General features: G+C 32.8%; 3 protein-coding genes across 7 annotated transcripts; 1 reads left to right on the forward strand and 2 right to left on the reverse strand.

The window, feature by feature from the left end:
• Positions 1-2189: 2189 nt before the first annotated feature.
• Positions 2190-31478, reverse strand: DCUN1D2 (defective in cullin neddylation 1 domain containing 2). Of its 3 annotated transcripts, none has more exons than XM_051984244.1 (7): positions 28135-31478; positions 25003-25219; positions 21392-21560; positions 18733-18863; positions 8283-8365; positions 5748-5844; positions 2190-4327 (listed from the first exon to the last, which is right to left on the reverse strand). In XM_051984244.1, exons 1-7 carry the CDS (start codon positions 28162-28164, stop codon positions 4248-4250), a joined length of 807 nt encoding a protein of 268 aa, XP_051840204.1. In that variant the 5' UTR covers positions 28165-31478; the 3' UTR covers positions 2190-4247. The 3 variants fall into 3 exon arrangements, with proteins under 3 accessions (XP_051840204.1, XP_051840206.1, XP_051840207.1); XM_051984246.1 differs by having other exon boundaries at positions 25003-25403; positions 28135-31473; XM_051984247.1 differs by lacking the exon at positions 28135-31478 and adding an exon at positions 27654-27742.
• Positions 31479-32685: 1207 nt separating this feature from the next.
• On the reverse strand, positions 32686-36292 carry LOC127557090 (uncharacterized). The gene is made up of 3 exons (XM_051990548.1): positions 36171-36292; positions 35333-35765; positions 32686-35132 (listed from the first exon to the last, which is right to left on the reverse strand). The coding sequence occupies exons 1-3, from the start codon at positions 36290-36292 to the stop codon at positions 34758-34760; spliced, it is 930 nt and encodes a 309-aa protein (XP_051846508.1). The 3' UTR covers positions 32686-34757.
• On the forward strand, positions 35469-102132 carry TMCO3 (transmembrane and coiled-coil domains 3). Of its 3 annotated transcripts, none has more exons than XM_051984243.1 (13): positions 35469-35539; positions 49212-49727; positions 55693-55872; positions 57121-57312; positions 59030-59158; positions 64863-64955; positions 74187-74373; positions 76659-76776; positions 81983-82178; positions 90161-90311; positions 94741-94820; positions 96459-96608; positions 99594-102132. In XM_051984243.1, exons 2-13 carry the CDS (start codon positions 49284-49286, stop codon positions 99705-99707), a joined length of 2034 nt encoding a protein of 677 aa, XP_051840203.1. In that variant the 5' UTR covers positions 35469-35539; positions 49212-49283; the 3' UTR covers positions 99708-102132. The 3 variants fall into 3 exon arrangements, 2 of the variants coding, with proteins under 2 accessions (XP_051840203.1, XP_051840202.1); XM_051984242.1 differs by having other exon boundaries at positions 35527-35617; XR_007951758.1 differs by lacking the exons at positions 90161-90311; positions 99594-102132 and having other exon boundaries at positions 35527-35617; positions 96459-96554.
• The last annotated feature ends 5560 nt before the right edge of the window (positions 102133-107692 follow it).

Raw genomic sequence — 107692 nt, forward strand, 5'->3', positions numbered from 1 at the left:
TGTTTTAAAAAATAAATAAAATTATTTACATATACACATTTGCATATATGGTATATATCAACTTGTGGTTTTCAAAGTCAACATGTCACTAAAGACATGTTTCTATTTGAGTGACACCATTATCTTATGACATGATCATCAAATGCCCATCCAACCTTTTGGAAAGACCTCCAACAAAGGGGAAACCACCACCTACAAAAGCAGCAACACTACTTAACATTTCAACTTACTTCAACTTACTCACTTAAAATTTCAAGGGCAGGAAAATATTAATATTTGTTTTTGGAAATATATTAGTGTGAAATGTTCTCTGTTCTGTTTTCTTGGGGTCTCTGGGACAGCCTTTGTTTCAGCTCAGTAATCACCAGAAGAGTAGCCAGGGATTAAAGTCCAAATTCTTTATTATCTCTTTGCCTGATGCCGGGCAGCTTTCTGGAGAGCCTTTCAGTCTGGTCTTGGTCTTAGTGGGGGAAGTGCAGGAAGACAGGCCAGCCACCAGGAAGATCGAAGATCAAATTGAATTCTCCCCTTGGTTCTGAGAGCTTAAGCTCTGGCCTCTAGTCCTTGTTTCTACCTCTCAATCTCTAGCTCCTAATCAACCTAGCTGAGGCTCCTAGTTTATATGCTCTACACTGAGTATAAGCCAATTATTATATCACTAGGAAACCATTATTTGTTGTAGGATTAAATCAATCATACTGAACCATGCTAAACTAGATAACCATTGTTTCCTCAATTGTACTTAGTACCTTGTAAGCATCCTTGTTTCAAGGTCAGAGTTCTGGCCCATAATACTAGTCCAATATACATCCATTTTTCCATCTTTGCAAATGCTCCTAAAAGCAGCCTTAGGGTCAACTGACTAGTTTAATGGATTAAAGGATTCCAAATCAAGGATTAAAGTAGGGTCTGGGAGGGTGGAGGAAAGTTAGGAAAATCCATCATATGCAACCCTGTTTTTTTAATTTTAGGTAGTGGGATAGGATCAGAAAGAGGAAGAGGAAAGAATTGTTTTAGGGAAATTGTCATTTAATCTTAGAAACCAGGATTAAAACTTGCCAAAAGAAGCTCCATGAATTGAGGAACTGTTTCATTCTTCCTTTTGTTTAAAAGGCAAAAGTACTAGCTGTGTGATCCTGGGAAAGTCACTTAATCCCAAATGCCTCAGCAAAAATAAAAAATAAAAAAGGGCAAATGTATATGAAAAAAAAAATCATTTAAAAGGCCTTGAATAGGAATACTGGCTCTACTCAAGTACTAATCCAAACTCATTCTCATCTTTGAGAAATTTCATTTGAAAAAGAACTATATTCTTGTCTTCTGGATTTATATTCCTAATTCCTATAGGAAGTCCTCTCACACCTTATTGACATCATCTGAGAAATGGGTTTAGAACAAAAGAGTGGTTTGTTGGTTGGCAAAAAAAAACAAAAACAAAAACAAACACCACAAAACAAAATCTTACAGTCAAATATTTTTATTACTATTAAATAATCTTTTTTTTAAAAAATACATTTTACTGATATCCTTTGTTTTTTACATCACCAACATTTTAACTTATTATTCCTCCCCCACCCTCTAAGAATAATCCCTCAGTTTAAAAACAAACAAAAAGTTTGGCAAAACTAATATATTGAAAAATCTGACTTATGAAATATTTTTCAAATTTTTCTTATTTTTTATAGTCCATGGAGTAGGAAGGAAAAAAATGTGAAACAGGTAATGCAAAGATAATGAAGATGTGAGCTCAAACTAACGACAATTTGGAATGCATCAAAATACTGAATGCATCTAATTTAAGGATGGTTATCAATCTCAAATATCAACAATTATTTTATTACAAATTACTTTTAACAGTTTTGCTGTATCTGTGAAAGTATTTTTCATATTAAAAATAAATCTTCAAACTATATTTACATGATTTAAAGAAGTCCATTAACTTAAATTAAAATGTATTTAAGGAAATCTGTTGGTTCTTACTGAACTCTTCATTCCTCCTCACTCCTGTTACAAAAGACAGAGATACTGACATCTAGTGGCAAATATCTAAGCAATTAATATATAAATTAATCCAAAGCAGAAAAGAATGATAAAGCTGGAAAATATCTGAGATGTTAAGTTATCAACGCTAGAAATACGAATCTCCTCTATGTGGTATTTTGAAAAACAAAACAACTCTCAAAAACAAATACACACAATGATTTATTTAGATGTTTCTTAACAACTTAGCACAGGAAATCTGTACAAATGAAACAAATAAATACAAGCTTTTCCCTTTTTCCCTTCCCCAAGCCACCACTTTAATAGTATGCATGATTTAAACTCAAACAGTGGAAGAGTGCAAATAATGGATATAATTCTTTTAATAGTCTAATTTCATTGATATTCTGATAATTATTGTAGGGGAAAATGCTACATTTGAAGAATGTTATCTTTTAAGGGTGGTGGTTGTGAATTGTGTGAGTTGCATAGCAGAACAAAACAAGAGACTAAAATGCCAGAGCTGAAAGTCATCTTATTACTAGTCACCTTCGTGGAAACCTCATCTTGGAAAGGAGAGGCCTGAAGCATAGAGGGGTTAAGTAATTTGTCTAAAAATCACAAAACTCTTAAATAGCAAAGATAGGACTACAACTATGGTGCTGGGATTCCTGTTCCAATAAGTGTTTTTTCCCAGTAGAACCAAGTTGCTTTTCTTAGAAGAATTCTAATCCAAAGCAGTACCAGTTCACACTTTAGCAATATCAAGTCGAATATCAGATTGATAAAAAGTTTCTCAGGAATGATGTAATTTTTACAAGTATTTAGTATTTTATACAATTTGTATTTTATATATTTATAGTTAACTAAAGAAAAATTGTGTTATATCCTTTTTTAAAAGGATCATTTAAAAAAATTAATCCCTCAAATATGTAAGTTCAAATTGTAGCTAGCCAAGTAAAGTAAGAACTGTACTGTGAAAATCATGTATGAATGTGTGTCCTCTGATCAAAGCTGAGGTAGGACTGTCACAGGGATTCCACAAAATTATAAGCCAGTTCTTTCCCAATAGGGGAGTAGAAGACATTCTCAGACATTATTTATGCCTTGGAGAAATACTTAATTTATCTTGGTGCTACAGTGGTGACTGGGATAAAGTGAAAAACAAATGATAACATAGTGCAAAAATAAGTCTGTCCACTCAAATCAGAGGGATTCCCTCCCCCCAGAAAAAAAAAACAAACACTATTATGTTCCAGATTATCATAATATTTTAGTTTTCAAATATGTACAATTTATAAAAATGACTTTAGTTGAGATATATCATACATATTATGGATGGTTGAACAAAATCAGCTTACTTGATCTTGGAATCCAAAATTCACAACTAATAAAGAAATTTTTTTTAATGGAAAAATACTATTTTAAATGTAATGTAAAAAAATTAATTTGTGAACAAAACAGACTATAAGTACTTTTCAGGAAGTTCAAGAAATAAAAAATACTTTTCAAAAAATAAAGGATGCCTGCTGATTTGTAAATAATCTAAAAAATTTTTTCCTTAAATCATAGCCTGAAGTGTGGCCATCACTATGCAAATTGAAGTGGGGATACTATAATTATTAAATGATTTCAGGTGAACATTTAAGAAAATTAAAACAAAAAAAAAATAGAGCTGGCAAATTGACATAAAAAAATATAATCTAGTATACTGGCACCAAGTATAAAAGTGTCAGTAAGAGGTCATTACAAGATCATGATCATCAGGGTAAATACTTTTAACAATTTTGACTTGTATAAAAATATAACCTACTACTTAAATTTATATAGGGACTTAATTCATATCACAAATACTGCTTTTAAATATGTAAGTACTATAATCTCTAATTACAGTAGTAACTGCTGGTGTTTGTTCACCTTAGATCATGAGCTGAATGACATGCTGTGCAGTTTTAATTAAAATGGGCTCTAGTTAAATTTTCCTAAGTGTAAATCATGCAATTATCTCTCACCAAAAGACAGAACCAATACAATTATCAATTCCCAACAGAGTCCAAAGCATCCTGGGCTATTTTCTGAGCAACTTCTTACAGCGTCCATGAATCAGCATTATTTTCTTGAAGAAGAGTAGAAGTGGTGAATGCAGTTGGATCAGTGGCATACCATGACTACTGAAATCAGTAACCATAGACATAGTTATTGGCCAAAATGTCTTCATTACCTGATGTAATTCAGATTGTAATTTCAGTCCGGTTTTATAATTAGGATTAGAAGGTACTACGCTTTCCTTTTGTGACAACTGGTCGTGCATATTCTACAAAATCATCTATAAGAACAGGCCAGGCTCCTAAAAAAAAAAAATGTTTTTAAAGAATGCTTCCACACAAGAAGTTTTATAGTTCTAATGTTTAAATATTAAGAACTGAAGGGATCATGCATTAATGAACCTTGTGATTCACAGAATCAACTAGTTAAGAAAGGCAGTGTGATTCACAGAAAGGTGATCTTAAAAGGAGCAAGACTCGGGTTCAAGTCCTGACTGACATATCTGACTATGTGACTTTAGAGAAATCACTTAACCTTTGAAATTAAGCTGCAGAGAAGGTGCTTGGTAGAAGGACTTTCCTTATCCAAGAGTTGCATGTATACATTTATAAAATCACAGTAACAGGCCCTCACCTATTGTATTTTTTTGAAAGACACCAGGCACAGAGAGAGGCACAAATGAAAATGAAATAGTAATGCGACACTCAGTAATGATTTGAATACTGTAGCATAAAACAATGTAAAAATAGATCTGTTCTCAGTTGCCTATAAAGTAAATTTAAATTTCTTAATTTGGCATTCTATACTAGTCTACTTTCCCAACTTCCTCTTCCATTACACTCCCCACCCCAAACTAGACTAGAAATCTGCCATAAAGAGTCACCCAGGTTATTCTGCCTCCACACCACTCTGCCATTTTATATAATTAGAGGATTTTAACATAAGAACAAACATTATTTTCTGAAAGGTAGACAGTTAAAGTGATTTATACAAAGGCTTCAGTGCACCTTTTAAAAAAGTAAGTACATATATTTATGGTAAAATGCATTCCTCACTTCTCTCCATATCAAAGCCCCATTCATCTAGATTATGTCTAATCTCATAATCCTTTATGTTTTTCTTTAATATAATATAAATGAGAATAAGGCATTTATTGCACACTCACACTGAATATTACTTGATAAAAGCTTGTTGGCATCCCACCTCTTTAGTGAAGCCTTTCCATACTTATCTGGTCCAAGCTGAATTCCACTAATCCTTCTGAACTGCAAAAGCACCTTGTTTTTTCACACCCATTTGCTGTAAAAAGCTGTCTGACAAGTTTTTTAGATTACCTTTTCTCCCTGAGGAGACTTCAAGTCACTAGAAAACAGGAACTATGACTTGTACTTTATTTTTTCCTATAGTTCCTATCTCATAGTAAAGGACTTAAATTTTGTTTGATTATACATATGCTTGATATATGTCATTATAGATGAATCAGAAAACAAGATCTTAAATATAAGTAGAGTGTGAGAAAAATCTTAAAATGTCCTATCAGAGTAGAATAACTTATCCTAAGAATGAATAATTATGTTAAAATATTTTTATTACTATTTCAGACATTAAATTTTAGACATATTTGGAGTGGCAGAGCATAAAGTTTTAAAGTTGAAAAAACTGATTTCACACTGGATTTATTAAATATTATTAGTATATCTCTGAAATCTCAATTTTTTTACCTTCTTCATCATAGTTAGACATATCATCGGCAATCATATTTCCAAAATCTAGTAGAAGGTTCCAAGTGTCCTTTGGGATTGATCTTTTGTGATGTTCCTAATGATAAAGATAAATAGTTATATTTAAGACGAATTATAGTTATTCCTATAAAGATAGTATGACAGGTTTTGCCATGAAAAAAGTTTTAATATAATTTCTAGAACTTGATAGTAGAATGTATTGATTTTAAAATTTTAATAAGGCAAAATTTTCAGTGGCCAAATCTATTGTTCATTTATAGATATTACTTTTTTACCTGCCAAACCAGAAAGGGATGACTTTTACTTCATCCTCTTGAGGTTCATCCCAAAACTAATCTAAGCCCTTGAAAAAAGAATGGTTAATTTATGTTCTGCCATTTTATATAATTAGAGGATCTTAACATAATAACAAAATTTATTTTCTGAAAGGTAGACAAAGTGATTTAAACAAAGGCTTCAGTGCACCTTTTAAAAAAGTAAACCAAAATAAGAGCAAGAAATTTATATTTTTCTAGGGTTTTGTTTAAAAGATTAGCCCTCTAAGAGACTTGTAATTTCTGTTCTGGGATTATGTTAGGAAATTTAAATTGCTTCTATCAGGTGAAGTAGTACTAGTCTTGGGTTTATAGTTTCTAGGGTATGGAGTTTATTGCATGATTGGCTTGGCTTTGCAGGTGGGCAAAATAAAAGCTCAGACTATTTACTGCATGATCCTGTAAATACATGATACTTATTCTTACATAAGAAACCAAAAGAGCTGCAGCTTAAATAACAAATGAATCTCCAATTACTAACTTTTGCATTTGTTTTGTTAGAAAAGATTAAAAAAAAAAAGATCAAGAATCAGAAAAAAAAAAAAAAAACCATGGACAAATTAAGTATTTTCTATACAAGTGTCAGTTGTTAACTATAATGGTTTAATCTAATTCTGGTTTTTCTTTTTCTGCATCAAGAAAGAAAATCAACTTTGTATCATTTATTTCATTTTCTAAGAGATAAAATTTGTCTCAGAAGCCTATGGTAAGTTGTAAAAACTCCTAAATTTTGTTTGCTTCTATTCAATTCAACATTTATTAAACACCTATGCAAGTCATGTTTCTCGTACAATCCCTCTTTCCAATTCACTCCCAAATCTCTCCTTCTCCTCTTTCTTTATTTATAAGAGTTTTCTTGCTTAAGGAAAAAAAGAGCTACTCTTGTTCCAAGACTCATTCAGGGACTACCTCTTTTAGGGAACCCTTCCTGATGACTCCCTCCTTCTATATTTCTAGGTGATTCTGGATTTCCTTTTGGTGCTAATAACATCTTACTTTGTATTGTTTATTACTGGACATATAGAATCTTCTTCATGATAATCTTGAGAGAATTTTTATCTTTTGTACCTTCATCATTGTGTACACTTCCTTGCACACAAAAGGGACTTAATACATGTTTGTGGAATGGAAACAATACTAGCAAGGTTGTTGAGTTTTTGTTAACTTAGCACAAGCCTTTGGCACAAACTATCTCTTTTAAAAGAAGACAATTCCTTTTGTCTCCCCTGATTATTTTAAAATATATTTGAACAAAACAACTTTTAAAATAGCAATATGCACTGATTTCCTTACAAAGAAATAATAAAGAGAGAGCTGCTCTTCAATTTTTAGTGAAAAAATGTTATAAAACTATTAAATTTTTTACAAAGACTACATGGTAATCATAAACAGAACTTTAATTTTACAAATAAAGATAAAAAGAATTCCTTTAATGGCTAACAGAAAACAAGTTTGTTTATTATAACATTATATATGCTATTATTATATTTAATAATAATATGTTGCATTTGAAATTTTGCAAAATACTTTATAAACAGTCTCATCTTTATCTTCATAAAAGTTCTTCAAAGTAGGTGCTATTATTATCATTCCAATTTTATAGATGAGGAAACTCAAGTCAACAGAGATTAAATGATTTACCCATGGCCACACAGTTAGGTGTCTGAGGTAAAATTTGAACTCAGTTCTTCCTAATTCCAGGCCCAGTGTTTTACACTGTGCTATCTGACTTAATAGAATAAAAACTTCAACATATAAGAACTAAGAAAAAGTGTAACCAAAAACACATTTTACTAAAAAATTTCTAAATACTAAAAGAAAGTGAGAAAATTAAGCCTCAGAAGGTACTTAAAACAAATCCTAGTAATGGAAGGGTCAGCTAAAGATGGAGGGTCTGCTAGGCAAGCTCTGGATTAGAACAACTCCCGTGTATTTGTCCTACATCCTCTTTCTCTTATAATCAGCTTAAACTCAGATGTGCCCCAACTCTGCTAAGATGTATGATTTTTTTTTTCGAGACAATGGATTTTCAAATATGTATTGGAACACTCTATGGTTTCTAATTCCAAGTTTGAAGCTGCCAAAAAGATTAGACAACTGCTTTTAGAGGAAAGCACCATCCTTATAATCTACAGACCCTGATTGCTATTGAGCATTTGCAGATATGAATGGGGTTGGAGGGAAGGGAGGAGATACTTACCAATAAAAACTTATTCCAAAGATCTAAAAATTTAAACCTTCCAGATAAGACTAAATTCCAGTAAGCAACAGCCATTTCTAAATCTGAAAAAAACAAAAACAAAAAAAACAGTTAAGACAAACTTCCTGAATTCAAAATTGTATAGAACACTAAAATTACCTTATTGTTACAACCATAAGAAGTTTATTTTATAAACATTCCATATTCATTTATCTGGCTGAGAGATGCCTATAAGTGGCTTTAAATTATGCATAATTAGTATTTTAATTTCAGGAATCTCTTTTTAAAGGAGATGAATCTTTTACAAAATGTTTACAATTACACAAAAAACAAAATATTTATAAGTCTCATTTACATTTAGCAAAGTTTTCTTTGTGCTGGGCATACTTATATTGATATTTGATAATATTCACATGCATATAATTTGTAAATCATAGTTTTTTTCCTAAAGAATTCAAATGCTATTTTCTAAACAGATTGTAATAAAGGGGAACCATAAGAGCAAGGCTGTAAAATGAATAGTCCTCACTGTTAAGAGGAATACTTTAGAAATTGTGGAAGACAGATCTGACATTTTCCCCCTAGATAGAAATGCAGGCTAGAGAGGCAACAGTGACTCAATAGGCCTGATCCTATTGTAGACTGGCATGGACACTTTGACCTGCTCCATTTCTGACTCAGAATGAGGGGTTTACTCCTTCTAAGGCAGTCTGATGCCTCCCCCCATTCCCAATGGCTCACTATTCTAGTGCAAGACTTAAGAGCAGACACTGATCAGTCCTAGTCCTAATGCAGCTCAAAACTCCTTAATATTCAAGCCATTCATCTGTGTCAGTATCCCCAGTAGCAGAGATTATAGATATGTCCTATCATACTTAGCTGTTGGACTGAGATTTCAAAAAATTGTATCTTTACATGGGAGATACAGGCTGAATCTTTTAAGTGCCTTAGATTATTCCTAAATCATGATATTCTGAAATAATTTACCCCTCACTCATGAGTATTTTAATTTTCGGTCTCACTATGAAATTTTAACTAAAACATATGATTGGCTACCACCTTCAAATTCTGATGTTTCAACTCTCTAGCCACTAAAAAAAAGAAGGGTCGATTATATTATCCCTTGATCTTAAATTCCCAGGCCTTGGAGTTTTCACCTGGAAGAAACAATTAAAATCAAAGTTAACCAACTGACAAGGACAGAACTGCTCTCTCAACCTTACCTATAAGACCTGTAGTACAATGCTAAGTAGATGCTTAGTCTTGAACTGCTCCTAAGTCTACATTGCTTATCACTTAGGAAGAACATTAAATGAAATCTACATTCAACTCTCCCAGCTGGAATGATCATAATGATATAAAGCACACATAGAGAGAAATGGAGGTTTACCTAGGGGGAAAAAGAAAAAAATAAAATTTCATGAAAAATGATGTTTAATTTGGATAGTTTCTGGTCATTTTAATCCGTCACTGGATTAAAGGCCCTTGGAAGGAAATTGGTTTCTATGTTTGTATTACCAGAGGTTTGCAAAAGCAAATTTAACTTCAGTGTGTGTGCGTGCGTGTGTGTGTGTGTGTGTGTGTGTGTGTGTGTATGTAAAAGAACAAAGAGTATGTAAAAGTAGATTCACATGAAAACCATTATTATGTTTCTAGGATGGGCAATAAATAAAGTTGTCTTAAGCAAAAAAAAAAGATGCAATAGGAAAGTGAAAAGGAACAATAAATCATATCATTATTTAATAAACCAGGGGATTCATAGGATAAAATAGATGTTTGGAGCAGCTATATCTAAAGATTACAATATGAGATAGGAAAATACCCTTTAAACGAATCTGCTGGTTTATTAGCTTTATGTTAGTCATCTTAATATTTCAGGCAAAGAAGATAAAGTGCTCATCTTCAAAATATTATCTTAGCGGAGCAACAATAGCAGTTGTTATGATCAAGGATTCATCAAATCCTCTCTTCCAAGTTTTCTCAAAATATAGTGATTTCAGGCTCAGATTCTTACAAAATTAAACAAAAAGGAAGTAAACTTGTTTAAATCATTTTATTAAGTTCATACACAATCATGTACAGACAAAAAATATAAAACATTATACCACAGGTAAACTTATAAAGAAAATAAGGAAGCCGATGATAAATGTACAAAGTAATATGGTGGTCTTTTTTTTTCTAGTACTGTCCACATTTTGTTCACATTTTTAGAAAAAGATATTAGGTCTTTTTAAATATCAATTATGGTAGTAGAGGTTCTTTGATTTTTTTGTGTCACAGACCCCTTTGGCAGTCCAGTGAAGCCCAGAGATCTCTTTCTTAAAAATAAAAATTTTAAATGTATAAAACAAACTACACAGAATTCCAAAGGAAAACAGTAATATCAAAATACAGTTACAATAACATAAAATAGATTCATAGGCCCAATATTAAGAACTTTTTACATTATAATACTTTTATGTCCATGATAATATTCCTCTAATTTTATCAAAAGATGATATTCTAAATAATGTTTCTGGGAAGTTATATATATCATAAGTATATCTGTTTGCTTGTTTTTTGCAATTGTGTAATAATCATTCTTCAAATATTTTAGGGAAAAAAAACATTCTATAGGGACACGCTGTTGGAAGCATGGAGAATAATTCAGAAAAAAAAAAAAATCAGATTCAAATTCTGGTTCTGATCCTTCTGAGTGATGTGTGACCTCAGACAAGTCAAGTCATTTCCATGAATCTCAGTTTCCTTATCATAAAATAAGGAAGTTGGATTCAATGATGGTCATGTTCAATTTTAAGTCTATGATCTTAGATATTGTTTTCTTTCTTTTTTTTATTTAAAAAAACTTCAAAAATATCAAATGACAATTATTTTAAAAAGATATTGTACAGGGGCAGCTAGGGGGCACAGTGGATAGAGCACCAGCCCTGAAGTCAGGAAGATTTGAGTTCAAATCTGGCCTCAAACACTTAATACTTCCTAACTGTATGACCTTGGGCATGTCATTTAACCCCAATTGCTTCAGCAAAAAAAAAAAAAAAAAAAGATATTGTATTTTATTAGTTTTTAATTTTTATTTTTCATTCTTCATTCAGATGATAAAATGAATGTTTAATCTTGGTGTCCTCAACAATTAGTTCAATGCCAGGCTACAGTAAGTACTTAATAAATATTTGTTGAACTGAACGGAATTCTAGCAAGGTATTAATTCATTGTTTAAAGACATTCTGGGTTTTTCTTTAATAAAGAAACTTAAGTATCTTTGGAATTCTGATTGAAAGATTTTTTTAAAAAATCAAATATATTGATGAACCTATTTGAAGATATTGAATGTATCCTCAAATGTATCTGAGTAAATATAATTCTTTTTATTAACTGCCAGAAAATATGCCAAATTTTTTTCTGAACAATCCCTTCCTTGAGCAGTCCTTAAAATTTCTCCTCCTTTCCACATAAGTCACAATGTGGAAGACAACTGAGAATTGGCTACATAAAGTACATAGGTGTTATGTGGGAAGAAAAACAACATTGTTTAGATATGATATAATAAATACTTTCTGCCTAATAAGACATGATGAACTCAAGGCTTCTAGTAGGATTTTGAAGGCTAGAACACAGTAATAAAAAGGATGAAAGATTTATAATAAACAAATGATCAACAATTTAAGTGCAATATAAAAGAAAGGATTCCAAAGTCATTTTCAACGTCTGTAAAATATTTTCTTACCTAAAATGAAAGTTTAATTGGCAGAAGATTATTAATCACTAATAAGCTGATTCCAATGGTAGGCTAATTTCAGTGAAGCTCATTTAATATCCTGATTTGTATCACTGTTTTCATCTGATGACAATGGAATAAAATAATTTTTTGAAGGAAAAAAAATAGGGAATCCACATACCTACTTAAAGAATTTCAAAAGAATCCTAGGTTTTGTAACCTTTCCATGTAATCACCTTTAGTAAGAAAATTAACTCTCAGAAGATTGGGATGGAATGTCCATGACTGCAAATATTTAAGATTAGAGAATGCTAACAAAATTTATTACACTTCTCCATTTCAAGTAATGTTAGGCACTGAATCAATAAAAGTTGTCACAGAAATTACTTGAAAGTAATGAAGCATAAATGAGTTTTTTCATAAAGGAAGCTATCTCTAAATCAAATTTTACTATGTGATTATTTTGCGATGTAATTCATGCATTCTCCATGAAACTACATTAAACTAATAAATTTTAAAATCATTTTATATTATAATTTTAAATGAAATCTTTGATATTATATCAAATAATACACTGATTTTTCCTTTGAATTTTATCTAATTTTTATATATCCATTTACTAGTACTATAAAATGGTTTAAAAAGCACTTATAAAATGAAGATTTAACAAAATATCTTTTAACCAAAAAATATTTCAATTTCACTTAGTCATCAACTTACAATTCATTTTTATGACAGAAATTTCTCAAGAATGTTCATGAAGAAGAAAACAAAAAATTTTGTTATTTAAAATTAAGTATACTATTAATATCTTAACATCTTAGGCATCAACTTCTAAACATTTACTGGGAATACTTAATATAAACAACATAACAAATACAACAAAAACAACAAAAACAAACAACTTAATACAAACAATATAAACAAATTGAGAATACTTAAAATCAAACCAGCAAAACTACAGTGAAATGTTACTAAAAGACAAACCAATAAAATAATTAAGTTCAAGGGTAAAATATAGCCTTTTAATTCATATAACTCTATTTTGTCACTGTTATTACTAGACACAACTATATCTGCTTTCTTCCTCCCCTCTAATATTAAGGCCCTTCTGTCCACTTAGTTCACAACTATTGATGCATCAACCAATTTCCTCCTATATGCAGCTCTTCCCCATTTGTCTTTCTCCATTCTTTTCCATTTTCCCACCCTTATTCTTCCTTCCTTGCCTTTTTAAACGTAAGGCTTACTAAGGTAATTCAAGGTTTGGTTTTAAGAAGTTGCAGACTCATTGATTTCCTTTCTTCAAAAGCAAGTTGGAACCAAAACAGATAAAATGTCCATATCCTAATCATTATCTGACCCATTTGTGCAAGCAGCAAATTTCTAAGTTCCAAAGTCGAGTCTATATTTGGGATGAAATTTTATATTATAAAGAATACAGTGTTTTATATTCAATAAGATTACTGACAATGCCAGAAGATTATAAAATGATAGCTTAATATTTTTGGTTACTCATCATGATTGCATTGTCTGTTTTTTCCACTTCCCCTCAAGCACTTAGGACCCACAGTGTTTTGCAAATACTTTTTAAACATATTGTTAATATGTTTAACACTGCATTATGAATATTTCACATTATTTTTAAACTTCTAAAAGTTTATCACAACATGAAACCAATAGTTTTATTAGAGTTTTTAGTTATTTGCATACAACTTATGCTCTCCAAGAGGCTCTGATACAATATACTTCTAGTAATTCGCCACGGAATTAAACTTTGGGCTCAATGATCTGAAGCTCTGTTTAATCTATGATATTTAAAGTCCTGTCTAGCTTTAAGACTATGCTTCCTGCCATTAGTAGAAGGAACACAACTGGATGAAGGAATGAAAGAGCAATAGGTGCCAGGCCTCATTTTGTGCCCCACAAGTGGACAGTCACAGCTCCCTTAGCTCAACTTTCTGAGGGCATCCCCACTTAGAACTAGCAGATGGGAAGGAAAGTTGAGACCTAAACCTCCATCAAGGGCACATTTTTTCCCCCAGTTCCATTCAAAACAACAAACTTTTTTTTACAGGTTTTTAACATTTTTGAATTCTAGGTTCTTTCCCTTATTTTCACCCATAATTAAGAAACCACTTGGGAAGTTATGTAAAACATTTCCATAAAAGTCAAGCTTTGGGGGAAAAAACCCATAAATCCCCTACCCTAATTAAGATTTTTAAATTTTAAGAAAAATTAAGTTAAAAAAAAAGAGAATGCTTCAATCTGTTTTCAGACACAATCAGTTCCTTCTATGGATATGGATAAGATTTTTCATTAGTCCTTCAGAGAAGTTGTGGATGATTGTACTGTTAGGAATAGCAAAATCATTCATAGCTGGTTATCCTAGAATATTGCTATTAATTTGTATATAGTACATTTCACTTTGCTTGAGTTCATGGAGGACTTTCCAGGGTTTTTTTTCCCTGATAACATCCTGCTTATCATTTCCGATGAACAATAATATTCCATCATAAACACATATGACAGTTTATTGAGCCATTCCTCAACTGATGGGCATCCCCTCGATTCCCAATTTTTTTAAGGAAATATTTTTGGAATATGACTGATTAGTTTACATTGTAGTCTCATTCTGTTGCCTCATCATAGTGTAGTAAGAATCTTCAGTTCTTAAGGATTAGGCCAATGGATCAAAAGCTCTGAAGATTCTACCCAAGGACAAAAATAGATCTCACAGAAAACTGCTCATCTGTCACTAGCAATCTAGCTAAAATCAGAGACTCCTCTCTGATTTGACTAACAGAAGAGGATTTCCCCTCCCAACTACATAAAGCACAGAATTATGCATTTAGGTCTAGAAAGGTCCACAGAAGTCATAAAAGTTCAATCTCTTTTTGCAGAGAAGAAAATAGACAATACATACTAAGCTGCAGTCAAGTTGTAACGTATACTGGTTGAGGAAGTACCCTCAATGAAATAAAAATATCTTTTTAGGGTTACAATACAACTGATGGGAGACAGTGTGGCAGTATAAGTGATCTAGGCCTATGGGAACCAGGATTCTAAAATCCAGTTTAGTACTAACTATAGTTATATTAATTACCAAAAAACAATCTTTCTGGGCCTGTACTCTCAGCTATAAAAATGAGGTTTATCATACTAGATTTTTCCCTTATTCTGCTGCTATGCGTTTATTTAAGTTTTTAAATTATTTAATCATAATTCTGAACTGGCCTATTGTCTTGAAGGAAGAAGTGAGGGAAGGTTAGGAAACATGAACAGGAACTTAAGTTAGGACAGTGATCATAGTCAGTAACTGAAAGCTGAGTTGCAGTGAATCACATGACCCAAAGGAGACTGTCCTTTGAGTTCAACCTATAAGAGCAATTATTCTATAGAAAGACCACCTTGTAGTACAGAGTCAGAACACAAGCAGGAAGAGATCTTGTACCGAGGAGGAATTTGGGAGGAGCCAGGCTCAGGCAGAGGGTGGAAGAAGTCAATTCTTAAATTGGTTAAGGGATCCAATATAAGCTGAAATCTTGAAATGGAAGAGCCAATTTCACCCCCACTCCCTCCACCCAAGGGCAGCCATCTGATACTATCTTGATAGGATAGAAAAAATGCAAGTAAAGGGCTAGAGGGGAAGAAGAAGAACCAGATAATATGACTAGATAATAAAACTCTCTAGAGATGGAGGAGAGAGACTAAGGTCTGAAGCTCCAGTGCAGCTAACTATAGAGGCCCCATAATGTTATTTTGTGGTTTTCTAAGTCAATATGTTGCCCTTAGGAATTTACTTCCATTTGAGTGTGACACCACTGATCTATGGCTCTGAGAGTTGTTCTTAAGTATAGATTTAGAACTGGAAGGAAAATTTAAAAATAAGTTATTTTAACAATCTCATTTTAAAGATGAAGAAACTGAGAGGGAAGCAAAGGGAGGTTAAGTGAACTGCTCAAAATGGCATGGATTATAAGTGGTAGAATTGAATTTTGAACCCAGATTCTTTGATTTCCGATTCAGCACTTCTCCTATTGCACAAATATAACCACAAGTTTATATTTTTCATAGAGGCAACTAATTTAGAGAGAGTTGCTTAAAAATACAAATGCATGTTACTGTATTGGGATGAAATGTCTTCAGTTTATGCTAATATATGTCTTTCCCTTTCAAAGAGATTTTTTTGGCGTATAGCTTAAAATTTGGAGTGGATCTTAACAATTAATTGGATAGGGAAATAGGATAACATGCTACAGCTGAGTCAAGTAAAATAAATTACTTTTGGGCCAAGTACTCATAAAAAAGTAGATCTTACAGTGTCAAAAAAAATTTTGAGAGAAAAATTAGGGGAGGGGGGCAGTATTAAGGCCCTGAAACAAAAACTGGATGACAGTTCCAAGGGAGAGGCAGAGCAACCAGCAACCAGCTACCAGGGTCCTGGGGTAGGTTAATTTAATCCTTCTATTCTTCTGTACAGATATGTTATTACAATATTTTAAAATAGAATTGTTATTCAATGTTTCATATCATCTCCATAGGAATGAAAAACTCCTGTAAGTCAAATTATTCCTCATGAACAGACATTACAAGAACAAATCCAACAAGCTCCAGTTGCAGTTTTTGCAGTCCTTTACAGCCACCTTGACTCCTCTAATTTTTCTGGAATATGCACTTTTTGTGGTCTTTTTATTCCTCTCTGGGTGATATACTGACATTCCTTCTGTGTGTGTGTGAGATACACATATGTACATAATCTGATTGATAGGCTATGAAGACACCTAGAGAAACATATCCATGGTCAAGAAGGCTAGCATTCAAATCCTTTCTTCATCTAAGTTATAATTTAATTGAGGTAGACACAGAAGAGGGGAGAGGAACCAATTTTGACTCCAGTTTTTTCTTCTTATTTCCAAAGAATAGCATTCTTTCCAGTACTGACAGTGAGCTATAATTCCCTTTTGTTTCTATAGCTTCTTGTTAAAATAACCAGGTCACCCTTTGAAGTCCAGCCAAGTGAAATACTAATAATTTTCTTCATGAAGAAAATATGGCATAATCTTCTTCCATTAAGGGTCCCAAGAATATGTTTATGTGACCTCAGCTGGTTTTCAAGAACTCTAATGAAGAAGAATACTATGCTGTTAAAACTTTTATAAATATGAAATCTGCAAGACCCCTTGCTTTTAGAACTAGCTGCTGTACTTTTAACATAATTCACATGACTCTCAGCTTTGCTCACCCGCTTTCCCTGGTTAGGGAAAAAGACATCCATACTTTCCTAATTGTTCTCCCACAGGAGTCAACGATACTTCCAGCTTTTCAAGTTTTAAGTGGACCGACTCAAGTGGTTTCCTTTAAAGGACCCTCTTGCTGTGGCCTGGCTGTGCTCCTGAGGTGTCAGGCACGAGATCTGCAAGGCAGTGGCATGCAGGGTAAAAAAAGCTCTTTGGGATATGACAGAGCAGCCTAAAGGAAACGGGAACGCTGATAACAGACTCACTGCAGTTCAAGAACATGAACAATTAAAAACCAAAAGAGCAATTCCAAAATATATGGATGAGAAACAAGAAAGAGAAAAGGAAGAAAAATGAAAATCACCTTTGAAGTAGTAATTAGGTAATCGGCAATTCTACATTTTTTAAATTGTGAGGCACTAAAAACGCCATTACATATTTATAGTTCTACTTAACCACAATGCAAAAGCAGAACATATATAGTATTTAAATGAAAATTCTGGGTAGAGGAAATGGAGAGTCTAAAATTGTCTGCATGGAAGTTATATTCTCTTCATTTTTCAAAACACAGTCTTATTTCTTCAAGTTTTATCAGCATCTTAGAAGTTATAAATGTTATAACTTTTTTCTAATTCAAAACACTTTTTTCTAATGTTTCTTATTATACTCTCTAACAAATCATAAACTGCTTTCAAATTTGTAAGTAGGATCTTATTGAGACAAAGTCATTGTAATTTTAGTTTAAAGGTATGGGTCAATGTGGATTGCTAGATATTTAAAAATATGCTAAACTGCCCTAATGTTTAGAAAAGGAAAAAAAAAACCTTTTAAAATGTCAATTCTTCAATGAATAATATTCATAGTCTTAAAGTTATCTCAACTACTAAGGCAAATATTTCCACAAAAAAATAGAAATACTGAACTGTAGCTTGATTTAGATTTAGGTTGACATATTGATTTCACATTAGAAAAGATAATATATCACTGTTACTGTTGATGTTAGCTTTATTAAAGTTATGGAGTTTAGCTAATCTCAATACTAGCCAAGACTAACTAAGAATTGACACTGTGAAAGAGGAAAATCAGTTTCAAACATAAGATAGATATTAAATGTTAACTGCTGACTTCTCTAATACTTTGGATGTAGTTAATATCAATATCAGGCTAATGTCAATATACCATGGTATGGTCATGTAAGGATATAGAAATGTTTTAAATTTATGTATAGCACAAAATATTTTACACAATACAACTTGTTCAAAGTTCTCCAAAACCTCTGAGAATACCTCAAATCAAAAGATAACAATTCACTCATAAAAGCACAAATTATCCCAGCTTAATATATCAAGTAAAATCTTAAAAGAAAAAAATGAAAATTCAGTGAAGTTTCTAATATTACTATCAGTGATACTAAAGGAACATTGACCATGGCCACTAAAATATCACTAGAAATCAGATATAGCATTATATACTTGGCATTTATTATACTCACCTAAACCTTTTTGTCCAGGGTTCTTAGCAAAGTTAAAGGTAAACTGATAAAAGTCTTTGAATTTTATTGCATCCTTTAGCTCTTGTTCTATTCGTGGTAAAAGAGCTTTTAATTTTTCTGTAGTATCACACCTATTGTAAAAAAGTTAATAAGTAAATATCCTTTTAATAGAAAGTTTTACAAAACACACATATTAATGGTGTTGTATAGTACTCAGTTTGGTTTAAAAAGTTACATTTAATAACATTTCTGATAAAATGTAATTTAGCTTCTTCCCCCCAAGATAATATCTAAGGACCTTTAAGCAGAAATCATAATGAAAAACAAAGAAATGAATTTTTTAACGAGTATAACAAAGAAAACTGCCATATTTAATATTTTACAACTTCAACTTATTGAGAAATAGTTTTTTAAAAATAAAAAAGAATTTTTAGGTAAGTCTTTGAAATTAGCATTGCCACTTTGAGGAATGTTTAAAAAATTCACAAATGAATGAAAAAGCATTGTATTAAGTACTCCTTATATATGTGTCAAACATTCACTAAGGTCTATTCAGAGCCTCATGGTCTCATTTCATACCTTATTTTTTTTTTTTTTTTGATAAACAATTCTAAAAACCTTTGTCTGCTGTTTTCTCAGACCATAAAATAATAGAAATAGCACAATAGAAGGGGGACAAATGCCTATTCTGTTCATCATATACCAATCCCAAAAGGTTGGAAAATATGTCAAAAAGTTTAATAAGATTTCCATCCAAAATGGATAATGCAATGTATTAATGCTTAAATGATTCAAGATCCATTAAATGAAAAAAAAAAATCACTTTATAGGAAATATTTCATTACAGAACAAAGTCTAAGAATTACTTTTCTAATAGTAGCCTCAGGGAGAGCTTTCCACAATAGCATGCTAAAAAAATACTAAAAATTTTTTCCAAAAAGTATCATTATGATTACAACCCACTTTTATAATGGATAGATCAGAAACTAATAATAGGATAGTTCTCCAGTAGGTCATTTTTGCTCTGTACCTAGATATTCATACTTTTCATAAATATAACATTGAGATTAAAAACTTTAAAAAGGATAGCAAGTGGCCCATCATAATAATTAATATTTCTTAAGCATCCACCAATAACATGGCGCATTATAGAACTAAAGAGTCACATTCCAAATACTTATGCTTTTTATGCTTTCCCTCTGTTTCAGGAGAATTTTTTTTATTTCAAAAGTTATAAAGCCTCCTTCTGTTGAACTAGGGTTCAAGGATTTCAAACCAATTTTCTTAAAACAATATTTTTCTTGTAAGAGGGTCAAAACTTATTCAAATAGGTTAGCATTTCCATTACCACAGATTACCATTATATATAGTCATATGTAATTTCACTTATTTTCATTAGTATCAAAAATCTGCCCAATTAAAAAAAGTTTGCCCAACAACATAGCAAAATCTTAAATTAATTATTAAATGAAAGAAATCCTTGTCCCCATCTTTATTACCCTGAAGTACTAAGAGATGCTTAGATTAAAGAAATGTAATTCAAGGATACAAAGTACCATTCTAGTGAATTGATTAGTGAAATGCATTTTTGTAAATTTTATCTCAATGTAAAATAATGCAATTTTAATAAGTAAGATAGGAGTGAATAGCAGAAAAAGAAAGTATTCAACAGTATTGGTTATAAGGATTCAAAATTAAGTAGAGATAAAAGTAGATGTGAATAAGTGATTTAAGCAGTGAAAGGCTGATATGAACAAAAAACTATATTGGGTTAGTGAAAAGAATTCAGGAGAGAGCAAGTTTTGAAACTCATTTCTAATTCTTACAAGCTATGGGACCATAGGAAAATCATTTCTCTGAACTTAGATTTCTGATCTATAAATGGCAATATATAGGTATCCACAGTATCTAACTCTCAGATTCTCATTTGAATTAATTTCTCTTTTTTTCTCTTTCACTATTTCTGAAGCAATTAGAATTAAATGACTTGGTCAGGGTCATACAGCTAATAAGTATCTGAGGCTGCATCTGAACTCAGGCTTTCCTAACTCCAGGGCCAGTACTCTATCTAGTTGCATCATCTAGTTGCCCCTCATTTGAATTATACTCTGTAAATTTTAGAAAACAATGCATTAATAATCAATGATTATTAATGAGAAAAAGCAAAGCTAATAGCTAGAAAGCTAGTCTTAGTCTGTAAGACCTTGCTAATATCAATCTAGCTTCTGCCACTGCAATTGGCCTGATCTTGGAAGTCATTTAATTGCTCCTCAAATAACTCTCTAAAACCATAAAAATCCTGATATGCCTTGGAAAAGGAAATTTCTCTTTATCAGGAATTCCCCATACCAATGAAGACACAAGTTCGGACCAAAGACAACCACCATCACCATCACCACCAAAAAAAAAAAAAAAAAAAAAAAAAAAAAGCCAAAAAAACCTGACATGTAAAATCATTAAGGTAGAAATGAAAAGGAAACCAATTAAATCACTTAAAAGAGATCAATAAAGGAAGACACAAAGAGACCCACAGGAATAATATAAGAACTTGATATCCCTGAGCTGGTTTAAAAAAAGTGGTGAAAATTATCTAATAATAAAACATAATTTTTTTAAAAAGATAGCAATTTTGCACTATAGAGGTCATTCATTTACTCACCCCAGCTCTGTCATGCCATCCATAAATTCCTTTTTACTGAATTCACATTGAGTGGCTGCCCTGAATTTCCAAGCTATGACAAGAACACTGATATGGGCAGGATCTAGGCCTAAATCATCACAAAATTGCTGAATTCCATCAATGCCAATTTTATTCTCATCTTGTGGATCTGTATTTAAAATTATAAAACAGAAGAATCATATTATCATAAACTCTGTTGTCATAAAAGAATAAACAGTCTATCAATACTTCTGAACCCCATAGCTAAAGGCATGGTTTGTCACATACAGGAAATGATGAACTTAGCAATGATGGTACATAAAAACAACTTTCACTTAATAAAATATTATCTACTGGTATAAATGAGTGGAATCCTTTTTAAAAAAATATTACAGTTGTTTTGAAGAACAAAAGAAGGAAATAAAACAAATTAATTTCTACATAATAAAAAAAAAAGAGAAAAGGTGGCAAAAAAGCTACCCTGCCAATAGGAAATAAGTACTAGTGATAAAGAATAATTAAAGAACATATTTGATATTCTAATTATTATTTCTATAACAGAGTAGAATTAAGAAAAATTCATTCAAATGCTACTGTACAAAATGCATTCTTCACTTAACTTTTATTTTTTCATAGGTTGAAACTTAATAATTCGAATAGTTATTTTTCTTCTTTCCAATTTGCAAATAAAATTAAAGATTAGTTTATTCATTCATTATATAAATATCAAAAATGAGTTTGGTTTTCTTGGCTTTAATGAAAAATAATGTTGCATAGTAATTACCACACAATATCAGTGAAAGCAGTTTGGCATGTACTGGACCAAATTAGGTTCAATTATCTTCATGAAATATGTTATTTATAACATAATCTGATATAATCATACAAGTTTATATTTCCACTAGTACCAGAAATTAAAAGCTGGCAGAAAAAAAATAATAGAAATTCACTGTCAACTATATAGAGAAAATAAAAATTCTTGGCAATATTTATGTGATTTAGTCATGACTAAGAAAATAATTTTCTAAAACTTATTCGTGTATATATTTGTTGTGCTGTAAGGCAGGGAGGAAATTTTACTTTGGCCATTTAATTATATTCCGGTTTACTTAAGTTATTACACCTGTTATTGCTGACAACATAAATTTAATTACTGTATTACAATTTCCTACATTAATCTTCCATATTCAAAAGAGCATGTTAATACAACTGTCCAAGATAAGCCAAACATACACATACACACACATGCACACACACAGAGTATATACACCTATAGATATATGTAAAGTCACCATAAACTGATTCATGATACCTTGACCTCACAAAAAACTATGTCTGACTTTGCATATCTTCAGAGTAATGAAAAAACTGGGCCAATGTTACCTAAGCAAAGAAATAATTTCTGAAAAATGGTGACTAACAATATTTGATGAAACTTAAAGGTGGTTTAATTTCAATAACATTTCTACCTAATTATGTTTTTTGATTTTTTTAGTATGAGACTCAATATTGGGAACATATACATATGTATAAAGATAAATACATTTACTTTATAAAACATTACATAATATTGAAGAGTAATACAAAATTACTAAGATATATTATTATTTGTTGGACTTCTACAATGTCTTCTGGTTTAAGATATTTAAAGGGGAGTTTAAATTAAAATGCTATTAAAATATAAAGACTTGTTATTTGTATTTATTTAAAAAAATTTGAAAATCCTATCAACTAGTCTTTTTAAAAATTATGTAAAAATAAGTGCAAAGACATTTTAAAATTATTTTTTAGAGCTTCTTTAAGTATAAATCTATGATTCTATCCCAGAACATTTTTAAACTAAGTTTTTGGGGTTGGGTTTTCTTTTTCTTTTTTTAGGATAATCAGGATAGTTAAGTAATGTAGTAGATAGAGCCTCAGACCTGAAGTCAGGAAGCCATGACTTCAAATATGGCTCCGGACACTTGACATTTATTAGTTGTACAAATTGGGCAAGTCAACTTAATCCCCAATTGCCTCAAAAGATAAAAAAATAAAGAAGCTACAAACATGCAATTCTTAGTATTTTTAACCATATGCAAAAGGGCTAAGCAAAATTATAGTAGTAAGAAAAGTATTTGCTCTAGTCTAAATGTAGTTATAATAATATAAACCAAAGTTGTTTGACTTTGGGAAATATAAGGTTATCCAAGAGAACAATTTACATGATAATAACAATGTGAAGAAAAACAATTTTGAAAGATTTGAGAACTCTGATTTAAAGACCAGTCACTACTTCAAAAGCCTGTTGATGATGGATGCTTTCTTCCTTCTGGCAGAGATGAAGTGGAGGACAGGTATGATTTGAGACATACATTTTCAGATATGGTTAATATGTTGATTTATTTTGCACTTGACTATACTAATCTATTACAAGAGAGTGCTTCTATTTGAGAATAGAAAAGTGTCTTTGGAGTTAGTGAACAGTGATAGAAAAAAAGGAACATACATAAAACATGAAGAGATATACTTCTGAAAGTAAATCAAAATAGGACACAAATAGGGCAATTTTAGTACTGCCATGTTTAAGATGCACTTTAAAAATTATGTAACAGTTTACAATTCCATATACAATTCTCTTTTATTCTTTGTATACTTAGCTGTTCATATTAAATGGTTTTTAAATAGAATTTAAAATAAATATTAAGAACAAATCCTCTCCAGTGAAATACATGGCAATAAAAACGAATAGAAATTTTACTTAATATTTTAGTCTTGGACTACCAATAAATCTTAGGATAGATATAGCAATATATATGGAAATCATGAAAATATGACAAAATCTTTCAAGCTATTAAAAACTACCACAAGAGAGAAGCATAGATATTATTGGGTAGAGAAAACTTTAAAGTCATTTTTAAACTATATAAAAAAGTAAGCAAATAAAAAAGTCAACTACAGGCTAATTACAATAACAAATCACTTCTTTTCAAAGTAGCTTTGTTCAAAGATTCAAACAATAGCTTGTATTAATGCTGAAGCCTCTTCTGACAAACAAAATGGAAACAATGTTGTATCCTTAATTTTGCATTAATCTTCTGATTCAAAAAAAAAAGCATCTTTAACAGGAACTGAAGGAAAAAAAAATCTTATGGTGACAAAATTATATCAAAGTCAAGATCAGAACAAAATTTATTTCAAATTTCATTATAATGGCTGTTTCAATTAACTCAACAGATCAATTCAAATCATGTAATACTGTTATGGGGAAGTTCAAATGAGATAGTATATTTAAAAACTCTTTATAAAACAAAGTGCTATGTAACTTTGTTGTTATTGTTGTTAATAATGATGATGATGATGATGATGATGATGATGACATACCTTATCATAACAGGCAGGAAAAAACCTTTCTACTTTGAATGATCTGTTTTAGTAGTTGACTGATTAATTAAATTGGGTTTTGAGAATTGCAAGTTCAAGAGATAATGGGAATAGAATCTTTAAAGAATTGTTTTTACATAGTTATTATACATTATATCCTAAAACATTTTATCCTAAAAACATATTTTAATGAGATGCTAAAAAGTTTTAGCAATGTTTATACAAATGTTTTAAAAAGCCATCCTTACCTTTATACCTGTTATACAATTGTTCTAACTTCTTTTTGTCTACTGAATTTTTCATGGATTCTTTGTAGTACAAGTCTGGGTTCTGGAAGTAGTTGTCAGTTGCCACTTCTAGTTTCCACTCATTCTGCATTAAACAGTATATAGCAGTCTTTTCACCAGCCTGGGTAAATGTCATAAACTGGCGGATCTTGTCCTTCTGAGATGATTTAAACTTATGCTTTGGGATGCAAAAGAAGCAGGAAAGCCAATGAAGCTAATCCAGAGGTTTGTTTCAGCATTCTATTACTAATGCCTATATTTTAAGTGGATTTATTTTTCTTGTATGGTGACTCAACTTTCACTTCAGAATTACAGGAAGACAAAGCCTTGTTCTTCATCAGTTAAAAAGACTGCACATTCTTCTGAAAATTGAAATGACAGCATCTATATAACGAATATGTAAAGTCTACCTCTTAAAATTATTTTTATCAATAATTTTATCAAAAAATTATCAATAATCAATTCTTTTATTTAATATATTTTGATCTTTACACATTTCATTTTAATTAAGCATAGTGACTTTAAAAACTCTTTAAAAAATTAAAAAAAAATAGACCTATTAGAAAACTGACATTCTTAAGTTAGTGCAGGTAAGTACAAATTTTCCCTAAAGAATAATATCAATCTTCTAGTTTAATAATATTATTGAAGTTTCTTAGTCTAAAAGTTTACTAATTGTTACAGCTGTCTTGAAAAGAAATTAAAGAAATTTAAAGCACAAAGGTATCTTTCAAAATAAGTTTTTAAAACAGAAATGTCTACTGAAAGTGAGCATAGAAGGAACTTATTCTATGGAAAGTTTAAAAAAAAAAAAAAAAAAAAACAACTAATCAAACAATAGAACCAAAACCCAGGGCCAGAGTAAACAAAAATGTTAAGTTCTTCAACTCCACAGAATTACATTAAAACAATATTAAGTATTCTTAGGTTTTTAATATAGTTAAGTTTACAACCACTTAAAATCATGCTGATATAGCATATTTAAAAGTAAGGGGGAAAATTAGCCATTGACCCCTAAAGTTCATTCAGTAATAACTGTTTGCTCAAGAACCTGGAATGAGATCACTGAATCTCTGCACTGCACTAGTGTAATGAATAAGTTTTAACTTGCTTCTTATAGATATTTCCTCTAGATTTTAAAAATATTAAGAAATGGAAAGTTAGATATTAGCTAATATAATTATGATCTAAAAAGTAGACATTTAAAAACATTTTTAAAAATTAAGAGCAGCCCATTTCTCATAATAATGTTTTGCCACTACTTTTTTACACTTAGAATCAAAGAATTCTCTGCTACCTATCACCCCTATGGTCTTAATGAAATCATTTCACTTCTAAGCCTCAGTCACCCTCATCTCTAAAATGTGGAAGGTGGAGTAGATGACTGACCTTAAGGTTTCCCTTCCCTCTCTAAATCTGTGATCCTAAGATAGGAGAATCAGCACAAAATTCTTGAAAGAGTCAAGAGATTTGATCCTGAAAACAGAATTATATAACCTTGTCCATGCCACTTTTCTGTATATCAAAACTTTCCATTAAAAAAAATGCAAGAGGTTATCTGAGTATAAATACTTAAAATAATCTAAACCACTTAAATAAAATAGGATATCACTGATAATTCTTATTAATTACACAACTCAGCAAAATGAACTAAACTAAATAACAACAACTTGTTGGATTTTTCATTTAAAATGGATTTTCATTACTAGTCAAATGCATTGCCTCAAAAAAAACATGTGACCCAAAAGGATGTGTCATTATTTATTACTTTAAGATATTACAGGCACAAATCATTTAAAGCAAATTCTATTAATTAAAAAAATCCAATTTATAGATAAGATAAATGGAGAAAAATATGCTTTACTTTTGTAAAGTTCACAAGATTTTAAAAAGTAGCCTTTTGTTCTACAATGATCTGATTTAAAATGACATCTATTTGCAATAAATGAGGTACACACTAATTAAAATCCTAGTGTGCAGTCTTTGGAAACGGGAAGATTTAATGCCATTTAAATCACTTTTCTTCCCCATGGCAATTTATCTAGTCTTTTCAGTTAAATTTTTGTTCAGAAAATGTAATAAAATTACTATTTTTTGGTACCACAGCTTCTTTTCTTTTTAATCAAACAGGTTCCAAATTTTCCCCATTCCTCTAGACCATAGATTTAACGAATTTGGAGTGTGGAAACAAGGATTAGTCAAGAGGCAAAGGATTTTTTTCTTTCTATTTTTTTGGATAGTACTTTAAAGGTCTAAGGCCTGTATAAATTCTAAAAGGTTCCAATTGCAGTTTAAAAAAAAGTATCTAAATGGACTAACAAAAAGTCAAGTTATGCCCTACTATACACTATATGGGGGGAAGGGAGAGAGAAAGAGAGCAAAATTAAACAGATGCAATACAATTTACAACTGGGGAGGGTGAGCACCACTAGATACTTAGGCAAACACACACACACATACGTATTTTATTTATTCACACATATTGACATGTAGTATACATATATACTCTCTCTTTCACAATTTTCTTCACTCCTCTCCCTTAAAAGTATATTTTAATACACACATACTTGCACACACAAGCTACAAGGCAGCAACCTCCTGGGTCCTCTCACCTCAGCGCCAAGTACAACCCACTAAGAGTACGAATTGGAGAATTAGCAAAGCCCCGGGCACTTCAAATTTGTCCGAAAGGCTCCGATCCTCGTCCCCCCTCCCGCCCCCCCAACTCTGAGAGAAAAGAGACCCAAGCCAGGGAGGGGCTAGTGGAGGCGGGGGAGCTGTCCAACGAGCCCGGGGGGAAAACCGAAGGCCAAAAAAGGCGAAGGCAACGGCCGGTGTCAGTTCTCACATCTCCAGCCCGCAAGGGCCCCCTCCCTCTTCGCCCCGCCCTCCCCTCCCCTCCGGCCGGCGGAGGGCCCCCCCCCCTCTCAGCCCCTCCCGATGACCTTCCCTCCTCTCCTCCACTCTCCTCACCGCTCCCGGCAGCAAACCCAGCTCCACCCTCATTGCGATCTCCCGAAGGAAGGGAAGCAAAGAGATAACAGATAAGGTGGAAGAAGATTCGCAGCAGGGGGCGACGCGGGGTCCACCTACCATTTTAACATCAGCGCTCAGCCCCAACATCTCCGCCCAGCGACTCGCCGCTAGCGCCTTTCGCGCAGGCGTAGCCTCCCTCTGCCCCGCCCCCTCCCGCCAGCGGAGGCGCGGAGGCTAGGACTCTTCGGCCCGACAGAGCTTGTTGGCCGCCCGAAAAACGAGCCGGGTCACTACGGCTAGGAAGACATGAAAACGGGGGTCGAGCTTGACAGTCCGAGGTGGGGACGGCTTTATTAGGTTCTGTGGGCATCTCTCACTTTCCCCGAAATTGGGAGAACACCACGCACGTTCTTCTTAGGAAGAACTTCTAGGGATGCAGGAACTCCAGGACGAGTACGAGTACACTAAGCGTGTTGGGGATATAGGACTACAATTCCCGACATGCCCCGCACCTACTGTGGCCGATGTGGCTGACCGATCCTCAGATCTTTCTGGCGGCTATGCGGCCCAACATACTGGACGCTCTCTCCTTCAGCACCATTTAATCACTTTATTTTGCCTTTGAAAACTTTTATGAAAAATTTTCCAATAAAGCAGCATCTTCAGAAAATTTAACCTGATTCTTAATAGGGAATTTTGCTCCTACACTTTCTTTATAAATACTCAGGTGTACAAACAACGAAATTATCACTATTTATACTCTTAAAATTGCCAGAAATAGCTTGCATTCATTATCTTATTTGATTGTGAATTAATTTTTGGTCATTGTGTTCAGAAACCTTTTACTGTTGCCAAATTTTTCATGACTCCCCCTCCTCCCATAGTATTAACCCACAGTTTTAAGAAGCTTTGCATTAGAGTACCTATGACTTCTCCAGAATCTTGTCATTTTCTTCTGTTAATTTAGCATGGCTCCTAAAAATTGTATTTTAAATTGCACTTACCTAATTATTACCAATTTAGAGATTTTTTTTTCATGTAGCTGTTTATAATTTCAGTGTTTTACTCTAAAAACTGCTTGTTCAAAACCTGACCATTTATCAATTGGGGAATGGCACTTAGCCTTATAGATTTGCTTCAGTTCCCTACATATCTTAGAAACGAGAAACTTACTGCAAAATCTTTTCCCTTAGTGTCCAGCTTCTAATTTTAAGTTTTATTGTTTGTATATAAATAGCATTTCTGGTACAATATTGAATAGTAATGATGATAATGGATATACTTTTAGCTTTACTAAAAATCTTTTTAATTGTATTTAATCAAAATTATCCATTTTACCTCATGAAGATCGCCCTCATTTGGTCATGAACTCTTCCTTTATTCATAAATATAACAGGTAATTTCTTTTATGGTCTTGTAATTTGTTTATGGAGTTATGCTTTATGTCTAACTCATGTAACCATTTTGAGCTTATCTTAGTATACAAAATGAGATGTTGGCCTAAATCTAGTTTTTGCTACTGTTTTCTACTTTTTCCTAACAGTTTGTTTAATAGTGAGTACTTCCCTCCATGACTGCCATCTTTGGGCTTATCAAACACTAGATTATTGTGCATTTGCTTCAGTATATTGTATACCTAATCTATTTCACTGATCAATATAGAACTAACATCATCCAATATCAAATTCTTTAGATCAGATCATCAAGATGAGGTATTTCCTTGTCATTTCTGTCCCGATTTCCAGATCCCTACTTTTATTTTCCCCATTCATTTCCTTAATATTTTTGACCCTTTGTTCCTTCAGATGAATTTTATTTGTTCTAGGTTTATAGTTTTTTGATCATCTAATTGGTATGGCACTGAATAAATAAATTAAGGAGTATCATTTTTATCATACTGACTAGGTCTACCCATGATCTACTTCTCCATTTATTTGGATCTATATTTGTGTAATATGTTTTATAATATTTTTAATGTTTCTGTATTTGTCTTAGCAGATATTTCGTACTGTATTTAGTTATTTTAAATGAAATTTCTCTTTCTTCCTATTGGATTTTGACGGTAATGATGGGGGTGAACCCTGAAACTGTGTTCCCTTTAATGTGTAAAAGAAGGGAGATTCAAGGTCTCAGGCTCTCTCCTAGGAAAAGCATACTTTCCCCAGACAACGCCCTCTCAAGTTAAGTGATTTTATTCAGTTGGAGACCTTTCAAGCAGAATTTGTTTCTGCCTAAGGAAGGATCCTTCTGTCCCATTTTGCCACAAGCTTTAATTTTCCCAATTCTATAGCTCCTCATCCCTCTCTAGACATCTCTAGAGATGGAGATGATAAAATGCTCCCTGATTAAGGAGACTTTTGTCAAACCCCAAGAATTCCCATTTCCCTGAGAGAATTCTGCTCGAGCCTGGGACTCCATTGAACCAAATCTTTCCTGGAAATTTTTGGGTGTCCTAGCTATAGAATGAATAATAAGAAAACGCTTTACCTTGTCCAGATTCTCAGGGATTCCTGTTCAGGGAATCAAAATTATGAGGTACAAACAATGAGGTAGTGGTAGTAAAGAAATGTGAGAATTAGGGTGGGGAATGCCCTCTGGTCAGCGCAGGTCCAATGCTAAAGAATTCACAAACCTGAAAAGTCTGTATGGCAAAAGGGAATTTTACTGTTCACTAAGAAGCCAGTCTGTTAGGAAGATAGTCTTCTTAGTGGCAAAAGGTCCTGTCAGGAAAATAACAAAGGTTAACACTAAGAAGAGAATATCTTCATAGTGGGCAACAGTCCAGACAGGCAGCTTTGCCAAGAAGGGAGCTTCCTTGACAAAGCATAATCCTCTTTCAGATTTCTGCAAAGATTTGGGGTTCAGAGTTGTCTTTTATTAGCAGTCTGAGGCTCGGGCTTCAATCAATGCCCCAAGCCTAGATTTCCAGTTGAAAAGAGAGTACTTATCTTGGAGTTTGGAGCCACTCAATAGGATTATTAGACCAGATCTCCAACTGAATAAAATCTCTTAACTTGGGAAGGTGTTGTCTGGGAACGGTATGCTTTTCCCAGGGGAAAGCCTAAGACCCCGAACTTCCTTCTTTTACAGATTAAAGGGGACACAATATCAGGGTTCATCCCCATCAGTAACATATAGAATATGAATTATTTCTATGGGTATATTTTATATCCTGCAGCTTTGCTGATATTATTGTTTCAGTTACTTTATCTACTCTCTAGGATTCTAAATAAACAATATATCATCCAAAAAAAGTGAGTTTTGTTTCTTCTTTGCTCTTGCGTATTTTTTTAGTTTTATTTGTTAATACTGAATTAGAAATGGTGATAATGGATATACTTATTTCAATCCTGATCTTACTGGAAAGGATTCTAGCCTGTCTCCATTATAGTTAATGCTACCTCTTGATTTTAGATAGCTATTATCTTTTTAAGGAAAACTGCTTATTTCTAACTTTCTAGTGTTTTTCAGTTGGATTGGGTATTGTATTTTGTTAAGAAATCTATTAAATTTATTAAAATGATAATTTAATTTTTAGTATTTTTGTCATAAAATTAATCTTATAGAACCCTTATTTGCCTATTTTAAAAAATAACAATATTGGAATAAATTTTTCTTTAGATAATAAGTGAAATTTGCTCACAAATCCATCTAATCCTGATTTACTTTTTGTTTTTCCCTTTGGGAATTAATTTATGGTTTGCTCAATTTCTTTTTTCTAAAATAGGCCTACTTAAGGATTCTTTTTATTTTGTTAATCTGAGCAGTTTATATTTTTATAAATTTTCTTCCATTTCATTTTAATTGTCGATTTTATTAGCAAGTAATTGGGTAAAATACTACCTAATATTTGCCTTTATTTCATCTTCATTGGTTAGGAATTTACCTTTTTCATTTTTGATACTAGTAATTTGGTTTCTTTAAAAAAAAAAAATCAAATTAACTAATGGGTTAACTATTTTATTATTTTGTTCTCCAAAAGCCAAGCCCCTGATTTTTAAAATTTAACTTTTTTCCTTATGATTTTGTTAATCTTTCTTCTGAATTTTAAGGCTTTCTATCTTTGTTTTTAAATTGCTGGTTTTCTAATTTCTTAGTTGCATTCTCAAATTGTCGATTTGTTCTATTTTTTTTTAATATGAATTTAGAGATATAAAATTTTCTCCAAGTACAGCTTTTGTAACACATCACATATTTTGGTATGCTATCTCATTATTGCCATTATTTTTAATAAAATTGTTTCTATGATTTTTTTCCTCTTGATCCACATGATCTTTAGGAATATTTGATTACAATTAATTTTAATCTTCTCTGTCAAACATCCTGTATTGACTGTAAATTTTTATTGTTTTATGGTCAGTATAAGATGAATTTACTTTTTCTGCATCTATTTATGAGATTTTTATGTCCTAATGGTCAATTTATGTGAAGGTACTATATAACAATAACAATAAGTATACTCCTTTTTATTCCCATTCAATATTCTCAGAGATCTATCATAGCTATGTTTATAAAATTCTACTAAAATTCTAAGTAATTTCATTTTATGGTTAGATTTATCTAAGAAATATATAGGAATATATAGGAAATATCTAGGAAAGATATACTGAAATACTCTTAATAGTTTTTCTATCATGTTCCTCTTTAATTGAATGCTATGACAAATATGGAAATATGTTTAGAAGAAATGTACATATTTAAACTATTTTTAGTTTCTATTTATTGTTTAATTAGGTCTATTTTTGCTTTTTATTTGTCTGAAAATGATTGCTCTTTTTAACTTCAGATAAAAATAATACATTCTGTTCCAGCTCCTTATTTTAACTCTTATGTGTATTTTTCTGTTTCAGGGCTTCTTAAAATTTTCCACTTGTGATCCATTTTTGCCCAAGAAATTTTTATATGACCCGAGGTACCTGGATATATAAAATAGATTTATTGATAATAAGTCATAAATTTATTTTTAAAACATTATTTAAATTTAAAACAATTTTACCATTTATTAAAAATGAAAGCAAACTTATATACTGTGATGGATGTGCTTGTTTATTTTTACATAAATAATTAAACTGGCATAATATTTGATACTTTTTCTGTTGTCAAATTTTTCATGACCAACATAATTCAGTTACATGACCGCATATAGATTTGCTACTCACAATTTAAGAAACTTTATTGTATTTCAAATGTGTTTCTTGTTGTACATATATTGCTGGATTCTTATTTCTAATACAATCTGCTATCCTCTTTTCTTTTAACAGCGAGTTTATCCCATTCTCAGTGACTGCTAACTCCATTTATTTCCTTCTATCCTATTATACTCTTCCTTCTCTTTTTTTAATCTTTACCATCCTAAAGAGTCTGTTTTGTTTCTTACTATAGCTTTCTTCTTACTCCCTCTTTCCATTACTTTTTTCCTTTCTATTTCCTTGTTGGGCAAGATGTTTTTCTACACTCAAATGACTATGTGTATTCTTAGCTCTTGGTTCCAGTATCTCCTACTCTGTTCAAACTGCCCCCTTTGCTATATATTCCATTTATGTGAAAAAAGATTCCGCATTCTTTCTCTTACTTCCTCTTTTCCCTCTCTCAGTGCATCCTCTTTCCTATCCTTGAATTCTTTTTTTTTGATTATCTAAACATAATTATATCCAGGCCCACTGTCTAATTGGAGTCCCTTTAAGATACCTGGTTGATGACAAAGTTCCAAAATGGGAATGTAAACATTCTAATTTTTAAAATCTCATTATTTTTTGCCCATTTACCTTTTTATGCTTCTTTTGACTCTTATGTCAGATTTTTTTTTATTCAGTTCCAGTGTTTTCATCAAGTATGTTTAGAATTCTGTTTCATTAAAGATCCATTTTTTCTTTTGTAGGATTATACTGTTTTGATGGATAGATTATCCTTGATTGTAAATTCTCTGCTTTTTAGAATTTCATAATCTAGTTTCTCTGATGTGATGGTCTCTTAATGTTATAAGATCCTGACTATGGCTCCTCAGTATTTGAATTCTTTCTTTATGGTTTCTTGTGGTATTTTTTCCTTTATCTAGAAGCTCTCCATCTTATAATATTTCTGTAAGTTTTCATTTTGGAGTTGTTTTCCGGAAATTCCCAAAGACTTGTTCAGTTTCTACTTCTGATTCTAAGATTTCTGGGCAGTTTTATGATTTATTGAAATATATATAGGCTCTTTTTTTTGTTCATGAGTTTCAAGTAGCCTAATATTTCTTAAATTATGCTTCTTCAACCTGTTTTCCAGGTCAGTTTATCTATGAAATAGTTCACATTTTCTTCTTTTCCCTCCAAAGTTTTACTATGGAGTTCTTTTTTGTTTGCCAATTCTAGACTGCTTCTAGAGTTTGGACTGCTTCACAATTGGGAGGGTTCAGGGGACCGGCAGAGAGGTGTAGCCTAAATTTCAACTCTTTTACTTACTGTTACTTTCCAAGCTTGGTGTCCCCAAAAGGTTATTTGGGAAGGCATATCTGTAGGTTCACTACCCTCCTCACCCGAGCTCTGCAAGTCCCAGACCTAGGTTTTGGGCATATTGATTGTCTTGAGTCAGATCCAAAGTTTCAGCAGTCTGCCTAAGGACCCTCAGTGTTAGCCCACGGACAGGTTCTGTAAGTTCAGAGCCACAGATCTGCTCCCTCCCTCTCCTACCTGCTTGGGTCACGAATCCTTTTCTAAGTGATTTCTGATAGGCTTGGCCAATGGCCTAAAGACTAGACGTAGTTACTGCTCTGCTTCTGGACTCAACAACTCAGCTTTGGAACTTGTTCCTTGCATGGAACATAAATGGCTGATGATGCTCCTTCCTACACCGGCACTCAGTGGTTTAGAAATCCCTGGGCTTTTTTTTCCACCCGGGTACCCAGTATCTTTCCATCCCTGGTACTGGAATTCTCCCCACATGTCCGCATATCTTCCGGTCACCTCCACCCCACCCCGGCTGGAAAATGACTCACTGTGACCTTTCCCTGGCGTTCCCCCGAACAAATTCACACTGGTTTGCTTTCCCGAAGGTTGTGGAGAAGGATAGTGGTCAGCCGGACTCATTAGCTTCCTCTTACTCCCGCCATGTTGACTCCGCCTCTCCAGCGTCCACTCCTAAAGGGGAGGAGTCAGGCGAAGCGGACCCCTTCTTTCCTCTTTCCTCTAATCCGCCCCCCTTTCCTAGAGGTACCCCTTTTCACTCTCCCCCACTCTCTCCCGGCTTGTGCCTAGATTCTGTTTGCGTTGGGAAAGAGGGGCGGGGAGTCACGGCGGCAGCGCCACGGTCACTTCCCGCCCTTGCAGACCTGCCTCACCTGGTAGAGAGATGCTGGAGAGGAGAGCTGCTGGTCCTCGGGCTCCCGTGACTCCCTCTTCACGTCCTCCCTCTCCCCACCCCTGTCCCGGGGCTGCGGCTCTGTCCCGCCCCTCCCGCCCTGGCAGCGGGGTGAGGTCCGGGAGTTCAGACTGCCTTGCCGAAGCCGGGGGCGCAGCTGGTGAAGGAGCAGGCCCCGCCCAAAGAGGTGAGGACGATTCTCTGGCTCGGCCTCGCGGGGCTCCCGGCGCTCCTTCCTTCGGCCCCGGGACTTGGGCCTCCGCGGGTACGGCCTGGGCCTCCTTCCTTCCCGGGACCCGGGGAAGCCCCAGGGCTTGGGCTGAGTGGGTTTGTGTATGTGTGGGGGCGAGTGGTGTTGGTGAATGTGGGGCTGGACACTCCGCGCCTTTTCTTCCTTGGGTTTAAAACGGGTTCTTAAGTTAGGGTCCGAGGACAGATTTCAAGGGGTCCACGGACTCGGAGGGTGGAGTGGCGATTGTGGTCGAAACAAAGTAAACATTATTTAATATAAATAATTGGTTTACTTTCTAATTCCGGGTACTTATTTTGTGCGTTTAAAAACATCCTTCCACTGGACTTCGACAAGGGCCTTTGGAACCTGAACCCCAAAATGTTAAGACCCCTGGTTTAAGCGGTCTTTGAAAAGCCTTAATTTCGCCAGCACCTCTAGCACCCAGCCAGTCCTTCCTGCTTGCTGGACGGGAATGATGTTTACAATCTCAGGGCACCGATTAGGGAGGGCTACCGAAGCGCTCGCTTGTTGGAGTGTTGTCGATGTTTCTCCTCAAATGGTGACACGTAACCACCCTAAGGCTTGCCCAGGTGAATGATGCAGTCGGCCAGGAGCTTGGAGACACTTCCTTAGCCCCAGCTCCAGACCTCCAGAGACTGCTGAGACCTTAATACAACCCAGGCAGGGGTTTGAGCTAAGATTGTTCATCTCCTGGAACACTTCTTACCTACTGAAAAGTCATTGGGCTTTTATGAAGCTAGAACAATATTGGACAGATGAGGGAACAGACTAGAGAAGTTAAATGATTTGCTTCAGATCTCAAAATTAGCTCAATCCCAGGGCTCCTGGATGCTAGTTCCATGCTCATCATCAATCCGTCTTACTCGTTGATAATTATCTTTTTTATTAGTCCTCATTTGGACTGTTCTTGCCAAAAAGCCTCTGCTTTTTTTTTTAAGCTTGATTATTAGTGATTAACAACTTTTATTAGTAGCATACTGAATTTTTCGTCAAAAATTTTGAATTGATCTGATTATATCTATTAAATTGTTCTGATTTTCAAAAGCCATACATTTGATTTCTTTTTAAAAAATAAATTTCTATTGATATCTTTTAATTTTAAGTCACTTAAATTTCCCTTGGATGCTACCCTTCCTCTTCTGAAGTGATTCCATATAACAGACTTGTTAAAAAAAAATTAGGAAGAATGACCTTCGACTTCTTTAAAGGAGTAGGAAGAATTGCTCTCATATCTCTTATCCATTTGATTCCTTGACATTTTTCTTTTTTTGTTGTTGTTGAACTGATATGTGAGAAAAAAATCCATAAAATTATTCAACTTTATTCCAGCAGATAAGAAATTTTAAGAGTGACTGATCAATATTATAAATAATTGTACAATTTTTAGCTAGAATTAGATCATTTTCTTAAATTTTTAATATGCATGTTTATATATTACTTTTTCAGCCTGCTTTTGTTTACATTGCTAGTGACCTCTTGCAAAAATGAGATTCTGTATAATCAATTCTTAATTATCTACAAGAAGAATTTAATCCAAATTTAATCTCTAATTTACAAGCCTAGTCAGGTAGTTTCCCCACTTCAGAATCTTCAGTAATATTCTATTACCTACTGAATAGAATATAAACTCTACTTCAGCCCTCAAAGTCCTCCATGATGTGTCTATCCCAGCTAGATAGGCAGCTAGGTGACACAGTAGATAGAGTGCACATTGTACATTCATTTATTTCCTTATTTTATCTTCTGATGTTCATGTATTTGTATATGCCATTCTTTTTTTTTCATATATCTGCTTGTTGAAATCTCTGCTGATAACTTTATCTGTGAAGCCTCTTGAGCCCCAAGCTAAATAACTTCTTTTCAATCTTTCATGCTTTGCTAGTTGACTTTTCTAGACACTGACCCTGGATTCAGAAGACCCGAGTTCAAATCCCAGTTCAGATGTGGATCATTTTTGTGACCTTGCATAAGTCATTTAAGTTGACGGAGCCCTAGTTTCCACATATGTAAAATACAGATGATTGCTATTTACCTTATAGGATTGTTGTGAAGTTCAATGACACGTTTTGTGTAAAATGCTTTATAAGTCTATCCCCATTCCTCTCTTTAACCTTACCCCATGCTATTCCCTCACTCTATCTCTATTCATATGGATAGATTAGATTAGAGATGACTTCTAGGGAGTGAAACTTATGACTTTGCCTAGCTCTCCCTCTTGTAAGTCCAATTCACTTGCAAATTATGGCATCACCTTCCCTACATCTTGGTTCTCCTTGAGAGTGCCCCATTGGGGACCCAAGTAGCAATTCCATTTGGGCAGTGCAACCCCTCTCTCCCTCTCTTCCCTTCTTTTCTTCTTTTCTTCCTCTCCTTCTGCCTCCTACCTTATGCACAAAAGGTATCATTTATCGTATCCTTACCTGCAGGTGCTTCACCCAATGGAATGTAAATTTTGAACAGTGAAGCCTCAAAAGATACCTTGGGATTTAGTGACTAGATTTTTTTTTTTTTTTAAGAACCATGCTTTAAACCCAAATCACTCTGGCTGTCATTATTTGGCCAAAATTGGTGCCAATACAAGTCTCACTTAGTCAGTGTTTGAGTCCTGATGGCTCGGAGTTGGTGGAAATAGCAATTGTTTCTGGTTTTGCCAGAAATCATAAGGGTCTTTCCCTCCCAGATTGATTTTTTTTTAACTATGTAAAAGAGGTCATTTTTTGTCTCACCTCTTATCTAGTCTTAATCACTGAATGGATGTTGCCTCAGTCAAACTGAGATCTGGAAAAAAACCTTAGTTTAAAAAGGCCAAGTCTCCCACTGTATCCAGGGCCATCTCCAGTCATCCTGATCTATCTTTTGTCATTGGATCTGGGTGGTTCTGGAGGAGAAAGTAAAGCTGGTAACTTTTCACAACTCTCCCTCACTTCAACCCAATTCACTGATGTCATGGGCTTTTGGGGGGATGAAAGACAACAAATTTTAAGGCACTATAAAAGTAATAGCTATCATTTTTATTAATCTTCCTGGGCCTCAGTTTCCTTATCTATAAAATGAGGAAGGTGGGGGTGGAATTGGACTAGATGGTTTCTTTCAGCTTCAGATTTATGTTTAGATGGAGGTATTCATGGTTTTAAAATAATGCTTCCTTTCACTTTTGCCCATTTATTGAACGATGTAATGGGCTGAGGCTTGAGTTGATGCACTGAGGTCCCAAGCACATGAGGCTAAGTAGTAATTGGACCATACTCTATTAATATATAAGCTTGGAGAAAAAATGGCCCCCACCCATTCTTTGTGCAAGTCCTGATGTGTTGTATAGGAAATGACGATTTTGGTGGGTGGAGGCAGGGGAGTGGAAAAGGAAGGGGAGGAGAGATTTTTGGGATTGGGATTGTCATTGCCACGGTTGCCTCGGGTCGTGTCTCTCTCTGTTAGCTGGCTTCCTGTCGCAACTGCCTATATTTGCTATCGCAATCTTTATTCACCTCTTCACTTCAATAAATATTGAAGATTTTCCCCTTAACCTGAATTCCTGACTCCGGCTGATTTTAAATATGTGGTCATTACAGAACATTACCCAGTTTTTTCCAATCCAATGAATATTAAGCATCTACTCAATGCAGTGATAGTGTGGTATAAATATATTTATATATATTATAAAATATTATAAAATAAATATGTATTTATTTATAGTGGGATAAATATATTAGTTGCCAAAAAGCCAGGAAAACCTGTCATTTGTTGACTGGCATTAGTCAAGAGAGTTTGTTTCCTATAACCTGTGAAATCCTACATCTCTTCTTTATCCTTATTGTATATTAGATGTCTTGCTACATATTGGGGCTTTTTTTTTCTTTTGAACTAGACCTTTGATTTCATTGATGTCTTTTCTTAGTGAGGGAACTGTCTCCACCAATTTAGATCAGCATGCATTCTGTTCTCTATAGTCTTAGAGAATTGCCTAGTAAATTTAAAAATCAACTTTTCCATGGTCACAGAGTTACTAAGTCTCAGAGTTTGTACTTGAACCTGGGTCATTCTTGACTTCAGTGCTTCTTGTTATTGTTGTTTGTCCTTTGTTCTAAAAGGAGACCATACCATCTAGGAAGTGATGCTGTGACATGCAAGTGAATTAGATTTAAATGAAAGAGGGCTATACAAGGTTACCTGCCTCACTTTCTTCTCTAGAGCTATATGGCATATGAAAACATGTTTTAAATCACTATCGAATAGAGAAATGCAAATTAATATAATCCCGAGGTACTACTTCATATCTCCCAGATTAGCTAAGATGACAGGAAAAAATAATGATAAATGTTGGAGGGGATAAGGAGATGGCCCTGGATAAAGTGGGAGACCTTAAGTTTTATCCAAACTGGGACCTCTTGGGTCTTGGCCTGGACCCTATTGTTGGCCAATCCTTGAGAGTCAGTGATTTGGATTTAAGCCTTGGTGCTTAGTTAGTAAATTCCAAGATATCTTGGGAGGATTCAGTGATCCCCCCAAAAACTGTTTTAAGAGCATCTGTACCTAAAAGATATGACACTTTATGTGGGCATTAAGAAAGGGAAAGGAGAGAGGAAGAGAAAGAATTTCCCAACTGACCAGTTCCAATGGGACAGCTCTTATTTACGTTTTAGAGAGGGAAATGGCAAATTACGCCAGTGTCTTTGCCAAGAAAATCCCTAATGAGTGCACAGAGTTGGATGGGACTGAAATAATAGCAACAACAAAGTGCTAGGGATACAAAGACAAACATGAAAAAAGGCCTTACTCAAAGGAGTTGACATTCTGCTAGTGGTATAAAACGTGAATATATAAGTATGCATGATTATTTGAAGATAGAAGAGAGTTATTTCTAAAATATATAGGGAATTGACTCAAATTTATAAGAATATAAGCCATTCCCCAATTGATAAATAGTTAAAGGATATGAACAGACAACTGTCAAATGAAGAAATTAAAGCCATTTCTAGTGAAATGAAAGCATGCACTAAATCACTATTGATTAGAGAAATGCAAATTAAGACAACTCTGAGATACCACCTCACACCTCTCAAATTAACTAAGATGACAGAAAAAGACAAGTGTTATGGGGGAATGTGAAAATGGTATACTAATGCATTATTGGTGGAGCTGTGAAATAATCCAATCAATTTGGAGAGCAATTTGTAACTATGCCCAAAGGGCTATAAAAACTCCATTATCCTTTGATCCAGCAGTGTTTCTACTGGGTCTATATTCCAAAGAGATTATAAAAGAGGGGAAGGGGCCTACATGTGCAGAATGTTTGTAGCAGTCCTTTTTGTAGTGGCAAGGAATTGGAAATGAAGTAGATTTTTCTCAACTGGAGAATGGCTAAATAAGTTATGGTATATGAATATAATAGAATGTTAATTGTTCTATAAGAAATGATGATTTCAGAAAGGCCTGGAGAGATTTACATGAACTGATGCTAAGTAAAGTGAGCAAGAACCAAGAGAACATTATACACAGAAACAAGATTATGTGATGATCAAATGTAATGGATTTGACTCTTCTCAACAATGAGGTGATTCAAGGTAATTCCAATAGACTTGTGAGGGAAAGTGCCATCCACATGCAGAAAGAGTACTATGGAAATTGAATGTGGATCAAAACAATATTTTTACCTTTTTTGTTGTTGGTTTTTTTTTTTTTCTTTCTCATGGTTTTTTCCCCTTTTGATCTGATTTTTCTTGCACAGCATGAAGAATATGGAAAGAAGAATTGTAGCAATTTAACCTATATTGGATTGCTTGCTACCTGGGGAAGGGAGGCGGGAGAGTGGAGGAAACAGAGAGAGAAAAATTTGGAACAAAAGATTTTGAAAGGTGAATGTTGAAAACTGTCTTTGCATGTATTTGGAAAAATAAAATACTATTGGGAGGGGGGAAAAAAGATAAGAGTGTACTGGGGACACCAGGAAAGGTTTCCTATAAGATCTTTGCCTTGACCTCTCAGAAAGGTTTGGCTCTTACCTGAGGGATTAACCTAACTTGTTAAGGATTAACATAAAGATGAAACTATATGATAATGCTGACAGTGCCTTTCTTTGGAATACTAAATCCATTTAAAATAAACTTTTTGTTTTCTGATTAGTATAGAACCAATATTGGAGGAATTTTCATAAACTTAGCAAGCCTTCATTAGGTGTTTTTTTTTTTAAAAACATTTTTTAAAAAGCTTATTAATGTAACCATTTCATTAGAATTTTTCATATAATATGCCAATACCTATATGGGTATTTTTCTATGGGACTATTTTTTGGTAGTTTAATAATTTTTTGGCTGATTGGTTTTACTAAAAGAATCTTTGTTATACTTCAGTTTCAAAAGCTGAAAATAGACATGTTAGTGATTTCTATAGGATTTGCTAATAGCTCAGACTGAAAGAGTACTTTGCACATTTTTCTTTTCATAATTCTGTAGACAGATAAGAGCTACAACAATTAGCCTAAATTACAAAAATGCACTAAAACCACAATTTTGTATAAATCTTTTAGTTTTCAAGGATATATGGAAATGCTTTTTAAAAATTGTACAAGAAAAGGAAATCTTGTTTTATTATAGCATAGCTTTATTCACTTTAATAAATCTTCAGCTCTCTTTTTAGGGTGTGCCTTATGTTATATGGGAAAATTTTGTGGGTGTAGCCTTCAAGTATGTTTTCAACTTTAAGTTGGTTGACTTTGGACTATATCAAGGAAAAAGTTTGCAAACATTATAGCAAGGATTTAGTAACATTTACATAGCACACTTTATTTTTTATTTATAGTAAGTCTGTGAGAGAATCCAGCATTGTCTTGATTTTACTAATAAACTGAAGCTAATATTGGGCAATTTTTCCATAGAAACTGCTACAGCTAATTTACATGATTAAAATGCTATGAAATAAAAGGGCATTTCAGAAACTATTATTGAAATTATTGAGAGAGATTTAAAATTTCATAGCTATGTAATAAAAATCTTGAACCCAGCTCCTGCTCTTTTGTCTCATTATGACTTAGAGGTATTCTATCTGGATCAGTTCAACACAAGTGACTGGTAGGCATACAAGGTTTTTGAGAAGTTTTAAAGCAAAGATTTTAGAGGTTGTTCCATGGGAAGTTGGACTAAGACAACTACTGAAGTCCATTCCAACTCCAATATTTTGTAGTTCTGAGCATCAGCAAGGTGATTGGATTGTATTTGAATAATTTAGGTAGTTCCTGACAGATATCTTAACACAATTCTAGCTGGTGATGATAGGTTTGGTGGGGTGGAGAAGCCAAGGCAAATCAGGGAGGAACACAAATTAAGAAGAAATAAATAAAAAGGATGATGGATCAAAGAATAAAAGTCTAGAATATGGAGAAAGTAAAGAGAATGAAGGAAATTCTTTTTTTATTTTTAAGTAACTTTATTTTTCAAAATACATGCAAAGATAATTTTCAGCATTAACCCTTGCAAAACCTTGTGTTCTAAATTTTTCTTCCTTTCTCCCCATTTCCCCCCCTCCTTCCCCAGACAGCAAGTAGGTTAAATGTGCAATTCTATTAAACGTATTTCTATATTTATCATGCTGCACAAGAAAAATCAGATCAAAAAGGAAAAAGTGAGAAAAAAAGAAAAAGCAAGCAAACAATAAAAAAGGTGAAATTACTATGTTGTGATCCACATTCACTCCCCATCATCCTTTCTCTGGATGCGGATGGCTTTCTCCACGATAAGATTATTTGAATTGGTCTAAATCAGTTCATTGTTGAAAAGAGCCCAAGTCACTACAGTTGATTATCACATAGTAATCTTGTTGCTGTGTATAATGTTCTTTTGATTCTACTCACTTCACTTACCATCAGTTTATATAACTCTCTCCAGGCCTTTTTGAGATTCCCCTCCTGGATCATTTTTTATAGAACAATAATAGTCCATAACATTCATATATCATAACTTATTCAGCTATTACCCAATTGATGGGCAGCCACTCACCCAGTTTCCAGTTCCTTGCCACTACAAAAAGAGCTGCTACAAATATGTTTGTACAAGTGGGTCCTTTCCCCTTTTTTATGATCTTTGGGATATTGGCCCAGTAGAGATACTGCTGTATCAAAGAGTATGCACAATTTGATAGCCCTTTGAATTTAGTTCCAAATTGTTCTTCTGAATAGTTGGTTTACTTCACAACTCCACAAACAATGTTTTAGTTTTACAATTTTTTCCACATCCCCTCCAATATTTATCATTATATTTTATTGTCATCTTAGCCAATTTCATAGGTGTGTAGTGGTACCTGAGAATTGTTTAATTTGCAAGGAAAGCCTTTTTAGAAAAAAGTAAAGAAAATGAAAAAAGCAAACAGTAGAAAGTGTAGAGAGAAGGGAGATTTTATTGGGGGGAAAAGGGGAGAATATAAAAACTAGAAAAAGAAATTAACTGATAAAGTAAAATTAGAGAAAGGAATGAAAAATGGGGTGAGGACAGATTTAAAGGGGAGGAGAAGAGCTTGTAGAAATAAAGAGTTATTTAAACAAAAATAATTGAAGAGTCAAAGTACCATCTTCAAAGAGGAATAGAAATAAAATTCAGAAAAAAATTTATATGCATACATATGACAAATGAAGGAAAATAATAAACCTAACTCATAATTTTTAGATCAAATTGGATTAAACAGTTTAGTACAATGAAAGTGTGATAGGATAAGAAAAGAAAACCCCACAATATTGTTTTATTCCCCCCAGAAAAAGACATGTACAATAAAAATAAATTGCTAAAACGAAATTTGCTTGTATTTCGGATGAATTAAAAAAAAAAAAAAAAACAAGCAGGAGCCAGTTATGTTTGCAAACAGAACAAAAGCAAAATTTTTAACAGCAATAAACAAATTATATTATACTGAAAGGAATCACAGGCAACAAACCGATGTCAATATTCCTCAAATGCTTTTATAAAGGAAAAATTAGCTCAAAGAAGGAAATTGTAGTGTTTCCATTTTTGACATCTCTAATAAAGATAAACAAGAGAGAAAATATGAATATAAATAAGTCCCTAGAGAAGCCAAGAGCTAAAAGATTTATAGTCTATTCTGAATGGGACTGCTAAGAACATTTTTTTTTAAACATTCATGGAGATATGGCTGATGTTGTACCAAATGATGTCACTTGGGCACCAGATGATGAGTATCAGGAGAAGCACCAAAACTTGGGGTCTGGTCCTGTGAAGAATTACAATGGTCATTCCCTTGGGCAAAAGACAGGTTTATTTAGGGAAGAGGTTCCAGACAAAATGATGAAATACAATAGTTACCCGGAATTGTAGTTATGAAGTAGAGTGGGAGAGTATATTAATTCTTTAGTTTGACTCTGCCCACCTCACCTTCTATTCAGGATCTTATCACATGGTACTTTTACAAAAATTGATAGATGATGTTGCAAAGAAATATAAAAAGACAGAATGAGTGACCACATCATCAGCAGCATAAAATGCATTAAAAATATTAACCAGTTCAGAGAGTACAAACAAAAAATGTAGACTTAGAGATTTAATAGCGAAATCCTAGATGCAGTTAAAAACATCAAGAGGAAAATGATATCCCCCCCAAACATAAGTTGATGAAATAGAGCATTTTTTCCAAAAAATTAGCCAAAATAAACCCAAAATAAATTCAAGAAGAATTGTTAAAAGTAAAAGAAGAAACAAATTAATTGGAAATGTTAAAAAATAATAAAGCAATAAAAACAAAGTTATATGAGACAAAATTGAATTTTAGGTAATGATTTAGTCTTCCCAAACTGCTCTGAATTTGTTGTGTTTATAAATTCTCTTGTAGTAATATTCCATCATATTCATTTACCACAATTTTTATTTAGGCATTCCCCAGTTGAAAGGCATTTAACTTGCAGTTGAGTAATTGAGACTGAGAAGTTAATAACTTGCCCAAGGTCAAACGTGTAGAAAGGATCAGAACTGTGACTCAAAGCAAGGTTATCTGACTCCAAATCTGACATAATTTAGCAGGTCATTCCTCAGACTTCAAAGAATATTTGTTCTTCTAGTAGATGTATTGTTTAAATAGGTACATAAATACATGATAATTTGACAAGGGAATCAGTTATAATACCCACAGAGATAGCAAAGTCTTCCTTAAGTGGAAGTGAGAGGTGAACCTTAAAATAAGTATTCTAACAGAGTTAAGGTCAGGGAGGGGCTAGGAGAGAAAAGGAAGGGTTGAAAAGTGAAATGAGTCTGCTGGTGGTGATAGTGATAGTGATGGTAGTTCCTCCTTATTCTTGGAGAGGACTAAACACATCTACTTGGTGTTGTCTTGACTTGCAAATGAATTGGATTTAAGTGAGGCAAGGCCCTGCAAAGTTATCAGCCTTACTCTATCCCAGAGTCAACACAAGAAATAGGTCAGGATGACTGGCAATAGCTCAGGATGTAGTAGGAGACTTTGGCCTCCAAGGTTTGAGGTTTTTAAAGTTTTTCCTAGGTCTCAGTTTATCTTATTCATTCAGTGGTTAAAAGCTAGGTAAGAGTTGATGCAAAAGATAACCTAGTTTGACTTCCCAAAAGAAGCAGTCTGGGAAGAAGTTTCCAGCCAGAATAGAAACAAATGCTATTTATTCTCTGAGCCATCAAAACCCAAACAGTGAGCTAGAGAGGGTTGAGCTTAGATCTATTATTGACCAATTAGTGAGAACCAGAGTGATTTTGGTTTAAAAGCATAATCTGGCAACCTCATTTGAATCTCAGTGGGCTTTTTCAAAGCCTGCTTTACTAGAGCTGACCATGGCAGTGCACACCTCAAATCCCAGGTACTCAGTAAGCTAAGAGGGGTGAATCTTTTGAGCTCAAAAGTTATGAGCAATAATAGGCTAAGCCTGGTATCAGTATGGTGATCTGAGGATTGGGGGTGGAGGATGGGTGTCACTAAGGTACCTAAAGGAGGGGTAAACTGACCTAGGTTGGAAATGAAATTGGTCAAAACTCTGATTAGTGGTGGGTCAAGCCTGTGGAAATCGAGTAAAATGAATTGATTCCATTTTATGATTCAGTTCTGGATCCAGTTCCCATTCTAGTCACTTATGGGTCTAATCCATTTTCTGTCTTGTGAGAAAAGTTTATTCACTTACAAAAATTGTGAGAAAGTTTTATTGCATCATTTGAACCTAGCCCTCTGTGACTAGGAAGCTGGATTACTTCTATCTCCTGTTTAACCTCTCAAGAGTAATGCAAGGAGTTTTCTCCCAATTACATATCTGAAGCAACTTTTACACCTTATCTGAAAAGAACACCTCTTTTTCTAATTTCATGGAGCTGTGCCTGTTTGCTCTCTTCCTCCCAATTTGGAAAGTTTCTCTAATTAGGAATCACATTATCTAATTTGGTATCTTGGTTAATTGCTTTTAATTGGTCTTATTTGACTAATTGTTTTTAATACATAAAAACCTGTCTTACTCTGTATTTAGGGTTTTTGTTCTGCCTAGGAAGAGTTCAATAGCTGGTTTATTATACCAGTTTTGCTAATACAGATTATTTCTTCAGTTATTATCTACCATAGACTCAAGAAAATATATTTTGTCCTTTTTAGAAGCCATTGAATTTTTTTGAATAAGAGAGTTCAATGGACATGCCTATGTTTTGGGAAGACCAGCCAGCCTAGAGAATAAATAAGAGAATAGAAAGATTTGAAGCCGAAAGTCTAACTAGGCTATTTCAGCAAGGTAATGTCAGTATGTAAGAATAGAAAGATTTGAGAAATATGGAAATAGAAAGCACAAGTCTTAGCAACTGATAAATTTAAAAGAGAGAGGAAAAGGGCTATGAATGACTGAAATTTCAAACCTGGGTGACTGGGAAGAAAATGGTGCCATCAACAATCAAGAGGGAAGGTCAAAGAGATCTGGTAAATCTTCATGTGCCACTGATAATATTTTTTGCGTTTAAGGTCCACTGTATATACAATCCTAAGTTTCTTGGAAAACTCCAGGCCACAAATTGCTATAATGCAATTGTTCTTTGCGTTCAGGAATATAGAATAAGCTGAGCTTAATAACATGTAGATCTCTCTTGACAAGAGAGCAGGCTAATAATGTCATTATCATTTCAATATCTCATTTAAATGTAGGTGATTTTGGAAATAATAGTTGATATTAGAATTTTTTTTTCCTTTTTTGAATTTTATTTTATTTAAAAAACAATAAGTAAAAATAAAAAAGGAATGCAAAACAAAATAAAACAAAACAGAAGAGAACATTGTCATGTGCCCAACAGAACATCAGGGACGATTCAAAATATATAACAACAAATTACTACTTTAAGAAAGTGGTGTGTGTGTGTGTGTGTGTATATAGATATATGTGTGTATATATATATATATATACATATACATATATATATACACACATATATAGTAGAAGAAATTATATTCATGCATGTCCATCTTTTCTTTACTTCCTTATAAATTGTTCTTTGAACACCTGAAGTGCACCTTTTAAACTTTTTATTGTTTTCCCTTTATCCCCTCACCCTCAAGCTATCTATAGTTAAGACATATTTATTTATACATATGTAGATATAAACATACACGTACATATCTATACACACCTTCCCCAACACACACACACACATATTTTTCTTTTTTTTTAATTAAAGCTTTTTATTTTCACTATACATACACACACACACACACACACGGCTAATTTTCAACATTCATCTTAGAAAATCTTGTGTTCTAAATGTTTCCCTTCCTTCTCCCCACCAAGGGGGAAATAGATAGCAAGTAATCCAATATTTGTTAAATATGTGCAATTCTTACATACATATTTCTACAAGATTTTAGAAATTGAAGAAAACAAGTATTAGGGTTTTTAACAATAAAAACCGTGTCTCTCTCTCCATCCTATTATCACCAATAAGTTGTTTTAAATAGTAGTTCTTGTTTTGTTAAGTTTTCTGTTATAAATTAGTAATGAGATGAACCTTGGAATTTGTTAGAATGTATGTTAATAAAGACCTAGAAATTTATATTTAAATACAAGTGATTGTTTTCAAAACTATTTTTATTAAATACCTAACTACAGGTATCCTGATGTAATGGTATTAACTGGTTCTATATTGTAAAGTGACATTCCGGTATTAGTTTCATGGGAGCAAGATTATAAGTCACCACAATGTGAAGTGTGTATACAGAATGCTTTTTGTAATTTGGATTCAAAACATGGAATAATAAAGACACATATAAGAGTTTGCAGAAATTTTTCATCTTGGAGTTCAGAATGATCGTCTATACCTGGCAATAGGTTTTCTTCCTGTATGACCCAGATTATTACAGCCTACTTTTGAAAAGTATGAACATTTAAAAAATAAAAACTAGTTCTTAAAATATTTTGCATCCAAGATACTGGATTAGATTTAGGGATCACCAGATTTTCTTTTAATACAACAGATAGATAGGGATTATAATAGTTCTAAGCAAGTAATCTTATATAGCTAATTTGTTAGAGAATATTTTTCTGGGTATAGCTTACTAATTTTGATGTACTATTGTCTTCATTCCATGTTAGTGAGTCATTGTGAATTGTACATGTATTTATTCTCTTTTTCAGCCCAATATGTGTTAAAATGCATATTTTAAATAACATCCATCTTTGGAATACCCTGTTCTGCAAAATTGGATCATGAAGGTAATGGGAAGAATTTGTCTTTGGATCTTGATTTCGCTGTTTCATTTGATAGTGTATGCTGCAGAACATGAAGATGTAGCAAAACATGCAATAAAGTTGCATCGCGGGAAAGGAGCCGCTATTACTCAAAGAAAACAATGGGTTCTAGACAATTGTAGAAAACTATCCGGTCTTCTTCGACAAAAGAATGTGGTTCTTAATAAACTAAAAAATGCAATTAGAGCAGTGGAAAAGAATTCTGGATTATCAGATGAAGAGAAACTCTTTCAGGTGCATACATTTGAAATTTTCCAAAAGGAATTGAATGAAAGTGAGAATTCAGTCTTTCAAGCTATCCATGGACTCCAAAGAGCCCTTCAAGGAGATTACAAAGATGTTGTAAACATGAAAGAAAGTAGCAGACAGCGACTGGAAGCTTTGAGGGAAGCTGCAATAAAGGTTAGTTCTTTCAGATTTTATTAAGTATTCAAAGAAGATGTTGCTAGGAAGAAATGTAGAGAAGAAAAAAGGAAAATGTTCTAGTATTTCATTACAGGTAAGACACCAAAAGTGTCTGCTTGGAAATTAAATGCCTTTAATACTTTAATATTCTCACATGTAACATTCTTCCCAGAATAACCAAATATGCAATACATTTCATGTCATGAAAGACCTTAGTACTAGTAATTCAAGTCACATTACCTATTCTGGTAATAAAAATTAAAGTAAAAATATATGGGAGGACAAAGTTTCATTTTCATATACATTTCATACATGCTGTTTACATTACTATCTCAATATATATTCATTATAGTTTGTTACAGTATTATTGTAATTGGCAACATTTTTGTTCATGTTTCTGAATATTTGCTTAAATTTTCCTTAGTTGTTGACTCATCCTTGTAAGAACAGTTTTAGTTACAATCAAATTCTCATTATGTTTATAGGACATCTTTCTATAATGACTAAATTGGTATAGATATGGATTAAAATTTAAAATTAAAACTGATAGTTAATTCTTTAATATTTCAATCCAATATTAAAACTTTAAGTGCTCAAAATTTATGAGGGAAACCCCATATCTAACCCTGAATATTTATTTATGGTAGAAGACTAGGTCAGGATTGGGGATTTTAGGGGCCTCTACCATATGATTTTTCACAGATGGGGGTCTGACTGTTCTGTGGTAGAGAAAATCCTATCATAAATCAGGAGGGGTCCACAGAGAAAAGATCTTTTAAGATGTGGACCCTCTAAGAAAGGAGGTTGCAGTTCTTCAAGATGAAGGACTTGTAAGAACTCTGAACAAGAAGACCTAAGCTTTTCTGAGAAGGAAGGACTCTTTCTAGATCAGGGTTTGCTCAAAGTGAAAGACCACCAAGTGTATCAGAAAGATTAGTGACAGTTAAGAAGGTGGTGTTCTGGAAGCCTCATTTTATCTAAGCAGCACCTGGCTTATTGAAGCTTTCCTCCCTGGCCTAAACAGTGTCTCATCCCTTAGAATTAGGAAAAGTTTCAGTTGATGGTACTGCCTAGATAAAATGCAACCCACAGCACTGCATTCTCAGCTGTCACCCATGACCATGGTATACTAGTGCTAGGACGGATGAGTGCTCATTTGTATCACTGTCCCAGAGACAGCCTGCAGCCTGTGACCCTTGCTCTTTCTTCTGCCCTTCCCTCCAACTACTCATTCCTTTACCTATATGAAGACACAACCAGTAAAAGACTCTGATCTATGAATGACAAAAAAGAGAAAGCATATCTCCTCCCCCAGAAATGCTTAACATTGTTTTTCTCCCCTTCTTCCCCTAGATGCAGGTACTTGGGGAAAGCTGCAGTCACTTTCCCCTAGTTGTGATGACTGCTGCTTCCATTTGGACAGTCCCTCTTAATCCTTCATTCTCACTTCTCTCACTATTTGAAGTGGTTTTGAACAAATTACTTAACTTCTCTGGGCCTCAGTTTCTTCATCTGTAAAATAAGGAATTTATATAGCTTGTAAGTCCTGTCCAGTTCTATGGATCAAGTATTTGTTAACAACTGCTGTGTGCCAGATACTTTGCTGGGAATAAAATAAAATAAAATAAAATAAAAAAGTTCCTGCTCTTATGATTACATTCTTTTGAGAGAAAATAACACATGTGCATATGTAAGTATATACAGAATAAATACATGGGAGTTAAATCCAAAGTGGTTATGGAAGAAACCTACTAGGGAATTAAAAAACACTTCATGTAGAAGATGTGCTTGAATTGAGTCTAAAAGGAAGTGAGTCATGGCCTAGATTTTAAACAGTTATTTTTGCCTAAGTATTCTCTAGCAGAAGTCAATCATCTTGGTTTTCTAGACTGGAAAATACTGGGACCTAGTGGCTCTTGGGTGATTTCCCTCTTCCTCTCTTGAATCTGGGGCTACTTAAGGATCCACATCCAAATCATGTTTATAAAATTTACCTTTTCACATCATTAGCTAATCTATAACAAAATCATCCAAAGTAATAGGGGACTTAGAGAAAAGAGGGACCTTTGTTTGGTATCTGATACTGATGCTCTAGAAGTAGGATAAGAAATCATTTGAGTCAGGCGGTGTTCAACAGTGGAAAGCTCACTAAATTTGGAATCAGAAGATCTGCTTCAAATCCTTGCTCTGCTATTTATCTACTTGTGTCATGTTCAGGTCATTTTTTCTGAACCTCAGTTTCTATAAAATGAGAGGATTGAACTAGATGATTTCCAAAGTCCTTTCTGTAAGCTATTCATCTTTATTTCATACATGAGGAAATTGATATTTAGAGAAGTTAATAATACCTATCTTGCCTTCTTCCCAGGATGGTTGTAAAGATTAAATGAAGTGATATACATACATACATGCACACACAGATGTATGTGTATGTGTATGTAGTGTTTTATGAATTTTTTTTTCTTGAATGAATGAAAAAAAGCATTTATTAAGCACTTACTATTATGTGTCAGGTAGTCTACTAAGCATTAGGGATACAAATATAAAGAAGACATTTCTTCTTTGAGTTTATATTCTAATAGGCAAAATTGGCATATAATAGGAGAGGAAATAGTGGGTGGGGCATTTTGATTTGAGGAGTCAGGCATGATGAGTGGAGTCATAGGCAACTGATTCACTTATCCTTTTTCATGAATAAATTATTGTTAGTTATTCCATGATAGTAAGTTAATTATAGTTGACATTTATAGAGTATTGAAAGTTGCCAATTATTTTTTAGTATCATGATAGATTAGTGAGATATATGTATATGGAGGAGGGGAGAATAGTCAAGTTATCCCTACTGTGGAAGGGAAAACAGGCTCAAAAATGTTGTAACTTGCCCAAGACAATTTAGGTGTAACTAAGTCCTTTCCTTCCTCTACAATATTTTCATATCTGTTTCTCCTTTGGATTCTGCCTCCCATGTCTATGGCTTTGCACTAACTATCCCCCATGCCAGGAACATTCTTTCTTCATCTGACTCACGGAATCCCTCTATTTGAAGAAACAATTGAAGCTCTGCCTTCTCCATGAAGCCAACTCTTAGTGCTCTCCCTTTCAAATACATTAATTACTTTTTATTTATTTTCTTTATCATGTATATACTTATTAGTCCTTATCAACTGTCCAGTTAGAAATCTCAAGCTGCTTAAGAAATATTTGCTGTATTTGTAGCCCCTAGTACAGTACTTGATGAGATATATTGTTCAGAAGTGAGCAAACTAGAAGGTACTCATGGAGTTGAGTTGAGTTAACTTCATGGTTCCACCTTCTGGAGAGGTTGTGCAGTCTGAAATCCAAGTTACTTCCGATCCCTGAGACCCACCTTCTGGAGAGGAGCAATTTCATCCTACCATTCCCTGTCAGAAATCCCAGTCATGTCCCTGAGGTTAAATCTTACCTATAAAATCTACTTATGGGCCATCCCATGGCTGCTGCCTTCCTTTTGGTCAGTCTACCATGGCACTCTATCTCATGGTCTTTCTCCTTATCCTTCCCATGCTGATATAAACAGATCTTTTGGAGGGAAGGGTTGAAAAGCCCTGATATAAACTCTGTCCTTTTTGGGGGAAAGGTTGCTCCTGACTCTCAAACCCTCGGCCCTTGAGAGGGCCGCATACCTTTCTGTTCATAAGGGAAACTCCCAGATAAGTAATTTCATTCAGTTGGAAATCTCGGCCTGGGGTATAGTCATTCAAACTGTTCCTTCGCTCCAGGCCAAGATTAACCCAATATAACCAAGTGCTTGTCAACACAGAAGTCCTAACAGGATTTTGCCTACTGATGAAGATATCTTCTCAGTGTAAACCCATCTTTGCTAAATTCCTAATCAGGAGTTTGCCTACTAAGAAAGCTATCTTCTTAGCGTAAATAAACCCATTCTTTGCCACAAACCTTGTGCCTGTATTTATTGGGCTTTGGGAATTCTTTCGCAAAACCTGTGCAATTGGCCAAGAGGATCCCATTGCTGTTAGGGGATCTCTTATCCTCAATTCTTACATCTCATCAATGCCGCGTGGTATCTCCCCTAACTTCACTTTGCTTCTCAACCCCACTTCCTCTCATTACAGCTAACTCACTCTTTTAGGCTACTAAGTCCCGTTCAAGATTTAACTTGCCTGTTCAGGACAGGCCCCAACCTCATGGAGTTCTCCCTTTCTCCTAGGTAATTTTGAGTTCCACTGAAGAACCTGTCTATATGCTCTCCCACTCTATTTCATATTTACCATTCTTGGTGTCATTTGTATTCTTTCATTTTTATCTGTAACTTCTTCCCTAATTAAATCTACCTTTTGTCAAACACCTACCGTTGGCCAAGTGGCCAATGTGAATTCTTTACATGCTGAACCCCAGCTTTTGGTGTCTACCATCATCTGATGTCTGCGACACCCACATTATTTGGAATTTTGTAGGCACTTGGAAAATGCTTGTTGGGTGATTTTTCTTGGTAGTCACTTTAGTTCAGACTTTTAGTTTCTCTTATATGTACTACCTTATTAATAACTTCCTTTCTGCACATGCTTGACATTCCAACATACTTTTCTATTCTTCTTCTTCTAATTATATGTCTTTTATTCCCATTTTTCCTCATAGTTAGAAATAGCCTCTCCCTATCTTTTCCTTCTCTACCTAATCAAAACCCTCCCTTCAGAGAGCCCTATTTAGGTCCTGCTTCTTCCATGAAGCCTTTCCTAATTATCTTTCTCAAGACTCCTGACTAGAAATTCTTTTGACTTTTTCTAATACTTTGTTTTAAACTACATATCCTACAGATATCTCAAACTCAGCATATGCAAAACAAAAATTCTAGTTCCTTCCAGACACCCACCCTTTTCCCTTCTATCTTTCCAGTCATCCAGGTTCTCCACCTTTAGCCTAAAGTCATACTCACTGGAGATATCCAATCAGTTATCAAATGTTATCTTTTTTACCTTCATGAGAGTTCTTGTATGTGTTATTATCTTCTGCTCTCCATGTACAGGCTCTGATTACCTATCCCTGCTTCACCTCTTATTCCAAATTAGCCTAAATGCAGCTCTGACCATATCACCCTCTCCATATGTAGTCAACTTCTCTAGCTCCCTATTGCCTCTAAGATAATATTATCTGGCTTTTGAAGTCCTCAATCGATACTTTCCTATTTTTCTTACCATTTTCTTCTTGACTTCCATATTCTAACTGAGCCTTAAATGTTGTTTTTCTTTACCTCAAGTTCTCTGACTTCTGTGAACCTTCTAATGAAATTTTTTCTAGTCCTTTAATTATTAGTACAACTCTAAACTTAAGTGCAATATATTCTGTATTTATGTTATGGTTACTTATTTATATACATATTATTTCCCCCCATTAGATGGTAAATTCCTAGGGGTCAGGGATTGGTTTTGTTTTTGTTTTGTATCCACACTTTGGGTTAGGCATAGCACCTGGCACATATGTAGTAAGTGCTTACCAACTAACTGGCTTATTGATTTTGTGGTATTATAATTATTTATTTACATGTTTATCATTCCTATGAGATTGTAAACAGAGACATTGTCTTTATCTTTGTGTTTCTAGTGCTTGGAATAATAGCCTTAGTCCATCATTTACTTATGTGAGAATTTATTGATTGCTTACTCTGTCAGGTATTGTTCCAGGCCCTGGAGGTAAAAATAAAAAAGAAATAAATCCCAACTTGCCATGTGTCTACACTCTTACACATGATAGATTAACAATGGCCTAATAGGCATTTGCCTAAGGAGGCAATTATTTGACTGTCTAAAGGGGAAATATTTTGGACCCTAAGTAAAACAAATCAAAGTAATTATTCCTTTTTCAATCCTGGGTAAATGTTTTTAGCTATTGTGAACAAGTCATTACCTTGATTTTTATTGTTGCTGTTGTTTTAAATCTCATTCTTAATTTTCCAAAAACTAATCAGGAAGAAACAGAATATGTTGAGCTGCTGGCAGCAGAAAAACATCAAGTTGAAGCCCTTAAAAATATTCAACATCAAAATAAAAGTCTATCTATGCTTGATGAAATTCTTGAAGATGTAAGAAAGGCAGCAGATCGTTTAGAGGAAGAAATAGAAGAACATGCTTTTGATGACAATAAGTCAGTAAGTAATAAGATAGAAAAGATTTAGGATTTTTTTTCCCATATATCTGAGTTTTCTACTGAATCAAATGAAATATTGTTTGGGTGGCTTTATACATTCAAATTTGTACTAGGTTTACGTACTACATTGAAATTTTAAATGTCCTCTATAGGAGAAGATTTGTTTGACTTCATCTTCCAAAAAATAGTATATTTGTCAACTTTAAAGCAAGCTGAAGACATAATGAATGGAGGCTGAACCTGGAGTCAGGAAGGCCTGAATTCAAATTCAGTCCCAGATACTTACTAGCTGTGGGACCCTAAACAAGTTATTTAATCTCTGTTTGCCTCAGTTTCCTCAATTGTAAAATGGAGATAATATAAAAATACATACTTTGCAGGGTTGTCAGGATGAAAAAATAGAGTTCCTGACATATGTTAAGTAGGCTTTATATAAATGCTTATTCCCTTTTTGCTGCTTTTTTCAGCAAATCTAGTTAGCCCCACTTATCCTAAAATACATATTAAAAGATCATTCCCTCTTTCATTTCACTCTTTTTACATAGTCTTAGTGGACAGATGATCCATTCCATATATATAGTATGGGAACCATACTTTGGAGAATGGAGGGAAGATCTGGGCAATAGGAGTAATACACAAAAGAGAAAGATGACAGGATATAATTTCAGTAAAGACCTTTAGCAAGAATCCATGTCCTCAGAATCCAATTTAAAACTAGAACTGCTACTAAAAACTGACTTTGGATCTTGAAATGTGTATATGATATATGAAATCTGACCTTTGGAAGTAGTGGTCATTGGAAAGCATAGTAAGAAAAAAAAGAGAAAAGGTGAAAAGCAACAAAAATATTTTTGAAATTGAGTAATTTCAGTTGAGAAGAAAACTCGACAAACATTTTAAAAGCCTTTAGCCTTGTTGAATATATCATTTAGACCCACCAAAGTAGATGATTGAAGAAGAAGAAAACATTTGGAGTTTTTGTAAGTTTCCTTTAGTTTTATTTTTTAAATTTAAAGTTGTGTTGTTAATTGTTTTTGCTGGTACATTTTTTAGCTCATAAGTTCAAACCCACAAGATAATTAAACTTACATTTAATAGTTATATGGGAATTAATCTTTCATTACCATTTTCTCAATTTTCTACCTGAAAAAAAGTATAATTTTTTTAAACCAAAAAATGAATGCTTATCATTGAATTCTAAAGAATTTTAAATGCACATTACTGATCATTGTTTTATTTACTCTCATAGGTAAGAGGGGTCAATTTTGAGGCAGTTTTGAGAGTAGAAGAGGAGGAGGCCAATTCTAAGAGAAATCTATCAAAACATGAAATAGAAGATAATTTAGGTCTTAGTATGCTGATTGACTCCCAAAACAATCAATATATATTGACTAAACCCAGAGATTCAACAATTCCTCGAGCAGATCACCACTTTATAAAGGTAAGATTTAAAATACTTTTTTTTTTTTTTTTTTTTTTTTTTAAAAACAACTGTGTACTAGGGGCAGGTAGGTGGCATAGTTGATAGAGCACCAGCCCTGAAGTCAGGAGGATCTGAGTTCAGATTTGACCTCAACACTTAACACTTCCTGGCTGTGTGACTCTGGGCAAGATACTTTATATGAACTGCCTCAAAAACAACAATAACAACAAAAACAACTCTATACTAGTTCCTCTAAATTTTATTAGTCTATTGCTAGGCTTCATTATCTAGATAATACATAAAAGAATTAGAGGTTTTCCTCCTATTGTGGAGGATTCTGGCAGAACAGTAATTCCCAACTTTTTTAAAGGTATTAAATACACTATACATATTGCTTTTTCTGACTACTCTTTCTCCTAAAGAGTAACTTATTTTGCAAAATGAAATTTCATTTTTGAAAATTTTGATTTATCTAAAATAATTGAACGCATTCTAGAATCATCAAGTTGAGATTGTAAAGTATTTATATTATTCAAAGATTATATTCTTGGTAAGAATAATATGCAGCGGGGCATCAAGTTGGTATAATAGATAGTGTAATGACCCTGAAGTCAAGATGACCTGTATTCAAATCTAGATTGTAAAGTATTTCCATTTTCAAAGACTGTATTGAAGGATTATATTCTTGGTAAGAATAATATGCAGTGGGGCATCAAGCTGGGTAGTAGATAATGATCCTGAAGTCAAGATTACCTGTATTCAAATCCAGCTTCAGATACTTGACAAATTAATATTACGTCATCTCGTATGGGTAGTCATCTTAATAGCTCTCTAATCAATTCACACTCTTACTTATAACTGTTCCATACATTACAATGACTGTTCCATACATTTTCATATCTCTTCAAGTTGCCCATTATGTCCTTTTCTTCTGAGAACTTCAGTTTATATTTCAATGAAAACATTGAAATGACTGTTCACAGAGGACTGCCTCTTTATCTCACTTCATTTAAGCATTGTTTCCTACAATTTCCTTTTTTAACCTTTTCTTGCATGAAAAAATAGCCTTTACTACACTTTAAGATGTCCCAAACAGTATTGACAAGGCAAGATTGGAGCTCAGGAAAGTATAGAGCTGGATAAATAAATGGAAAGCAGCAAATAGCAAAACTCTGAGGATATTCAAAAGCAATGGCAGGGCATATAATCGCTGACTAAGAAAATAAAGGATTCAACAATGAGAGTAGATTGGACCTTGAAAAACTTCCAGCAGAGGCAAGGATAGTAGAGAGATGTCTATCAGAGATGAGGTATTCCGTGAGGGTTGAGGAAGGGAAAAGTCTATGATTTTTCTCTTCTGACTGCTTATTAGGAGGAAGCATTTGACCAGATATGAGAAACAGTAGTTATATGACTATTATTGAAATATAGTGTGCATAAGATAGTTTTTCTTGAAATCCTTAACTCTTATACTGAAAAAGATAAACTTTAAATATAAGCATACCTCATTATGTTTGAATGTAGTAATTTTAGGAACACAAGTAACAGAACAAGTTTGGACTTGCTTCAAAAACAAAACAAAACAAAAAAGCACAACAAACCCACCCTCTATTGAGCTTAGACCAGTGAGAAAGAAAGTTAATAATGTTCCTCATTGCCATAGTAGTTTACTTAAAGAGAGCATTCTTGTTCATTCAACAATTATTTTAATTTTTAAAATATATTCCTTTTTTAGGACATTGTTACCATAGGAATGTTATCTTTACCATGTGGTTGGCTGTGTACAATGATAGGATTACCGACAATGTTTGGTTATATTATTTGTGGTGTACTACTGGGACCCTCAGGAGTAAACAGTATTAAGGTAAGAATAAGGTTTACATCTGTTTAATTTGAAAGGATATTAAATACCAAAAAGAAATTTGCACCTGAACTCATAAAAAAATTTAGTTTCCCTTAAACTAAATCAATGTTAAGGTGTTATTTTATTCTTTTATGTTTTATTCAGAAGAAATCCTTCCAATGTTCCTGCTTATCAAATCTCCCAAAATACAGTTATTTTTAAGCATTATTTATTTAACTAAATTCTAGATTTTAATTGCATTGAATATTAGCCTAGAAGGAGAGAATAAATAATTGTGCTCTTCAAAAATTATCTAACAGAATTAAAATTCTTTTGTTGCTTATGCTGAATATCTCTATACTACATTTATTTTTTCATATAATGTTGACAGTTTAATCATTTAAAAAAATTTTAATAAGTACCTGCCATGTGCCAGGCCTGTAGTAGGCTTTACAAAAACACAAAAATGAAACACTTTTTACACTCTAGGTACTTACTTTTGCATTCTCATGGGGTAGATAGTATCTTCATATTTTAGTACTGTGTTTTATGTTTTAGGCACAATTCTACTAGAAATAATTTTATTTAATATTACTGTAATATGCAATCCATTTGTGTCATAGTGAAAAGTATCCAAACTGGCATAATTCTTACATTCCTTCCAACAAGTATCTGCATTAAGACAATTTTAGACTACATAAAAATCTCAAAAAAGAAAATCATATGTAAAAATACCATTTGGAAATCATATTATAGAATACTTAAGTAACAAGGTCATCATTTCATTCCTGAACTAATTCCCTTCTAGAAATCCCGAGGTAGTCTCCTAGAGATCAATATCAAGATTCTTTTTGGAATAAAAGAATTCCCCTAGAAGAGAACAGAAGGTATTTTTTTTTTTTGGAGGGCTGGATAATGGGATAATCCTCCAATAGATAAAGAACACTAGAAATTCTCTTTAGTCAGTTTAGTCATCTTCGAACAGGGAAGTCTGGAAAAGGATGTTTGGGTTTTTTTAAGATCAGATTTAAATTTTTTAAAAGTTTTTTAGATTTAAATAGTATTTCTTAATGTTATCACCTTTATTGAAAAGGAGTTTTTCAATAATAGGATAGAGCACATCAACAGACAAAAAATTTTTTTTGTACTTTAAAATATTTTTTAAATCCCACTTCTTAAATACATTTCCATAGTTCACACATCACCCCACTTTTTTGGTATTTGCACAGTTTTTTCAAAGCATAAACTTTGTCTGTTTTAGGACATTAATTTTGTGCCAACTAGTCAGTAGCAAGATATATTATTCTAGTTTTTCCAAAAAGATGCAATGACAAGACATTTATAATAGTATGCCAAGTGACATGACATAACAGAGTTGAATCACGTATCATGTATAATGTTTCATTTTCTTGCATTCATTATATTAAGGCAAAACAGAGAACTACATATTTTGGATAAACTAGAATAATGTATCTTGCCATATTAATATGGCCTAAATTGATTAGATTACTGCAAACTCTTTCTTCAATTCAAATTGTGTAGACTTGGGTTAGAAAATAAAAAGTATTTGTTCTTCATTTCTGCTTATTTTATTTGACTCCCACATACTATTACCATTAGACCTTTGGGATTATCTGTAGATCATTACATTGCTAAGACAAGCTAAATCATTCTGAGTTTTTCATACAGTATTACTGTTACTGTGTATAATGTTCTCCTGGTTTTGTTTACTTTATTTTGCATCAGTTCATGTAAGTTGAAGTTTTTCTGAAATCATCCTTCTTATCATTTATTATAGCATCCATCATATACATTCTATCATAATCATTTATCACAGCTTATTTAAAAGTTCCTCAATTGTTGGACATCCCTTCAGTTTCCAGTTCTCAGTCACCACAAAAAGAGCTGCTGTAAATATTTTTGAACAAATGGGTTGTTTTCCTTTTAAAAAAAAAAAAATCAGCATGTTTCTTAAAGAGTATGTTTATGGACACTCACATTCTCAGTTAAACTTAGACAATTCCTTCAAGAAGGATATTAATCAGAAATAAATGTAGCATTTTTGCTGTTGTTGTTTTCTTTTGGAGGTGGTAGGCACACTTCACCCTGAAGTGTACATCTTCCTTGTTTGGTCGGGGGAATTGTTGCTAGCACATTTACTCTATTTTTGCTTTAAACTCTATAATTCTTTTCTTGTTCCCTGTTACTAAGAATTCACTGACATTGAGAAAGTATTTAGTAACTAATTTGGGTCAAACACTTCAAAATGACCAAAAGAATTCTTGAGCAAGAAGTCAAGCACTTGGGGGAGATAAGATACTTGTGATCTTGTGGTCACATACTTCTTTTTTTTCCCCCTTTATTAAAGCTTTTTATTTTGCAAAACATATATGTGGACAATTATCATTAGCCCTTGCAAAACCTTGTGTTCCAATTTTCTCCCTCTTTCCTTACTGTAAGAGGACTTGCCAACTCCCCGCCAGTCCATGGCTCAGGTAAACTGAGGGTAGCCTTCTAAGGGTGAACAAGATGGCATTGGGGGGAAGGGGTCCCACCCGAAGAAGCAACATGGCAGTTCCCAGGAGAGGCGTGCTGAACCTTGGAGGAGAGAACACTGACCACATCCCTATTAGGAAAGGAATGCTCATATTATAGCTGCGTGTAGCTTCCTGTAGAGAATCATGTATTTACTATAGGTTAAAATGTGCTTATATAGGAACTAGAAGCAGGCACCGAGGAGATAAAAAGACTTGCGGTCTTTGTAATAAATCAGTCTCACACCACCCTGGCTCTCCCCCTTCATTACACAGTCTTTGCTATTCAGATGGACAGGCAGTGCTGGTCACATAAGGCCTGTTCCACTCGAACACTCCCACTCGGGAGTTGGGGCCAAGACCCCCAACACCCCACCTCCTCCCCTAGATGGCGAGTAGTCCAATATATGTCAAACAAATATATGTTAAATCCAATATATGCATGCATACATATTTATACAATTATCTTGCCACACAAGAAAATTCAAATCAAACCAGGAAAATAAGTGAGAAGCAAAATAAAATGCAAGCAAGCAACAACAGAAAGCGTGAAAATGCTATGTTGTGAACCAAACTCAGTTTCCACTGTCCTCTCTTTGGGTGTAAATGGGTCTCTTCATCACTAAATAATTGGAACTGGTTTGACTCATTTCATTGTTGAAGAGAGCCACATCCATCAGAACTAATCATCACATAATCTTGTGGGTGCCAGGTCACATACTTCTTTACTGTGGAGGAACTACTCGTTTTTAAGTCGGACTTAGGCTTTTTTTTTTTTAAATCTAAATACAGAACAGATTGATAGAAACTTAAAGAATTGACCAGCAATGAAGAAAATATCAAACTACTCAATTTTAGCAGATTGGAAATTCCTAGATAGCAAGCCATAATAATGTAGAGGACTGGGAACTATTAACTTCCTGCTTACAGACTGGGCCATCAGTCTCAGGTAGTTTGCTGCAAGGATAAAAATAAAGATATTTCCCTAAAATTAAGGGAGGGAAAAAGTCTTGTTACAAGGCTCATAGGCTTAGGAATAATATTCTTTGTTTAGAGTTGTTCCCCCCTTGGATTCCCATTGATCTAGTGGTACTGAAATTTGGCTTATTTTCTGACCTGGTAGGTAACTTTAGCTATTAGAGTTTAAAGATTACTATATATAATATATGTGACAGATACATATGGGAACAGACATATACAAAAATCTCAGACTTAGTCTTTTAGTCAAATTTCTGCTCTGAGTAATTTTTTGTAAGGATTTAAAAGTTCTCTTATCTCTATTTATTTGGATGTGGAGGTCTTTTGAAGAGAAATAATTTTAAGAATATGCCGACTTTTCTATCAGGCATAAGAACATATAACCATCAGAAGAAAAAGATTAATACTATATTTTAGGAACAGTTCTATCAAAAAACTCATCAGAAAGTCTGGGTTTGAATCCTATCTCAGATACTTCTGTAACTTAGCAGCTGTGTTGGCCAAGTTAAGTTACTTAAACTCCCTTAATCTCAGTCCTTACCTATAAAATGGACATCATAATAGCACAATTCTCATAATGTTGTCTGGAAATCAAATGAGATAACATATAAAGTACTCTGTTATATGGAGCACCATAAAAATGCTGACTTTAATTTAATCCTATTTTAATACGCAAGCCTATTTTAGAGACTGAGAGATGTGTCCAAAGTGTTATAGTTCACCCATATCTTCCAATATGTTTCTGTCCTAAGACAATCTTAACATATAAATCTTGAACAAAGAAATGGTCATTATGAGTTAAAGTACAGTTTCAAATTAACATTCCAGTGCAATCACTGCTCAGTTCCTTCCAAAATATTTATAATAATGGTACTTGTGATAACAAAAAAAAACTGGAAACAAAATTTGTATCCAGTGATTTAGGAGTGGATAAAGAAACTGATATGTAAGAATGCATTGCAGAATTAGTGCAACATAAGAATATGAAAATGAAGAATTAAGAGAAAATAATAAGACTTATATGAAATTATTCAAAGTAGAGGCAACTGATCAACAAAATATACATGATCATTAAAAATTACATGAATAAAAATAATGAATGTTAAAAGGCAGAAAAACCACTGATGCCAAAAACAGTGAATGATAGTGGTGTGAATTTGTTAAAGTACACATCGTTTTTCTGTTAAAAAAAATTAATTATAAAAGTGAAAAAGTGTTGTGTATTATCAGTCACAGTTAACCTTTTAGATGGTTTTACTTCTTTCAGGGAAAATCCTTCATGAGAGAGGGAGTTTAGTTCTTAGTTGAGACCTGTCATGATAGCAATTAAAAACAATATGAGTATTTCAAAGGAAGGAGGGAATTGGAAGCTGCCTTTAAGTTTTTGAAGGGTTGTCATATAAATGAGGGATTAATCCTGATAATTTTTTCTTTTATCTGACTAGTCAAAAGTCAAAGTGTGTTTTTGACTAGCACACCTCATGTTCTAGTTGTGTTTTAGTGTCATTTGGAAGAGAGAAAACGGGAAAAGTTTATCAGTTCCTCGTACAGCAATACTTACATCTTCTGCAGGATTCCTTTATAAAAATCTTCATGATGTCAGTATGTTAGGTTGATTTATATTGCATTCATTAATTTCTTTTAAAAATAGTAATAAAGCATTACTTTTAAATAACTGTATTTCTAAGCAGTTTCAAAAGTGCTTTTGAATTTAAGAATTTTTTTAGAAATGAAAAGCTAATTTTCTTTGTGTTTACAAATGTTTACTTCATTTTTAATGTTTGATAAAATACATTTGGAAACAAAGTACTTGGCTATTGAAGTTAAAATATAATTTATATTGTTGACAATTTAGTTCTTAAAAAGAAAAATTTGCCTCAAAAATGGAGACTTGCTTTTAATGGGAATTTCATCTCACTTATATTTTATCAGAATATTAGGACAGACCCATTAAATCAACCAGTAACAAATTTTAAAATAGAGGTTTATTATATTATAGTTATTTATTATGTTTATAGTTAAATCAACATAAGTTAATTATTAATATATGATATAATATGTTAATGTATAAATTAATTTATATTTAAATTTTCACATGATGACATAATTATATGTAATTAAGGCAATTAATATATTGATCACAATCATTTAAATTCATGCATACATTTATATTAATATATTCAATATATCATTTTTATGTCTTTGTATTACAGTCTATTGTGCAAGTGGAGACCTTAGGAGAATTTGGTGTATTCTTTACTTTGTTTCTTGTGGGCTTGGAGTTTTCCCCTGAAAAGTTGAGAAAGGTATTTGAGAATTTGCTCTTCAAATCATATTGTGTATTTGAAATACTTAGTACAATGTTCTGGGATCTACCGTGTTTAGGGGCCATTCATCTTTGTTTAAAACTTTGTTCACTTTAGAACTATATGCTTTAAACTACATAATCAAATAGTCTAAACAAAGAAGCGTATTAAGAAACAATGATAGCTAACATTAAGAGGAAATAACAGTCCAATGGAAGAAGCTGCATATAAATGAGATCTAAAAATTTAAATTGATCAGACTTTTTTAGACCGTGATTGAGCAATAATAAAGTTAATATTGAAAATTTGAATTTTAAAAAGTTGAAAAGCTATGTTACAAATAGAAATAAAATTCTAAATGGTATACCCTTATAAGTAATTCTAAAATATATTCTCAAAAAGTATTTGAAAAGTGAGTAGTTAAAATTTTGTATCTGAGGAGTTATTAAAATTTTAAAAGGAGATGGTTATTCTCTTCTAAATTAATCCATGCTAAGAAATATTCTTTTCAATACTGTATTCTTTAGCAATAGAAATTTGGCAGTAAATTAAAAGCTGCTATTTTAAAGACTTTATATTTTTGCCTTTAAAGTTCTGCCTCTCCAATTCTTCTATTTTCTAGTAATGAGATATTGCTCCATTTTATTTTCTTCATCTCTGCCACGTTTTATTATTTATTATTATTATTTATATATAGGTGGCAGTGGATTTATTGGAAATAGTACTAGATCTGAAAAACAGAATATTAGGATTCAAATTAGGGGTTTGCCATTTTATAACATCTTTGGGACCTGCAGCAAGTAATTTTCTTTCTGTAGGGTTCAGTTTCCTTATGTAGAAAATAAAGAAATTTGAATAAATTACAGTAATAGAATCTAAGAATTAGATGTGAACTCAAAGGCTGACTAGACTAACAGTATCTGAACAAGAATCCTACCTCCCACCCCTCCATCCGATTACATACTGGACAAAAGAGTATTCCAATCTTAAGTTTGAAGAGCTAAAATTAAGGAAAATCTGTTATCTCCTGAGATAGCCATATCACTTTTAGATATGACTACTTTTTCCTCCTGGATATTCTCTACTTTCTAGGTCTTTGTTACATTATTTTTCTTTTTCTTCTTCTGCTTATCTGGTCACTCAGGTTCCTTTGATGAGATCACCATTTTTGTTCTACTCTCTTATTTGTGGATATATTGCATTGTTCTATCTGGGATTCTTCTCTGTCTTTCTACATTCTTCCAGTGATCTTTTCAGTTGCTATGGATTTGGTTATAACTTCTATCCAAATAACTATACATCTCCACAGGATCTTCAAAGTCCCATCTCATCAACTACTTACTAGACATTTTTCTACTGATTTTTCATAGGTACCTCCAACTCGAAATATCAGAAACAAGACTTTTTTCTTCCCTTTTTACACCACAATCCATCTCTTTCTTAATTTTTCCTATTTATGTTGAGACACCGCCATTCAGTTATCCAGGTTTACAATCTAAGAGTCATTTTTGACTCCTCACATCCCCCCAGCTGTCATATACAATTAATTGTTTAATATTGTTGATTCTACTTCTGTTACTGTTCACTTATCCATCCTCTATTCTCTATCGAAACTACCATCATTATCATCTTTTTCAATAGCTCTATAATTGGTCTCCCTTCCTCAAGCCTCATCTTCTGGTTCTCATTAAGATCTGGCTCCTTCCTGTTCATATAACCTCCCTGTTCTCTCTTTCCAGTGTTAGTGATATTTTCACTATTCCTCACTGATTGAGATGGGTGAGTTGGAAGACTCCTTGTTCTCCCCTCACTTCCAGGTTCTTCCTCCACCACCATTGTATCTTTTTTTCATCTTAGCTTACTCAAAACATATCTCACATCTGATCAAAATTCTGGTTGCTATTTACCAATCTACTGGATGTTCCCTTTCTTTCTTCAGTGAGTTCAGTGCCTGGCTCACAATCTTTATTTTTTCAGCTCTTCCCTTTCATATACATATTGATTTTCCCTAAAAACTCCTGAATTTCCTTTCTTCATATGACATACTCTTCCATCACTTCTCAGCCACACACAAAGATGATTTTACCCTTGACCTTGCTATCACCCCAAACGCATTACTTTGTGCATTAACTGAAATTCCTTTATCTGGTAAGTCTGCTATTATTCTCTGCTTCCCCTCCTTCCACTTTCAGCCTTGCAACTCCACAAAAGTTCTTCATTCTCAGTATGACTACTAGCCCCTCAGCCTCTCAGTTCTTTCAGGCTTTCAGCCCTGCACTAGCTTCACTAGCTTCCTTTCCCTGTCTTGATTCCTTAGTGAACCAATTCAACTCTATATAATCTTCTTTTCTTGAGAAGTTGATTTTTATCATATAACCAATAATGCCCTGTCAAGCTTCAGCCTTGGCTCATTCTCAGTCCCTGCTGCCTTTCCTGCAACATATATGCTCCTGAATGAAGATGGAGAAAATGATGAAATTGTGTTGAGTCCTCTACAGATTTATGTTATATAACTTCAAGTGAGCCCTCTTTGCTGTGAGGCAATCTTTTTAATCCCCCACATTAACTCACTTTCCCACTCATCCTTTCTCAAACCTCCAGTGGTTTCCCCAACATCCACTCTCTTAATGGAGAACCTTGCCTCATGTTTCCCTGAAAATATTGATGCTATTTGCCAATAACTCTGTTTTCTCCCTTCCTTCTCATCTCACATAATCCAGAGACCATTATTTCCTTCAAACCTGATCCAAATGAGGAGGTGACCCTTCTTAGCAATGTAAACCCCTTCTACATGTATAAGTGACTTCTGTCCCACCCTATTCTGTCTTCTTTAATAAATTGCCCTGTTACCTATCTTTTCTTCCTTCCAACCTCAGAAAAAAGCAAAATTCCTTTTAACATATATAGTCAAGCAAAACAAATTTCCACATTGAATATTTCCAAAAGAAAATATAATCACATTCTGCACTTACTTTTCATTTCCCTATGAAGAAATGAATAGGTGGCATATGCCATCATCAATCCTCTGGAATCCTGGTTGGTCAATATGCTTATCATTGTTAATCTTTCAGAGTTTCATCTTTATATTATTATTGTCATTATAAAAATTGTTCTCCTACTTTTGCTTATTTCATTGTCAGTTCATACAGGTTTTCTCATTTATCTCTGAAACCATACCCTTCATTTGTTATAGTACAAAATAATATTCCATCACATTATATACCATAACTTGTATAGCTTTTTCCCCAATTGATGAGTACTTTTTCAGGCTCCCATTCTTTGCTGCTGCAGAAATATTTTTGTAAGCTTTAGTTAATATGTTTTGCTTGGGATTAATCCCTCCTCAAATCTACTTTTCCTCTTTTTCTACTTTCTCTCTTTTCTCTCTGTTTTCTTGTTGAGTGAAATTTTATTTTTGTATCCAACACTGTGTGCCTGCTTATTCGTTTTTTGATATTTCAGATGAGAGTGAGGTTCAAGAATCACCTGACACTTGTTCATATAGACTTCTATTTGTATGATATGTAAGATAATTCTCCCTAATTTCCTTTTGTCCCCTAATGACTTCTTCTTTCCTTCCCTTTCTAGTTTTTTTTTTAAATACTCAAGACATAACAGAACTACTCTCAGCCCCTAATTAAACTCTGTCTATTGCCCCTGATAATGATAAGAGTTCAGGAAAGGCACATGTGTCATCTGCCCTTATTAGAATTAAGCCATTTCCTTGTTCAGTACCTTATGATTTCTTGCTCTTGTTAAACTTCGTGTTTCTCTTGACTTTTTTGAATTTCATAGTTTCTATGTAGCTGTTTTTTTTTTATCATAAGTCCTATGTTTCATCACAAATCCATCTTTTCTTCTGTAGGATTATACTTAGGTTTGCTGAGTACGTCATTCTTGACTATAAGCCTCTATCCTTTACTTTCTGAGATATAATTCTCTTGGCTCTCCATTTCTTTATAGTGGTGTTTGCTGTCTTGTGTGATCCTGATTATGACTCCTTGATACTTGAATTCTTTTTTTCTGACTGTTTACAGTGTTTTTTCTTTAACCTGAAAGTTCTAGATTTGGGAGATCCTGGGAGTTTTTGTTTTGGCATTTCTTTCAGGAGGTGGTGATCAGTGAATTTTTTTTTTTTAATTTTCATTTTGTTCTCTGGTTCTAAAATATCTGGGCAGTTTTCTTTTAAGGTTTCTTGAAAAAAAAAAAAAAGGATGCTTAGGCTCTTTTCATGGCAGATAGTCCAGTTCTTAATTTTTTTCACCTTGATATCTTCTCCAGGTCAATAGTTTTTAATTACTTTTCTTTTTCTTTAAAAAAAAAACACTTTGTTTTAATATTTCTTGTTTTCCTATGGGCAGCCTTTGGATTTGGGCTGTTCTAATTTTTTTAGCAGTTTGTTGTTTAAGCAGGGTTTATATTTTTCATATTCCCCCTGAGTTCTTAGTTCTCATTTATTTTCTAGTTTTTCCTTCTCACGCTTTTATGTTATTTATAAGAACATATTTAACTCTTTTTAAATTAAAAAAAATTTTTTTCTTCATCTTTTCCAAGAATTCTAGTCAAAATTTTGCCCAAGCTGTTTTTCTTTGAAGGCTTTGCTTGTAAATAGTTTAGAATCATTCTCTTTTAAAGGGTTTGTGTCTTGAACATCCTTGTCACCATAATAATTTTTTTTAATTGGATTCTTTTTTTGTTTCTCTGCTCATCTCCTTTCTTCTTCCTTCTTCCTGACTTCAGATTTTGTTAGAGTTCAGGCTCTGCCCACTTGGAGCAGGAATGTTTGGGCTAGTCCTGTTGTTTTTTGACTATGTTGTTTCAAGGAGAGTTTCAGCAGGGACCTGTAGGCTATTAGCACTCCTAAAGTAGATTGCTTAGGGCACAGTCTGATCGCTGTTTCTCTGATCTGAATCTGTAAGTTTCTGACATGGATTGAGCAGTAGTCCAAAGGGCTTGCCCCATTTGGTGTTTGAATAGACTGCTTCTGGGATCAGTCATTATTAGTCAGTTGGACAGCTCTATTGGTTTGGAGGTAAAGAGCTATAAACTTAACTTTGGTTTGAGATTCCTGGCCTGCTTTTTCTGATGCAAACTTTAGACCAGGCTAGAAGTTGGAACTAAAACCTCATTATGTTCCTAGGGTACAAGTGACACAGCTTCTGCTTGCTTCTTACTTCTTGCTCAGTTCATAATCTAAGTCCTATATACTCCTCACTTTTGAATACCACCCCAAAGCATAGGCCTCCTCTTCAGTCTACCACGGATCTGTGGCTCAGAACTGCCAGTTGGCTCCTACTGTGCAGACTCTTGTGCTCAAGTTAAACTCCTCCATGCATAATACTCTTTTGCCCTAGTAAACAACCTTTCTTTATGCTAGGTTTCACAAAGTACTCCTAGTTAGACATTGTCATTTACTGTATCTGCAGTCCTCTCTGTCTCTCGTTCCCAGCCTGATTTGGAAAAATGACTCGTGATTTTCTTGAATTTCCTGATAAGGATTTAGTCTGGTACATTTTTAAAATCTTTTTTTCAGGAGTCATTTGGGAAAGAGTGGAATTCACTTTACTTCCTACCACTCTGATGCTTTGGCTCCAACTATTATTTATTTCTTTTGTAAAGTCTTTCTGAATCACTTTAAATTGTTGATTCCTATAGTGAATTCTACAAAAGTTCTTCAAGTGCTTTGGTAACAGTAAGTGTTTATATTGTGATCATACCTTTTTATTTGTTTTTGGAATTCCTTACAAGAATAAAATTTCCTAGAAGTTAATGTAAGATATATGATAGGTAGAAGTAGATTATAGTATATTGCCAAAAATGGTTTATGTCTGAGAAAAGGAATAAAATGATTTCTTAAGGATATGTAAAACTTGAAAAAGAAAATGGGTTATCTAGTAACAAGACTTAGCCTTTATATTATGAAACAGTTTTTCAGCTTTTTGGAAGTAGCTTCTATAGATAGTGAATGGGAAAATATGGATATGAATTATACAGAGGAGTTTGAAGTGATATGATCTTATAATAGTGTAGTGAGTGCACAGATTCATTTAAGTATTTAACTGTCTCTTTTGTGAATATCTTGTGATCAGGAAAAAGGATTATTTTTTTTAAATGCTTGTATGTCTAGAGCCTAATACACAGTTTTTACACATAATAGAAACTTTATGAATATTTATGAAATTAAATTAACCCCCTATATTTATGCTATTTCATTTCACCTAAGCAAAAATAGAATCATTGTACTTATTCAGGGAAGCAATATTTGAGGATCTTTGGTTTCATTGAAATGAACTTTAAAGAATTGAAAACTGCTGCTTTCAAGTCTCAAAAGTACCCAGAACTAATTTGATGTGTGTGTGTGTGTGTGTGTGTGTGTATGTGTGTGTGTGTGTGTAGGCTTTTCTATATCTCATCATCTCTATTTTTTCCATGTTTTATTTTTTTATTTTGAATAGCCTCACAGTCATATCTACTTAATAAAAGATACCACATCTACTTACTCATGTTTAATGAAAAACACTTGGGATAAATCTTAGAATACCTAAGTATGGCAAATCTAAGAAAACCTTATGTGTTTATTGAAATGAACTAACTGTACATCCTTTACCTCTGTTCTGGGCTTCATAGATAAAAAGAGAGGTTAGACTAAATAAATTCTGTCCTTTCCATTTAAAAAATTTCATATTCCGTTAACATCATTTCATGTTTTGTTTTATATCCTCAAATGAGCCAATTTCCATGTTGCCACATAAATATTTGCTGCCATCTTGTGGCTATTCAGTATTCTGGGAATCTCTTAATGAAATGTAACTTTTAAAACTGTGCATCTTCTATCCTATGACATATTTAACATGGATAGGACTGCTTGCCATTTGGGGGAGGGGAAAAATCGGAATAGAAGTGAGTGCAAGGGATAATGTTGTAAAAAATTACCCTGGCATGGGTTCTGTCAATAAAAAGTTATTTAAAAACAAAAAACAAAAAAACTGTGTATCTTCTTAGTCTGATTTTAAATTGAAAAAGAGAAGTTCTTTTTTTAATAGAAAAATTTTATAATTATTTTAAATTACCTAAAAATTTCCTTAAAAAATAGATTCCATAATTTTGAAATAATGTCTTCTTCCTTTGAGCTTTTCTAATAATTAAGATCATAGATTTAGAGAGAGAAGGGACCACAGAGGCAATATGATCCAGCTCTCTTAAATTAAATATAAGGAAACTAAGGACCAGGAAGATTAATTAATTTGTCTGAGATGACAGAAGTAATGAATGCTAGTAGCAGGATTTGAACTCATGCTGCCTCCCCTGTTACCAGTATCTTTCCTAAATGTTAAAATCACTCATTTGGCAAATATGTCACATCTCTTATAGGGAGTTGGCAAATATGTCACATCTGTTATAGGGTAGATTCAGATTATGATTTAAATCATATTTTATATTTGATATTTCTCATGTTGCACATTTTGTGTATTACATTGTTAAGTCCTTTGTGGGTGAGAAATTTATTGATATGCTACGTTGTATCTTTGCCAGGATGATGGGTATAATGGTATTCAGCAAACATTTATTTTCTTCCATTTCTCTATTGAAAACAAAAGTACAATTTTGAGCAATTCTTTAAAATGTGTTGTGAGCTTTGAATTAAAAAACAATCTTTTAAAGAAAAGTAGACACAGTTTTTTAGCTCCTATTCTTTTATAGAATTGATATGAAATCACTAATAGAAATTTGTTGAGTCCATGGTTTCTTGGGATATTTAACTGAAAATATGCATTGCCAAGAGTTCCTCTTGGCCATCTCTGTTTCAGTGAAATCACATATACTCATCATTAATTCAAATCTTAGCCCTCTGTGATCTTTATTAACATGTTTCTATAAATCCACTCTTGCAAATCTACTTGATTCCCTGGAGGTCTTATTTTAATATTTTGTAGTTATTGATCAAATTCTTTGATCTACTATTTGTCTTAAATTCTTAATACCTGCTTCAAATAGTGCCTTCTTTGTTTGTAACAAAGTTCAGTAATGACTTCTTTATCACTTATTGTGTGAATTTTTTTTTACTAAACCCATTATTCATTGGTATAAAGAATTTCTAAAAGAAATTCTTATCGATGTACCTTGTCATTTGTTCTGCAGCTTATCTTCGCTTTTTTGTTTTTTTTTTTTTATCTTCTTAAAAATTATGTAGGGTGGGGCAGCTGGTTGGTGTAGTGGATAGAGTACCAGCACTGAAGTCAGTGAGTTAAAATCTGAGCTCAGACACTTAACTTAACTTCTTAGCTGTGTGACTCTGGGGGAAGTCACAATTCCAATTGCCTTGGGGGGGAAAAAGAGTTATGCAGGGTGCTAAGAGGTTAATTGAGTTGCTCATCATCAAATGTGTCAGAGGTTAAACCGTGCCCAACTACCTTTGCACATGCAGATTTTCTTTGGTAAAATGCTACTATCTCATCATGGCTATTCTCATACTCCCATGATGTGCAGTCATATAACATGATAGGGAATAATAGTGTTAGGGACATAACATGGATGCATATCATGGAACACCAAGACTTGGTGGAAGAATCACACTTCTCTGCTATTGATGTCTTAAAGAGATGCCTGGAGCAGCACAGTAGCCTATCTACTGCTGCACAGCCAAAGTTTGCCAAAAGCAGAACTCAAACTCTGGTCTTTCAGATTCTAAGACTGGCTCTTTATCCAGGACACAGCACTGTTCCTCATTTACTTCTGTGACTGTATGAAATTCCTCGAAGAACCTAGAACATAGCTTTGTAGAAGGCCCTTAGTAGTTTGTTGAACTCTTGTATCTCTTAGAGTGCCCTGGACAGTGCTGATAACACTTTGCTTGTTTAGCACTTTAAGCTTTGTAAAGCGCTATAATATTCATGATTTCATTTGATTTACAAAACAACCCCATAAAGTACAGTGGGATCCCCATTTTACAGATGAGAAACTTGAGGCTAAGATTTTCAATGGCTTGTGAAAGCTGACCTGACCAGTCTTCTGGTTTGCAAATTCACAGGTTTTTTTTCACTGCACCTTACTGCCTCTGGTCTTAGTAAGCACATGTTCAATTGTGCATTGCTAGCCAGGGAAATTTTGTTGCTACATTCAGTACATAGTTTAAATGTATCCAGAGTTATTTGTATATACAACATCTCAGGCTTTGAAAAGGAGATATCTATTAAATTATTAAAATATTTAAATAAATTTGTTCTCTTTAAGGTATGGAAGATCTCCTTGCAAGGCTCATGCTATATGACATTCCTAATGATTTCATTTGGCTTATTGTGGGGACACTTTTTACAAATCAGACCAACACAAAGTGTTTTTATTTCTACTTGTTTATCCTTATCAAGCACACCCTTGGTGTCCAGATTCCTTGTTGGTAGTGCCCGGGGTGATAAAGAAGGTAGGTAATTTACTGTTATGTGAATTTCTTCTATTGCATATAGAGTGAATATATTCAATAAATATATTCAATAAATGATTAAGGCAAGTGATAAAAGCATTGAGACTATTGTTGTCTTCTTAGGTCTTGACTAACAAACTTTTGGGGGTTGTATTACAAATAGGATTAAGCTCCTATAAATCCATCTAATTCTGATCCACTACTGACCTTGAAAAATGTGCCCCATAAATTTGGATAGTTTGTAGCCCTGAAAGAAATTAAGTTTAAAAAATGAGTATGCAATACAATATACATTTATGATGCTGGTACTGCTACAATTGATGCTTAATACTCTGTAAGTGATTTAAGAACTGACAGAAATTCTGTTTGACCTAACACATTTCCAAAAACTATTTCCAATTAATTTTTATAATGAGTTTTAAGAGCATATAGTAAAGATTCAGAAAATTAAGACAAAATCAAGACTATTAAATGTACCCAAATTTTATACAGTGTTTCAGGCTCTTGGGTTTTAATTTTGCATTCTAAATCCTATAAAATCTCTTAAAAGGGATTACAGATTTATCTTGGAATAACCTTGCTGTGATGGATCTGTTTTTCAAAGACTTGGCTAGATACATCTGAGATTAATTAGTCTGGGATGATATTGCCACCATTTGTTTAGTGATATTGTCTGTAGAATTCTTTTTTGGCTTACAGCCCTGGTCCTTCCACCATCATCATCCATGAGAGTTAGCATCAAAGCAGGGGAGAAAGAGTACAACTGAGGATGAGAGTAGATGCCTGGGGATGAGAGTAGATGAGAGTGGAAAGATTACTGATTTGCCAGTCAGAGACATGAGTTTGAATATGAGCTTTGCTCCTTAACACCCTCTGTGCCCGAACTTTCTACTTTTTTTCTTTCTCTTCTATAAAATGTATGGACTAGAATTCAGGGGTCCTCAAACTTTTTAAATAGGGGGCCAGTTCACTGTCCCTCACACTGTTGGAGGGCCGGACTATAGTAAAAACAAAAACTTTGTTTTGTGGGCCTTTAAATAAAGAAACTTCATAGTCCTGGGTGAGGGGGATAAGCGTCCTCACCTGCTGCATCTGGCCCAAGGGCTGTAGTTTGAGGACCCCTCACCTTAAGTTCTCTACTACTTCGGACTCTTATTATAGACAGAAGGACTTGTTTTAGGAATATAATCCTCATATATACATAATCTCTTGCAAAATAGGCATTAAGTTTTTCCTCAAAAAACAATTATTCCAGAAAATATCACAACTATTCAGATATATTTTTGGAAGTTTATTTAGATGATATATTTGTTTAAGTAATTAATGGCTTCGACTAAGGCTTTAGATTCTTTGAATATTGAGAATCACTGCCAGTATTTTGCAGATTATTAAATTCATAAAATTCAAGTGTGCGAAATAGAATCTACCACTTGTGAATTGAAGTCCACAGATTTAGGTGCTCCAAAAGTGACTCACAGCAGAGGCACTACTTATATTTGCAAACCAGAATAATTTTGGTTACACAGTATAATTTTTTAAAAAGATATTAAAATAACAATGATCCTTTTTAAAATACAACCAATTTGTGATTTTTTTGAAGTATTTAACAAATGTTAAATGCTTAGTTTGGAAAAAAAACCCACAAATTTCTTTTCCCTCCTTACTTATATACTTTTTCCAGCTATTTCACTGTTACTTCTGAACCTTTCACCTTCAAATCTACTTTCTCTTTCCCCAAACATTTTCTTTTTCCTTTATGTTAATTTTGCAAGCAGTAACTGCTTTGTAATAAGAAAATGGCTATTTTTGGCAAGAAGTCTTAGAGCTTGGTTAGAGGTTTAGATTAAGTTGGGAGTAGAGATATAGGTCAGTCCATTTTGAGTCAATCCATTTTGACTGTCTTGAAGAACAAAATGTGGATTAAGAAAGATGCTTACCTACCTTTCTGGCATTGAATGAAATTTATTTTTCATTGATTCAAATGCAAAAAATATCCTCAGTAATGTTACTTAACTTATGGAAAATTAATGTTGTAGGCATGTAAATGATGTAAGCAACTGTATTCCAAGAGCCCTTTTCAAAATCTTATCTGAAATATTTTTACTATTTTACTTTGAAAAAATGCATTTTAAAATCTGCATTGTTTTTATATGGCAAAAAACCCAGCAACTTTGTGATTATTCTAACATTTCAGAGCAAATCACCATGACAGTATTTTATATCTGTGAGATATTTTATGCTCCTTTAAACTCATGTTTTTAATACCATTCTTTATTCTCAAACAGGTGATATTGACTACAGCAGTGTGCTTCTTGGCATGCTAGTAATGCAAGATGTACAGCTTGGATTATTCATAGCTATTTTGCCAACTCTTATACAAGCAGGAGCTAATACATATTCCAGGTTAAATTTTATTATGTTTCCTTTTTATAATTTACTATTTTTAGATTGATTATTCATAAAATATTACCAAGAATGAAAATTTTATAGCTGTCTGTATCTCCTTTTGTGTTTTAGCTTATGATTTTTATAACTCCATTCTGCATCTCAGTGAAAATAAATCCCCAAACTTTAAGCTAGAGTTCCTTTTCTTTTTGGGAGGGGGTTGACTATAATTCATGTAGAAGGCATGGTAAATGAAAAGCCAGATGACAAAAGAAAGTACCCCTAGCAGATTTTGCTACAGTGGTTCCTTTAAAAAAGGAAGCATAACATTTGGTACAGTGTTGGTCTTAAATCTTTGTTCACATCTAGTCTTGCTGACTTTGACAATTCAAGCTAGTGACTTTGGGTCCTATACAATTCAAGCTAGTGACTTTGGGTCCTAGACAACTCCCTAGGATTTATCCAATTTGAGAGACAGTTCTCTGCAACAGGATTTCTTAAATTTTTTCCATGAGGAAATTTTGTACAACCTTAGGAGTGTGTGTGTGTGTGTGTGTGTGTTTTACATATACACACACATGCACACGCACACACACACACACACACATATTAGTTACACAAATCAAACATTTACTAATTTATATGGGGTCACAATCCACAGTTTAAAGTTTGTAGAAGCTTTGCTCTACAACAGACAATTAAATCATAGGTATTCTTATTATCTTTTAAAGAGTCTTATAACTTAAAGAATTGTACAACTTATGGGTACTACATGTAACAGCAATATAAGTGATTAAAAGACAAATTTAATGATTCAGGTTTGAAATACTAGTTTATGTGGTGTGACTTCTTTGGGGGAGATTAAGGAAGGACAAAATTCAGGCCTCTAATTTTATTAAGGTAGGAAACCAAAAGTTGGTAACTTGTCTGTAATTTATAGTCTTAGAGAACTGTCTGGCATCCTGGAAGTTTAAGTGATCACACAGCCAGTCCAATGATCTTCCAAACCTGACAGAAAAAACTTGACATTTGAGCTCTATATGATATATGTCAATGACGTTTATGGAAATGTTTTACTCTATAACTTCACATGTGGTTTCTTTTTTTTTTTTTTTTTTTTGCTAAGGCAATTGGGGTTAAGTGACTTGCCCAGAGTCACACAGCTAGGAAGTCTGAGGCCAAATTTGAACTCAAGTCCTCCCGACTTCAGAGCTGGTACTCTATCTACTGTACCACCTAGCTGTCCCTCACATGTAGGCTTCTTAATGGGGGAGAGGAGTGTAGATAAAGGAGAGAATCTGGAATTCAAAAGTTTTAAAAAACAAATGTAAAAAAAAAATGTTTTAAATATAACTGGGGGGAAATAGCAAATAAATAAATAAAATTTTGAGGACCTTAAAAAATGTGTTAAAATTCCTCTACTTCTTTTTTTAATTTTTTCATTTAAAAAGAGTGATATTCACATTGTAGGAATTTAGCATTCTTTGCATATGTTCCTCTGTAGAATAAATAGACTAGCCAATACCTCATTATGGCCAGTAGGCGATTCCCAACGTTTTGCTAGTAGAACACAAGCTCTGCCAGATTCTGTTCTATCACACTGGTAAGGTCTCAAATATGGGTCTAGAGAGCAACTGTTTTTCTGTTGTTTCAGGACCAGGCAAGCTAAATTCTGAGAGATTTCTTATCAGGTTGGCCACTGGGTATGATTGATTTTTTTTCTTTGAAAGCTGTGAAATACTAAATTATTTAGGGATCTCAATCTTTTGTCAGCAGAGGCATGTCTATGTTGATGAATTATAAATTCTTGACATAGTGATCCTTACTTTATAATTTTATAGAGAGAGAATATGAGTTTTTAATTTAGATTTTCTTTAATCAAGAAAAATATTTAGTTATATCTATTATGAAAATTTTAAAAATATATATTGTCATGTTCAATGTAATTAATGTAGGAACCCTTAGGTTGACTTTATTTTCTAGGTTAAGTACTTTAGCCATCCTAGCCTCAAAGAAGAATTCACATAGTTCATTGTATGATAATCAAAATTTTAAAAAATGATAATCAAAAAATTTGAAGAACCTGTAGTATGTATAAGTACTGTGTGCTTTATTTGTTTTCTATGTATGTGTATATATAAATATATATGTGTGTGTATGTATGTATGTAAAGTCAATCAAGCATGTGAGTATTCATGTTTGTATGTATTTGTACAAACATATTTAAAATATAAACTGGTTAATGAAAATTTAGCTAAAATATGTATTTTAGTTAATAAAAATATAGAATCATTTGTATATGTACTCCAAGTTTTGAAGTGTCTTGAATATGCTCTGCTTTCTTATTTGACTTACAAAACCTCACTTGGAATCATTTAGAGCCAGAAAGTATCTCAGAGATCATTTTGTCTAAACCCTTAATTTTACAGTTTATGAGGAAACTAAGATTTAAATTAAGTGACTTCTCCAAAAGTCAGAGGGGTACATAATAGAGATGGTTCGTTAGGAGCTAGGAGGTAGCTCATCTTTCAGTTAAGATTTTGGAACATAAATATTCTTCTGGTTCATAATTTTCTTTTCATATTCTAAAATTAAAAAAAGATTAAAAAGCTTGTTATCTGGCATTTTATCAGCCACTGGGAAGAATTGGTTTTTCTGATTTCTTCCAGAACAAAATTTCAATTTTATTAAACTAGATAACTTAAATCATTAAAAATTTGACTTCAGTTCAATACACTGTGAAAGAGATGTAATAAGTCATGAATATTAAAGATGTCTGACTTTAAACAGAATAAATTTGTGAGAAAAAACTTTTATTATTTTCACAGAAGCAGAAAGTTTTAGAAATACATGAGATGACAGGAATTTCAGAAGTAAAGTTTGAAGTTTGATTAGGAATTATGAATCTTTTAGAGATGAAAAGGAGCTGAATAATCCTGATTTTACAGTTTGAAAATCTGAGTTCCACAAAAACACAGTAGCTATGACTAGAACCAGGTCTCCTAGGTTTTCAGTCCTGTGCTTTCCCTATTATGGTGTGGAATTCTTTTAAATTAAGAGGCAGTTCTGAAAAAAGAATAGAGCAGCTAAAAAACTGATTAATTCTTCAGTTATCTGATATGTTTGAGGATTCATAGTATGAGTAACCAAATTTTGAATCTATGGTTCACCCATAGGTTGAGATGAAATTGCCTTTTCCAGGTTTGAATAGTTACATTTGTTGACCTCTCAGTTATGGGTTTTTTTGGTTCATTTCTTAGAAATTTAGTATTGTGCTCAGCACAGATTTTTCATCTAATAATCAGAATGATCAATAGTCAAGTCAGTATACTAAAAGAGATCCATATAACAATACAAACTAATTGTTCCCCCAAATTTTATAAGCAGAAAACAGATAAAGTAGGCAAAAAATAAATTTTTATTATTGTTGTTTTTAAATAGTTTTTAGTTTAATTTAGAAATTTAATGGGATAAACGCATTCAAGCCAACTTTTCGTATAGCTCTTTGGACATGGATCTTTGGATAATTTTGAATTTTCCTGGTTCCATTAGTTTTGAAATTAAAGATAAAATAAGGTATGACTTTACTAGTTAAAAGAATCATAAATATAGAAACAAAGATAAGAATTCAAATTGGACATCTGTTACTATTTTTGCTAGTTTAATGAATCTAAAGGTTGGAACATAACATCAGTAATTATAGCAGCAGAAAGCTAACAGCATTTAGAAGTTTCTGGGGGATGTCTAGTAAGTAGATTTAAATGTTTAATAATTGCTCATTTGTTTTCCTTTCACCAACTTCTCTCTGTTATTCATACTTGGTTTCTTTCTTGCTTTCTGTATTCTGTACATGTTTTATGTACAGAATATGTTCTGTATGGTCCCTGCTTCAGGATGGATTCTGGTTTCCTGTACTATTGCCCCTAGCTATTTGCATTTCTAGCACTGCTACTTTAAGCCTGATTTTTCAAATTAGTAATAGTACAAATAAGTAATTATATTATCCTATTATCTCATAGTGAACTGTGTTGTAGTATATTTCTTTAGTCAGAACTGTGAGCTAACTGCTCCTTTATTCAACAAATGCAAAATAATGAAAGCTTTTTAGCTATAATTATTAAAAATAAAGAATATCTTTCTTAAGTTCTTGGTATGCTAATAAAAACTGCTTATAAACTTTTGTACCCTTTTGAAAAGTAAACAAAATAAAAGTATTCTCAATATGTTTGGATTAATAATTATGTTAAATTCACTGGAAAATAAAAGAATCCTGGCTAACAAAAAGGATAAAAGAAAATGCTATTAGAATTTTAATTAGTTGTTTTGTTGCCATGATTCCTTCAATTGTGTAACTCTGGACTTTAGAAGTATATTAATTCCTTTGTTGAATAGAAATTTTGCTATGTCAAATATTGCTCAAAAAAAGTAGGTAAAAAGATTTGTTTTTGGAAATCTTTTCAACAAAGTTTTTTTTTTTTTTTGTTTTTTTTTTTTGTTTTGTTTTTAAATAGCCTTTTATTTACATGTTATACGTATGGGTAATTTTACAGCATTGACAATTCCCAAACCTTTTGTTCCAATTTTTTCCCTCCTTCCCCTGACTCTCTCCCCTAGATGGCAGGATGAGCAGTAGATGTTAAATATATTAAAGTATAAATTAGATACACAATAAATATACATGATCAAACCGTTACTGTTTGATGTACAAACTGCACAAAAAGAATCGGACTCTGAAATATTGTACAATTAACCTGTGAAGGAAATCCAAAAAGCTGGCAGGCAAAAATATAGGGAATGGGAATTCAATGTAATGGTTCTTAGTAATCTCCCAGAGTTCTTTCGCTGGGGCCGTAGCTGGTTCATTATTGCTCCATTGAAACTGGTTTGGTTCATCTCATTGCTGAGGATGGCCAGGTCCATCAGAATTGGTCATCATATAGTATTTCAACAAAGATTTTCAATCCTAACAGTGTAATTTTTTATGAATTCAATATTCTATATCTGATTCAAACAACAATACAGATTATAAAATTAACACTTTGGAAGACAGACTGCTATATGATTTTGTGGATTTCATTTCAGAATTTCAAAATATACATATTAACATGATAATTAATTTGAAACAGCATATTACAAGAAAAAAAATGGAAGTTAATGTCAGTAGAAATGGTAGAAACAAGGTTTAAAAATAGAATAATGTTTTTTCTTTTTTGTTTCCCTCCAGCATTTTCCTGGAAATACTGAGAATACTGATACTGATTGGTCAAATCCTCGTTTCTCTGGTTACTGTTTTTCTTATATGTCTTGTTATAAAGACTTATCTTATAGGCCCATACTATCGAAAGCTGCATGTGGAGAGCAAAGGAAATAAAGAAATCCTTGTTTTAGGAATATCAGCCTTCATCTTTCTAATGTTAACGGTAATTTTCATATGATAAAATTTATTTTCTTATATTTGATTATATATTCTTATATATAATATATAGTAATATATAATTATATATAATATATAATATTATATTCTGATATAATATTATATATTCTTATATTTGAGAAGATTTATATTCTGCATTAAAGAAAATGCTACATTATTAAAGGATCATAAGCATTTTATAAAGCTTAAAAATTATCAGATTGGTCCAGATTTAGGCCATACCTAAGAAGGGCAGTTCCTTGAAAGTTTAAAAAAAATTGATGGCAGGTGCAATATATATATATGTAATAGAAAAATAATACTTCAGTCAGAGATTCTACAAACCTGATTTTAGGAGCAAAATGGGAAGAATATGTTCTATATGTGGATGAATTATTGACATTAATTGCTTCTTAAATAGAGATTATTGGTAGTATCCTTTGTTGATCTGTAAATAAGTCAGTTGACAAACCTAAAAATTGTTATGATTTTACTTTTAAATAAATGCTTTACTAAAATTTTGTTTTTTAGGCATTTTAAAGTCTCTATTAAGAAATGAGTCACATTAGTTTCAATTTAAAATGTGTCTTTTCCTCATCTTAACTTTCAGACAGTTTCATATTTGAAATAAATTTTCAGTAGTTCAAAGTCAGTTTTACCATACTATCTTCTGGATGAAGTGCAGTCACTTGAGAATAGATTAGAATTTTTTAAAGTAATAAATATGCAATTTCTCCAGGCAATAAAAAGTTCTTTTTTTGTTAATACAGAACCACAATGGCATTTTAAGATTTTAAGTCCATAATTATTATGAAAGAGAAAGAAGGCAATTTAATTTTTTTAATCTATGACAAGGTAAACTAATTTAAGTTTCCTTATTATTTAAAAGAGAGGAAGACACATGATGAGTAATTAAAAACAAAACCCAGATTATCATATAAATCAGAATAATTTTGTATTAGGAGGAAGTGTAATTCATTGTTAAATTGATAAAAGTAGACTTCCAATTTTTTTATTAAGATTCTTTGCTTTTGTAAGAAAGTCTCTGTTTATGTACAGATTATTTGGGCTTTTAATTTCCCAATGGGTTATATTAGCAAGTTTTCACTTCATACTTTGAAAGAATCTCCAAATAAATTTAAGCATATTAGATTTTGTATGAACATTGACATTTAAAGATATAACTTGTATTCACTAGTTTTTTTTAGTATATTCCTGAACTAACTTGAAAATATAAACATCTGAAAATAGAAAAACATATCCTTTTAAAGAAAATTCTATATGTTGATAATTTTAATGGGCTTCATTTTAAATGCACTGAAATCTTCAAGTCACAGCCTTAGTTTAATTAAAGACTAGGGTAGTTAGGTGGTGTAGTGAATAGAGCATTCTCTCTCTCTCTCTCTCTCTCTCTCTCTCTCTCTCTCTCTCACTCTCATTCTCTTTCTCTCTCTTTTTCTCTCTTTCTCTCATCAGGAAGACCTAATTTCAAATCTAGTCTGCGTCATCTAATTTACATACTAACTGTGTGACCCTGGGCAAGTCACTTTACCCTATTTTTCTCAGTTCCTCATTTGTAAAATGAGCTGGAGAAGGAAATGGCAAACCATTCCAGTATTTTGGCAAATTGAATACAATTGAACAGCAATAACAAATTAAAAATGAAAGAGAAAATTCTAGAATTGGAATATATTCCTACTTTTCTCTCTAAATAATGAAAGGACAGTTCTCTGAATAGATAATAGGTATAAATCAGTACTTTAACTCTTAACATTCTTTAATTCTTCGAAGAATTTATGCATTCATAGTTTTTGCCTGTGGTTTTGTCTGCTCTAAAATAGAGGTGATACTGTTTCTTTTCTACTTGTTATATAAATTCAAATGATCAACATCCAAAATTTTAACCAATTACCTCCATTAAGTCTAATGAATGGAAACATTATAGCCATATATATAAAACTACTGATGTTAAGGAATTAAAATGTCATTGGCAGTTTACAGGTTATAGTATATCATCAATCCAATAAATACTAAATACTAATCTGTCTACTATATGTACTGCCTTGAAAAGATTACAGTCTTAGCAAGAAAGACATGGACAACACACAAGACTACATATTTCAGGTGTCGCTATGTATATCATATGGGCAAAAAATGCAATAAAATATGGAGAAATCATTGTGATCCAAAGTAATTGAGAAATACTTTATTGAAGGGTAAAGCCTTGAGTGAAGAACTTTAAAGAATGGACAGCATTTTTCAAGGTCAAGAATGGAAAAAATGTTACTAATGGTAATGTGTTGGAGCCAGCTCATGCTAGCTTGTGAGAATTAGTGTTAAATTTTCACTGTGGGCATTTATACCTCAGAAACTGAAAAATGCCATAAATCAAGACTTGATTTATTACTTTGTTGATTATCTAGACTTAGGAAATTCTAAGAAGAGAAAATATTAATAATACAGATTGAATTTTAAAATGTGTATAAGTGGGGGTTTGGTTTTGTTTGTTTTGTTTTTTCCCTTCTCCTTAGAGAGCTGGTTGTTAAGCATTTGCCAACATGGCCCTAGTCCTACAGAAGAGGGAAGAAATAAGCAGATTTGTAATGGTAGAGAGAATGTGCCACATATATGGGACAGTTACAAAACCAGCTTAATTGGACTGAAAAGGAACTGTTGGGAAGTAGTAGAATATAAAGGTTATATATAGTTAAGGTAAAGTTCTAACTGCCAGGATACAGAATTTGGATTTGATCCAAAAAGCATTCGGGCTCCCTTTTGGGGGTAGGTGGGGGGGGAGTAATTGTGGAATATAAAGTACAATCAGAGATCAGTTAATAAAATATAATAACAATGATCAAAGTTTGAGGTAACAAGCTTTAGAATGGCAGCAATGTGATTGAAAGGAAAGGAAAGGTCTAGACAGAAGAGATAAATGTATGTTAACTTAGGTTAAGGTGTAGGGAAATGGTTAGAATATCTAAATTTGTCCAGTTTTGTTGTAATGTTCTAAGGAAATATGAGATAATAATTGCCATCTATATAGTTATTATAGATAGAACTTTATAGCTCTAAGTGGTACTGTATCTGATTCATAACAATATTAGTCATTAATTACTTTGACTTTTAAAAACAAAATCTTACTGAAAGTGACTGCTGACCCTGAAAAGTCATTTGCAATTTTAGACAATAAAAGAATATTTTGCTAATATGTAGTTTCTTTACTTTTATTAATTCTTAGTCACATTTTTAAAACTGTTGATATCAAAAATAACTTTTAACAGTAACTTTAAAGATTTCTAACCCAGATTTCTTAATTCTAAGTCTAAAATTCTTTCCACAGAACTGTTTCATCTGTTCTAGTACTTGTAAACATTTCTTACTTTGTCTTGTGCTAATTTTTGTTTCTGTTCTTCAGAAGTTTTCTTACGTTAGCTATCATTAAATTCAGATAGCATTTATTAAAAATCTGACAAGCATCACACATACTAAATATTGGCGATACAAGGAAAGACACTCTCTAAAACCTAAAGCTCATAGACCAAAATGCAAAAATATATGTATATACATATATATAATGTATGTATTAGATAGATACAGAATAAATGGGAGATAAGCAACAGAGGAGAACCAGTATTATTAAGGAGGGATCATAAAAGGCTTCTTGAAGAAAATGGGACTTTAACTGAGACTTGAAGGAAGTTTAAGGGCCTAGAAGAGACAATGAGGAGGGAGAGAACTCCAGGCATGGATGATAGCTTGTAAAAAAGCTCAGAATCAGGAGATGAAGTGTCTTGTTTAGAGAGTGGAAAGAAGTTCAGCGTCATTGGATATCAGAGGATCTGTAAGGGAGTAAAATATAAGAAGACTAGAAAGGTAGGAAAAGGCCAGGTTATAGAAGGTTTTATAAATCAGGATTTTCTGGAGGCAATAGGGAAGCAGTGGAATTTATTGAATGGAGGGGGTTGGGAGCAGAAAAAAGATAATGTATCTGACTTGGTCATTGTTCTTAAGAAAAATTAATTTGACAGCTGGATAGACTAGGATGGTGTTTAAAGCAGGGAAATCAACCACAAGACCATTGCTCTAGTTCTAGGAGTGAAGTGAGGAGTTTCCATGAGGGTAGTAGCCATATTGGAGAAAAGAAGGGAGTATGTGTGAGAAATATTGGAAAGCACTCGACAGCTGATTGGATATGAAAAATGAGAGCATAAGGAATTGAGGATAACATCCTAGGTTGTGGACCTGCGTGCTTCTCCAACAGTAATAGAGAAGTTAAGAAGTAGGGAGGGTTTGGGAACAAAGGTAATGAATTTAGTTATATTAAGTTTAAGATGTACAAAATGCAAGAAGTTTAGTTTCAAAACTTATTTTGAGCTAATTATTTTGTTCTCCCAATATTGTCTTTCACATTAATTTTTTCTAGATTTGTCTTGTTATAAGAAAAAAATCTTGTTGAGTATTTTGTTAATCTTTAAGATAAACATTGGTTTTATTTTGAAAAATTAAGAAAAAATAAATTTTAAGGCATGAATAATAAAAGGAGACTTTCTTAACTAAATCCCTACACTAATGAAATCACAGATCTAGAAACCCTCTCTCTCCCCCCCCCCCCAAAAAAAAAAAAAAGTCGCCACTTTATGTTTTACAGGCCCTACATTTTCAGGATATTTCGTAATTTCTTCCTAGTTGAAGATAAGCCCCTAGAGATTATAAATTATTTTTTTATTTATATCCCTCTAATCTAGGCATATTAAGGAGATGGCATAAAGGAGATGATTAATAACTATTTTATTACTGACTTGACTCCTTCCTATGCGCCTTTCTATTTTCATTTTTCATCAGGACATGATAAATGAGGCTATTCCTGAAGATTTTTCTCTTTGAAATACATTTGAATTGTCATTTCTCCTTTCTCCTTTTTATAATTTTTCTTGAGTAAACCAAAAACATTTCATTGTTGGCTCTGTAGGTGATACATAAAAGTAAAACAAGCTTCTCACTTCACTGGATTCTTACTTTCCCCTATTTTTGTTGTTGTTGTTTTGACCCTATTTCTGACCAATTATTATCCTTTAATTGCATAGTCCTTTATTATATGATATATATGTATATGTATATATGTATGCTTTTTTTTGTTCAGAATTTAAAACTAGCCTGCATCAAGCTATAACTCTTATCAAAATAACCCAGCTTTTTAAGATGCCTGCTAATTTCTGTTTATTATTATAATGCTTTGTCTTATCAAGTTATAGCTTGATGCAGACTAGTTTTAAACTCTGAACAAAAAAAGCAGCATACTTTTAGAAAACTTTGGGGGGTAGTTCTTAAATTCAGCAAGATACTATAGTAAGTTCCTTTTAAGTACTATATACAAATTTAAACTAAAGACAATTGTCAATTAAAGACACTTTCATCTAAATAAAGTAAAATCTAAGCAATTGGAAAAAAAATAAAAAATAGACAATTGTCACTGATGCTTGATAATATGGGGCTTTTCAGGGCAGCTAGTTGGTATAATGGATAGAGCACAGCCCTGAAATCAGGAGACCCTGAGTTCAAATTTGGCCTCAGACACTTAACACTTCCTGGCTGTGTGACCCTTAATAATCCCAATTATTTCAGCCAAAAAAAAAAAAAAAAAAGAAAGAGAAAGAAAGAAAAAAAAAAAACCCAAAAACAATAATGTGGAACTTTTGGAGAATAGGATGAGGATGAGGAGAGTCAGGGTCACTCAGCTAGTATGTAAGACCTGATCATTGAATCTAGGTCTTGTGATTCCAGTGCCCTTTATCTACTATGTCATGTTGTCTTTCCCAGAATTAAAATAGTCTTCAATACAGTTTGAAATTTTTCTAAACAGTTCTTATTCTGTTTTGAATATAATTTCTCTCTTAATGATCAAGGATCATTAGCGCTACAAGGGACTTTTGAAATTATCTGATCCAAGTTTCTCATTTTTACAGACAAGAAAATTTTGGGTCCACAAAATTAAAGTGACTTGATATAGTTGATTAGCATTGAAATAAGTTCTTCCAAATCTTGGACCAGTGTCTATTGCATTATACCACCTAGTTTCTCTTCAGTCAAACTATTGGAAGTGTTATTTAAAGTTAAGTTTAATTTTTTAAAATTTTGTATATTTAAATAATCAGTTCTAAACAAACATTTGCTTTTATAGACATTTTTTATGTTAAGTAGAGTATTCTTAGAAAGAATTATCAAAGAAGTGAAATTCACTTCAAAAAATCTTGTGCTTTTTTCATTTGTTTTGCATTGATGATACCATATCAGGAAGATTAAGTTTATACTGGCGCAGTCTGACAATTCAGCATTGAAACTACTTAACATACAGTAGCCTGATTTGTGACATCCAAAGTTAATAGATTTGCTTGTAATCAAAAGGGAAAGAAATAGGGACTGGATCTGTTTTCTCATTGGCAAAGAGAACTCTCATAATGAGGAAGTTACTTCTCTCATTGCAAGTTAATGCTCTGAACTTCTTAGAGCACTGAGGGATTGGATAGCCTGCCCAGTATCACCCAGTCAGTGTATTAAAGACTGGATTTGAATTTGGGTTTTCTGGGCAGTAAGGCCAGCAATCCACTATACCGTGCTATATGAGATGCAGATAGATATATATTAATTTACTCTCTTTATAGCATCAATCACTTTTACTTTGTCTAATCAGTTTTTTGTTTTTAATTTATTCAAAAGGAGACATTTCAATAATTTCTCATCTTCTCTTGCTGTTGACTATCCAAAACATATTTAATATTATGTAAAATATTGTTGTTCATATCTGCTTTCTTAATAAAAGCAGATTATAGGAAAAGAAATAGTCGTTGTGCATTATACATTTTTCTTCGTTCCAAAGCTTTGATTTTGAGCTGAGAAAAAAGGACCAAAGACATGTCAAAAGTACTCAGGAAAGTATTTCTCAATATAATATTCTGTATGAATATTTCAAATATTTTAAGGGCACTTACAATTTTTAAATCAAGTTTTATTTCATTATCTTCTTAGATTTTCAATACTTAAGTGAAAAATACTTCATTTGAAAAAATGATTTATTGGAGGGAGAAATATCAATATATGTGAGCCTTAAATCTCCTGACTCTGGGTTATCAGGTCATCTTAAAAAGCCTACATTCAAGCAGCATAATTTTCACTTAAGCAGAGTTTGTATGAAAGATTACTGACAATGAGAAATGATTTAAATTTTATTTAATTTTAAAATTTATTATAATTAATTATTTTAACTTTATAATTTAATTAATAAATTAAAAATAAAAGTTTAAATTAAAACATGCATAAATTATAACCTCTAAGGAAAAAACTTAATAGTTGAAGTTATAGCTTACTAACTATAAATCACAGGAGAGCAATTATGTAAGTTATTTTAAAAGAGAAAATAATGTTGCTTTATTTGAGCAAGTAGAAGAACAAATAGATTGTGTTGGCCTGTCTTCCCAATTTAGATTTGACTTATGGAATTAAAGAGTTTGGTTGCTTTTACAACTAGTGAAATAAAGATTAAGAAAATTATCTAGATAATTGTTAAAAAAAAAAAAATTAAAAATCCATGTTGCTATGGGGTAGTGTTTTTCACCATTCATTGGCCAATAGATACCTGGTAATATATAATTTCTTTTTATTTTTTGATAAGAAGTTGTCAGTTAAATAAGAAGGATGGGTTTTTTTTTTTTTACATTAAATACTTTAAAATCTAGACATTCTTTAAGAAAATCATAGTTATTAAGTAACATCTTATATTCTTAAAACTATTTTGTTCTATAAAATTATTAATACAAAACCCTAACATTTTGTAGATATTTCACATTGAAATTTTTTTGGTGTAAAACAATGCATATTCAGTCCAAAAAGAATATTTCTATCTGTAATTATAATTTGGAATAAAAACTCAGGACAAAATACTACTTTATTGTACATTTCAAGAGTAAACTTTAAGCTTCCAATCTTCCTTAACAGATTACGGAACTTCTTGATGTTTCAATGGAATTGGGGTGCTTTTTGGCTGGAGCATTGATTTCTTCTCAAGGTCATATGGTTACTGAAGAAATTATGTCCTATGTTGAACCTATACGGGACTTTTTGGCCATCATTTTCTTTGCATCTATAGGTAACTTTTATTGGCATTATAACAATGTGATTTCATTTATTAAGCAATCTATTTTTCTGGTGCTTCTAACCTATGTGTTTTGGGGGCCCAGTTTTTATACCAAAAATGTAAATATAAATTAGGGTAAAAGGAGAAGAAATCTTTCTAAAACTGAATCTGGCTCATGCCTCAAAATGTGGAAATCCAGGAAATGTTGGTATCAGCCTTGTTTTTCCAAAAAGAAAGTGCTCTGATCTCTTGCAAGCACACAGACTAGCAAAACATTTGAATATAGGAAAGACTTTTATTAAGCCTAACAAAAACAAAATAAGATCATATTTGATACCCTCAACAGAGAAAAATTCTTGAGTTTTTGAAAAGTGTAGCTGTTGTTTCTGTAGTTTCCTCTTTCCACAGGATTTAATGATCCATATGGACTCATAGTGGTAGTAATGGTCTTAGTTATTTCTCTGTACACGTGATTCTCTACTGTTCTCTCATTTGCCCAAGTAGAATCTGAAGGCTTGTGGTTCTGTTGCAAGCCTTGATTGATTGTGCTCATGTTTTCCTCTGGGGATCATAGGAGTACACAAGGCTTTTTGCTTTTTTTCTGTTCTGACAAGAGTTTAGTATGTCTGTCTCTTATTGCATTCCTTTGAGAACAGATCTCTTCTTATACATGTACTCTAGAATTTTTCTCTACTAGATGAATCATTAAGGAAGGATTTACCTGTATCTCCTTTCTCTTCTCCCCCTAGTTCAAAATTTATAGTCCCTTTAATTGTAGACATGGATAAGATACTTCCCCTAATAATAATAGATTGTCCAACATACATCTCATAACTACACACTCTAGATATGTTTTATTTTAATTTTTGATACATAAATACCTTTATTTTCCATAGTTAGGGTGAAAAATTTTAAAAGAATGCAATTTAACCAGAGAAACTTAGTTTTAGTTCTTATATATTAAAAATCTCTCTTATACGTTCTTATTCATTTAAAACATTTTTCTTCTAAATTCCAGAAAAGTGTAACTTAAGAAAAATTACGCTTGTCATCTTTTCATCTTAACATCAGTAAAAAAATAAGTAAATTATGAGCACATGGTTACAAAGAACCTTAGTCTCTAGAAACTTTTTCCAAAGATAGTTATTATAGATTCATGATGATCTTTAATGATATAAAAGTAATGCCTATGTAATATTTTGTGGAGAGTTTTTTGTGAATCAGTAAGATTTTAAATACCTTTCCCTGCTTTCAAGGACTAAGTTCACACCTTGTAGTGGAGATGTTGCTTACTTTTCAGGGGGGAAAATGAGTGGTAAAGACTCAGCACATTAATAATAAAACAAAATTTAATGGTGAGGCAAAGTTGTGAATCAAGTATAATTACAGTATAAATAAGATTATTTTGAATGTTATCTTTAAAGAGCTAAGTAACCATCAAAATCCTATATTTTCAAACCTAGATATCTTGAGTTTTTAAATCTGTGAATTGGGTTGTTAAATGTGAATATATTGGTCTCCAATAAAATAATAATTTCACATATTTTTGCTTGGGTTATTTAGCTCTCATTATCGGAAAGACTGACTGACTATATGTTAATCATCTTTATCTGGTTCATTGATATACTTATTTAAAAATAGCCTATTAGTCATTTAAGGAAATTTCTAGGTCAATCTGCTAGTGAAGTAAAATTATTCAGATGTCAGGCAAGTGGATATTAATTAAATAAGAAAATATATTAATTTTGTTCATGATATCCAAAAACCAAAGTGGAGTTTTGTGGGACTAAATGGTTCAAAATATACTCTTAAATGATTATTTCTTAATAAGGGAAGTTTCTTCTAAAGCAATTTTGATTTAAGGACAGAGAAATCTTAGCATATAAACACAATAGAAAAAAATGTTTAATTACAAATAAAACCTTTGAAGATATAGTGATAGATTTAAATAAAGTTCTATTTTAGAATTATATAAAGGAGACTAGAATATCTCTTAAGTGTCTTGTCACTGAGTAATATGCATGCTTGCTTATGGTTAGAATTAATTTTTTAAAACTTAGTTTCTGGGGTTTTTTGTTTATTTTGTTTTTTGTTTTTTGTTTTTTGTTTTTTGTTTTTTTTTAAAGAAAAGTGATTATTCACTTTTCCAAAGCCTAAGAACTGCCTCTTTCCGTTGATGCAGCTAAGTGGCAAAGTGCATAGAGCACACAGGCCCTAGAATCAGGAAATCTGACCTCAGATACTTGGAAATTTTTGGCATCCAAAAAAGGATACTTTCTCTTTGTCAAACCTCCTTTTCCTGTAGAGCTTACTTTTAATTGCTATTTTTATTGTTATCATTTTTTCATTTCCACTTTTCCCCTGCTGGTAGGCATTTTCATTCTAATAAAGGAGTGGCTTGGGCATGAATTATTTAAGCATCTCACTTCTTAAAAACTATCAGTCATCTTTGTAATTTTTGCCTCTTTTTTTGTTAATGAAAAAATAACCAAACTCATCTGTGACAATGCTAATTAGAATCTAGATCTCCTTCTAAAACTTCTCTTTTGTTTATTCGTTTAAATATTGAGAGACAGATGACTTTGCCCAGCCCTCCCTCACTTAAATCCAATTTACTTTCATGTCATGGCTTCATCTTTCCTGATGTCATAGTAGGCATCAAGTAGAAAGAATAACCACATACGATAAACTCACTGTTCTAAGAAGCTTATATTGGAGTAGAGATAAGGCTTAATGAAATCAAGGATTTTTAATATCATATGTTTCTAGAAGAGACATGGCAGAACATACTTTGTAAATAATTGAAAAAGTTTCTCCTTCAACTCTCAAGGTTAGTTCTACTATAACATTAATTCCAAGAAAAGACTACTACTTCTTCCTATGAATCATCCCTATTTCTCTGGTTTATCCAACCTCCACAACAAATCTTTGTTCTTCCCTTTTTTCCACTCATATGCCCTCTGTCTTAATTGAGGCCTTCTCTCCTCTTACCAAGGCCATCACAGTTGCCCCCACTTGGTCTCTCTACTGCCAAATTTTCCCCTCTCCTATACATCCTTCTGCACAACTGATAATAACCCAATCCTCCTAAAAATCTTTCTTAGTCTGGGACTCACATCTGGAATCAAAATAACTTAGCTTCATTCTGGCATTTACAATTCTTCAGTCTGACTCCCTCTTTAGTCCTAGATCATAGTTCTTCTCTTCATATAGTTCCTCTTCCAGCCAAAGTGGGCTCTTTCTCTATCCCTCCTCCCCCCAAAATGAATGTTCCCTCTCTATTCACAAGGGCCCACATGCCTGAAATGGGTTTTTCCTCACTTCCACTGGATAAAACAGTTCGGTTTCATCTCCCACAAATCTTTCAGCTCTCTCTAGGTTGTAAGCATTATCTCTATGGAAAACACTTTGTATTTATTTGTTTAAAATGGTATATATTTAGGAGAATGCAGGTTCCTTGAGGGCAAAAACTTTGTTTAGTAAACTTAATAAGTTTTGAACTGTAGAAAATTGATAGGTGAGAAGGTATGTTCAATCATAGGTAACCTTCTGTCCCCATTCTAAGGAAAGCAGGAATATGTAACTAAAAAAGAGGGATAGAAACAAAGAATCAATGGAGTTGAGCCCTGAGTAGCTCTCTTTCACCTACTCAATCAGTTGTCCTGTTGCTGAATGATCATTCACTTGTTTATAAAAGTGTTCTACTTAAAGAAATCTCCCTGTTGGCCAGGAAGTGCTATGTAAAAGCAGGGGGAGGAGATTAGAAGGAGCTGTGAAAGGCAGATATTTTTCAGAATTTATGTATAAATACTGAATAGAGAAAGTACATCAATGTATACAGTATATTTTTTTCATGAGGTATATGGCTTAGTTCAGTATTGATGGACAGTAGTATTGACCCAAGGCGTATTTTTTTTGCATTTAAATTTCTTTGGGGATTCTTATTTTTTCAGACATTAATTAGTATCTCTATCTTTATTACAAGAAACTAATGAAGAAAAATTAGAATAAGAGCTTCTTTCTCATCTGATTGATCTTTTTTTTTCCCCAGAAGATGAAGGAAGTCACTTTTCTAGTTAAATTGAACCTCCCCTGCCCCGCCCCCCCCCCCCCCCAAAAAAAAAACAAAAAACAAGAAGCAAAACCTTTTGACCTTTTGGTTAGAATGAGAAAGTACAGGGAATGGCTGATCACTTACTTAATGATGCTTAGTGGTTCAAATAGGAAAGAATAGGAAGAAAATTCCCAAATCCCCAATTTATCTTATAATGATCATTGGTTTAAAAAAAAAAAAAAAAAGGTTTGGGTATTCTTTTAAGGACAATATAAATAAGTACAAATATTCTCATTGTTTTATTAAGAAATTTAGAAGTAAAAACTTTTGTAGTCAATTCAGGTATAAAGTATAAGAAGTTAATTTGTTCTTTCCTTATTCTCACAGGTCTTCATGTTTTTCCCACATTTGTAATATATGAACTCACTGTTTTGATGTTCCTTACCTTATCAGTGGTAATAATGAAGGTATGATTTTTTTAGTAGCCTTGTCATTTCCAGTAAAATCTTTTTATTTTGTTATAGAGCTCTGTCTTCTATTGTACTGAAATTATTTCCTGGTAATAATGATCATTTGCATTCATATGTTACTTACAGTTTATCAATCACTTTTTTTTTTATAAGACCTATGTGAGATAATTGGAGCAACTGTTATTAACCCCATATTACAGCTGAAGAGACAACTAGGAAGTACACATAAGACTCAAATCCAGGTGTTTTGGCTACACTGAGAGATAGAAAAAGCAAAGTAGAGATGGATCATTGGAGCACAGTCTTCTAACTTAATAAGAATACTAAATGACACTAATCTAACACTTTTACAGATATGGAAACTGAGATGCAATAGGTTATTTATTTATTTGTTTTTTTGCTGGATTTGATGCATTGTAAGAATCAAGATTCAAACTCAGGTTCTCTGAATCCAAATATAGTTCTTCTTCCATTTTAATTTATTTAATGGCAGGGTTGAAATTAGAATTCAAGTCTCTCTACTGATTATTTACATTTGAGGTTATCTTTTGACAAAAATCCAGTTAATGACTAAAATATACTTAATTTATTAACTACTTTGACATCTCATTTCTCACATTTCATGTTCTTCACTTGAATGCGACCCATACATCAACAGAGAAGGCTTTGCCTCCCAGCCTTCAGAGGATCTGAGAAAGAGAGCTTTGGGTTGGGCTATAGTTTTATATTAATCTGATGTTCCCAGCATGGAAAATGGGTTTTAAAGTAGTTATGGGATCATAGATCTAGAACTAGAAGGTATCTCAGAGACCCTCTGCTCAGACTCCCTCATCTTTCAAGTGAAAATGGGAGTGAGACGAGTTATGTAACTTGTCCAAGGACACACTCTGAAATAGTAAGATTTAAAAGCCCTCTATTCAGAGCCATGGCTCTTTCCACAGGTCAGAGGTTGAGATGAGAAAAGTAAACATCCCTTTACTTTATATTGAAATGTTTACATTTCTTAAAAAGTGTAGGGTCAGCTGCTGTCACCAGCCATTATTTGGATACCTTAGCTATATTTTGTCACAGAAGCTCATCATTGGTATTTAAAAAAAAAAAAAAAAAGCTATGATTAACTCTATTGGGCTAGTAATTTATATTATTTGGATTTGGATTATACCATGTGCCAGATTGGGCTTGGCATTATTGAAGGAGGCCCTGACAATAGCATAATGATGGGGAGACATTCTTAGGGATATTTTATCAGTCTGGACTAATATTTTTCTTAGACTTGATGACCCTACTAGCTGAATAGTGTCAGGATTATAAAATTGTTCTGAAATATTTTCATGATACATAATGTCTAATAAAAAATTTTTAAATTAAAAATTTAATTGACATCAGCTGATGAACAGTTGCCAAGTGGCTAGCAACTCTTTTTCTTAATGATTTCATTGCACTAATTCTTCATGCTTGTATCAATCATAATAATATTTTATATTACTTTGAGAAAGTAAAGTGTACTTATATATGAAATCTTGGTTTAATATATTGTTGGAATATATATCTCTTTTGACTTTCTATATATTCTATATATTACTTGTAAGTTTCTTGTGTGAACATTTTAAAAATAATAATATGTTACTTTCAAAGTTTGTTTTGGCAGTACTTGTCTTATCCCTTATTCTGCCAAAGAATAGTCAGTACATCAAATGGATTGTCTCAGCCGGACTGGCACAAGTCAGTGAGTTTTCTTTTGTTCTGGGAAGTAGAGCACGAAGAGCAGGAATCATCTCACGAGAGGTAAATTTTTATTAGCATTTCTGTGACTCCTCATGTAATTGACTAGATTAATACTCTACCATCATTTAACTTTTTGTAGTATTTGGTGTTTTATTTTGATACTTCATAATAAGTTTAATTTTCTTAGTATAATACTATGATTTGATATTTCAACTTAAAATGTCAAGAACCAGGAGATCAAACTTGTTTTTAATTTATGAGATGTGAGAAATAAGAAAAAAGAGTTGTAAGTGTACAAGTGAAATCACAGATCTAAACACCACTTCCCCAAAATAGATTCCTACCCCAAGCCTATTCTATAGTTTATTCTATAGTTTATTAAACCCCAAGTCTTGGCAAAATGATTTCTTTCATGAGAAATGAGAAAGAATGATTCTTTCAATGACAAAGAATGAGAAAGCACAGGAAATGGCTGATCACTTACTTAATGATGCTTAGTCGTTCAAATAGGAGGGAATAGGAAGGAAATTCCCAAACCCCCAATTTGTCTTATGATAATTAGTGGCTTTTTAAAAAAAGTTTTGGGTATTCTTTTAAGGACAGTAAAAATACAAATATTCTAATTGTTTTATTAAGAAATAATAATAAATTATTTAAGATTAAATTATTAAACCTGAATTTTACTTTTAGGTGCAATACTTTAATAATTTTTCATAGTTACTATTGTTACTATGAAATAGTAATAATATGTTAGTATATATATTCTATATACTACTATGTATAGTATAATATATAACATATATTATAGCATATATAACATGTATATATATATATATATATTAGTATAGTATATAACTATACATAGTTCCTTTCAATAGTTAAAAAATAAAGCTATTACTATTGAAGGAAAATTTTCACTAATAAGGAAAAGTAAAAATCTGATGCATTTTAAACTTTTGAACTACTACTGGGTTGAATTGATATCTAACTATAAATTATTCTATTTGCTTATTTAAAAAACCTCTATTTTTGATTCTTTGGTGTACATTTAAATAATATACCTGTTACTGCATGCCAGGAAACTCTCAAACTTTTATCATCAGTATTGGATGTATACAAAATATGGCTGGTGGATAAGCTAGCCACAATAAACAAGCACTTCTTTGCTATTTCTATATGAGCATATTCAGTCCCAGACTATACATAAATGATTAGGAAAACTACTTAAGATTTCTAGCATGTGGAAAGATCATTAGACTAAAAACTTTAATTTAGATAGATTTTATAATAATAATATAGTTTCAAGTTTGAGAGAAATGTTAATAATAGCTAACATTTATAAAGCACTTTAAGATTACAGATCACTTTATGTAGGTTATCTTATTCAATTTTCCCAACAACTCAGCAAGGTAAGATAAACAAATCCCAAATATCTTTGCAGGAATTTGTGATATACCTTCTTATAAGCCTTACATATATTTTAAGGTAATACAGACTATTTTAAATTATTAATGTTTTGATGTTTGCACAGCTTACTAAATATGCTTATTTTCCCCATTTTACAAGTGAGAATATTGAGGCAAACAGATTAAGTGACACATTCAGGGTCCACATGAGGCTAGATTTGAATTACAGGCTTAGAGCTCTGCCTGATGCTCCATTGAGCAATGTTAAGGATAAGGTATTAAGGATGAAGTGAGAGTTGCTTTTGCTTCAACTCATCCCAGGTTGTGACCCAGGAATAATCAGTGAAGGTGGAGGGAGGCAGGCATGGCTTGGGAAAATGGGTAGAATACTGGATTTGGATTCAAATTCTGCTTATAATATCTAATTACAATCCTGAGAAGTCATTTGCCTCCACTGGTCCCCACTTTTCTCCCAGCTCTTAAATTATAATCACTGGTAGAATTGCCATATTTTTGTTCTTCCTAATTGAGGCCATCAGCATACTGTTTGTTACACTTCGTTGTGTCTTTTTGGTATTCTGAATAAAGAAAATTCTCAAGGTTTTGTAGTGGGAATGATCAGTCACTGAAAAGCATATTAGCACCTGGTTATGCTACAGAAACATAGCTAGGGCTCATCACAAACCCAAGATAAAATAAAATGTATCCTTGTACTTGTCACTTGCATTGAAAGATGCTTGTTTCCTTGACTCAGATTGTAACCCATACAACACAGTTTTTGTCCATATTTTACCATAAGTCCTCTAAAATTCCTACTAGTGTGCTAGAAGACTTCTTCTTGGGCATCGTGGTTTTTGTGTAGTAATGAAACAGATGCAGTATCTACCTATTACGATATCCCACACAAGGAAATCCCAAATGTGGATTTAAGTTCAAGAAAATAAAATACTTTTCTTTAAACACCTGCTTCCAGATGTAGATCTTAAAAGAGATTTTGGTGCTCTTTTAGTCTAAACTCTTTATTTTGGGAGAGGGGGAGGAAAGAGAAGAAGGAAAGGTAAACTGAAAATTATTTCTGCTCTCAATACAACATTCTACAACTTGTTCAAAATATACATTTCCTCAATGATACATTGTACATAATGATATCTTCTATTCCTTCACCACTGGAAACAAGCAGCAGTTTTATTTTATGCATCACATTTTGTTTTGTTTCGTTGTTTTCCATCACCTTTAGGCAATGAAACATGATTTTGACTGTGGAGATTAGATGGCTGTCCATCTTTTTACATGTCTTAAAAATAAAAATATATATATAAACCTTTTTTTTTGTAATATACATTGATATCTAATCTTTTAGAATGGAATCTTGTTTAAAGGAAGTCTTATCCTCATCCCCATTTGAGAGAATCAAAACTTAGCAAAAGGCTACTTCATGAGGCATTTTTATTTTAAAAAGGAGACTTAGAGAAAGTCAATCTATTAAATTACATATGTTATTTATTAGATGAGCAATAAATATACTTTATAATTATTAAATTATAATTTCATCCTATTTTAGCCCAAGAATCTATATGGGTAGTGTTTTAATTTACTATGAGTCATAAAAAAGTAATCATTTTGCATTTTTCATTTTCAGGTCTACCTTCTTATATTGAGTGTAACTACTTTAAGTCTTTTACTTGCCCCAGCATTATGGAAAGCTGCAATTATGAAATGTTTGCCAAGACCAGAGCGACGATTAAGTACTTGAAAACAAAAGCATTCATCTCAGAATTTACATTACTTTGCAAAAATAACAAATCCAAATATCTTCGCAGGAATTTGTGATATACCTTCTTATGAGCCTTACATATATTTTAAAGTAATACAGACTATTTTAAATTATTAATGTTTTGATGTTTGCACAGCTTACTAAATATGCTTTGTCATGTTTTAGAATCTTCTAAAATAACTCATTTAGATTCAATTATGCACAGTAGGATTGCTTTGAAAATAATGCATCATGCAAATCGCCTTGACTATTTTGCCTGGATGTGCCTTTTCCCCAATTTTATTCATATCTTCTTTTGTTAATTGATCTATTTATTTACCTTTTTTGGTAGAAAACAAAAATTAAAATGTCTTATTTAATGGTGCCTGTGGTACCTTGTTAAAATAGCTGTTTATGTCATTTCTAGATTTGTCATCTGTAGATCAAGCATTTATCATTAAAACAAGTGGTGTGAATGTATTTCATGCAAATTTTGGTAGCTTAATTTTAATGTTTAAAATGCTCAAAACTTGTGTTCTAAAATGAGGTGACTATTTCATAGTGCCTATTTGCTTTTTTTATTTTACCTCCTTTAAATACTCATTTTAATATTACTGCATTATTTTTAAAAATGTGTTTGAGCTTTCAATTGTATTTTGCATACATTTCTTCAGTAAAAGCAATCTTTGATTAAGGTACAATGTTCTTGAACATTTTTTTTTTGAAATTTTGATTTACAGATTAAATTCTGATGCTGAGTAAATCTCTACACACTCTTTTATCAATTTAAATACTTTGTTTACATGTTCTATATTATTCACTAAGAGGTCAGATTTTTAGATTTTTTGCTTTTTAGAATGTCCAACTTCTAGCTATGTGGACAAGAAAAATTTCTTTTATATGCTCTATTTTAAGAAATTACATGTGAGAAAATCTGAACTTACAAATTGACAAGCTAGATAGTGAAAGTTTTATTACAAGAAAATAATTTGCTTTGCAAAATGGTTTATCTCTTAAATGGTGGAATTGCCCTTCCTAGAAGCAAATTACAAATGAGGATCTCATACAGGAGAAAAAAATTATATAAATTTCATTAGTAGCCAATAAGTTAAAAGTTTATCAATAGTGGACATGAAAACATCTTTATGTTATTTGTCAACAAAACAGACTAAATTTATAAGAATTTTCAAATTCAAAGGAATATTTTAAAAATATGTATATTTCAGAAAGTAAACTGCATCTACATTTGTTTACAATAAACTTGACAGACATTCCAAATATTTCCCTGTTTACCTATTCATGTTTCTGGTAAAGCAACATGTGAGTAATATAAATGGGACTAGTTTTACCTATTGGCAATTATAAAGGTGTTATCTAGAAAACTGGCCGATGTCATACCAGTTTTAAAAGTATATTTATATGAGAAATCCTATAAAGAATCTCATGTTATAGCAAGTGTAAATAAATAAGTTAGTTACCTGGAACTTTTTGATATGCAAAGATACATTAAATGAATGAAATGAATAACATGAGCTATTATGGTATTTGAGAAACCTAAGATTTCAGCAGCTTTTCAAATAGCTAGAACCAACAGTAATTTATGGCTCACCAACTTTTTAAAATAAAACTTCTGATTGCACCTCTACTTATGCAATAACTTACAATTGTTTTAAAAAAAAGTATACTTTTTTTTTTGGCTAAAATATTTTAAAAGCATTAGGGATTCTGACCCTTTAAAGGAATTGTATTATTTTTTTTTTTTGAAGAATTGTTTTAAAGAGTGAATAGTCAGTGCTGATTTTTTTGTAAATCCAGATTTGTATATATTAAATTTGCTTATAGTTGGCCAGCCTTTTCTTCTCCCAATAAAAATTAGTATTACTTACATACTTTTTGAAAAAGTAACAGGATTATTCTTTTTTCTTTCTTACTTTTTTTTTTTTTTAGTTTTTGGGATTAAAATATAGAAATATTGAAGTACTTTAATAATTTTACAGTGTTAATTTTGTACAAATTTAGATCTGCTTTCACAGATTATGAAAGCCACTTTAATATAAGTGAAAAGTGACATCAGATTCTTCATTTTTAAAAATATTTGTGCTGTTTTAGTGCTAATTTATTTAAAAAACAAAGCTTTGCAGTGTTCTGCTTTTTAATTTGTTCTAGAAGGAGTATGCTAATTGGATTTAGTTTTGACAAATTTAAATGACTTCTTTTTAGACAGTTAAGAATTCATTTAAACAATATATTAAAATTTTAAAGGCACTGTTATTTTGTCATTAAATATCTTTGTGCAAAAGGTTATGTAGAAATATAGGCTTTTCATGTGTACTTAGGATTTCTTGTTAAAAAAAAGTCTAAAACATAAATTCTGTCTGAGTCTGAGGATTCTATAATAAATTTGTTTAAAGAAAAATCTTGAAAATATTTTTGTGCATTTAAAAACTTGTGGCTTGCTTTTTTTTGTACAGAATAATTCAATCATAATTATCTTGTTACTACAAAGGTTTAGATCTACCCCTAGGACAAGTCTTCTTCCCTCTCCCCTCTAAAAGAAATCTTTATCCGATATATGGTTTGTTCTTGTTCTGTGCCCAGGATCATCCAGCTAGGAAATGTTAACTATGTGAGGCTGGATTTGAACTCAGGTCTTCCTGATACCAGAGCCAGTGATTTATACACTGTAACATCTAGTTACCCCTTAAAAGAAATTTTTGCTTCACACTTTTAAAAACTTGATAAAGTTTTTACTTTGTATGTGAATGTTTACAGTTTTGAGGAAACAAGATCTTAGACATGATTTTGATCCTATTATTAATCCCTTGTATAATTTATCAATGGTATCTTTTTGGATCTTCTCACTTTAATCAGTCAATAAGCATTTATTAACCATCTACTGCATACCAGACACCAGGGGTAAAAAGACCAAAAAGAAACAGTGCCTAGCCTCACATATTATAGTTCTTGGAAATAGGTATGATGGCCAAAGTGGATAAAACACAGTTACTTTACTGAGTATTGGTGTGTTACATTTTTTTCAAACAATACATATAGATGAATGGGAATCATCATTGGTAATGCCATCATTTGTATTTGGTATATTTTATTATATCTGGTTGGAGCAGCATTTTGTTTTATATAGGCTGGGTTGCTTTCCCTCTAAAGGACTAAAGGTGCTCTTTTCATGCTTGCTGACCTGGTCAAGTATTGAAAAGCATGGCCTATTAGAAATTGGACTTCATCAAGCTTGACAGAATTCCTATTACTCTCAGAATCAATGGATATGGTCATTAATGTGACAAATGTGGAAGCAGAAGGGAGCTCCCTTTTACTCCAATCAATGTATCCTTATTGATCCCTTTTTATGGTTGAGTAAACCTCTCTTCATCAAATATTTTGTGGCCTATAAGTGCCTAATTGCGTTTTTGTTCCTGTTCAGAACTACTGAACTAGGCTGTACTAAATCACACTTTGCTCATCCTACATAAAATGGTCATTATTGCATGATTTGAGGATAAGGGATCCTCAATGAGGATCAGTGTTATTTTGATCAGACATAGGCCTCATGATCTAGGCCTAGTTATTTCTAGATTATGCTACCCACATTCTGGCCTCCTTTTTCCTCCTATAAGGACTCAATTTATTCCCTTTGGATTTACTTTCACCTTATTTCTCTGTAATTTCCAAATGATTCTATGTTCTGCCAGCACTTTGTTTCCTCCCACCAAAGCCCTGCCTAACCATTTCTAAATAATATCACAGAAGAATATAATCTCTCCCTTCCCTTTTCCTTCTCATTCCAGTTCTCTTCCTTTTTATGTGTTATCTAAAAGCTGCTTTGGGGCATAGTGTTTTACTTCCTTGTTTGAGTCTTACATGCCTCAGTTAGTTTTTTAATAGTCCTTGTTTTAACCAAACTGAGAATTGAAGTGAGAATTTTTCATCTTTGAAGACAACCATTCATTTAGTAGCTCAATCTCTGTGATCAATGAGAGATCAAGGAAGGAGTATAAAATGGAAGAAGTAGATCTAGGCAAGAGTGTAAAAAAGACCTAAATTTGCAAACTCAGCATGACTAAACTCTAGTATGGTAAGCCAAAAGGTTAGAATGATCTTGGTACTCATACCTAGCAGATTTTCAAAGATGACAAAAAGCAAATATTTTAGGAACTCTGCCAAGACCAGCTTACTCACAAATGCACTGTTGAAGTTATGAATTGGTCCAAATTCTTGAAAATAGGGATTATAATTTTTTAAAACCTACTCTGAACCAGCCAACCCCCAAGGAAATCAAAGACAGAAGAGGTATCATATATACAAAACTTAAGTGGCACTTTAGTCAAAGAGCCAGAAGGAAAATGAGAATTTATTGATAAAAAACTGATAATGAGATAAGCAGAACTAACTAAACAGTTTGCATAATGACACAATGTAAAGAAAAACAACTTAAGAATTTTGATCAACACAGTTGTGATTCTTAAAAATATTAAGTTTGTATATCTATAAAAATGGAGTGGAGTCAGGATGGCAGAAAGAAGCCAGGATATGCCTGAGCTCTCCGCAGTTTTCTTTAGACTCAATACTAAATCAAGGCCTCTGAACAGATTCTGGAGTGACAGAACCCATAAACCAAATGAAACAATTTTATAACATGTCTTGGAAGGGACTTCAGAAAAGATCTGTCTAAGTAGGGCAGTAGGGAAATCCACCCAAGCCCTGGGAAATTAGTCAGAAATTCTTAACCAAAATATAGACCTGTTCCTGGCTCAGAGGGCCAGAGGCTCAATAGGCCAGTTGTGAGACCTCCAAACCAAATACAGAAGGGCAAGGTTTTGCCTGAACCTTGGCCAAAGACCTGGGACCAGAATTAGACAATTGGAAATGAATGACTCAGTGAGACATTAGGAATTAGTCAAAATTTTTAAAAATGAAAAAAAAATATAAAATACCTCTTAGGAAAAACAACCAAGCTGGAAAATAGATCCAGGAGAGCTAACTTAAGAATTATTGGACTCCCTGAAAGTCATGATCAAAAAAAGATTCTGGACATTTTTCAAGAAATCATCAAAGAAAACTGCCCTGATACCTAGAACCAGAGGACAAAATAGTCATTGAAAGACTCCATCAATTACCACCTGAAAGAGACCCCAAAATGAAAATTCCAAGGAATATTATAGCTAAATTCCAGAATTATCAAATCAAAGAGAAAACACTTCAAGAAGCCAGAAAGAAGCAATTCAAATATTGAGGAGCCACAATCAGGATTACTCAGGATCTAGCAGCTTCCACATTAAAGAACTGGAAGGCGTGGAATATGATATTCTGGAAAGCAAAGGAGGATGGAGTACAAACAAGAATCATCTATCTGGCAAAATTGAGCATTATCTTTAAGGGCAAAAGATGAACATTGAATGAAATGGGGATTTTCAATCATTTCTGAAGAAAAGGGTAGAGCTGAACAGAAAATTTGATCCTCAAATACAAGACTCAAGAGAAGCATAAGAGAATAAAAGGAAAGGAAGGAATATATGTTATTTAAACATTAAAATGTTTACAACCCTGGACAGGAAGATAATTGTAGCTCTTGAGAACTGTATCTTTGTGAGGGCAGTTAGAAGAGTTATTTATACATAGAGAATGTGGTTATAAGTTCATTTTGATGTGATGATATAAAAAAGAAATTAAAAGATGGAAAAAAGGATTGTACAATCATACTGGAAGAAGAAGAAACAGGAGGTAAAACAGGGTAAATTATACCATATGAAGAGGCACCAAAGACTTATTACAATAGAAGGAAATAAGGGAGGGAGTTGAGCAGTGTTTGTTCCTTCATCTCATCAGGTTTGCCTCAAAGAGGGAATAACATACATATTTAGTTTGGTGTGGAAATTTGTCTCCGCCTATAGGGAAATATGAGGAGGAAAAAAAGAAAAGAGTAAAGGGTGTAAAGAAGGGGAAAGCTGATAAAAGGTAAGGCAGATTGAGGGAGATGGGAATCAGAAGCAAAGGTAAAAGGAGAGAATACAATTTAAAAGGGAAAAATAGGATGGAAGGAAATACAAAGTTATTCATAACTGTGAAAGTAAATGATATGAACTCTTCCATAAAATGGAAGTTGAAAAGAGTATATTAAAAGCCAAAACCCTATAATATGTTGTTCAGCTTCAGCTGAAATTTTAAAAAAGCAGGGGCAGTGATCCTGATTTCAACCAAGCAAAAGCAAAAATAGGATACAATTAAAAGGGGGAAAAAGGAAGAAAACTACATCTTACTAAAGGGTACCATAGATAATGAAGTAATATCAATACTAAATATATATGCACCAACTGGTTTTATAGCACCCAGATTCTTAGAAAAGATGAGTTTCAAGAATACAAAATTGTACTTAAGGGATATCTCAGCCTCCCTTTCTCAGAACTAGATAAGTCTAACCACAGAGTATAAAAGAAGTGAATAGAATTTTAGGAAAATTAGGTATGATAAGTGACTTGAGAAAATTGAATAGGGACAGAAAGGAATATATATTTTTTCTTAGTGGTCTATGGCACCTACTGAAAAAATTGACCATATATCAGAATATAAAAGTTTCACAATCAAATGCAAAAAGGCAGAAATTAATAATTAAATACATCATTTTTAGATCATGATACAGTAAAAATTATATTTAATAAAGGGCTTTGGGAAAAATAGACCAAAAATTAATTGCAAATTAAATTTATTACTAAATAAAGAGTGGGCCAAACAAAAAATCTTAGAAACAATTTCACCCAAAAGAGTGACAATAATGAGATTGATGAAGTATGGATCATGGCAGGAATATGGATTGGTCTAGTTCTCCAGAACATCAAGTTAAGGTGTGTTCCCAGTGAGAAATTCTTCACTACACAAAAGGCTGTGATAAGAAAAGGCACTTTATTAAAGAGAGAGATACCAAGATGTTCACTTGGTGGGCAATGTCAAAGAATTGCAAAGAGACATTTTCTCAGGGTTTACTTTTATACAGAAACAAAACAATTTAAGTTTTGCATCCGAAAAAGAACATACTTGAGATAAGATGTGGGAAGAGAGTCTTTCCCAGGGAATGTAGGTTTTGCATCCAAAAGGTGCAGAATGAGTGGGAAGAGAGTCTTTCCCAGGGAATGTAGATGCTCTTCTGGGTGAGGCTGTATGGTCCTCATCAAGATAACATATCAAAATTTATGTGATGCAGCCAAAGCAGTTCTTATGAGAAAATTTATATTTAGATGTTTATTTACATAAAATAGGGAAAGGAGACCAATAAATTTGCATGCAACTAAAAAAGCTAAAAAAATAAATTAACCCCCCCATTACCAAATTTACAAACTTTGAAAATCCTAAGGAAGTTTAATAAAATTGAATAAAACTCAATTGGTTTTATGAAAAAAAATCACAACATAGATAAACCTTTGGTTAATTTGATTAGAAAAAGGAAAGAAGAAAACCAAATTACAAGTATCAAAAATAAAAAGGGTGAATTTACCACCAATGAAGAGGAAATTAGAACAATAATTAGGAGCTATTTCCCTCAATTGTATGCTAATAAATCTGACAATCTAAGTGAAATGGATGAATATTTATGAAAATATAAATTGCCCAGATTAACAGAAGAGGAAATAAAATACTTTAATAGTCCCATTTTAGAAAAAGAAATTGAACAAGCCATGAATGAACTGTCTAACAAAAAAATCTCCAGGGCTAGATGGGTTTACAAGTGAATTCTACCAAACATTTAAAGAACAGTTAATTCTTTTTTTTTTTTTTTTTTTATAATAACTTTATATTGACAGAATCCATGCCAGGGTAATTTTTTTACAACATTATCCCTTGCACTCGCTTCTGTTCCAATTTTTCCCCTCCCTTCCTCCACCCCCTCTCCTAGATGGCAAGCAGTCCTATATATGTTAAATATGTTGCAGTATATCCTAGATACAATGGATGTGTGCAGAACCGAGTGGAAGAACAGT

This window comes from Antechinus flavipes, chromosome 3, assembly GCF_016432865.1.
Source record: "Antechinus flavipes isolate AdamAnt ecotype Samford, QLD, Australia chromosome 3, AdamAnt_v2, whole genome shotgun sequence".
Taxonomy (NCBI): Eukaryota; Metazoa; Chordata; class Mammalia; order Dasyuromorphia; family Dasyuridae; genus Antechinus; species Antechinus flavipes.

Excerpts from the sequence above, each read along its gene's own strand:
- LOC127557090 (XM_051990548.1), bottom strand. The coding sequence starts at position 36,292 with ATGAACAATCTTAGCTCAAACCCCTGCCTGGGTTGTATTAAGGTCTCA. Across the intron at positions 35,766-36,170 it reads CGACTGCATCATTCACCTGG|AACCCGTTTTAAACCCAAGG; the intron begins GCAAGCCTTAGG and ends CCCTAACTTAAG. Across the intron at positions 35,133-35,332 it reads CTCCAGCATCTCTCTACCAG|GAGTGGACGCTGGAGAGGCG; the intron begins GTGAGGCAGGTC and ends CCTCCCCTTTAG.
- TMCO3 (XM_051984243.1), top strand. The coding sequence starts at position 49,284 with ATGAAGGTAATGGGAAGAATTTGTCTTTGGATCTTGATTTCGCTGTTT. Across the intron at positions 49,728-55,692 it reads TGAGGGAAGCTGCAATAAAG|GAAGAAACAGAATATGTTGA; the intron begins GTTAGTTCTTTC and ends AAAACTAATCAG. Across the intron at positions 57,313-59,029 it reads CAGATCACCACTTTATAAAG|GACATTGTTACCATAGGAAT; the intron begins GTAAGATTTAAA and ends TTCCTTTTTTAG.
- DCUN1D2 (XM_051984244.1), bottom strand. The coding sequence starts at position 28,164 with ATGTTGGGGCTGAGCGCTGATGTTAAAATG. Across the intron at positions 21,561-25,002 it reads ATTGTATAACAGGTATAAAG|ATCCACAAGATGAGAATAAA; the intron begins GTAAGGATGGCT and ends TTTTAAATACAG. Across the intron at positions 18,864-21,391 it reads GATGGCATGACAGAGCTGGG|GTGTGATACTACAGAAAAAT; the intron begins GTGAGTAAATGA and ends TTTTTACAATAG.